General features: G+C 49.6%; 48 protein-coding genes across 48 annotated transcripts in view; 17 read left to right on the forward strand and 31 right to left on the reverse strand.

Moving 5' to 3' along the window:
- Positions 1–6786: 6786 nt before the first annotated feature.
- On the reverse strand, positions 6787–9405 carry J7T55_005247 (uncharacterized protein; the record flags this gene model as incomplete). The annotated part of the gene is made up of 3 exons (XM_053133552.1): positions 6787–7856; positions 7910–8807; positions 8890–9405. 3 exons carry the CDS (start codon positions 9403–9405, stop codon positions 6787–6789), a joined length of 2484 nt encoding a protein of 827 aa, XP_052988433.1.
- A 951-nt stretch (positions 9406–10356) lies between these two features.
- On the reverse strand, positions 10357–10789 carry J7T55_005248 (meiotically up-regulated protein; the record flags this gene model as incomplete). The annotated part of the gene is made up of 2 exons (XM_053133553.1): positions 10357–10560; positions 10649–10789. The coding sequence occupies 2 exons, from the start codon at positions 10787–10789 to the stop codon at positions 10357–10359; spliced, it is 345 nt and encodes a 114-aa protein (XP_052988434.1).
- Positions 10790–11739: 950 nt separating this feature from the next.
- Positions 11740–14972, reverse strand: J7T55_005249 (uncharacterized protein; the record flags this gene model as incomplete). The annotated part of the gene is made up of 6 exons (XM_053133554.1): positions 11740–12006; positions 12119–12385; positions 12449–13844; positions 13915–13966; positions 14367–14506; positions 14956–14972. The coding sequence occupies 6 exons, from the start codon at positions 14970–14972 to the stop codon at positions 11740–11742; spliced, it is 2139 nt and encodes a 712-aa protein (XP_052988435.1).
- A 280-nt stretch (positions 14973–15252) lies between these two features.
- J7T55_005250 (uncharacterized protein) lies at positions 15253–16907 on the reverse strand (the record flags this gene model as incomplete). The annotated part of the gene is made up of 2 exons (XM_053133555.1): positions 15253–16682; positions 16763–16907. 2 exons carry the CDS (start codon positions 16905–16907, stop codon positions 15253–15255), a joined length of 1575 nt encoding a protein of 524 aa, XP_052988436.1.
- A 1155-nt stretch (positions 16908–18062) lies between these two features.
- On the reverse strand, positions 18063–20219 carry J7T55_005251 (L-xylulose reductase; the record flags this gene model as incomplete). The annotated part of the gene is made up of 5 exons (XM_053133556.1): positions 18063–18323; positions 18415–18813; positions 18886–19133; positions 19239–19285; positions 19552–20219. 5 exons carry the CDS (start codon positions 20217–20219, stop codon positions 18063–18065), a joined length of 1623 nt encoding a protein of 540 aa, XP_052988437.1.
- A 555-nt stretch (positions 20220–20774) lies between these two features.
- Positions 20775–22084, forward strand: J7T55_005252 (uncharacterized protein; the record flags this gene model as incomplete). Its single annotated transcript, XM_053133559.1, has 4 exons — positions 20775–20786; positions 20846–21129; positions 21213–21777; positions 21848–22084. The coding sequence occupies 4 exons, from the start codon at positions 20775–20777 to the stop codon at positions 22082–22084; spliced, it is 1098 nt and encodes a 365-aa protein (XP_052988438.1).
- A 583-nt stretch (positions 22085–22667) lies between these two features.
- Positions 22668–23637, reverse strand: J7T55_005253 (uncharacterized protein; the record flags this gene model as incomplete). The annotated part of the gene is made up of 3 exons (XM_053133560.1): positions 22668–22708; positions 22772–22903; positions 22971–23637. 3 exons carry the CDS (start codon positions 23635–23637, stop codon positions 22668–22670), a joined length of 840 nt encoding a protein of 279 aa, XP_052988439.1.
- A 945-nt stretch (positions 23638–24582) lies between these two features.
- J7T55_005254 (uncharacterized protein) lies at positions 24583–28226 on the forward strand (the record flags this gene model as incomplete). Its single annotated transcript, XM_053133561.1, has 5 exons — positions 24583–24770; positions 24838–26110; positions 26188–26663; positions 26745–27215; positions 27374–28226. The coding sequence occupies 5 exons, from the start codon at positions 24583–24585 to the stop codon at positions 28224–28226; spliced, it is 3261 nt and encodes a 1086-aa protein (XP_052988440.1).
- A 128-nt stretch (positions 28227–28354) lies between these two features.
- Positions 28355–30103, reverse strand: J7T55_005255 (Presilphiperfolan-8-beta-ol synthase; the record flags this gene model as incomplete). The annotated part of the gene is made up of 9 exons (XM_053133562.1): positions 28355–28651; positions 28715–28748; positions 28812–28901; positions 28960–29040; positions 29281–29362; positions 29413–29431; positions 29500–29623; positions 29683–29866; positions 30040–30103. The coding sequence occupies 9 exons, from the start codon at positions 30101–30103 to the stop codon at positions 28355–28357; spliced, it is 975 nt and encodes a 324-aa protein (XP_052988441.1).
- Positions 30104–30339: 236 nt separating this feature from the next.
- J7T55_005256 (cytochrome P450) lies at positions 30340–32947 on the forward strand (the record flags this gene model as incomplete). The annotated part of the gene is made up of 7 exons (XM_053133563.1): positions 30340–30374; positions 30504–30707; positions 30816–30844; positions 31147–31886; positions 31966–32267; positions 32518–32688; positions 32749–32947. 7 exons carry the CDS (start codon positions 30340–30342, stop codon positions 32945–32947), a joined length of 1680 nt encoding a protein of 559 aa, XP_052988442.1.
- Positions 32948–33756: 809 nt separating this feature from the next.
- J7T55_005257 (laccase) lies at positions 33757–35787 on the reverse strand (the record flags this gene model as incomplete). The annotated part of the gene is made up of 6 exons (XM_053133564.1): positions 33757–33945; positions 34051–34577; positions 34638–35007; positions 35069–35241; positions 35293–35415; positions 35475–35787. 6 exons carry the CDS (start codon positions 35785–35787, stop codon positions 33757–33759), a joined length of 1695 nt encoding a protein of 564 aa, XP_052988443.1.
- A 1751-nt stretch (positions 35788–37538) lies between these two features.
- On the forward strand, positions 37539–38239 carry J7T55_005258 (Glycoside hydrolase family 12; the record flags this gene model as incomplete). The annotated part of the gene is made up of 3 exons (XM_053133565.1): positions 37539–37704; positions 37769–37835; positions 37915–38239. The coding sequence occupies 3 exons, from the start codon at positions 37539–37541 to the stop codon at positions 38237–38239; spliced, it is 558 nt and encodes a 185-aa protein (XP_052988444.1).
- A 422-nt stretch (positions 38240–38661) lies between these two features.
- On the reverse strand, positions 38662–40008 carry J7T55_005259 (uncharacterized protein; the record flags this gene model as incomplete). The annotated part of the gene is made up of 1 exon (XM_053133566.1): positions 38662–40008. The coding sequence occupies one exon, from the start codon at positions 40006–40008 to the stop codon at positions 38662–38664; it is 1347 nt and encodes a 448-aa protein (XP_052988445.1).
- A 1153-nt stretch (positions 40009–41161) lies between these two features.
- On the reverse strand, positions 41162–42442 carry J7T55_005260 (uncharacterized protein; the record flags this gene model as incomplete). Its single annotated transcript, XM_053133567.1, has 1 exon — positions 41162–42442. The coding sequence occupies one exon, from the start codon at positions 42440–42442 to the stop codon at positions 41162–41164; it is 1281 nt and encodes a 426-aa protein (XP_052988446.1).
- Positions 42443–47658: 5216 nt separating this feature from the next.
- J7T55_005261 (uncharacterized protein) lies at positions 47659–49008 on the reverse strand (the record flags this gene model as incomplete). Its single annotated transcript, XM_053133568.1, has 3 exons — positions 47659–47963; positions 48134–48190; positions 48252–49008. The coding sequence occupies 3 exons, from the start codon at positions 49006–49008 to the stop codon at positions 47659–47661; spliced, it is 1119 nt and encodes a 372-aa protein (XP_052988447.1).
- A 655-nt stretch (positions 49009–49663) lies between these two features.
- Positions 49664–50563, reverse strand: J7T55_005262 (uncharacterized protein; the record flags this gene model as incomplete). The annotated part of the gene is made up of 1 exon (XM_053133570.1): positions 49664–50563. One exon carries the CDS (start codon positions 50561–50563, stop codon positions 49664–49666), a length of 900 nt encoding a protein of 299 aa, XP_052988448.1.
- Positions 50564–51951: 1388 nt separating this feature from the next.
- On the reverse strand, positions 51952–53438 carry J7T55_005263 (uncharacterized protein; the record flags this gene model as incomplete). The annotated part of the gene is made up of 5 exons (XM_053133571.1): positions 51952–52238; positions 52331–52467; positions 52538–52862; positions 52929–53101; positions 53173–53438. The coding sequence occupies 5 exons, from the start codon at positions 53436–53438 to the stop codon at positions 51952–51954; spliced, it is 1188 nt and encodes a 395-aa protein (XP_052988449.1).
- A 1705-nt stretch (positions 53439–55143) lies between these two features.
- On the reverse strand, positions 55144–58139 carry J7T55_005264 (uncharacterized protein; the record flags this gene model as incomplete). The annotated part of the gene is made up of 7 exons (XM_053133572.1): positions 55144–55340; positions 55427–56082; positions 56143–56493; positions 56544–56913; positions 57006–57163; positions 57218–57944; positions 58001–58139. The coding sequence occupies 7 exons, from the start codon at positions 58137–58139 to the stop codon at positions 55144–55146; spliced, it is 2598 nt and encodes an 865-aa protein (XP_052988450.1).
- Positions 58140–59609: 1470 nt separating this feature from the next.
- Positions 59610–60637, forward strand: J7T55_005265 (RTA1 like protein; the record flags this gene model as incomplete). Its single annotated transcript, XM_053133573.1, has 3 exons — positions 59610–59769; positions 59894–60142; positions 60195–60637. 3 exons carry the CDS (start codon positions 59610–59612, stop codon positions 60635–60637), a joined length of 852 nt encoding a protein of 283 aa, XP_052988451.1.
- A 639-nt stretch (positions 60638–61276) lies between these two features.
- J7T55_005266 (uncharacterized protein) lies at positions 61277–62021 on the reverse strand (the record flags this gene model as incomplete). The annotated part of the gene is made up of 3 exons (XM_053133574.1): positions 61277–61503; positions 61728–61941; positions 61995–62021. The coding sequence occupies 3 exons, from the start codon at positions 62019–62021 to the stop codon at positions 61277–61279; spliced, it is 468 nt and encodes a 155-aa protein (XP_052988452.1).
- A 1185-nt stretch (positions 62022–63206) lies between these two features.
- On the forward strand, positions 63207–64067 carry J7T55_005267 (Protein RTM1 like protein; the record flags this gene model as incomplete). Its single annotated transcript, XM_053133575.1, has 2 exons — positions 63207–63375; positions 63430–64067. 2 exons carry the CDS (start codon positions 63207–63209, stop codon positions 64065–64067), a joined length of 807 nt encoding a protein of 268 aa, XP_052988453.1.
- An 860-nt stretch (positions 64068–64927) lies between these two features.
- J7T55_005268 (uncharacterized protein) lies at positions 64928–68251 on the reverse strand (the record flags this gene model as incomplete). Its single annotated transcript, XM_053133576.1, has 5 exons — positions 64928–65142; positions 65199–67011; positions 67068–67176; positions 67231–67366; positions 67426–68251. 5 exons carry the CDS (start codon positions 68249–68251, stop codon positions 64928–64930), a joined length of 3099 nt encoding a protein of 1032 aa, XP_052988454.1.
- A 916-nt stretch (positions 68252–69167) lies between these two features.
- Positions 69168–71067, reverse strand: J7T55_005269 (uncharacterized protein; the record flags this gene model as incomplete). Its single annotated transcript, XM_053133577.1, has 5 exons — positions 69168–69448; positions 69515–70032; positions 70280–70562; positions 70619–70887; positions 70943–71067. 5 exons carry the CDS (start codon positions 71065–71067, stop codon positions 69168–69170), a joined length of 1476 nt encoding a protein of 491 aa, XP_052988455.1.
- An 847-nt stretch (positions 71068–71914) lies between these two features.
- Positions 71915–72645, forward strand: J7T55_005270 (uncharacterized protein; the record flags this gene model as incomplete). The annotated part of the gene is made up of 2 exons (XM_053133578.1): positions 71915–72362; positions 72440–72645. 2 exons carry the CDS (start codon positions 71915–71917, stop codon positions 72643–72645), a joined length of 654 nt encoding a protein of 217 aa, XP_052988456.1.
- A 1077-nt stretch (positions 72646–73722) lies between these two features.
- On the reverse strand, positions 73723–74697 carry J7T55_005271 (uncharacterized protein; the record flags this gene model as incomplete). Its single annotated transcript, XM_053133579.1, has 1 exon — positions 73723–74697. The coding sequence occupies one exon, from the start codon at positions 74695–74697 to the stop codon at positions 73723–73725; it is 975 nt and encodes a 324-aa protein (XP_052988457.1).
- Positions 74698–74742: 45 nt separating this feature from the next.
- J7T55_005272 (uncharacterized protein) lies at positions 74743–75425 on the forward strand (the record flags this gene model as incomplete). Its single annotated transcript, XM_053133581.1, has 3 exons — positions 74743–74824; positions 74996–75044; positions 75122–75425. The coding sequence occupies 3 exons, from the start codon at positions 74743–74745 to the stop codon at positions 75423–75425; spliced, it is 435 nt and encodes a 144-aa protein (XP_052988458.1).
- Positions 75426–76376: 951 nt separating this feature from the next.
- Positions 76377–76979, reverse strand: J7T55_005273 (3-octaprenyl-4-hydroxybenzoate carboxy-lyase UbiX; the record flags this gene model as incomplete). The annotated part of the gene is made up of 1 exon (XM_053133582.1): positions 76377–76979. The coding sequence occupies one exon, from the start codon at positions 76977–76979 to the stop codon at positions 76377–76379; it is 603 nt and encodes a 200-aa protein (XP_052988459.1).
- A 529-nt stretch (positions 76980–77508) lies between these two features.
- J7T55_005274 (uncharacterized protein) lies at positions 77509–79143 on the forward strand (the record flags this gene model as incomplete). Its single annotated transcript, XM_053133583.1, has 3 exons — positions 77509–78374; positions 78431–78545; positions 78604–79143. The coding sequence occupies 3 exons, from the start codon at positions 77509–77511 to the stop codon at positions 79141–79143; spliced, it is 1521 nt and encodes a 506-aa protein (XP_052988460.1).
- Positions 79144–79233: 90 nt separating this feature from the next.
- J7T55_005275 (fungal specific transcription factor) lies at positions 79234–81777 on the reverse strand (the record flags this gene model as incomplete). The annotated part of the gene is made up of 7 exons (XM_053133584.1): positions 79234–79369; positions 79418–80248; positions 80305–80536; positions 80595–80716; positions 80870–81278; positions 81334–81530; positions 81725–81777. 7 exons carry the CDS (start codon positions 81775–81777, stop codon positions 79234–79236), a joined length of 1980 nt encoding a protein of 659 aa, XP_052988461.1.
- A 328-nt stretch (positions 81778–82105) lies between these two features.
- Positions 82106–86782, reverse strand: J7T55_005276 (uncharacterized protein; the record flags this gene model as incomplete). Its single annotated transcript, XM_053133585.1, has 5 exons — positions 82106–82510; positions 82577–83351; positions 83509–84060; positions 84562–84691; positions 84826–86782. 5 exons carry the CDS (start codon positions 86780–86782, stop codon positions 82106–82108), a joined length of 3819 nt encoding a protein of 1272 aa, XP_052988462.1.
- A 1932-nt stretch (positions 86783–88714) lies between these two features.
- On the reverse strand, positions 88715–89470 carry J7T55_005277 (uncharacterized protein; the record flags this gene model as incomplete). The annotated part of the gene is made up of 2 exons (XM_053133586.1): positions 88715–89134; positions 89204–89470. 2 exons carry the CDS (start codon positions 89468–89470, stop codon positions 88715–88717), a joined length of 687 nt encoding a protein of 228 aa, XP_052988463.1.
- Positions 89471–90447: 977 nt separating this feature from the next.
- Positions 90448–90995, forward strand: J7T55_005278 (uncharacterized protein; the record flags this gene model as incomplete). The annotated part of the gene is made up of 2 exons (XM_053133587.1): positions 90448–90624; positions 90678–90995. The coding sequence occupies 2 exons, from the start codon at positions 90448–90450 to the stop codon at positions 90993–90995; spliced, it is 495 nt and encodes a 164-aa protein (XP_052988464.1).
- A 662-nt stretch (positions 90996–91657) lies between these two features.
- On the forward strand, positions 91658–92620 carry J7T55_005279 (uncharacterized protein; the record flags this gene model as incomplete). The annotated part of the gene is made up of 1 exon (XM_053133588.1): positions 91658–92620. One exon carries the CDS (start codon positions 91658–91660, stop codon positions 92618–92620), a length of 963 nt encoding a protein of 320 aa, XP_052988465.1.
- An 808-nt stretch (positions 92621–93428) lies between these two features.
- Positions 93429–94247, reverse strand: J7T55_005280 (uncharacterized protein; the record flags this gene model as incomplete). Its single annotated transcript, XM_053133589.1, has 1 exon — positions 93429–94247. The coding sequence occupies one exon, from the start codon at positions 94245–94247 to the stop codon at positions 93429–93431; it is 819 nt and encodes a 272-aa protein (XP_052988466.1).
- Positions 94248–94714: 467 nt separating this feature from the next.
- J7T55_005281 (uncharacterized protein) lies at positions 94715–96335 on the forward strand (the record flags this gene model as incomplete). The annotated part of the gene is made up of 2 exons (XM_053133590.1): positions 94715–95114; positions 95296–96335. 2 exons carry the CDS (start codon positions 94715–94717, stop codon positions 96333–96335), a joined length of 1440 nt encoding a protein of 479 aa, XP_052988467.1.
- Positions 96336–96609: 274 nt separating this feature from the next.
- J7T55_005282 (uncharacterized protein) lies at positions 96610–97765 on the reverse strand (the record flags this gene model as incomplete). The annotated part of the gene is made up of 2 exons (XM_053133592.1): positions 96610–97497; positions 97562–97765. The coding sequence occupies 2 exons, from the start codon at positions 97763–97765 to the stop codon at positions 96610–96612; spliced, it is 1092 nt and encodes a 363-aa protein (XP_052988468.1).
- Positions 97766–100829: 3064 nt separating this feature from the next.
- Positions 100830–101156, reverse strand: J7T55_005283 (uncharacterized protein; the record flags this gene model as incomplete). Its single annotated transcript, XM_053133593.1, has 2 exons — positions 100830–100887; positions 100987–101156. 2 exons carry the CDS (start codon positions 101154–101156, stop codon positions 100830–100832), a joined length of 228 nt encoding a protein of 75 aa, XP_052988469.1.
- Positions 101157–101546: 390 nt separating this feature from the next.
- J7T55_005284 (uncharacterized protein) lies at positions 101547–102932 on the reverse strand (the record flags this gene model as incomplete). The annotated part of the gene is made up of 1 exon (XM_053133594.1): positions 101547–102932. The coding sequence occupies one exon, from the start codon at positions 102930–102932 to the stop codon at positions 101547–101549; it is 1386 nt and encodes a 461-aa protein (XP_052988470.1).
- A 3130-nt stretch (positions 102933–106062) lies between these two features.
- J7T55_005285 (cytochrome P450) lies at positions 106063–108026 on the reverse strand (the record flags this gene model as incomplete). Its single annotated transcript, XM_053133595.1, has 4 exons — positions 106063–106425; positions 106488–106758; positions 106862–107472; positions 107970–108026. The coding sequence occupies 4 exons, from the start codon at positions 108024–108026 to the stop codon at positions 106063–106065; spliced, it is 1302 nt and encodes a 433-aa protein (XP_052988471.1).
- A 359-nt stretch (positions 108027–108385) lies between these two features.
- On the forward strand, positions 108386–110005 carry J7T55_005286 (uncharacterized protein; the record flags this gene model as incomplete). Its single annotated transcript, XM_053133596.1, has 1 exon — positions 108386–110005. The coding sequence occupies one exon, from the start codon at positions 108386–108388 to the stop codon at positions 110003–110005; it is 1620 nt and encodes a 539-aa protein (XP_052988472.1).
- A 482-nt stretch (positions 110006–110487) lies between these two features.
- On the reverse strand, positions 110488–112292 carry J7T55_005287 (uncharacterized protein; the record flags this gene model as incomplete). Its single annotated transcript, XM_053133597.1, has 3 exons — positions 110488–110721; positions 110818–111627; positions 111762–112292. The coding sequence occupies 3 exons, from the start codon at positions 112290–112292 to the stop codon at positions 110488–110490; spliced, it is 1575 nt and encodes a 524-aa protein (XP_052988473.1).
- Positions 112293–115698: 3406 nt separating this feature from the next.
- On the forward strand, positions 115699–116779 carry J7T55_005288 (uncharacterized protein; the record flags this gene model as incomplete). Its single annotated transcript, XM_053133598.1, has 2 exons — positions 115699–116005; positions 116097–116779. 2 exons carry the CDS (start codon positions 115699–115701, stop codon positions 116777–116779), a joined length of 990 nt encoding a protein of 329 aa, XP_052988474.1.
- Positions 116780–122962: 6183 nt separating this feature from the next.
- Positions 122963–124655, forward strand: J7T55_005289 (uncharacterized protein; the record flags this gene model as incomplete). The annotated part of the gene is made up of 2 exons (XM_053133599.1): positions 122963–123881; positions 123949–124655. The coding sequence occupies 2 exons, from the start codon at positions 122963–122965 to the stop codon at positions 124653–124655; spliced, it is 1626 nt and encodes a 541-aa protein (XP_052988475.1).
- Positions 124656–126073: 1418 nt separating this feature from the next.
- On the reverse strand, positions 126074–126562 carry J7T55_005290 (uncharacterized protein; the record flags this gene model as incomplete). The annotated part of the gene is made up of 1 exon (XM_053133600.1): positions 126074–126562. The coding sequence occupies one exon, from the start codon at positions 126560–126562 to the stop codon at positions 126074–126076; it is 489 nt and encodes a 162-aa protein (XP_052988476.1).
- Positions 126563–127257: 695 nt separating this feature from the next.
- J7T55_005291 (uncharacterized protein) lies at positions 127258–128872 on the reverse strand (the record flags this gene model as incomplete). The annotated part of the gene is made up of 3 exons (XM_053133601.1): positions 127258–128432; positions 128491–128690; positions 128745–128872. The coding sequence occupies 3 exons, from the start codon at positions 128870–128872 to the stop codon at positions 127258–127260; spliced, it is 1503 nt and encodes a 500-aa protein (XP_052988477.1).
- Positions 128873–129797: 925 nt separating this feature from the next.
- J7T55_005292 (uncharacterized protein) lies at positions 129798–130691 on the forward strand (the record flags this gene model as incomplete). The annotated part of the gene is made up of 1 exon (XM_053133603.1): positions 129798–130691. One exon carries the CDS (start codon positions 129798–129800, stop codon positions 130689–130691), a length of 894 nt encoding a protein of 297 aa, XP_052988478.1.
- A 498-nt stretch (positions 130692–131189) lies between these two features.
- Positions 131190–132960, reverse strand: J7T55_005293 (uncharacterized protein; the record flags this gene model as incomplete). The annotated part of the gene is made up of 9 exons (XM_053133604.1): positions 131190–131277; positions 131432–131503; positions 131562–131638; positions 131690–132072; positions 132124–132288; positions 132341–132575; positions 132627–132729; positions 132786–132819; positions 132867–132960. The coding sequence occupies 9 exons, from the start codon at positions 132958–132960 to the stop codon at positions 131190–131192; spliced, it is 1251 nt and encodes a 416-aa protein (XP_052988479.1).
- Positions 132961–133408: 448 nt separating this feature from the next.
- J7T55_005294 (uncharacterized protein) overlaps positions 133409–133894 on the forward strand; it is a gene marked incomplete at both ends in the record, with an annotated part of 1255 nt that continues 769 nt past the window's right edge. Inside the window, 4 exons of the mRNA XM_053133605.1 lie at positions 133409–133422; positions 133480–133685; positions 133745–133822; positions 133884–133894. The exon at positions 133884–133894 is cut by the window's right edge and continues 456 nt beyond it. Coding sequence (XP_052988480.1) covers positions 133409–133422; positions 133480–133685; positions 133745–133822; positions 133884–133894 — 309 coding nt within the window. The remainder of the gene's footprint in view (positions 133423–133479; positions 133686–133744; positions 133823–133883) is intronic.

Raw genomic sequence — 133894 nt, forward strand, 5'->3', positions numbered from 1 at the left:
AAAAAGACGAGTTTGAATAATATAAGTAAAAAACCTAGAATATTTTTAGTAATTTTAAAAACTATAAGCTTGCCTTTAAGTTATTTTTTTAGGATTTAGATAAGGAATAGTAAGTAGAAAAGAAACTTATAAAACTATATTAAAAGGAACCTGCTATAACTTATACTGCAAAATTCCATTAAATCTATACTAAAGTTAATTATACTAATATTATAAAAATCTTTATATTTTATAACAGGTTAAAAAATAAAGTAAAAAATAAATTATTTAAACTAAACTAACTAAATAATTTTATTTAATATATGGAATTAGCTATTTAAATTAATAACTAAATCTATAAGCGTAAACTTAAAAAAAAGGGGCAAAACTTAATATATTCCTTTTACTAGTAAAATAAGCTAAACTCTAAAAAACAGTACTAGTTATAAATAATAGCTAGCAGGTAGTATTTAAGCTTAATAGAACTTAATATTATTTAAAAAAAACTTAAAAAGAATATTAAATACTATAACTATAGTAAAAAAGAATACTTTATATAAAATTGTTAAAATAAGAAAAAGGATAATTAAAAACTAGTATTAAAGTAATAATAGGCTAACCTAGCTATTAAAAAACTTGCAGAAAACTATATATTTATAAGCTGAATAGCATATTATAATAATAACTGCAATATACACTTTTTAAGTAAAAAAGCGTTAAAATAGTTCTTAAAAGCGCTTAAAGGCTAAAAAACTCTTATAATAGCAAAATAGAAGCTACTTATAATTATAATTAGCACTAACTAAATAGTACTTTTAAATTTAAAGGACTAAAATCCCTATAAATAGGTAGGTAAAGCACTTTTTATAGTATTTAATATTAATATTACTTAAATTGTAATTTTAGAATAGGATAGGAGTATAGTAATATTAGCAGTTTATAAAGAACTTCCTATACTACTATTAGCATATTTTTCTAATAATAACCTTTAAATATACTATTAGCACCTAAACTATAAGGAAATTTTATAAGCTTTATATATTTTTAATAGGTATAGGATATATTATATAAATAAGATTAAAAAGGATTTTTTTCCTAAATAGCTAGGTATAATAGAGATAGCAAGGCTTTATAAGTAGAAGGAATTGCAATATTAAAGTATTTAATAATACTCCCTAAGCTAAAAATATACAATTTTTAAATTTTAAATAAACTACCCTTTATACTGCCTATAAAACTCTAAACTATAAAGGCATTATTTATAAACTAATTATTAAATATACTTTAAACTAAAACTTTAGAATTAGTATTAATACTGCTAACCTAATATAGTTTTACTATTTAATAAAAAAAATATAATGCTAAAAAACCTTACTATTATAGTATAAGTGCTAAAAGCAGTAAAAAGGCTTATATAAAAAGCTATTTAATAGATTAAGAAGATTCTAGTAAAAAATTAGATAATAAAAAATAACTAAGGCTAAATTTAAATAAGCTTTAACCAGCCTTAACTAATATAAAAAGGTCTCTTTATATAATAAACACTAAAAAATATAAGTATATAAAAATCACATTGCAGATTAGATAATAACCCCTTATAGCACTTTTAAACAGTAAAGTATAAGAAAACTTTATATTATTAGCAGTAGTAAACTAATATAAAATATTATAGTAATAAAAAATAGAACCTTATATACTTAGTATTATTAATAAATAAAAGGTACTTTATGGAAATAGGATTATTAATATAAAAACTAATTATCTACTAATTATTTTTAATAATTATAAGGAAATTATTCAGTTTAATATTATAAATATAGCAAAATATAAAATTATACTAGGGATTCTATAGCTTAAAAAGAGTAACTTTTAAATTAATTAAACTATTAGCTAAATTTATTAAAACTAACTAATAAATAGGAAAGTTAAAAATAAAGGAATAAATTTAGTTTTTAAAAATAGCTATAACGCTAATACTTATATAAATTTATATAGTAAACCTTTTTAGAAATAAAAGAAGGATTTAGTTATTAAAATAGGAATAGCTAACCCTTTAAATAAGTTAAATAAATAGTAATAGTACCTTAGTTTGCTATAAATTAAAGGAAAAATAAAGCAGCTAGCTCAGGCAGTATAATAGCAGATATAGAAAATTTAAATAATATTTAAATAAATATGCTACCTATTAGAAATCCTAGGGATTATAGTTATATCCCTAGAAGGAACTTTATAATAAATACAGAAATAATAACGTTTAGTGCACTATAAGATAGTACAACTGCTACTTAAAAAGTTCATTTATTTTATATAATAATAGAAAAAAACAAACAATTTAAAATAAATCCTAAAAAAGTATTAAAAATATTTAAAGCTATTTTAAGTAATACTTAATACTAGACTATTTAAATATAATTAGTAGAACTATAAAATACTTTTAAAGGAAAAAAGTTATTTTAAGTTTTATAAGATCTATAACCTTAATAAAGAATAGCTTAAAGCACTGTAAAAATACTTTAATAATAACCTGAAAAAGGGATATATCTAATTATTTATATTATTTATAGGCTACCTTATCCTTTTTATATTTAAGAAAAACGGAAAGCTATACTTTTATATAGATTATTAATAGCTTAATAAAATTATAATTAAAAATTAGTACTTTTTTCCGCTTATTAAAGAATTACATAATAAACTTTAAGGAGTATAATAGTTTATAGTACTAGATTTTAAGGGTGCTTATAACCTTATTAGAATAAAATATAGAGAAGAATGAAAGACTGCTTTTAGAATAAGGTATAGTTATTTTAAATACTTAGTTATACTTTTTGGCTTTATTAATGTGCTTGCCTTTTTTTAAGTAATAATTAATAATATTTTATAGAAATACTTTAACTACTTTGTAGTAGTTTATTTAGATGATATTTTGATCTTTTTAAAAACGCTTGAGCAATATAAGCAGTATATATACTAAGTTCTCTAAACTCTTTAAGATGCTAAACTTCTGGTGGAATTAGAAAAGAGTTACTTTTATATGTAAGAAGTTAACTTCCTTAGATATATAATCTAATTAGGAGAAATTAGAATGCAAGCTTTTAAAATCGCAGCAATTAAAAATTAGCTAACCTTAACTAATGTTAAGAAAGTTAGAGGCTTTTAAGGTTATATTAACTTCTACTAATAATATATTAAAAATTATAGAGAGTTGTTTATACTATTAACTAACTTTATTAAGAAGGATTAACCTTTTAAATAGGGAAAAGAGGAATAGGATGTATTTAATAAAATCAAGGAATGAGTTTTCTTAAAACCTATGCTTATAGAAGCAGACCCTGAGAAGGTTTACGAAATAAGCACTAATGCTTTAAACTTTGCTATTAGAGGAGAATTAAAATAATGCAATAAATAAGGATGATTTTACTTTATTATATTTTTCTTATAAAAACTTAATAAACTTAAACTAAATTACCTAATATATAATAAAGAACTAATAGCAATTATTAAAGTATTTAAAAAATAAAAATACTATTTAATTAAAGTAAAATACTAAGTATAAGTATTTATAAACTATAAAAACCTAGTATACTTTATAACTATTAAAGAACTTAATAAGCGGTAAATTTAATAGTTAAAATACCTTTTATAGTTTAATGCTAAAATTATATATTAAAAGGGATTTAAAAATAGAAAAGTAAATGCTTTTAGTAAATAGTTAAACTATTAGTAAAAGGTTTTATTTAAAACCTATACAGTACTTTATAAAAACTTAAACAAAAGCTTAAATATAGGGTACTTAAAAAGGCGGTCCGCTATAAACTAATTAAAAAACAACTTATTAAAGTAATAAATTACAATAGCTTATTAAGTGCGGTTTACTATAAACTAATTTAATTAGGTAAAATAAAGCTATAAAGATATCCTAGGTAATAAAAAGAAATAGCTATAAAATATAAATAAAACTTTATTTTATAAAGGAAAATATTACCTTTTAGTAGCTTTTTGGAAGGAAGTTATTAAAGAACTTTATAAAGCACTAGTATATAGCTATTAGGGCATTTAAGCTATATACCTAAGGCTAAAACAATACTAAGACTTTCCTAATGTAAGATAAAAAGTAGCTTAAGTTATTAATAAATGCAACTTTTGCAATAAAAGCAAGCCTGCAAAATATAAGCTATATAGGCTATTATAACTACTACTAATACTAAATAAACTATAAAAATTAATTAGCTTAGACTTTATTATTAAGCTTCCTTTATTTAAGGAACTAATAATAGGAGTTAGCTATAATAGTATCTTGGTTATAGTAAACAGATTTATAAAATATATATACTTTATACCCTATAAGGAAGCTAGTATAGCAAAAGAACTTACCTATATATTCCTTAAGATAATTATTAATTAATATAAGCTACTAAATAAAATTATATTTAATTAAAATAAACTATTTATATTAAACTTTTAGTTTTTTTTAATAAGATAACTAAAAGCTAAGTATAAATTTTTAATAATAGTATATTTATAAATAGATAGGTAAATAGAATAACTTAACTAAATATTAGAATAATATATACACTATTATATTAACTATTAGTAGAATAATTAAGTACTATTACTATTGTTAATATAATTTGTATATAATAGTATGAATATATATACTATTAATATTTTGCTATTTTATATTAACTATGGATTTAATTTGAATATTTATTAATACTTAATTTCTAGTATAGAAGTACTATAGGCTATTAACTATATAGAATAAATTAAAAATATCTATAGAAAAATTATAGCAAATTTAGAATTTGTTTAAAAATGTATAGTAAAATAGGTAAACTAATAAAGGTTGAAAAAACTAATTTTTAGGAGGGGAAATATAGTTTACTTACTTTATAAAAAACAAATTAAAACTAAATAACCTAGTAATAAACTTAATTTTAAAAAGATTAAACTATTTAAAATTAAAAAAAAAATATTAAAAATAAATTATAAACTTGCGCTACTAAAAGGAATAAAAATCCACTTAGTTTTCTATATTTCTATATTAAAACTTATACTAACTAATATAATACCAGCTACTAGTATTAAGCTTAATAACTATAAACTAAAATATAAGGTAAAATATATTTTAAACTATTAGATATATAGGAAAATAATAAAATACCTAGTTAAATAGGAGAATTATAGTAATAAAAATAATTTATAGAAACCTATTTAAAACCTGGTAAACTACTAAAAAGTACTTTAGGCATACCACTAAACAACTAGCTAAAAAAATCTACATTAGCAAACTTTATTATAGAACTTTAATTTATAATGCTAAAACCCCTATTCTATTAAATATTAAGAACAGCTTTAAACTCTTTAGCTATAACTTAGTTAATAGCTTTAGTATAATCAGCCTCCTTAAACATATTTAAAATAGCTAAACCTTTATTTATTAAACTAGCCCTATAATAAACTAAAAACTCCCTTTAATAATACAAATAATCTAAATAGGCTATTACCTTACTTATTTAATAATAAGCTTTATATAAGGCTTTTTAAGCCTTAAGCTCCTAAAAACGCAACTTCTTTTCTTCCACAATAACCCAAAATACTAAAGGAACAGTTAAAAAAAAAAAAAAAAAAAAAAAGAAAATAAAAAAATAAGGAAAACCAAAACTTACAAGCACTTATTAGCACCCTAAAGCTATTATACTTTTTACCTTACTTAATATAGGTAGAATAATAGGAAACACTCTTTATTATCTAATAAAACTACCCCTTTACAGAATAAAACAAATAAAGCATAACTTTAAAGCCTAACAACTTAATAAACGCAAATAATCAATTACATTAATCTAATTTCTTAAAACGCAGTTTCTCTATATACAATAGCATAATTATTAGCAGAATAAATATAACAAATATACAAAAGGAAATAAAAGAGAAAAAAACTTATTTAGGTTTTTTAAAGATAAAGAAATAATAAAGAAAGGGAATAATATTATAAATATAATAGGAATAAAACTAAGGGAGCACTATTAGTTCTCTAAAAGCACAGATAAACCCTATAGGCTAGTAAGGCAGGCCTAAAAGGATTTACTATATAATAAAAGCAGGTTATATAATAAAGTAAAAGGATAATTAAAATAACTAAAGCAACGCTTTACTCTAGATAATCTAAATAATCTAACGCTTCTATTGCTTTAAGTAAGTAATGCTTTAAGTAAGCCGCTAAAAGCAACGCTCCTATTGCTCTAGCTAAAGAAATAAACTATATAAATTATACTTATTACTAATAAATAGTATTAACTTAAAATAGCTTTTTAATAGTTAATCTAAGTATTTACTTAGAATAGCTATAAAGCTTTCAATCCACTATTATCATATATTGCTCAGAATATTACTACCTTAAACGTTCCTTAAATATAAACCTGCTTACTAGGTTTATTAGCTAGAAACTAGCTATAATTGTTACATTATAATTTATTTTTTAAAAAGCTTAAAATTATTTAAAAGTTAAAAAAAACTAAAAAATATTTATTTTTTAAGTATATTATAGTTAAAATAAGCTAATATAAGTTAATAAGCAGAAGGTGTAAAAGAATATTACTTTAACTACTATTATACTTTATATTTAATTAAATATAAGTTTAAATCTTAGCTTTATAAATTTTATTTTTAAGTAGTTTATTTAATATATATAAAATGAAGTTTAAATAAAATGTATAATATAAAGGTAATATAATATAAAGGTAATATAATATAAAGGTAATATAATATAAAGCTAAATAACTTATTGCCCAGCCTTGTTTATAGAAGTTTTTAACTAATGCCGTTGATGCTTCTCCAAGTCTTTTCAGACAGAAGAGGATGGGAGAGTCTCTGGTAGGGCTCCTGGGAATGAGAGGCCTTATTACCGACAATCCAGGTTCTGTTGTGTTCAGAGACACCATGACGATTTGCACCTGCAGCCGTACCCTGATCACCTCGTCTAGACCACGACACGTGTTGAACTGTGTGCCTTGGATCCGGGACCTGGACTGTAGGCTGCTCCTGGACCATCTCAGGTCGTACACTAGGTTGATATGGAACATATCTATTGTTAAGCTGAGGCTGTGGTTGCGCCTGGCTTAGAGGTATCGTTGAGTTGTTGGACCTGTTCTCGATCTGAGGCGTATTCGGTGCATGGTATTGGATTGGCTGATTCTGAGTCTTCAAAGGGTTTCGATCATTCTCGGCTCGCGGTGGAATTGTTATTGTGTGACTGGCAGCACTACCGAGTGAAGATGCGCGGCTGAACTCTGAAATCGTGGGAATGATCTTGCGAGTATTGTCCTCCCGTGGTGTAATCTGTTGCGCAGTCCCAGGCGGTACACAGTTGGACAGGCCGGGGTTCTGTTTGAGACCATTCTGGGCAATAGTTGCCAAATAATCAGCACGAAGTTCTGGTACATGAGAAGAAGGTTCAGCCGAAAATTGATGATCCAAATATGGGCGCTCCATTGTGGCCTCAAAAACCGTGTTAACTTGTGTCGGCTGCTCTGGGTTCTTGGCGCCCATACTGGTTAATGTGGTGGTCTCGACATCGGCGTTGGGCGCTAAGGTTGTTCTGTTTAGCTCACTGTGCGAAGGGACAGCTGCCTCGTCGGGATGTATTTCGCGCGATTCAGATACTGGCGTGCTGCTGATTGAAATGATGTCGATAGATTCCCTCCGTGAGTTTTCGTTGCTGTTTCCATCAGCCTCGACCGATGTCTCACCATCGTTTGCGACTGGTACGGGTCTAGCTTTCACTCCTTTGCCGCGCGGTTGAACAATAGTGGCTTCACGTGAATTGCTCCCGTCCACCTTAGACGTTTCGTGTGTCTCGTTATCTCGCCGGCTGATAGCATCTGAGAAGCTTAATTAGTAAATAAATGTAAATCGCAAGAAATTGAACACGAACCAGCCAAACCATCATGGACGTCCATTTCACTAGGTTCATCCTGCGTTGACGGGATTTGAGGTCGTGCTTTCAGGTACGCCCGAACAGATCGAATGTGAGGAACGTCAGACGCAACCGGCGACTCAATGTCCAAAACCTCCAAGTCGTGTGCCGGCAGCCAGCCGACTGCACTTTTAAACGGAAATTTCAAGCCGTCGTCGAAGAACATGACAGGGAACCAACGCTGTGCTACTTTTTCTCCCCCATATTCGAAGCCCTCTTTCCACTCAAGCGTCTTTGTCGTCGTGTTATAACGGTAGCACGGAGGCAGCTTTTCCAGCAGCCCCAACCCCTCCAGAGTGTCTGGCACGCCGACGTCCTCGAGGTTCGCGTTTGGTAGTAAAAGCACTGGCCAGCTCTTCTTGGCCTTACCCCAGTAACCGAGATAAATCTGACCCGGTGTTGGACTAACAATGCCTGCTGCGCCTCGGCGACTATGCTTGCTGTCTTTGGCTGCTGTGTCATCTGGCGGACGAGGCTCTTTGTCCTGTTTGCGGAATGCCCGGCGAGCGACGGCATTATTCTTCTCCGCCCGTCTTTCGTTGCAGTCTAAAACATGAATCCCGAAATTCTCAACAACTTTCGCAGCATCTCTAGGCTGGTTGCCATGCACGTCGCTGCTCAGATGAGACCCGGCAGTTACCAAGGGTTTGTTCTTGAAATCGCGAGGGCAGTCCTGACAACGGATTATATACCATTGCCCAGCGCCCTTGGGGTGTTCGACGATGATATGTTTTGTCTCAGCGTGACCTTTCTTGTAAACTTCGTCGAACCACATGACTGATATCCTCTTACTGGTCGGAACGGCCCGTTTACGCCGTCTAGGCGATTCGGGTTCCGTATCGATTCTACGTTTATGCTAGATGATGTCAACAATATATTCCATGTTTTGCGGCAATGCGCATTCCCACAGCCGATGAAGAACTAGCGTCAGCACGTACAGGTCTCTCAGAATCTGCGGGTGGCGATGTGACGGTATGTTCCATAGGAGGCACAACTTCAGACTCGGCCTCGGTAGCAGGTGGTGTAGGTTGGTTAACTGGTGCGGAGGTGTGTTTCACCGCGTCTGATGAATTGTTTGTCAAATCTCGGAGAGCATTCTGAAACAAATCCGGGCCGACGGCTTGGACGAGGAGGCGGCAAAGATTTTCGAGTACTAGGCGACGCTGTTGTTCAAAGTCTTTGGTTTTCGCGTCCAGGGTTGCTTGATAATCTTGGCGGAGCTGATGTAACTCGGCGCTGTGTCTCAGAATTTCCTCTCGAAATTTTTCTGCTTCTGCGCGGCTTTGTGCAGTATGATGGCCTCGTAGAGCTTGGTCGATGCTGACGTCAATTGTTGATTGTTTCTCTTCGAACGCAGCCTGGGGGTTCTTCATCTGACGCAGTGCATGGTAGGTCTGATCGAGCGAAGCTTTGACCGCCCACACGACGCGCACGGCATAGTCGTCGTCAGCCATTATTAGCAGACTGGATAAAAAAGCCGACGTCTCCACTATGGGGGAGATACAAGAGGGTAACTAGAGGTTAATCACAACGGTGTAGCGGAAAGCTATCGTAAGAAGCGACGGGATCTCTGAGAGCGACATGGACGAGGGAAATCACATTGGGCGAAAAGAAGATGGGCAGGAAAAGAAAGCCTGGCTGCGCGAAAGTGGGGAAGGGGCCTGGCTGCATTTCGGTTGTTGGCTGTTGGCTGTTGGTTGTTGGCTGTTGGTTGGTAGTTGTTGGCTGTTGGCTGTTAGCTCCTGAAATGATGGTAGCGGTCCACCTACTGTGACGGTAGACAGGGATTCTCTATAGCTATCATACTTATATCTATAATAGGATTTAGATACTGAGATAGGCGTGTGTTATCAGGCGGAAGAGGTAGCAGACGGTACCTTAAAAGGTGTACCGTGAGCTAACTGAGCTCAAAGGTTCAGCGCTGCCCATTTGACAGGAAGTTCCGAATCTCAACATCCTCACGTAGCATAGTTATTGCTCAGAGCTCCAACGGCAGCAGAGACCACCGGTAGGAAAGCCTTGGTTGCACCAGAGTTGATAATACACTTATACAGTAGTTCTATTCCATAGGCTCTTTATCGACTTCTATACTAAGCATTTGTGTAAGAACTTTAATTTTCCTTAGGCTTATTTTCTACTTATATAAACTTACTTTCCTTAGCAATATTACTATTTAAAGCCATTAAACTTTTATTGCCTATAATCAGCAGGCCTGCAACAGCTATTGCTGCCACGTATGGCACTGCTGTTGCTTAACAAGTTAGTGTAAATACAACTTTCTTGGAAAATGCAACAATTATTCAGGAATCCCGGCGCTGGTAACAGACTTGCCGGTCACGCTGAGGTTCTCAAAATCTGCTTAATATTATTGTATAGCTCTGATGAGAAAATACTTGAAGCGGGCGCTACACAACATTGACGCTGTCAGCGAGCCCGTGGTCTGCAAAGACGTAGTCACAGATCTGGGCCTCGTAGATCCTGTCCACGGGCAGCAGCAGCTCAGCGCGGCACCGCTGGCGCGGCGACACGCCCTCGCCGAAGATGAGGTCCAGGTCGCGCACAGGGAACGCGTCGAGGTCCAGGAATGAGGCAGCGCCTTGACCGCTGCACTATGGTTAGGGCTGTTTCCTAACAAAAGTTCAGAATTCCAGAACGCCTTCTGGAATACAGTGCAGTCTTATATAGCTGTGTCGTTACAAAGAAGGCGATGCGGGCGAAGTCCAGCTGCGCCCAGGTGTTGAGCTTAGAGAAGAGGTCGCGCCACCGCGCGAACGGGAACATCTGCCCACCGGACTCGTCCTTGGGCGGGTCCCAGGTCACGAGCTCAAGCTCGCGCATTGTTGTCTATGTGACTCTGTATCTTTAGGTAAGCCTTGGTCTTGTTTTGTTTAGCTGCTGTTACTATTTGGATTTTGCGACTCTTAGGTTTAAGGGCTTTTGAAACGCGGCTTGTGAAAATAGCAGTCTTGATTGCCTTGTTAACCAGTGGCATTTTAGACAGTAAAGTTTGAAAATAACATGCTTTCCGTGGTTGCTTACAAGATTGTTGCTGATTCCTCAGCTGAACCCCACAACGTGCTCTCCTTGTATGGCACTGTTAGGATCCAGGAGTTCGTGAACAGCAGTGGAGCTGGATGTATCCTATTCATGTGCATCTTATCAACTTTCGAATCGTTACTCCCATGAGCTCAAGCCACGGCGTGCTGCCCTGCGCGGTAGCCGGTTTGAAAGATGTAACATTGCTTAACGCTTGCGCTACAGTCTGCGTCGAGTCGCATTATACCCTTTAGAGCAGCCGATATATGTTTTATTGCTATAACTGCTATTGAAATCTTCTGTTGATCCTGTAAAGAGAAGGATGAATATTGTTTCTGCTAATGCAGCAGTTTCTTTCGGCAAGGCAGGTGCAAATGAACTTGATTTCATGGCGTGGATGTGGTGTTGCAGTTTGACACGGTTTGTAAAGAGAAGAAAAAGGTTTTACGTTTCCTGGGGCCTCCTTGGCCTTACTTGTGCTACCTCCCCATCCTCCTGCCCAGGTGCGGGGAAGGGATTACTGACTAAGCAAATTTGTTTAAAGCTTTTCAAGTTTCGCAGCACAAACTTGTTTAACATATAATAACAGCAAGATGAGGCGTGGTACAAGGCTTGAACAGGATGCTGAATGCGTAAAGACTGTTTAAATCTGCAGTGGCCAGTATAGGCTATAATATTTTGAGACTACTACGTTTACTAATATTAAAGACTACAAATAAACAAGGTTTCTTTTTCATCCCCTTTGCTTCTCTTCACAGAGCAACAGGTTGCGAGAGAGTGAAGGATACAGGAGACCCAGACAGCTGCACCCAAATTGTTAATGGATCCGATCCAATCTGCTCGGTTGTGAATCCCTGGGTGTCCGTCACAGAGCCTGGAACGGTCACGGGGATAGACGTGCCGCAGGTGTTTCCGCTGGCTGTGACTGTGACGCCGGTAATGCTGCCGGAGGTGATATCGTAAGTGAGCCCGTAGGAGCAGGCATCACGGGTCATGCGGTTGGCGAAGTTGGCAGAGAACTGTGGCGAAAAGAGGTTTTGTTAGTGTATTTGTCTCATGGTAGATATCGGGATAGGTAATTTTGCATGGAACGAGGTTGTGCAGAAAAAAGGTCACGCAGGAGGTACATACGTCTACTTGCTGCATGGAGATGATGGGCCATTCCAAGAGACGAACGTATTCTTGGACAACAGTTTCCACCCAGGCCTGGAAAATGCCGATAGTAGACGCAACGCCGTTGATTGTTGTCGTTCCAAGGTCCCCAGTCGTACGAAGGTTGGCCTGATGGAACATGAACGCATCATGATAAAGTCCGCCCAGATAGCGGATGGAGTCGGCCTTTTCTGCTGCCAGGAGGTCGTCGAACGTACCACTGCCAGCCGACGTGTTGATCCATTCCTGCGTCGTACAGTTACTGGTGTCACAGTTGAAGTAGATTCTCGTTGGCCACCGACCATTTACTTGGATGCCGGCATATCCATCAGCGGCCTCCTGAGTAATGTAGGGCCACATATCGTTTTCCTGATTGCGGAGCACGGGTCTGCTGTTGTCTCCAACACACTGAACAAGACCCGCGTCGTGCCATGCTCGCAAGGCGTCTCCATTGTGCAAGCCAGTAATAGCCGGAGGGATAAGACCATTCGCGGTGAAGTTGCCCGAACCAATCCCAGTTGCAGTGAGCCAGGCTTGGTTGAATTCAATTTCTTTGAGGACGTCTGCGTACGTAGCATTGTCTTCGTCTTCGTGCGTAAAAGTATGGCTGATGGTGTTGAAATAGTGGACATTCGTGTCAAACCACGTCTTCAAAGGGTCGAGGTTCAAACAGTCTACAGAGTAGTTGTACGTTGTTGGAGTGGCCGGCCAGATGTCTGTGCCTGATCCCAACGGCTTCTTGAACTCCAAGGCGGTGTCGGGCTGGTCACCGTACTCAATAGAGTCGGGCGAACACACTTGATACCCTTGATCGGTAGCCTCGGCCTGTTCGATGTTGCCATTACCGTTGAATCCGATTTCCACGGTCCAGTTGCTACCTGCAGGCATAAGCGCCCGAACTGAAGGTAGCCAGTTGACAATTCCAGTCAAGTCGTCTGGGGTGACACGGTAGGTCGTACCACTAGGCAGATACAAGTCGGTCTCAAGGAACATGTCATCAATTTGAGTGTTCAGGTTGACACGACGGTAGCCTGCGTATAAGCCCCTCGTAAGCCAGGTAATGTACGCATGTTGAAGGATTGACGAGGTCGCCGACCAATTTGGTGAGAAATCAATGAAGAAGACCATTTGCTGTCGGCCAGATTCGAAGTTGTTGATGACGGCAGCAACGCTGTTGGAGGTAAAGCTGCCGTCGCTTGCGGACCCGAATTCCGCAATGGCAGTTGTGGTCGTCGTATTCGAAATCGTGGATGGGTAATGGTATAAGCCTGATGTGTCCAGCGCAGCATTCTCCTTTAGGCCAGCTTGCGCAAATGCACTTGTGTTGGTAAGGGAGATAGGTTGCAAGACGCTGGTGTTACAGCAGCCGCCCGAGGCGACCACTCCCGCATCAAGAGTGGGAAATATGCCATATTGTACCATACGAACTCCGTACGCGATCTGGTACTCGTACAAAGCATTCCATTGATCATTGGTGAGAGCACTCGAATAGTTGCTGGCACTGTACTCATAAGCGACGCCGGAAGCAACGATGATACCACCAAAGTTGCCACCGGCAGAGGAGCTCAGCGTTGGAAGGGCAGCCCCGGTCTGTGGGACAATGAGGTTTTGGTGTGGAATGCCGTAGCCATTTAATCCCTGCGCGGCAACAGTTGCTGATGTGCTATCTGTTGCGATGACAAGAATGGTGGAGGCAACATTGCCACTGAAAGTTGTGAAGGAGGCATTGGTGGTACTGGTTTGCTGTGCAATAGCTCCACTTAGAATAGACAGACAAGGAAGCAAAAACGATGGACGAATTTTGGAAAACATCATAGTAGAGAGGGTCTACCAGCGGATGACGATAACGAATGAAGTTTGGTCGGAGAAGAACAAATGGCAAAAAGAGAATGGAACAGAGTTGAACGATAACAGTGTTGATCTGCCAGATGTGATGGAAATACTTGCCAAGATATATAATTAATCGTAATATAGGAGACATCGGTAGGATGGGCAACCACACACGCGCTGCCATTCAGAAAGGCTCTGCAGCAAGACACGAGAATTGAACATGCCATTAAACAAGGGGGCCCTGGCATCGAAGCTCGTGAAAGGCTTTAGCGAGAAGCTTGTTAAGGCTTGTTTGAACGGCTATGCGGCGAGCTGTAGGGTTTTCTTGGGTGTGCCGTAACTCCGCGCGCATGGTTCCCCCTGGGAAAGCACCCATGTAGGGGGTTCAGCAGCTCACAATTTCGGAGATCATTGCGGACGAAATATTGATTATCTGCATATGGGATCTGGAAATCGGCACCTTGTTGCGCGATTGTGGTGTCAGGGCTTTTCTGCCGAATAAGCGATTCGAAGGAAAAGGAGGGGGAAGCAGCAGCGCTACGACCCACGTTAGCGGCCCGCGATAACAGCCACTGGGCGGAACGGGACGGAAGCGTCAAGGCACATCACTTGGCTAATCCGGGAAGAGCAAAGTCTTTTCTGTTTTTAATTATTTTCTGTATTAAGCGACCACTGCAACGCCCTAGACCCTTGCCAGAATTCATCCTTAATGGACGCGTCATCGGCAAAACGGCACATGGCTCGATGTTTAACGCTTGTTGTTTGACGATCTCTGCATGTAAAAGGGACAAGGTTAATACGGAAGAAGTGGTTAATGGTTCACAACAGGAGGGGTTGCATCTCAATACGAGATCTGCAGGCCTTGCCTACCCCCGCACGATGACAAGCATCTGCCACAGAATGCATCAAACCTCTCCATGATGAAGGGATTCTCGCAACATGGATGACGCCTTGAGCGTATTTGAATTTTCTCCAATCATACGTACCTTATGTGTCGAAACATGAGTTCAATAAGGTTTTGAGCCGGACGAGGCTTGCCAGCTCAGCGTGGCCCAGGGTTACATCTCGCGAAATTAACAGGGGTGGCGGTATGCAGACTTGATGCATAGTAGTCTATGTCGTATCACGCTTCCCTACCACCGAAGGCACAGGCCCCCTTTTTTTCAACGCAGTCTATTCCTTCCTGCTATGTTTCTGAAAGAAGTGGAACAGCTTCAAGAGTATTAAAATAGTTTGCTTGCGCGAATCAGTGCCATCATGCAGCCATTACGCCCTTTCCATTCTCATGAGATTTCGGTAATATCAGATGCCTTTTCCAAATGCGCCGAGGAGAATTCCTTCTTGCCCGGTACCTCGTCAATCAGGTTCGCCTGCTTCCCATCAAAGATCACAGCAATCTCCTCCAGGCTGTGGCCCCTGGTTTCCGGGAACAAGAACCACACCACGACCAGGAAGACAACCAGCAGAGCACAGAAGACGATATAATATTTCCAGCCAATGTTGTCCATGCCCAGGGGGTTGCAGAAGGCAGCAACGATGAGCGACGCATAAATGGAGAAGAGCTCCAGCGCGATGCCTTTGGAGCGAAGCGAGTAGGGGAGGATTTCGGTCGGATAGCCGAGGAGCAGCGGAGTCCACGCGATGTCATAGTGGAAATAGTAGATGAATAGACACACCACCACGACAATACCCGCGGGCTTGGAGCCGGTGTTTGCGTTCACGGCCGAGCAAGCCGTCCAGACGATGTACGACACGAGCATGCCGACGCTGCTCCAGAGGAACAGCGTCCGGCGGCCCAGCCGGTCGACGAGCACCGCCGCCATGAGCGCTGCGCCAAAGTTGAAGATCTGGAGTAGGCCGTTGATGAGCGTCTGGTCGAACGTGTCGGTGATACCCACGGAGTTGAGGACGAGAGTCAGATAGTATGACACGATGCCGATGCCGTTCCACTGCGCAAAGACGCCAACGCAGACGGCGATGAGAGTGCGCTTGCGGTTGCCCGGGGTCTCCACGAGAGATTTCCAAGACGTGGCGCGCGCCGCATCCTTCTCCATCTGCAGCGTCTGCACGATCTCGGACATTTCGAGCTCGACGAGAGGGGTATATGGATGCTCCTCAGCGCCCTCGGCGGCGGTGTCACGCCCGGAGTGGTACTGGGAGAGGATATAGGAGGCCTCGTCAGCCCTGTCGTTGGCGATCAGCCACCGTGGCGACTCGGGAACAGCCCACCAGAAGGCGAGCTGGACGAGGGGCAGGCCGGCTTGGACGATCGAGGGAATCCGCCACGACCACGTACTGTCGAAGTCTTGCGTGCCAAAGGTAGTCCAGCTTGCGAGAATGGCCCCTAGGTAGTACATGGTCCAGAAGGCGCATGTGTATTTCCCTCGGTGGGTCGGATACGCCAGCTCTGCGATGAGCATCGGACTCGGCTGCACCACAAACATGCCTCCGAATCCGACAATCACACGTGAGACGACAAACATGGCATAGTTGATGGATGCTGCCTGTATAATTGTGGCGATGATGATGAGGATGATGCCAGTGAGCAGGACCGGCCTACGGCCAAACTTGTCGGACAGGCTTCCGATCAAGGGAATCGAGAGGACGGAGCCGATTGACTGCGCGGCATTGACCACACCGAGCCTGGTCCCCGTGGGGTTTCCGAAGTAGCTGTTCCATTGCTTCAGAGACTGAAGCCCGTTCATGAGGGAGCCTGTCCAAGGATCGTGTGAGTTGGGCCTCAAGGCTCATTTGGTGGAATGGATTGCCGGCCACAATGTCATGTTTACTCACCATCATACCCAGAGACGGAGGATGACAAGAGGGGTACAAGAAGCACTAGGTTCAGTCTGAGCAAGTGGGACTGTTGGAACCACCATTTATTTGTTTGGGGGAGCACCTGGGCGAGGGCCTCTCCGACAATTTGGGCTTCCTTCATGGTCTCTTCGAATCGAGCTTGGAAGGAAAGATGTCAAAATAGTGATAGCAGATCACCAGTAGGCTGCATCCTGGTGGTTGAAGTCTGGGTATTATCACTGGGTTTGTGCACTGCAGGCGATCGTCTTATTTATGTATTTACGGAGTGCATCCAGCGCCTGTCATCTGAGGTGACGCATTGTTGGAGTTCGTTGACCCACTAAGACCACCCCATCTTCTCCAGATTATGCCCGAATTCCTCCCCATGGGGTGGTAGACACTAGCCAAAGACAAGGCGTGGATGTTTCAGGGGGAAAGCTCCGGTTGTGCATCATTGGTACGTGCCTGGCAATCCACGTGTTGCAAGACCCGGACTACTGTCGTCCGTGTGGACGGAGTCCCTGATATAGCAAGGCCGGGCCCCCTGTCGCTCCAGTGTCTCCTCGAATGCTTGCGTGTATCCTTGGTCACATCACTACTTGAAGGGCCGATCTTTAGCACAAGACACCACGGATCAGCGAGGCAACTGATTTGATGTCTTCTCTCATACTTGGTAAAGACCGAGACCGGATCCTCGAGTACGTTTCTACAATACCGGCCTCGGAGCAGCTGAGTCCAAGAGATGGAGAAACAGGTCCGGCGAGAACAAGGTTAAATAATGGAGTGGGGTAAGGTTCCAAGACACTCGATGTCAAAATCGCGCACGGCAACTCATAGGCCGACGTCATTGGGGTGATCAAGTCCGAGCTGGACAAAGAGAGATACTTCTCTATTTTTATCAGAAGAGTTGTGTAGCTTCTAGATAAGCAACAAGCGAGACATAGTGAGGCGCGGCAGATAATTTATACTGGATTGAGTACGAGGACGACGGGCTCAATAGCATATTTCACTTTCACCAGGCTGAATCGTTATCCTCGTGGAAATAGAGATAGAGCAAAGAAGACTCAGGAAGAAATGGAAATATGGAAAATAAGTATGCAAAACCATCTCGGCTTTGCAACAAACAATTTCCCCAGCCGAAGAGGTTTATGTCGAACATGATCGAATGAGATATCTAGTCGCAAACACTTTATACGAATTTATCATGACAGTTTTCAAAGCTAGCAGCACTTTGTTATTGGGGGGCTTAAGAGCCGAAATCAAACAAATCTAAAGAGTTTTACACAACTCAAATTGTCTATCGGGCGGTATAGCCTCCATCGACCACAAAGTCCGCACCAGTCGTGTACGAGCTCGCATCACTCGCAAGATATAGGTACACACCCTTCAGCTCCCGAGGATCTGCATCTCTCCTCATGGGGGTCAAGCTGAACCACTCCTCTTTCATCTCAAACGGGCAGTCCCCTGAGATTTCCGTGTCAATATAGCCCGGCGACACCGAATTAATACGACCTCCCCATTTGGCCCATTCCACGGACAAACTCTTACACAAGTGGATCTGGTGAGTATTGTGTTAGCTAGGCTCACTACACAGCTATCGAAACCCCTAAATATGTGTGATATATGCGAGACACAGTTTGTGTACTTACCACACCGGCTTTGCAAGCATTATAACAACTTTGCTCCTGAGGGACATTGGCAGCGTGGCCACTCATGGATGCCGTAGCAATACCAACACCGTGACCCTGTTTGCGGAAGACCAGACCTGCGGCACGGAAGCAATAATACGCGCCATCAAAATCGATAGACCGGACGCGGTCCCAGTCTTCCACTTTGTCATCCAGTCCGCCGGCCTTGGATGGGACACCAGCGTTTGCGATCATGACGTCGAGACGGCCAAAGTCCTGGACAACTTGGTCCACCACCTTTTCGACATCATCATACTGGCGCACATCGACCTTGTATGTCTGCACCTTGACGCCGAACTCTTGGGCAATGGTAGCACCCAGCTTCTCTGCCTTGGATGATGAATGGTACCACAGAGCAAGCTTAGGAGAAGACGTGTCAGCGTAATGCGGAGGGTTAAATTACTGTCGACGGTATCCGATGGGGGGACTCACATTGGCACCTGCTTCTGCCAGGCCCCGAGCTATTTCGTACCCAATGCCGCCTGCGCCACCAGTGACAATGACGGTACGGCCATCAAGTCGAAACTGTTTGAACACGCTGTCTTGAACCGGTGGGTTGGGAGCCCTGGTCGAAGTCCTCCCATTCGTGCCGTTCGAAGCCATGTCGTCGATTTCAGTGGAGTATTGAGACCTAGAATTGCCAATGCTAATCTTTTCTATGACCCTTTGAATTTCTGACGCTGCGATTATCGTGGTTCGAAGGCACAAGTACATATACATGACTCCCTTACTAGCAATTATGCCTCTGGCGTTTCATTGGCGGTAAGTCTCGCCGGGGTGGGTACGGACGGTGTCGTCCGATGATCTTGGCTCAAATGACACGCTCCTCGATCTATGACTTGTTCATGAGGATCCAGAATGCAAAGTTGAGTGAGTGACATCGAACGGACGACATGATGTGCATGCAAGCTGATAAAACCCGGAAGGGTAGGTACTGGATAATGGGCTCATTGATCTGAATCTTGAGAACACACAGCATAATAGATTTCCCCAAGGATAATGATAATCCAGGAGTTTCTAACACTAGGAAATGTATTCCGTACTCTATAGTATTATACACCCACGTGCTGCTCTACACTCTCAATAAGTAGATCATACCGCCCTTCGCTATGTTTCATTACATAGTCTCCATTAGGGAGGTCGTTGTAATCAGTCCTCGCGAGAGCCAATTCCAAAGTTGGCTCGATTCCCGCTGCCAGATGCCGTGCTGCAATTCTAGCACGTGCCAAAGCAGGATCGACCTTGACGAGCCACCGGTCATCCACTATATCCATTATAGCCGCCCACGACCCTTCATCGGATAAAAGGTAGTTGCCCTCTAAGATGCAGACCTGCGCGTCCGCCGGCACCAACAGCCCACCTTCGACGGGATCTTTGACGGCGTGGTCAAACGTAGGGACGACGACATCACGCGAAGAGAAACCGGCGCTGTTTGGACCGCTCATCCTCAATTCCCGCACGAGTGCGACCGCCGCATCGGCGTCGAATGTCCATGGGGCGCCTCTTCGGGCTAGTGCCTCCTCCGCGTTGGGGAGAGCCCGCAGGGCGGCAAGGGTCATGTGGAACCCGTCGACGGAGACCACCGCTGTCTTTGGGGCGGCCGGTGTTGATGAGCTTGACGAGGCAAGCCGTTGGGCTACTTTCCGGGCGATGGTTGTTTTCCCTGATCCTGGCGGCCCAGCCAATGCGATCAGAATCCGGTCATGGGGCTTCTCGGACCATTTGTGGATAATTCGATCCACAAGGAGTTGGTATATTGGCTCCATTGGTGAAGACGGAGAGGGGCGGCTGGCACCAGGCCAGGTGAGATGTAACTGCTTATCGAATGGTTAGACAGAAGTGCTTTCAAGGTCGGTTCTGTGACGTGTATCCAAATGAACACGCTGAAGGGTATCGTCAATATCGGCTTGGGATTTGACAATATGTAGCACAGCTAATGACTTGCGATCATTAGATTCGGAACCAATCCGACGGAGCACAGTTGTCCGTTTTAGCGCACCGAGCCCGGCCCCACATCCCGGGGTTTCCGGACCCGATGTCCGTTGTGGAGGAAGTACGCCGAGTCTCGGCCGGCGCGGTCATTCCACGTCCGGGCTTGGATCCGCCTTTCGGAGCGGATTGACGAGCCAGGATCTCGATCTCGAGCCAGTGTGGAATATCCACATACGGTAGTATATGTAAGTACACATCATCATAATGCTTGTTCGTTGTGAATAATGCTAACGACGTCACCCTTCATTGTCGAGTCAAAACACAGCCCCGCACCAGTGACCAGATACTATAGATCAAACAGGCCGGCAGTGCTGTAAAAATTATACATCATGGCTGAATTGGTGAGTTTGAGCCGCAGTTGGATTTGATTTCGAGAAAGCAATTTAACACGACGTTCCAGAACCCGGCATTTGTTCTTCAGTCCATCCAGAACGTCTCGTTCGAGAACCGTGAGGTCCCAAAGCTCCGCGACGAGTATGATGTACGCGTTCACATCGAGCAGACTGGCATCTGTGGCTCAGATGTCCACTACTGGCAGCGGGGCCGCATTGGCGATTTCATCCTCGAGAGTCCCATTGTTCTGGGTCACGAGAGTTCTGGTACTGTTGTCGAGGTCGGCAAGAACGTGAAGAATCTCAAAGTCGGAGACCGGGTTGCTATCGAGCCCGGTGTCCCCTGCAGACAGTATGTACCATCAAACTGACAAGTCAGCATAACTAGGAGAGAGGTGTGATGATTGTGTGGGAAACTAACCTACACATACGCAGTTGTGACTACTGCCGTGCCGGTGCATACAATCTTTGCGCAGATACCGTCTTCGCGGCCACACCACCGTGGGATGGGACACTACAGAAGTACTACATCGTCGCCGGAGACTACTGCTACCCGATCCCTGCGCACATGACGGCCGAGGACGGCGCGCTTGTCGAGCCTGTAGCCGTCGCGGTACAAATCTGCAAGGTCGCAGGTCTTCGCGGTGGACAGAGTGTCCTCGTCTTCGGCTGCGGGCCCATCGGCGCCCTGTGCCAGGCCGTGGCCAAGGCGTACGGCGCCAGCAAGGTCGTCGGCGTCGACCTGTCAAAATCCCGCGCCGATTTTGCGAGATCCTTTGGTGCCGACGACGTCTTTGTTCCGTCACCAGAGGAGGCCGCCGGCAATGTGGATCCCGTTGACGCATCCCGTGCCATGGGCGAAAAGATCGTGAAGACCTTTGGCCTGGGCGATGGCGCAGACGTGGTGCTTGAATGCACCGGGGCCGAGCCGTGCATCCAGGCTGGCGTCTTTGCAGCCAAGAAGGGCGGCACCTTTGTACAGGCCGGTATGGGCAAAGAGGTGTGTGAAGAGCCTCCTTGACCAAGACTTCTCGGGCTGGTGGGAATATACGTTAACATTGCGTGTACAGAATGTCGTGTTTCCCATCACAACGGCGTGTATCAGAGCCTTACATATTTTGGGCTCAATCCGTTACACCACCGGCTGTTATCCTGAGGCCGTAAATCTCGTTGCCTCTGGCAAGGTGAACCCACGAAAACTCATAACGCACAGGTTCAAATTCGAACAGGCGTTGGAGGCTTTCGAAATTGTGAGACAAGCCAAGGAGGACACGCTTAAGGTTATCATTGAGGGTGTTCAAAAGTAGCGGAGCTTCCTATCATGAAATACATGTTTGACATTATGCGTGAAGCTTATACTTTCCGTTTTATCTGTTGTCTTGCAACCACTGTAGCTCATGTGACGAACATGAGAAAGATAGTTGACGTCTCAACTCTGCCTTCGACAGGCTTGCACTACCTTGGAAGATGAAAACATCGACTTTGCCGGTCCAACATGAGTCATCCATGCCCAAATATCGTCGGCAGGCAGTTTTTGAGTGAGATTTAGATGTTTATCTGGATAGTAGTGGATTATTTCAAGTGGCTAAAGTGATCTTTGCTTTAGATGCCAACATGTGAAAATTGTCCAATCTAACCCCCCTCAGGTCGAATGGGAGAATCCGGAACGCATCAGATTTCATTATACAGGTATAAATATACCTGACAGGGAGGGATGCTCCAGGATTTATGATATCAATCATCTTTCATTACTCAGATACACTTCTTAGCAGGCTGAGTGAATTGCGATGAAATATTGTTTATAACTGAACATGGAAAACTCTGAAAGATGTTTCTTTTTCTGTTTCTGTTTCTGTTTCTTCCATTGCGCTTCTTCGACCCTCTACCTGCTTAAGGTAAGGTGTACCCACCATCAATGATCATATCAGCTCCTGGATTATGTTTTCAGTTACGGATCTCAGTTCAAATTCTTATGGCAATCTTCAGTGGCTTACCAGTCATGTAAGTACTAGCGTCACTAGCCAGGAAAACATATGCCCCTTTAAGCTCTGCCGCCTTGCACAGTCTGCGACCGGGAATCATAGAGAACCACTGATTCCTCCAGGCCTCGGGATGGACTTTCAGCACTAGAAACACCTCTATTAGCTCCAATAACAAGATGCCGACCTGGAGGGGTATACCGGGCCAACGTACTGTCCGTATCAATGAAACCCGGTGAGATGCAGTTCACCCTCGTGAAATCCACCCATTCCACAGCAAGGGACTTGGACAGGTGCACGAGAGCCGCCTTGCTTGCGTTGTACGCAGCCTGCTTCTGTGGTATATTGACCAGCGTCGCAGACACTGAGGCAGTGAAGATGATAGAGGCTCGGTGGTCGGCGGTCTTGCCGCCGGCCTCCCACTGCCTCTGGAACACACGGGCGGCCGCCTGGGCGGTATAGAAGGCACCGTTCACGTTGACGTCGAACATTTCGCGGAACTTGTCCTCGGGGTAGTCCACCGCGGCGATGTGATCCGCGATGCCCGCGTTCGCCACCACAACGTCCAGCCTCCCCTCGCCCATTTCCTTGGCCACAGTCTCGATGGTGGCCTCAATCTCACTCCTGTTCCGAACATTGCACTTGTACGCCTTGACGAGGCGGCTGCCATTTGAAGAAGAGATGCTCGCCGCTACTGCATCTGCCTCTGCTGGGGCGGTGCTCGTGTAGGTGATGGCTACTTTCGCCCCGGCTTCGCAGAGGCCCTTGGCTACTTCCAGGCCAATTCCCCGGCATCCTCCCGTCACCAAAGCTGTCTTGCCCGAGAGGTCGAAGTGCGACAGCACAGGAGCATCTGGATTTGGATGGGGTGCCAGAACCATGATGAGAGTTTGTGTTTAGTGAGAGAGGTGCGCCGATGTGTAAATGTGTGTGCGCACGTTTGGTCTATACTTGAATCAGGCAATACGACTGTGTCTTGATCTGATGAAGACTGTCGCCTGATGATTGCAGTTTGGTCAATACGGTGTACACATAGCTAACCTAAAAGGTATATGGTTACACCATCCGCACGCTTGCTGGCCGATGTAATAGGAGCGCCCGCGCGGAGTGGGTTTGCTGGCACCGGACGCTGCCGGCGGGCTTCTCCCTGAGCAAAGCCGGGTGTCGTCGCTTCTCAGAGCTGCTGTACCGTTACTCAACTCTGGATCGGTACACGGCTACTACTATGACATAGTACGCACAGATGCACGCCCGTCATGTCCCGTGCTTCCTCTTTCCTGGGCGCCACGGAGCCCCGCTCCGCTGCAAAAGAGTGGAGCTAGTTTTATGGGCGCGTGACTGTGGTGCTACTCTACTGTAGGAGGACTGTAGAAGAAACTCCATTTTGATCCACCTACACGACTACGACGAGCGTCTCCGACCACGCTAAGCTGATCCCCACTTCCCCTCGATGATCAACGTCTTTCCCCGGATATGTGGATCCACGGCCACAGTTGTTATTGGAGCTACGCGTAAGTGGTGACTTAATTAGAAGTCTCGAGGACAGACGAGGCTTTAATTCTCCATGCTCGGACACAGAGTGGTGCGTTCAGTCCTGCGACTGCCATATATGTAGGAACAGTTTCCGACGCTCTCCGTTATGCACCGGACTGAAGCCCCCGCCGCCTTGCTTTCGACAGCCCAGGCCCTCCATCACAATACGCTCACTGTCACCCTACCTTGCCATCTGCCCAAACGGGGGGCAAGGCTCATTGGGGTGCTCAAGACCCCTGCCATGATGCACGGTATGGTAAATATAGACTCCTAGAAACGTGCAAGGTTACGACATGGCGACGGCCACGGCATCCGGGAACGGTGATGCCAATCTCTCCGTTGCCACAGCGGAACAAAGCTGTCAAGAGTGCCGGAGGCGCAAAGCGAAATGCGACCGCTCGGTTCCCACGTGCGGACTGTGCCATCAGTACCGGAGACAGTGCATTTACGAGAAGCATTCCCGGACGCCACTAACGAGGAAGTGCGTTGAACCCTCGTCATGATGCAAGAACCTCTCAATAGGAACCCACTAATACATCTAATCTCAGGCACCTTACGGAAGTTGAAGACCGTCTCGAGCGAGCCGAAGCCCTCATTAAACGACTCAAACGAGACAATGGAGACCCTCATGCGATCCATGTGGCCCAGGCTGAGACTCGGCAACCTTTTCTTGCAGTCAACAGTAGTTCCAGCTTTGATCTTCGTGGGACAGATCCTGGGGCCCTGACTACAAACACAAATGGCGCTAGTATTACGGCCTCGTCACCGACGATGACGGGTCTCCTGGCCGGGTCTCCACCCCATCCATCTACCATGACCAGTCCCAGCGTGCACCACCACTCTCGTGTTGAGGACACAGCCATTTCGCGACCTGGTCGAAGTGATGGACCACGGCCAGACCGTGACATTGCCCTGAGTGAGGTCGTAGATCCCCGTCGAAATGTCAACGCAAGGCCGGCTAGCAACCTGAGTCTCGCAGAAACGCCGCCACAAGATGATTTTGAATGGGACGAGCAGGACAATCCGGAACGCCTCGACGAGTATCTCGGTGGCATGTCAGCCGGCGTACAGAATACTGATCCCGTTCCAGATGGCATGGCGTCCCTGCCGGTCGGCGAGAAGGAGGCGGGTTATCTAGGGGTCGCGTCAGGGGCCGCACTACTTCGCATCATAGAGCCCAGAAAGATACGCAGGAACTCACGCTCGCGAACGCATCGAAATTCGTCGTCCTCGTGTACAACCCTGGGGATTTGCTCCGCGCCGGATCCAAATCGACACATCAGCGATGCGATGATTGATGCCTACTTCAGTCGATACCATCTAAGCTACCCCATCATACACGAGGCCACGTTTCGCGCGCAGTATGCAGAGGTCATCCCGCAGCCCCATGGCAAGTGCTGGCAGATCCTGGCCTACACCATCGCCGCCATCGGCGTGTATACATCTTCCGACACGGCGAGTAACAGCCTGGACTTGGACCTCTTTGCCCACGCACGCTCGATGCTTTCGTTTGATCATCTCGAGCTCGGAAATCTTACGCTCGTCCAGGCGCTTACCCTCATCTCTAACTACCAGCAGAAGAGGGACAAGCCCAATTCGGGCTACAATTATCTTGGTCTGGCCGTACGTATGGCGACAGGCTTGGGCTTGCACAAGGAATTCGCAGGCTGGAAGATCTCGCCGTTGCAGATGGAGATCCGGCGACGAGTCTGGTGGTCGTTATGCGTCTTCGATGTAGGCGCAACCATCACCTTCAGTCGTCCCACAGTGTGGCCTTACGAAGGCGTCGAAGTAGCGTTTCCGCTGAACGTCACTGATCGAGTAGGTACCCCCATGTTAAATTCAGGCCGTAGATACTGCACTTCGCCACTTCGAGTGCCATATTGACCGTGTTCTAGGACCTGACTGCCAACTCAAAATCGTATCCCAAGGAACGAGAGACTATAACACCATATACATCGGTCGGGCTTCAAGCCAAGTTCCATGTCGCGACGAACCGAATCTACTCGAGGGTAATATCGAAGCCTTTCGCGACAGCCGAGGAGCTCAGGAATCTGGAGAATGACCTCCTGGCGCCTTGGCTGGCCAAACTTCCGGAGTGGTTCCGCGAGGACTCCGTAGTTGAGCCTCGCTACGCCCTCGCTCACGCCGTGATGCAGTGGCGCTATCGAAATTTTCGCATCATCATGTACCGACCGTTCGTGATACGGATGGCACTGGCCACCAGCCGAAATGGGCGGATGATCGACAATGCGCCGGCTGCAGAAGTCCACGCATACAATCAGTGCCTAGCAGACGCCGATATCACTATTAAGTCAATTAGCAAATACTGGGCGACAAATGAACACAATAGGCTGGCGGCCTGGTACGCCTTGTATGCTGCCTCGTTTCCTATTTTGTACCCACTCGATCTATGTTCAAACCAAATCTGCTAATCAGGGGATATTTGGTGCAGATACTTCCTCTTTCAGGCGGCCCTGATACCCTGCATCTGCCTTCGAAACATGCCCTTGTCTCCGGACGCACCAAGTTGGTGTGACCAAGTCACGCTGACATTAAGGACGATCCGGACCTTGGCACCCGTCAATGCGAGCTGCAGCAGTTGTCACGATGTCATTGTCGATCTGTGTAGACGATATCTCAACTTGAGTGCTGCCAATGCCGGTGCAGATCCGCCAGTGAATTCCGAAACGGGGGGAGACTCGCGTTACAATCAAGGCGGACTCGGAGACAGGCATGAGGTCAATAGTCGACAAGCATTTTCAACGCGAACATCAGACCCCTTGGGAGACGGGAACCAGCAACATCAGTTATTGGGGCCTATCGATGAGAGTCCGCAGACCCAGATCAATCAGGTTTTCCCTATGATGTGGCCGAACGTGAATGCTTTGGAGGCAGCTGGTGAAGTTCTGGGAAATGACGCCTGGTTATCCTTTCTTGATGCACCCTAATGTGTATTAAAAAGGACCGGAAATATTAATAATACGCAAACGTGTAGCACAGTGATGGTGTCTTGGGTGGCTGCCTGCTCACACTGTACAATGGCGGGAACGTTGGATCTAACATCTGACGGTATTTTGTTAGGCAGCAGTCCAACAATTACACTACTGTCAACACTTGCAGAAGCCCGCAATCTACCAGACGCCAAAGCTACGAAGTATCGACACTATTCATCAACATGGCTACAGAGAACTCAACGGCTGTCGAATCACAGATCCTGAACGGCCCAACCCCGCCTTCAGCCTCCGCAAGGTTGATCGACTTCAAACAGACGAATTTGGGACTATACGAAGACTTCTTCGCGATGGTGATCGACGACCTCGTCACACCTCACGAATGTGCAGCCCTCCTCTCTGTTGTCAAGCCCGCCGCCGACAAGCCCTGGCCGCCTGCGACGATCACGGCATACAACGGGACCCAATTTCTGGATTTAATGTCGCGGAACTGCGGCCGTATCATTTACGAGTCCCGAACACTGGCAGACGCGCTGCTGGGCCGCATTTTGCCTCACATCCCACCCGCGGTGGTGACTCTGAACAATGCGCCTGACATCACTGGTCAGACAGCTGTGGTGAACAAGGAGACCTGGAAGATCGCGCGGCTGGACAGCGCACTGCGGTTCCTCAAGTACGAACCAGGACAGTACTTCAGTCCGCACTGTGATGGACATTACATCGGCAAGGACAGGGCGGAGAAGAGCTTCTTGACGGTACATTTGTATCTCAATGGTGGGGGCCCGGATGATGAGGAGATCGAAGGAGGGGCTACGAGCTTTGGTATTGATTTCGAAAATCCTAAGGAAGACAAGCTAAACATAGACCCGAAAAGAGGGAGCGTATTGATATTCCAACAAAGAGACATGTATCATGAGGGAGTAGAAGTACGGAAGGGAACCAAGTACACCCTTAGGACAGATGTTATATACGAGAAATTGTAAGCTGCATAGCCGAGAACTAGTTCAAAAATCGAATTGTATATAGTCGCTGTAAGTTGATTGTCCTTCGAAGACCGTCGATTTAATACCAGTGGATTGCATTCAATGAAAATACTTAAACTATATTTACTCTAATTCAGCTTTAAGGTCACGCCGCCCGCAATGTTGTGCTGTGAAACTCCGTATCGGCCCGTTTGGAGGCTCCAATTGAGGTTCCCCGTGCAGTTGAGTCGGCAGGCATTGATGTACGTTTCGAGCCTGGGCATGAGCTCCCGGTCATCTGAAAACTTCCGCGCCAAGGCTTCAGCCGCGCAGTCAAAATCTTTGACGGCGTTCTCGATGGTCTCGACAACAAGCGACACAGCCAGGTCCAGGTTCCCGTGCTTATGATAGAGCAGCGGCACAAGACTATCGACGGTTTGTTGCGCCTGCAGCGGCTATCGTCAGCACGTAAAAGTATGAAACGTATTAGTAAACAGGGGCCAACATACAACTTCTTTTTTCAGGGAAAGCAGATCATTGGTTCTGATAGCAAGCGTTAGAGTTGATCGGGAATATTTAAGGTGACAAGCATAATAGACAACTTACGCCCAGATGATAATATTGGTCTGGTCCCAGAGAACCTTCATATCCGGGTCATTGAGGACATTGACTGGTATGCTCGTACCATAAGCATATCTGCATGCATCAGCCAGCCTGTGATGGTGTGGCCACGATCCACCAAGTATCGACTTACTCGTTGAAGAAGGTGGTCACATTGACTGCACTTGTGCCCATCCGAGTTCTCGTGTACTCCTTCGTTGATGGGAGTTCCGAGCTGAGTCGAATTCGTTGTTCAGCTTCTGAAGTATCCATGAAAAACTGGAATTCACTTAAAAGTATTTCCCGATGGTCTGCTTGCGTCAGTCGATTTCAGTCGTAAATAGAGATGGAACGTCAAGTCTTACTCCGGTCATATGCTTCACATGCAGCATCACCGATGACCTTAAAGAAAGCAATGATCTCGTTCGGTGGCACTGGACTTTTTACTTCATCTTCTGAAAGTTTCAGACAATACCTAATGTATTTTATTGTTTCGTGCCGAAAGGTCTGAGAAGCCTCGAAGTCGCCGGCCAGGTCTCCCACCTCGGCGTCGATCTCTAACTCGCATTTTAGCGAAGTGAGACTCCATTGGACAACAGAAACTCACCATCATCCCATATAAAGAGCTATGAAACACCCGGTCTTAGTCAAATAGATCAGATCATCGGGTGGGCTTGTTAGTAGTATCACATACCCAAAGTGCCAAGCAGGACAAGATATCGCCAGCCTCCAAGGTGGCACCGGGCCACCACGCCGACGAGAAAAGTCCCGAGTCGATCTTGGCTAGTAGCTTTCGCTTTTGGGAGGATTCAGAGAGACTGAGAACAGATGAGTCACGACTATTCTGTCATGTGAGACGACAGAGCATGAAGCCCACCTCAAGATTCTTCGTGGAACTGTAGCCCGGATACCCTCAATCTCAGGGTTTATGTTGATCGGCCAGTGCGATAACATCAATCTCAGGTCTGGAACGTGAAGTTCTTGACCCTTCAATTGTTCAAGAAGCTCCAGCCTAGCCTCGGACAACGCCATTGGAAGCAGCCGCCCAAAAGGCCGTGGATCTGGGAATATGCGGTGAAATCCGATGGATGTTGAAGAGAGTGGCGAAAGGCTATAGATCTCAGGGTTCAAAAGAGGAATTCAGAAAGAACCGAAAATTCCTTATCTTGTTGTGATCCTCTTGTCTTAAGTGCGTCGCGGGTACAGCCCTGGAAATGACTAGGGCTGAGCTTACTATTAAATCCATCCTCCTTCAGAATCAGCGAGCCTGAAGTCCGAGGCCCCATATCAAAGATCATCCTTGGTATCATTTGTGTCGGTCGGAAAGCCTGATATCGCGTGATCCAGGAGCCGAGCCCGGCTCATTCGTTGCAGATCAAGTGGGCAAGTTGGCTTGATGTTATCATGGCTAGGAGGATCCTCTCGTGTACATTTCATGCGAAATGGGTCAGGCTCCTCTTTGTATCGCTTAAACAGGTCACTGATTCAGTTGTCTGTGCCGTACAAAACTGGTAAGAGCAGGCACTCATCCATGATGAATTCGACAAGTCAGATTCACTTCCGAGTTTTGTAAGTCTCTTTCCGTCGAGATAACGTAATTCCAAAATGACTATCGTGGCTTTAGTGTTCCCTGGTCGACCAGAGGAACCAATCCGATATAGTTGACAGCGGCTAACCCGCTAACGTCTTACTCAATAGACGCCGTAGGAATCTCGCTTCAGCCACTCAGTCACATCGTCAGTTCGGACTCCGCTCTAGCGGGATACCTGGTCCCACTTCTGATAAGATCCGAACACCATACCTGACTCGGATCCCGAAGGACGGACAGCTTGTAATATCGTCAAATGCTTCGCTGCGGATGCATATTGTCCTCACCTTTTCCATACTATTTGGCCGTGAATTGTACAGGATTTGGATAATCCTAGAGAAATTCCCAATAGTATTCAGCATGTTCTTTTAGTAGATTTCTTGGTCAGAAAGACTTTGCCACAAACTAACCAATTACAACAGGGAAACATATCTAAGTATGATCTGCATTTGTAAGACCGAAGAGTTGATAGCCTACAAAGAGAAAAGCAACAGTCGCGAATGGAACTAGGCCAAAAAGGCAATGTGGCTTACATTGTTCGTCTGACAACCCCGAACGAATGCTTTGGATGTTCAAAGTCGCCTGCCTCAGCTGCGCATGACGTGGCTAGAGACACCTTCTCTCTGATGTAATGAGAGTTGACTTTGAACCTTTCTTTCCCACTCATTTGGATTAGACGATCCAGGTCTCAAGATATGATGTGCCTATCTCTTAATGAGGGCTTCTTAGGAGGATCATGGGATTTCCTTCCAGCCGTGCTCCTCGCAAGTGCCATCTTGTACACTTTTGCTCTTGGCCTTTACCGCCTCACACTTCATCCCCTGGCAGGATTCCCTGGACCAAAGCTCTCCGCCTTCACCGGGTGGTACGAGGCCTACATTGACATCTTCGGGGGGCCTCGAAACACTTTCGCCTACGAGATCCAGCGTATGCACGGCAAGTACGGGCCCATCGTCCGCATCAACCCGCATGAGCTCCATGTCAGCGATCATGACTTTTTTGACACCCTGTACGCTGGCGGAGGCTCTAAGCGTGATAAGTACCCTCCCAGTGCCAGTGTCCAAGGGACGCCCGATGGCATCTTTGGCACGGTCGGCCATGATGCGCATCGCAGGCGCCGTGGCGCCATCTCAAGCTTCTTCTCCAAGAAGTCTGTAGCAAACAATGAGTCTCTCATACACAGCAAGATGGAGCTCCTTTGTGATGTTTTCGAGGCGGCCATGCGCAAAGGCGAGGCTATCAACATTCGTGTACCTCTGCTGGCTTATACGACCGACTTCTACTGTGCTCATGCTCTGGGCGATAAAGGGGATATGAACCTCTTGAAGGACATGAGAAAGGCCCAAGTCTGGAGGGACAGCATAGTCGGGCTGCTGCATCTTACGCCGTTCGTGCGACAGTTTTCTTGGATCGTGCCGCTCGTCATTGAATTGCCCATGTGGCTTATTAAGTTGGTCTCGACAGATATGGCCCTTGTGATCCAAGTCCTCCGGGTACGTTACTTTTGCATAGATCATACTCATCGTCTCTTTCCCCTGGATTCTTACAACCAGCCAGGATATGAGAAAACAGGCAACAGATGCCATCCGAGATTTTGAGCAGTCACCCGATATCAAGGGAGACCAGGTCAATCTCATGCAGGCTATCCTCCTTTCAGACCTTCCACCGAGAGAGAAGACTCGCAATCGGATGGCGCAGGAGGCCTTTACCGTCTTGACGGCTTCTGGGGACACGATCGCCAGAACGCTCACCACGGCGGTCTACCATCTGGTCGCCAATCCTCACCTCCTCGGCAGGCTTAGGGAGGAGCTGACGACCGTAATGCCAGGCCCCAAATATGAGGTGAGGCTTCAACAGCTTGAAAACCTTACCTGGTTCGTAAGTTTTGCGCATATCTACGGTATCTAGTCTAGTCAGAGATTGATCACTAATGCTAGGGCCCTTGTCCTAGACCGCGGTCATCAAAGAGTCCCTGCGAATTTCAGCTCTGATTACTTCTAGAGCGGTCTTGCAAGCGCCTGGAGAGTGTCTCACGTATCGAGATTGGGTGGTCCCCGTAAATGTAACTTCTCCCCCCCCCCCCCCTCTCCTTCTTCCTTTCGGGTGATTAGTCACTAACTTCAGCAAGACCCCTGTGGGTATGACTCTTTCGGATCTCATGATGGATCCCAATATCTTCCCTGACCCAGAGACGTTTGATCCCGAAAGATGGCTCGAATCGAGTCCACTTTACGCTCGGAATGCCAGACACTTCGTTCCCTTTCATCGGGGCCACAGAAGCTGCATTGGAATCAAGTGAGTACTTCCCTTCAAAAGGGCCGAGAAGGAGTCCAGTTCTAAATTATGATGCGGCAGTCTTGCATGGGCAGAGATGTACATCGCTCTCGCGACGCTCCTCCGCCGATTCGACTTTGAGCTGTACGAAGTTGTACGGGAAAGGGACATTGACCACCACCGTGATTGTTTCCTGGGAGAGCCACGAGACGACACCAAAGGTGTCAGGGTCATGGTCTTAGGCATATTGCAGTGGGTGCGATCGGGCCGTGTGGGCTGAAGACACGTGGCATAGGGCATCAGTACATCCACTGACGGTGGGCCGGTTTTCTATTCGTAATCGGTTACAGTCTCTACCTAGTTTGGACTTCTTGTGGTATTGTTCTTTTCCTGTATTAGAGGAACTCGCTCAGAGACGGTCAATGGGCAGGTCACTGGGCAGGTTGGTTGTTACATTGACTGCATGCACGTCCATGCCGGTCACGCTCCTGGCTGATGTCAGGCCCGATATAGTTGACGATTTTTGATTCGCCCGCTATTTACGTAGTAGAATCATTGCTACAAGGGTTAGCTCTTGATCTTGATGACCAGACGACCCACAGTTGTGAGCTTGGCAGAGCTTCGTGATATCGCCAGCGAAGACCGTGCACACGAACCTGGCCGCTGGTTGGATCCGAAATATGTAAGTCGCTGTCATGCCAGCATCGCTACCGGTATGATCTATAACACCCTGTGGATAACAATGTAAGGCAACGAAAAGCTGCTTTTTAAGAGGCAATCGAGCGTAGAGAGGCGGTCGACGATGAGAGCAGCCACACCGTAGCATGCTTGCTTTGTGGGCCCTGCAAGACGAAAAACACATATCAGAGTGCTCAAGACAGATTTAACAATGCGAATAATATTATCCACGAGCCAAGCTTACAATGTGTCGCTAACGACGGGCTATTAGAGTTTATCCTCTCTCGGAATCTTCAAGTACATCTGCAAAAGAGCCTCTGGGACCGCAAAAACATAGCTCGGATCATCGCACAATTATACAGATCAGTCAGCACCTATCCATTGCCGCCTGAATCCAAGAATTCCCGACATTCAGATCCCGCTGTCGTGTTGCACAACTTCCTGGGCTGCCGCGTACGAATTCCATGCCGCGCAGGTACTGTTGATCGCATCATAGTCCAACACATCGGGTGAGATCCGCATCTCAGACTCACGTTCGAGGAGCTGAACTCCGAAGCCTTCAGATGTGTGCCAAGAGATATGACAGTGCATTAGCCATGCCTGCAAAGACGGTTGTTAGTGTCATGGCATATTATACATTGTTGTGACGGAGGGGGAGGGCACGAGGCGTGTCCACCAGGCAAAGAAGCGCAGGACGTCACTTACACCCGGGTTGTCGGTCTTGAAAGCGATCACGACCCATCCACTGGCAGGCAGCATAACGACGTCTCTGCGTGGGGCGTTGGTCAAGGTCAGGTTGCTCGTCGTGTTCGAGAACTTGCCGTATCCGGAACCAAGTACCCAGAAGTCATGTCCGTGCAAGTGCATGGGGTGTGCTTGGGCAAACGCCGAGGAGATAACAAAATACACCCATTGATCAGCATCGGGGAGCTCGATGATACGTTGCTGTTCATCCCATGTATCGTTGCCGTCAAGGACTTGGAGAACAGTAGGGTATTCCCATTCCGAATAAAAGGAGTAACCACCCATAGTCCAGAGCAGGGCGTTGTCGGCAACTTGAAGGCCGGCGTCTGAAGAGGTTTCAATATCGGCAGCATCAGTTACATCGATGGAGAGATATGGAACCAGATTGGTCGAATCCTCATCATCGCACGAATCGGTATAAGAATAAGCGGAGGTAGCCGGATCTTCAGTCGAGTTGCCGTAACGGACGATGCCCTTGACGTTATCCCCTTTACCAAAAGTCAGCAGAGCTCCTTGGGACATGCTTGAGTATTGAAAGCATTACTGACCGTCACTGAACTCGGAGCATGTCTCCTGTGGAATGGCACGGAGCCAAAAGTTCCCTTCGGTCAAGTCTTTCGCCTCCACAATCACGTCGTATCGCTGACCCATACCAATAGACACATCTGTTGTATTATACGGTACAATGGGAACAAAATCCGTGGAGATAACCTCCAGCGTGTGGTTGTCGATCATAAAACGGAAGTGCTGGTCTGCCGCAGCGTTGACAAGCCGCAGTCGATACCGTTTCCCAGCCTCGAAGCTCGTTTCGAATCGGGATCCTGACTCATTATACGTGTTGGTACCGTTGATGAGGCCGTTGACAGCAGTCGGTGGCCCTCCAGTGGCAGCCTCGAGAACTAGATTGTCTGCCGTGTCCTTGTGTGACCTGTCAATACCAAATGTTCAAACAAGCTCTTGGAGGTGACGAAGAGCTTACATGGTACCAATCGTTCAAGAACAAGTTGCCGAGATCCTCGTCGTAGTTAGCCGTTGCTGGGCCGTTGATCACAATGCCACCGAAGACGCCATCCCAGGCTTGAACGTAGAAATGGCTGTGGTACCAGCCACTTCCGTACTGGGTCGCTCGCCACTTGTATGTGAAAGAGTCACCTATCAATGTAAGCAAATCGTCCCATGTCGAGGTTTACTGGGTGAACGAACCTGGGGCGATTGGGCACTGCGTAACGCTGGCAGTACCATCCATGTAGTCCGTCCAATTTTGCCTGATGCCGTGGAAATGGAGAGATGTTCCATTAGTCTGAAGAGCATTTGTAACGTGCACCACTGTGAAGCTGCCTATTAGCCACATGTCGCGGGACAAGGCCGGTATAGGGAATGCCTACCAACCCAGTCACCCCAATCTGCCATGATTGTAGGTCCTGGAAGAGATCCATTAATGGTCTGTACTGGTATTTCGACTCCATCTGGGGAAGCAGTGCCGTTCTCGATGTTGAACCAGTATTCTCGAGTGACGCCCGTATCGGGAACAGACTCATAGTAGTTCGTTGAGATGTCGAAGCCGTCGCTCCAGCACGACCGTGTTGAAGGAGAGTTGACACATGCCACAGCTCGAGAGCTAGATCCGGGCGCTGTAGCGGCTCCGAGGACTCCTGGCAATGCAATGAGAGACGACAATACAAAAATTGAGCCAAACATCCTATCGATGTGGCAGTAAAATGAGAGACAAACAGCAAACGAGAGACAACAAGAAAGAGTGAATGGAATTATGGGAGAGGCAAGACAAGGTAATTCTTATCACTAAAATGATCGTCTACCGGATCTGATTTATTGTTTGAGCAGGAAGGCCACGGTTGATATATCGTCGTCTCGGCCGAACCGTGAAAGTGGCAAGAAGTCAGGTGCCCTGCGTACGCACCAGACTAGAACTGAAGCTTATCCACACATGATACTGGACTCAATTGCTTTCCAGCGGCATCTCCTCCAGCTGCATCGCACTAAGGTATTATCTCGGTCTCCGCCGAATTCTCCGATGCATCAGCTCGACATCGATTAGTTGAGTAAGTGAAATGACTCTAAACCAAGGAACAGTATCCACTGAACAGTGGGATCTCGACCCGTCGATCCCCAATTCTCGAGAAGCGTGGATCACTCGCGATCGTCGCGAGCCGCGCCACCTTAAAACGTAGGCTGTTGGGGCTCCAAAATAGGGTCTCAGTCTCAGTGTATAGCGCCATCTTGAATTGTAAACAACGGGAAGTGGCGGAACCGGAGCTTGTGCCAGTCATGCTTAAATCGTTTTCAACACATTACTTGATCGAGCGGACCACAGAGCCTCAAGCAGGACACCACCCGAGATTACAGAATGCAACTTAGTTAGTGTCGACTTTGTTTCGTTATCCGGGATCCTTGCGAGATGATGCCGAAAGGGGCAAAGGCCTCGATGTTGACTCTGGCGGAAGCTGTGGGGAACGATCAGCTAGCTTCCTGCAAGGAAGACGTACCTGCAGACCAAAGACAAAAGCCACTGATGACGACGACCTACGAGGACATACACAAATGGTGGTCTCTGATGGATGGTCCATGATCTTTCGGCTTCGCTGAAGATGGGGCCGAATTGGAAAGTCGCAATGTATGATGAAACACTTTTGAAAGCGATATGTAAAACCAGCAGCCCATTGCATAGTTTCTCTCCTAATTTGACTTACGGGCACTCCATCTGTGGAATCCCTTATCCTCGAATCGAGGCAGCGATAAAAGCAGTCTCCAAGACACAGCCACAAAACCTAAGCTGCAAGTCGTAATTTACTTCCTTGCGATAGACTCTATCGAACGCGGGCCTGTGGGGATATGTTTAAACACACAGCGGTCAGTCGAATTCTATGGGATCGGGATGTGGGCGAACAGTGGATCAGGGTTCCACCTTGTTCCGCTCACATGCATTGAACAATACGCGGGACAATAAACAAAGCCAGGGCGGTATGGATATACGTGTAAAACCGTACCTCAGTAGAGTTGTGAATGCTTGTAGGGCTGCTGTGGATCTCAAGGTTAAGGGGCTTCCCGGTCCTGCATTGAGAGAAATAATGGGGCAAATTTGTGTAGTGTGGAAACACTTCTTCTGAGTACTCGTGAGATCCACGTTGTGCTGAGCTTCGCTGTCCGTTCTTCGCCGTGAGAGTGGATCTCATGAGCTGTATATTTTTAACATCATAATCGCCGACTTGTCCGAGCTGGTTGTCCGAGCTGATATGGTGATGGTAAATGCAACAAAGCACCTCAACGGATGTCTATTAGAGAGATCTCGGGCAAGTCGTTCTAGAGACCTCAGACTCCCATAGTTAATTCGCCGACCCCAAGCTCCGCTCCGCTCGTTTCGTCCATTCTTTCTTTCTCGATCAGTTAACCAGCACTGCTGTCTCTCATTCTCGCTCTGCGATCCAAGCAAAATGAAGTTTCTCACCGTTCTCTCTTTGCTGTCGTACCAGCTTTCACTCGCTGCGGCCTCGACGATTCCAACTGGTTTATCGAAGCGCGCGGCTCAATATAATGCCACCCTCCTCGCCTATGGAACTAGCACTGACGCGTGGCCAGTGGCATACGGGCTCGATGATGGTAAATATATTGTCGCCGTCGCGTTTGTTGTCAGATTCGAAGCTAAAGCAGGTGTACTTTCTAGCAAAACTCTACGTTACAGCCAACCCCAATGATACTACTGCAAATCTGGTGCCCTTGACCTGGGATATGTGAGTTGAAATCGCGGCTGAGACTGCTTCCTTCCACGAACTCTCGTTCGAAGGGGGTCAAGCTGACTGTTATTTCAAGTGCTGCCATCACTGGCCGGAACTGGATCGCCAACGCCACATTCTCCAACGGAACCGAAGCAGGATCTATGTACATCATGCAGCAGGACTTCGACGCCGTCGGAGTCTCCCCAATCGCCAATATCGCCAACGTCAACGGCTCAGTCTCGGGCTTCGCCATGTTCGCCTCGCAACTGGTATACAATAATAACTCCACACTCGAGTCGCAGTTCTGGGCTCAGTCAACCGACACGGATGATGTCTACGCCCTGATGTGGAATACTGAAGGCGAGCTGCAGAATAATAGCTTTCCCGTGACAATCAAGGCCACGTCGGACAGTTCTTGAAAATGCGGACAAGCTTATAGACAGCGCAAGTTGTGAAATAGGGAGAGCCGGCTTCCAAATTATGCAGTCAGAGGCGTTCCATGTCTAATCTTTATTGTGCAGATACCTTGATTATAGCCAATCAACTTCTCGTTGTCGTACCAAATTCCAGAAGAATTCTTCCAGTCTCGTCACATTGCAAGATTGTCCAATGTGCCGGGCTCCTGAGGAATATAGCGTTCTCATGGCCTGCAGCGATTGTGTTTCATTGCTTGTCCCATTCTACGAAATCTCAATCAAGGGGTGTTCGATGCCGAGTCATTTGGCTGCCGGTTCCGCAAGCTTCAATCATGAGCGCATGTAATTGAGTTTTGCGATTGCATCACATGTCACGGATAATGGTCGAATAAGCTCCTGTCAATTGCATTCCTGCCCAATTTTCTCTATTCCCCTAAAAGATCGAGAAACTCATTCCATCCTCTCCACTGCTGCAGCATCTCGTCTTGCTGTTCCACAAGGGCAGCAGCCGCCTGAACTCTTTCTGCGAGCTTGGCTTCACTCTTTTCGTACTCGTTGACTGCCAACTGAAGTTCATTCTTCTTGGCTTGCAGTTTGTTGACCTCGATGTCCAGAGCATCGAGGTCCATTCCCTCCAAGTTCTCGATAATGGCAATCTTGTTCCGCAGTTCCTGGATTCGCTCCAGACTCATGAACAAGTTCTTCTCGAGAAAGTCTCGTGCATGACACACATTCCTCTTCTCCTCATACCCGCGATTCTGGTAGTTCTCGTCTGACTTGCCTCCTCCTTGGATGACATTAAAGCCATCCTGCCAGACAAATGACCGCGCCATCGTGGTGAGAAGAATCTCGGTCAATGGCAGATCGTTCGGGTTGAAGAACGGCAATGCAGCGACGTGCACGATGTCAGGCTCAAGATCCATATAGTAAAGCAGGCTCACAGTCAATGCCCACGTCTTCGTGGTGTTCTGCAGACTGTTCGCTGCCGGATACAGAGAATTGACATCGGTACATTGCGGCACATGTGCTTTAGTCCCCTCCGCAATGGTCTCAGCCGTACAGCCAACCATGACTGGCGCCTGGATTTGGTAAGTCTCGCCTCTGTTCTGAACATCAAGTGGCATATCGGCCCGACGACGAAACATGCGTGCGAGTTCTCTTAGCCTTTTGATCGCCTCAGTCGTTGGACCAAATCGTGGCTCGACATCTGGGTCAGCTCGCCCAGCTCTACTATCCACATCTTTGATGAAGTCCCTCGCTGCGATGTGCAATGGATCCTGGTCATCCCAGGTCCTGTCGTTACTGTTCCACGTCTCCGCACCCTCCGCGTACTCATCGACCCAATCGGCCAGAGCACGCAGCTCCTTGATGTTAAGGAACTTGCCTTCTCTGCCCTTGATTGACAAGGACACCACGTAAGTTCCAGGGCTGCAGTTCTCATTGTACTGACAATTTGCGCCCAGGTCCTGATCCTGGTACAGGTCATATGCCAAGGTGCCTGCAATGATAGACCTAAGCAGCTTCACGTTCACGTAATGAAGAAGGCTGGCCATTTGCAGCAACGGCACGCCTTCCTCGAAACACTCCAGGGTCTTACCAATGGAGACCTTACCACGCACTCTCTCCAAGTCCTTGACAACATCGCCAAGCATCAGTGTGACCTCAAAGAGGCTCTCATTCTTGTCCAAGGCCTCAACCAGCTCGGCCCTTATGCCCTTCATCAGCGGCATCTCCGCCGTCGGAGTGTAAGTAACGGCGACCGGTGCAGCCATTTCGGTAATGATAGTTGTAAAATGATTCTTAATGTTGAATTTGTTAGTGGTTCAAGACTGCTTTTCGGCTGCTCGATCGTTGTTCTTTTCCAACGTTGCTCGAAGTCGAAGTGGGTGGGAGAGCGTTTATGTAGGTTACAAATGAGCAAAGTGGTTCCCATTGTGAAATTTTCAACGCCATTGTTGCCTTTCAGAAAAACTTGATATCCAAACAGAGTGAAAGCGACATGCATACAAATGACACCTCTCGAGCTTGTGCTCAGCTTCCGAATATCCAATCCATCTCTCTAAGATTCATCGGATGAACCACCCAATTGAACTCCACACAACGCATTGCAGTGTATCAACCTACCTTGGTAGAAAAAATCCTGTCAATTTACCTAGGTTGACATACCAATCGAACCTGGTGTGGTGATATGGGATAAGTGCAGGACCTGATTTGGTGTGTCTTCCTGACCGCAAACACATACAAATTTGGTGTGTTTTGCGGTCAGCGATATACACTAAACAGCAGAGCTGGGTGTGGGGATGGGACTTGGACTTATTTTTTTCGTGTATCTTGCTGACCGCAAAATACACCACAGATTACAGCCCAAAGAGTGGTGAGAGAGTTTTAGGTGCGTGACTGATAGCTAACCCACTGATGAATGGGGGCACCCCGGAACCGGCCTTATTAACCGGCTTGGATTACACCCAATCCATTATTCTGGCACAGTGAAATGGAGCAACTTGCAGCAGCCAGGCTGCTGGACGTGAAAGGGAAAAAGGGAGAATTGATAGTTGTTGGCTCCCTATGTTTTAAAAATAACATCCTGTCAATTATCTTATACCTTTCTCTTATGCAAAGTCTATTCTGTGGTATCGAACATTGTATTCAGACTACGCTTAAGCTGGAGTGCAGGTTAACTTCAGCCCCCCTGAACTCTATTTTTCACCCCAATAGACGGACCGCCGACGCCGCCGCGCTCTCCAAACTGGCCATGTTCCGTGCTTCCCTTGTGCAAAAGACAGGCTGCTACAAGCGAAAACCATATGTCGAGCCAGGCACGTTTGATACGACACCGGAGATTTTATAAGGTTTAATACGGCGACTGCGTCAGGCCTTACCCAGGTCGGCCGCTTGGATATTGAGAACCCACTTCTTCGAAGTCAGTCAATCGAATGATAGCTCTGCTAGTCGCCGTCTCACTTCAGCGGGGTCCCATTCAACCAAGATCCGATCCCGAGACTCGTCCATCTTCCGCTTCACAAACAACTCCATGGTCTGCTGTTCCTCCTGGCTTAGGAGATGCAGCCTCGTCTGCCACAAATCCTTGTCCACGACCTCTGGGTCCCGCGAACCGAAAAAGCGCTCGTCCAGGAACGTCCAGAAGACAGCATCAAATGCCCAGCTCTTCCTCGCCGCGTAATTGAGCCAGAAGCGACCGGTCTCCCAACTCTCTTTCATATGTGCTGAGAGGGGCAGCCCGTCAAGAAAGGCTGTCCCATCTTCCTGATCCTCCACGGCCTTCAACCAAATCTCCAACTGCGGTTCGTAGGCCTTGCTCCATTCGGCCACCCCACCCGGCTTCCACATTTCTGGCGTTTCGAACAGTAGCCACCAGGGTGGATCGAGCACAAACTGCGCTGGTGCTGCGTAAGTAAGCTCCCAGTCGATCATAGCAGCCAGCATATCGTCCTCTGCACGGTCCAGGAGGGCATTGGATGGCCGGAAGTCGTCGCACCAGAGGCGGAAGGGGTTCGAGCCGTTGGGAGCTGGAAATCTCGGGCGCGTAGCTGCTTGAGCAAAGGCAGACCAGTTGTCTTGGGCAAATCCGAATGTCGACAGGTGGCCCCGTTTGGCCAGCCTGAGAAACAGCTGGCGCGATACGTATTTGTTCCGACAGTTGTCTTCGTCCGAGACAAGATCATTGTGTTGAAATATAAGCTGTGTTAGGTGCATAGTGGCCAATTGCACATACCACTCATCGGCTGTGGCAAAAGTGGTATCTTTGGCAGGAAAGACGGCTGCTGGAATGTTGCCAAGCTGCACCATGCTGCTCATATTAAAGGTGAGAGGTCGGCCAGCAACCCGAAAGGAGCCATCAACCTCGAGTAGGGACCCGATGCGAGAGAATGTAGGCTTGGCGAGCTCCAGGAGACACAATGCCATGATGCCCCACAGACTTCTCAGCTTGCTCTCAGGGAGCTTCGGGTTCAAGGTCGGAGTCAGGGCTGGGTCCCGATCAGGAACACAAAGAGGTCGTGTCAAATTGCCCCGGTTTTCAATACGGCAGAGCATGAGGAAAGGCCCAATGCTCGAGCCTTGGCCGTAATGAAGCACCTGAGCAACGGGGATGCGAGTGTTGACCCTCAGATATTTCGCCACTGCAGCCTCATAGAGCACCTTTTCGTCGGGGAACTGGGCTGCTGCCGGCCAGGGCACTCGCACCATGACGAGTCGTCTTCTTCTTCGAAACGAATTCTGTAGTGGATATTCAAGCCTCCTGTGATGATACTTAGAATCTTGGCAGGTTTGCCGCACTTTTCTGTGACAAAGGCTTCGACTCGGCAACAAAAAGATTCCTTCCGCAGTTTCTTCTCGGACTCTTCTTCTGCAGCGTCGCTCTTATCCCATGCGACGTCATCGAAATTTTGCCGGCCCTTGTACATTCTGGACAGGGTTCGCGTTCTGCAGTCTGTAGAAGACTGAGTGTATCAACTCACCCTCGGTTGCTTTGAACGTGGCAAGATACAGTGGTAGGGACACGGTTCGCTTGTTGCTCAGAAGATCAAATTGAGGTAGAGGCGAAGGTCTCGAAGCCTAAAGCCAAGTCGAGGCGTGAATAAGTAGACTATGTGTTGTACTCACGCACGGCGGGGCCGACTTCAACCTGCGTACTCGGAAGAAGAGGGACCGCTGGATGAGCGAATGTAAGCATCGAGATAGAACAACATCACAGAACTCCATCCTCGTTATCAGCAGTCAAGACTGTGCCCAACAAATATTGATCTAATTAGCTGTGCGAAAGGTGTTAATGCTAATCGCACTCCATTCTGTGTGCCAGAGTTAAGGCTGGGGATTGCTTCCAGTAGCTTGACACAGCAATGTTTGGTGCAGCTGATTATTTGGTGTGGACTGCTGGGCGCAATCCACACCAAATTTGTATGTGGATTGCGGTCAGCGATCCACACCCATTGAACTTGGGTACCCCGCACCTAGCTGCTATTTGGTGTGGACTGCTGAGCGCAATCCGCACCAAATTTGTATGTGGATTTCGGGCCAGCGATCCACACCAATTGTAGTCCACACTCTGTACACATCCCATTATGGCGCAGTGTGCATCGCACCTAACAAGCGTAAGAGCAGAAACATAACATGATTGACGCCGACTGCTTGAAGATACAGATGTGCAGAACCACCTTGACTGTAAAGCGTGGTAGTCTCAATTCAATTATGCCTCTTCACCACTGAACCTGCCGTGACATGGCTGTGCCAAAGTCCTCAATTATTCTCGACCACATTCAATTCTGCAATTCGTGGTGCGCATGCTTCCAAGTTTTGGAAGGGCCTGTGTGTTGAAAATGTTAAGACCGGGTGACTGCTGTCATCTCTTACCTGCTGTGCAGCTAGACATGATGGGACCATTTGGCATTGTCTCGCTGGTCTTCGCTACAGATTCGGCCATGGCGTGGCTATTTCGAGCTGCGGAATTATTGATGACGCTCACTTTTTAAACACCGAGCGGACGTGTGTTCTTTAATCATACATGAGTCCACAAGTTACCTCTTGCAGAAGCTAGAACTGGGGTCCGTTGACTTTTCCTGCTTCTTGAGCTCCCATAAGGCTTCCTGGCTCTGCCTACCAACACCCACCAAGCTCACCCAACAATGGGTTTGACTCAGCAAGCTCACCATTGCCTGACTACGGCGGAAAGTTATCCCATCATGCGGCTGTATTGGAGATGGATTACAAGCAGAGAAGCTTTGACATATACGTGCCTTGAACTCACCATGGGCCGCAGCTCGCACGAGAAGCCAGACTGTTGGGTCATATGTTACCAACTGCGCCAACAATCCCCAAAAGGGTGACCACCCTCAGAAGCCGGACAGTGACAGTGAGCTTGAGTGATAGTAGTAGGGGAAACGTTGCGAGTAACCCAGGTCAACCGGGACACTCCGTGATCGTCTCGGCTTCGTTCACGGAGGTCAGCCGGTCGAACCAATCGAACAAGTACCCCGAAAACGAGGCTATATACTCTCCCCGCCCGGAGGATGTCCATCTAGGCGGTGCATGAGACTCTGGCCGGATGCTGGTCGGCTCCACGGACCATACCGCCTTGGCCGTGGCATACATCTCAAGGTCGATCTGAGCGGTTGTGTTTCACACCTGTATTCTGGGCCTGACTGCTTGGCCATGGCGCTTTGGCTGGGAGTGGCGGTGGTGTAAGTATGAATGTATTCTAAAAGTTTCTGCTGGACCAGAGCACAGGATTCACGTGCGGCGACGAGGCTCATTGATACCAAAATCAGACATCAATGACGTTCTCATGACCGCAATGCTTGTCTGCTGAGACTGGACTGTAAAGTTGTGGGATTGATTGGGCAGCAGAGCCGGGTGCTGACAATTTTGAGCTCAAGGCGCGAATGAGGAATGTCAGTGTGTGTGCAGCTTTTCATCTGGTGTGGACTGAGCGCGATCCACACCAAAGACCACAGCTTTGCTGTGCGGGGAAATTAATACGATTTGATTTTGGTGTGGACTGCTGACAGCAATCCAGGTACAAAATTGGTGTGGATTGCGCTCAGTGATCCACACCACAGCCCCAACTTGCTGTGCGGGGTAATGACTGCAGCATCTACTCAGTGTGGATTGCTGACCGCAATCCACACCAAATTTGTATGTGGACCACGGTCAGCAATCCACACCAAAGGGAAACACACCAATAGCTGCACCAATGCTGCACCACTTTCAATTGATTATGCATCAACTATGCGGCCGAGCGAAATTGAATTGTGCTCTAAGCATCTCATCCTCCATATGGATTGGACAATAGTTTAAAGATTTGTAGACAGATTGGAATATTCAACGCTGATGCGAGAGCACGAGTGTTGGATCCAAACCGGAGCGCTGCGCTCAGAGACACGGTATGGATGGCGGTGACGCTCCGTTGGGATCGCTTTGCTCAGAGAACGGTGAGAATCACAACGTGCCTGATCGAACTGCGAAACGCCAAACAATCACCGAACACATGCCCGATCTCAGTCAACACCCGGGCACAGTTGTGCCTGCATTCCCATCTCGGTCCATGTCTGATGCATGCACAACTTGAAGTGACTGGTACATGTTTCTCCAGACTTCGAGGTCTGACGTTACTTTTGGACTTCATGATCACTGCGTCGTACAAGTCAACATATTTGCGCCACTCATTCACTGCACCACTTGAGCACATGGCTTCTGCTCTCAACGCCTACACTGATCGAACGCCTGGAAGACATGTCAAGTTTCATTGGTGAAGTAGCTTTTTATATCGCCAGTGCACAAGACTGCTCGACTCGGGCACGTATCTATATATTTGGTATTATCTTCCCAAGATACAAAGTGGGTGGACAGATGAGAGAGGCTACTGAGCAGTACGACTATGGATCCCATCCGCAAGATTCATTGCTGGCTGAGCTCGACACAAAAACGGTTCCAGCAATCCTCACCAGTTGATGGAAATGCTTCTATTTATCGGGCGATGGGGCACGGCGGCGATGTTCATGTGCAAGGCCTCGCAGAGCTCCAGGTTGAAAGAGTGGGATGAGGAAATGAATGTCTTTCGGACGCAAGATGCCAAGTCGTCTACCGCCACCGTAGTGATGAGATAATGTTAGGCAGAGTCAACAGTTGAGAAGGTCACAGTGTGTGTCGCTGAGCGCAATCCTCACCAAATTGGGTGTGGATTGCGCTCAGCAATATACACCAAGTGACTGGTGTGGGGAAAAGAGCGCAAAATACATACAAATTTGGTGTATTTTGCGGTCAGCAAGATACACCAGACTCACCCTGCCACTGCGCACATCAGAAGTGCGGAGCTTACCCCGCATTACCATTTGGTGTGTTTTGCTGACCGCAAAATAGACTAAATTTGTATGTGTTTTGCAGTCAGCAAGATACACCAAGAGACATGTGCGGGGTAAGTCTGGTGTATCTTGCTGAGCGCAAAACACATACAATTTAGTGTATTTCGCGGTCAGCAAAACACACCAAAGCATTTCACCACCACATTGACACTCACACCTGATGATTTACTTTGACATTACGAGATGCAGCTGTTGCTGGACACGATGCATTTGAAGGAATCTTCTCGCAATGTTCTTCATATCATTCTGGATTCCATCTTGCACAGTATCAGAAGCATTGCGGTGACAGCAGACCTTCGGTCAGAGAGCAAGTGGTCTCAATGCTGTTTTGCGATTCCTCTGGACTGACCTACGTTGCTCCAATCGCCAGACAGTCTGCATTGGCTCTGATCTCCAGTATGAATCAACCAAACATGGCCTTGCAGCGAGTGCGACGTTGACAGCCGAGCTCGAAATTCCCCGGCTTCTCGTCATCCCATGGGATATGTCTTTGTCCTTGTTCACTTACATGTACGTACCACATGGTCCAGCTCAATTGTCTTCAATCCTCTCAGCAGTCCAGAGGTCTCCAATTGCCGTGGCCGTAGACGATGCAACGTATCAAGCCAACCATGCGATGCAGCTCTCGTACGCAATTCTTCCAAGCTGATTTGTTCGCGGCCGCAAAGCTGTGTCAGAATCTGCAGACCTTATAACTCTTTTACATTTGGCCAGCGAGGGCAAATCTATATGCAAAGCATTGAGATTGTTGGCATGCAATATGCACTGGTGAGGAAAGATGCATTTGGATTGGCATCAATGGCTGGTGGGCAGATGGTTACGCGGTACATCTTACTTGGGTGTATCTTGCTGACCGCAAAATACACCAAGTTTGTATGTGTTTTGCGGTCAGCGATATACACCAAAATCGGTACCTGGCTACCCCGCACGAGACGTCTGGTGTGTATCGCTGAGCGCAAGATACACCAAATTTGTATGTATTTCGCGCTCAGCAAAATACACCAAAACTAAGGTGCAGACCTTGCACCGGTCTTGAGGTATGTGTGCTGCTGACCGCAAAATACACCAAATTTGTATGTGTATTGCGCTCAGCGAAATACACCAAAAGTCATGCCCACTCAATCCTCACCACCAAATTGCCAATGCACCACCCGAAGCCCAAGTGCGGCAAGCCCATGGGGATCAATTGAATATAAGATGGCGCATCTTGGAGCATAACTTGAGAGTAATCCAAGTATTCTGTTAGGTGTCGAGAAGCATCGCATGGCTCTGGGAACGACCATTGCACCAGTGCATCTCGGCACGGTCATGAGAATCCCAGGAGGACCGCAACATGGATCGCCAGCGGAGTCAAGCACACGCAAACCGCAGATTGCTTTAGAGGACCTAATTTTTTCTCAGTCGAGAGACATTCTTTCAATGCAATCATTTGTTGAAAACGTCACATAATCTGAGCTTGCCCAAATAGCCTGCTTCTATTGGCCGCTCGACAATATCCCGCCGTCGTGCTAAGTCTTATCCTATATGTGCGCCACCAAATGCATCTTACTCTTCCCATATCTCATAAGTGTATTGCTCCATCCTCCCTGTCCACGGCCACGTCATGTCTGGTTGCCCACGACCATTCAACGTGAGATTCGCACACGCGGAGCCAATCCTCAGGCTCTTCAGATGAGGTAACGCGCTCAGGGTGATATTCGCTGCCAGTTCGGTTGTTTCAGCGTCTTGTTGCGTCACTGCCCGCCCATAGACTCTGCCCTCTGGCCCATCATATGCATTCCCGCACCAATGCCCTCCATCGAAGCCCAAATCTAGGTCGCTGGAAGGGGGGAGTTGTAGATTTTCCAGGTCTGGGAATAGTGAAAGGACCTGGAGATATGTCTGATTGGCATAATTTAGTAAATTGAAAGATATGTGACAATTACAGAGACGTGTCTTGCTACCTTCATCGTTTCCCCTGGTGGGTCTCTAGAGTACGGATCTCTGCCCGCTTTCCAGTCCATTGAAATTGCATCAGGACCATACAGATTACCGTCCATGCGCAGACTCGTGATATTCGGCGTCGCGTCAAGGATATCTGCCGATTAGCGTCATCAAAAGACAATATTGACCACTCGAAACTCAGAGAGTCACCTTACCTTCGAGCAAATGTAATGTCCAACCGTCCCATCCTGCTGCAAGTCGCCACTCTTTAAGATTCTTCAGCCCCGTTGATGCTTTGACCAGGTCGAGGCGATGGCCGCTACCCGTCCTCCAGCTCCAATGGTGAGAATAATCTCCTGCCTCCAGTACCTCCAAATTAGGACACCGCGAGACGAGGTAATCACTCCCGGCTCCTGGCTGCAAGTACTTAACGCTCGGCAACGTCAAGTCCTTCACCACGAAAGCAGGTTCAAAGGCCCGCGTTGCCTCGCTGCTAATGCCCCAATCGAGCCTCTCTAGGTTGCTCATTCGTGCGAGCACATCCGCAAACAACTCCGGAAGGGCAGGCGGTGGAGAGGTGGGCTCCACATACGTAGAGTACTCACTATCGTGGATGTAGACATCGACGTGCAAGTGCTGTACGTCCGCCAGAGCAGCCTCGCAGGCTGCCATTTCTCGTAGCCGATCGCGTGCATTGGACCAGCCCAGTCGCTCCTGGCAGCTGTGGTATTGAAACCTGTTGTTGTCGATAAGGAGGTGGGTGAAGAGATCCTCGGGTAGCGCATGGTCGGGCGCGACGGGGGACGTCCATAGAGGGGAGTCTCGGGAGCAGAGTGATTTGGCGACGTTTGGGTAGCGGGAGAGCCATGCTTTGTTGGTTGCGAGCCAGGGGTGGTTCGTGTCTAGAATGAATCGGGGAATTGGGGATGGCCATGGCTTTCCAAGCGGGAGCAGGCTTTGGAGTAGATGCATCGCGAGATGATAAGGAGTCCAAGCAGATGCGGTGCCTGCAAAGAGGAGACAAAGACTGAGGAAAAGATAGATGCGTCTCATTTCGTCGTTCTGCTAGCTGGCGGCCCCTAAAATTCCGTATTTCATACAGATATCAATAACAAAGTGAAAAAGTTTCGACACGAATTTGGGGCTCGAACATATATAGAGACCATATTGGCCCCTATCATGCTATGTTGTTTTGACTCGGTCATTGAGGACAACTGGACCCTTGAGTGAAATGGCTGCCTAGCACTATAGTATCTCAAGAGGGTTAGACCAGGCCCCACAGGTGTGCTTACCTCTCTGCAAGACTACTGTGCCGCGTTACGGCCCGTGGGCGTTAGGAAGAGTTGCATGTGGATAAGCATTTGGTTATCTGCTGATTTTTACGTTTCCGCACATTCGTCGACTGAGTTTCTTGGAGTGAAACAGGCAGATTGTTCCTATACAGCGTTATTTCGGCGAGCGATAAAGATCATGGACACGCTTGATGTTGCAAACTGCATCACAAAACTATGAAGAAAGTCATATTCAAGTCGGTTGAACCTCGGGCTAACTATTCAAGAGCAGTAATCGAGTTTTGATGTTACTCAGTTCATGTGTTCCTGGCTGTTGATAGTTCTCCATCCACCAACTACTCGAAGAACGCAATGCTCCTACACTCGATACTCTCTCGCACATTAGCATCAGGAAAGCTGTCATCCCAGAAAGCCGTGTGCGGCGTGCGCCAACCGACGCTGCGGTCACTGTCGTGGAACTTGAGCAGCAGCGCCTCGTCGCGAGTCATTCTTGAGAAATACCACCAACGATGGTCAGGGCTATGTCGAAAGATCGCAGCCGCCAGCTGCTTCTCATCGTCCATGTCCGCGAACATCTCGTCTCCCTCAGGTATCTTGTCCACTACCCAAAGAATATTCGATTCTCCCTCATCATCTCCGACGCTCTGCGCGTCACATACGGCCAGTGGGCATACCTGTGGCGGCGGCGAGAACGTCCGCCAGAAGCTGGAGATGATGAAGCGCGTGAAGCCAGGGCCGCCAGGCCGTTCTTTCTCGTAGACACGCTGCGCGGCAGCAAGCTGGCGGCTGGGCTCAGTGTCAACGTGCACCTCACCTGCTGGGGGTTGAATGCCGCCGTAATGGCGATATGGCCCCTCCGACTCTTTTGGCTTGGGTATGTCCCCTGAGGTGCGGATCATCCAGCCCGTTGGCACAACGAAATCGGCACCAAAGGCGCGCTGAACATGGTCGCGTACTTCGTTTTGATATTTAGCCTCGACTTCGGTCTTGTCATGAAAGTCGAGTATACTAGTTGGAGCGTCGAGCAGCTGGAACCCATGGCGATCGAATGAAAAGTGATCCTGGATGTCTCGGCCGTCGCGGATTGTCGTTGCGTAAGGGCCGTAGCGACCTGTGTTCACCTCGACTCCGGCCGAGACAAAGCGCCGATTGATTTTTGGTCCGTCTAACAGGTATTTCAGGTTGGCTCGTGTGTTGCGAACAGTTTCCTCAATTTGATCTTTGTTTGTCGCCATCATTGAAGTTTCGTTATCAACTTGTCAATGACTTGGTTTGTTGCGCGTTCCTTGTGAAGCAGATTTCCCCGCGTGTGCTGCAGTGGATGTAAGCTGCATGGGTGAAGTCGCTTTATCACGGATTTAGAACCTTGCGATGATCAGGGTTGCAGTCGGATCGGATCTCTACAAGTAAGGCCCGATAGGGGCTACACTGAATTCTCGCCGGATAGTTGTTCCCTTTGTACAAATTACCAAGGTTTACATTGAGTGAGAGCACGAGACATATGGAATTCATAACAGTAATAGCAAGAAACTATAGTGTCTTTTTATAAGTAAGCTGTCAAAAGGGGAGCAGTGGGACCAAAATCATTCGCATCATTGTTGAAATTGAACGGAGTGTTCAAGATCGCAGTGTTAGATGAGTGTTGAATAATGGACTTAAATATCTCCTTTGATCCATCGTACATACCTTGCTTGGTAGTACTTTGGACCCATTAATCTCCTTTGTCCCTGTATCTCCCGGGACCAAACCATACTGAAAGTAACAGTCATTGGAGTACTGACACACTACCTTCACCTGCGCGCATTGCGTCAAAACCTTGAGGTTCTCAATCGCTAAATTGACCGTACAGCGGGACCGATCCTTTGCTCAATGCCGATCCTTCGACTAAAGTGATAGTTGTAAGGCTGCTGGTTGGTGTGGTCCTGGATGTAGTAGCGAATGAAGGTAGAGAAGGAACCATGGAAGATGAAGCCGTGAAAACAAGGCTTATGAAGGATCAAAACGAAACAAGGTTACTCAGAGAAGTTGTAAACGCAGAGGGAAAAGAAGAAATCGAGTCATATTCGACCATAGGAATTGTACGCTGAATTTTGACCAGCATATATTCTATCCATTAATTCTCTGCCATATCATAACCGGGGTGGCCGAAGTCCTTATGAACGAGCAAGCAACCATGGTACACACCTAAGATTCGCCACCCAGGACATTGTTTTCTTGGCCCGGTAAAACCCGATCTGTAGGTGAGCGTCCATTCAATTTGTATCGTACGAGATAGCACACTCGTCGGTATCGCAGCCTAGCCGCGGGCGCATTGAGGCCACTTGGTTAGAGCTTAGATGCCTGGGCTCAGATTGAAAATATTGGGGAAAAGTGGCTGGGTTTGGTTGAATTCAACATGATTGATTCTTTTTCTATAAAATGACACAGGTTGCGATAGCTTCTTTCCTCCTTTCAGGTGCTTCGAGAATGCTCAGGTATGTTTGGCATCTGTCACCCGATGCTGTTATGAAACCTCTCCGAATTGAAATGTATATATACTGGATGAAAAGAATTGATCAATGCTTTCGTAGCTCAAGAAGGTGGTAGCCTCCAGGGCTCGTCAGTACAACAAACCTTCCCGTGTTCATGCGAAGGAAGGATTCGCATTTTGCAACAGCATCTCAAAGTATGCTTGGTTCCAGGTACCAGCCTCTGGACTTGGTTTGTAGGCGTCGGCCTTTCCACAAAACGAATCATAGCGAACAGCTGAGCTGTCGCTAGTCCCGTCACTCTCCCCACCAGGCTTGACCCACACGAAAGCATCGGCCAGATCTGAGCCAGTATCAGCGGAGGGGCGGAGACCAAACCCAGCACCATCCACGTTGCACCAGTCACCCCACTCGTCACGAAGGCCTTGGACCCCGTTCCGTCCTGGGAATGTTTAGTAATTGGACAGTAATTGTGCTGATACAGCACCAATTCCACAAAAGTTTTTTTTTTATCACAAAGAAGAAAAGACTCACCAGTATCCACGATAGCATGGTTAGGCATGCCGGCAGTAGCCAGAGCTGCGCCAAACAGTGACACGTACTTCTCTTCGTTCTGAGCGGCATTATATTGCCCGTCAGGATCACTGGCGAACTCGCCGGGCTCGGCATCCCTGGTCGATGTCAGTACTCCTCTTCTCTCTACGAGGCTCCAAGTGCTAGTCCGATAAGTTCTTGACTGACCAGGAGTTCCATCCTGCAACATTTGTGGCAATGCCTCGAAACTGCGATGGCGAGCCGGCAGCCTTGTATGCGCTGGCCAGCTCTTCGGCCCCGGGTTTGAGGTTGTCATTCCAGCCCAGCCAGCCACCATGGCCAGCATCGAGATACATGACAACGTTGGGCAGGTTAAGTGTAGACAGCGCATAGGCAACGCCGTCGCGATATCCAGCGGCACTGTCCTGACAAGTGGTGAGGTCGATGTTCGTGACCAGGTTGGGAAGCGAGTCGGGCTCGATGACAAGGGCGAAGGCGGTGTTGGGGTTCGCCTTGAGGATCGCAGCGATTGCTTGAGTTCATTTTAGATCATTTACGTTCTCTCATTGTAAAAGTGATTGGGCGGAGATTAACGCACGGTCAATGTACTCAGTCTTGTACCGGCTGAGCTCGCCCACTGCCAATTCTCCATTCGAGGCTTTCGCGGCACAGTCTCGGCCTGGAAGGTCGTAGATGACGACACCTAGGATATTCTCACAAGGCACATCGGCGATGGCGGGCTCGAGTCGCTCGATATTAGCGATTGTGTCGCTTTGTTTTTCGCGTCAGTTTCTCGCTGGAACGTCATTGCTAATCGATTCGCTGTATGTATAGAGACTCACACCCAGACAAACGATCCGACATCGGCAACCTTCGAAGCTTGTTCCTTCAAGGGGCTGGTCATGTTCGCCGCCGCCGCCTCGATCTCGGCACGGTAGAAGTTATTGGCGTGCAGAGTGTGGGACTCCCACACATTGGTACTGGCATCGAGGCTTACAGCCGAGGCGCATGCCTCGGCGGCCTGCCTGGGCAGGGCGTTCAAAGTCCGAGACGGAGCTGCATTGACAGAAAGTGCCAGGCCCAAGGCCGAGGAAACCACGTACTTCATTGTGGATGTCGTCTGTTTAAACGGATGACTATGGCGCTGAAAGACTGAAAGCCTCGGGTGCAATGATCAGAGCAAAGAGAGAAAAAAACGAAACGGAGGAAGGCATCAACGACTCTTTTATCACTAAGAGACTATTCGATCGCCGACCCTGCATGCTGGTGATATGTAGGTTACTTGGCACCTCCAGCTTCGTGTTGGACAATCCCAGAATCTTTGAGTTTTGAGCCGGTCCTTTGAACCGCCTGGGCATTCCACCTCATCCGTGATTGCAAGGTTTTGCAGTCGACGAAACATGCATGTGGGCATGGGCTTGGTGAGCTTTCGGAAGCATCCCTCCGGTGCTGCGATGTTCGAAGCCGCTGCGTCCCCGCAAAGCCATGAGCCCTGGACAGGCTTGAGGTTATTCGGCCTGCGGGCCCGGTGACACGTCTTGCTTGCCTGATGTGTCGTCACAATGCGCGGTGGCTCGCGGAGAAACACGACCGATTCCCCGACCCGGGGCTTGGAGATATCTCAGGGGCGGCGCAATATCGAAGTACAAGGGTGGGCCGGATTGCCCAAGTCTTGGTTGGCCCCACGGCTGTCCGCATACATCTACGGAGGACGGCGCGCAAGGCTTGGCGGGCGCTTCAGAGTGGGTCATGGAGCAGATCCACTTCCTATTTGACAGTCACGCAAGCTCCGAGACCCCAAACGGCAATTCGCCTTGTTTCGTGTAGACATTCGACTGAAGTGCCAAGGCATCACCCTATGCATCTAACGTACGAAGCCTGGGCAGATGGAGGTAATGAGTTACGTGCAAAGGTAAAGAAATACCATACGGTAAGCGGGCCTGGTTGAGCCCATTAGCATCCAGAGCGACAAGTAGGTAAGGTATGATACGTCGCAGAGACCCCGGAGTGGCTCCAATCTTTCGCGAGCACAACTTGATGACAGCGACGAGAGACTGTCCTCAACGCGACAGGGTCAATCTCTTTAAGATACAACAACACCTAGTGGTCATGTTAGCCGACCGACCCATTTTGCGTTGCACAACAACAACCGACCCAAGTGGCGGAGCGGTCCGGTGAGCCTGCCCGGCTGCTTCTCATCTCTCTGTCATCCAAGCAAATTGATATTGCTACAATCAGAACGAGATCGACACCAGGCGCAATATTGATGAAGTACTGGTATACCAGGTCTGAGCCAAGTTTCCAGCAACACCGAATGGTCCTTGGATGTTGAATACGAACATTTTGCCTCTCTGAATATTTGGCGAACATTGAAAAATTTGCGTGCGAATTCTGGGCGGCCTACATAGAAAACATCTGCTCAAGCCGGTCACATTCGACTTCAAGCTTTACACCATCCCGCCGGAAGTGTATACAACGTGCGCAGTCGACTTGGATGAAAGGACTATTAGGCTGGAAATAAAACGGAACTTTCCCTAATCATCCATCTGACCAGGCCACGGTGTAATTAATTACGTAGCAGGGCCCCATCAACACGAAAGATATCATGCTCATCGACTCCTTTAGCACAAAACCTCTTGTGAACAGAGAGAAATTTGTTCCTCGGCGTCAAGAGGCTCTTGTCAGCCGTAGCCGTGATTTCCTAAGACGGCCTCACTTGTCAGTGATTAGCCCCCAAACACCCCATGCATCAAGTAAGAGGGGACGCGCACAGACGCTTCTCGTAGGTAATAGACTCGATTTTAGCCTTTAGATTACTTGTATAATGTGAAGTTTGAGAACTGATCTAGCACAATTTTGACACCCGGACTCTCATCACCCATTCCCTGGAGTACAAAGCGTCCTTCTTCGTGTCTAGCCTGCGCGATTGCAAGTCTAGTCTTGTCCCTGAACGTGGAGCGGATACTTTTGTAGATACCAAGACTTGGGTATGCTACAATACCCATGGCCGCTACATTGAGAATTTAGTATACCGTCAACTGGCAGAAGAGAGAGGCAATGGGCCCAGAGACACGAAAAAAGACTGTATGGACTTACCAGATGAAACATTGGAAGAGAAACTCAACACGCCCTTGCCGATCCCCGTGATCCCTCCAACAGCACCCTTCTGCTTCACACCCTTGTATGGTTGAACAATGAGATCTGCGAAACCTTCCCCGATGCCGAGGGTCAGAGTTTTACCTGACTTGACGAACCCTGATTTCCAGTCCTTAACGGTCCCATAATCCCGCACTTCTTCACCATACAACTTTGGCAGAGCTCGAGACCCTTCTGCAAAGGCAAGGGGCATGTCGACGAAGACTCCTTTGGTATAATGCTTGAAGAATCCACCAACACCTAGGGCAGATGCATGGGCCATTGACACAGCCACGTTTTGCCTGCCATGAGACTTGTGTCTGGATGAGGTGTGACCATTGACGGACGCCATGTCGCTCATTGAATCGCCTTGACCGCGGGAACTTGAGAACGAACTTTTTCCATGGGATTCAGCCGATCTGAAGTCTTGAGCTTCATGTGTCCCGCAAGGAGCTTGAAGTTGGGGACTGCTACCGACGCGACGGACTTGAGCAGGTTTCACGAATATATCTGCGGTTGACTGAGCCATGCCAGAAAAAGTGGATATTACAGAAGATGCTGTTCCGGTTATGGGATCCCAGCGCTGATTCTCGATAACAAATCCCTTGGGCTCATATCTAAAGATAGGTGGTAAGTTGATTGTCACTCTTTGATCTTGAATGGAAACTGAAACTTACACCTTCAACTTGTCTCGATCGACCTTGAGACGGCTAATGAGAATCTCGGCGGCTACACCAGACAGTTTTAGGCGCTTGCCCCTTCGTTGATATTCCCATACAGCCGTTTGATCATTCAACAAGTCACAGTACATATCTGAGACTGGTAGGTTGGCATAGAAGGAGGCTACAGCTGCCTTCACACCCTGTTCACGACTCATGCTGGCTGATATAGATTGTGCAGCGGTCTGCGCTTCTGGCCGCAAACAGAATCGGATAGCTTCAGCAAGGCTGGCGCTGGTGAGCGATCTGTATGGAATAGGTTCCGGGCCCGCGCCGGCTGCTGCTATCATATCGCCCCAGAAAGGCTGGCTGGTGACGGAGTCAGTCATGCATTGACAAGTAACTATAGGGGAGCTTACTCGCCAAAGAACGGCACTACAAGAGTTGGTTTCCCATAACGAAGACCACATGCTGTAGTGCCGGCCCCGCCATGGTGGACTACGGCTGTAACGTTCTGGAATAACCATTCATGGGGACAGTCGTCCAAGTACATGACCTGATCATTGGAGCTCTCTTCTTTACCAAGCCCGCTCCATCCTTTGGAAATAAGTGCGCGAACGCCGGCGGTTTTGACAGCTTCAAGAATCAGCTGCGTCATCTCGTCAGGCTTGTCTATGACAATGCTGCCAAAGCCGATGTATACGGGGGATGGCCCCTGGCGTAAGAAACGATTAAGTTCATCGGGAGGGTTGTATCGTGGCGGATCCCTGAAGAAAAAGCCGCAGACGTCTTCGGTTGGCAAGCAGCATTAGTATCTGGAATAAAGCTTGAGACAATGCAGAGGCGGCAGAGGTGCTAGAGGAATATGCAAAGGGTCTCACCTATATGTGCAGGCCAATCAAAAGGTTTGGGAACCAGTGACGGCGACCAGCAATATGTGAATGGTATCTGCAAAGTTTCTGCCAAATTTGGTCCTTCGGTCATCGGAACAGGCTCCAGGTCACGCCTCTTTCTCCAGTCATTGACGATATCCCCCAGTCTGTCGAAGACGTTAAAATTAGGAGTCCAGAAAGGTGTTGAACCGTGAACTTACCCTTGCCAAGTCATCCACTCAACAACAGTAAACGAGACGTAATTGGCGGTGCCTTGGTCTTTGCTCTTCTTTTTCAGATTAGCTAGAGGATGCGAAAACATCCTTGTGCTGGTCCACGGCATGGTGAACATCAAGTGGAGGGGTATGCCTAAAGCTTGAGCACAGTGAATGTGGGCAAAACTCGGTGGGTTGGCGATAATGGCATTAGCAACGAACGGAGCACCCGATTTGGGATCAGCTTTTATACATGACCACCAACATCCTTCCAGCATTTCTGCTACCATCTCTCTTTTTCTTTGGATATCACCGGCCCGAAGACTATCCATTTTCGGGATCAGTCCAGGGTTTTTCACCATGTAGGCCATGAGCTCGGTTGGATCTCCCCCGATGGGATAAAATTCGAGTCCAGAATCGATGACGAACTTTTCGAACGTGTTGTGGGTTGCTAGGCGTACACGGTGACCATCTCTTTGCAGTTCGTTACCCAGTGCAATGAACGGTTGCACATCGCCGCGGCTGCCTACGACCTGAATCACGATATTGAGGCGCGCAGTCGGAATGGTCCTGTGACCAGCTTCCGATTTCCAGCCGGGGCCATCGTACTCTGGTGCCAAGTCCGTGGATTGTCCCTCGAGCAGCTCCTCGTGTGGGGTCTTGAAATCGGGCACGAATCTGGACAGGGTCTTGAAGATTCTCGAGTCTGGGTCGACGTCGACTCGGCCGGTATCTACTTGCTAGTCAGGGATGCTCAACCCAGAGGTTGACTGGGATGTGGCACAATACCTGTCGAGCGGGCAGCGTCTGCCAGAAAACCAGTGCTAATCGCAGCTTCATACGAAGGAGGGGCGTCATAGTCGGAACCGCTGTCAGAGGATGGACCGTCGTGGCTGCCGCCCATAGCGGACGACTTATCTCCACTCATACCGATGGTGTCTTTCTGTAGTCACATCAGATAGCGCATAGGCGGTTTGAATGTGCGAAGGGAGCAAAGACACAAAATTTTGCGAATGAGGGATGTTTATTCTCCAATTCATGTCTTCCGATGTATTCAGGAGTCTATTTTTGATCGCTGTCGACGCACATTCGGCACCCAAGTGTTTTCGGTACCAGTATCTATGACAAGTATCCACTTAAAGCCACCTATCACTGAAGGCACGGATTGAATCCGGGCTCACCTCTTCGTAACGTACCAGTCAGGGCCACCAGACTTTTGCAGTTCTAACTCGATGCGTACGAAATACGTTTCTCTTCATGCGCCTTGACCACCACACAGTGCCGTGTGGCCTAGGTGTGGATCTGCACTCTCATCCCTGACCAGCAGTTGAGCAAGGGCGCACATCTATAGCCCCTATTGGCCACAGGCTCGCATTTTTCGGTCGGGTTCTTGCGAGGTGACTAGCCGGGCAATGGCGTACGGAGTACATGAGGCGGTGGTGCCGCAGCCGAGTGGAGATTTGCCTGCTATTTTTTATTGGCAAGACAGGCTGCGGTCCGGACCTACGCCCGATGCTTGATCACAGACCCGGCAAGCTCGTACGCGTACACGTATACAACGCATTGACCAATTAGATCACATTGTATACGGCGTGACTGCCGCGGCCCCTGATTCGATCACCAGCCCACTTCTCATTGGTCGTGATAAGGCGTCTGTACGCGTGTATTCAGGTACGTACATAGTACGGCACAGGGGTTGCATGATATCGCATGGAACCCAACCATGGGCTCCGCGTGAACAGCAGTCATGAGCATGGCGTGACTGCAGCTGAAAAAGAACAAAAAGAACAACAGCACCATTACAGCCTGCTAAACGAGAGATATACGAGGGATGCGAGAAACGCGGTGATGGGACAAATGCTGCGGCTCCTGGCCACAGGTAACCATGTCCGTACCAGGGAGGCTGTTTCTTCCCCGGAGAGATTGACGTGCCTGGCTTGCCAAGTGCTCTTCTTTCATGTGCTCCCAAGGAGTTGGTCGTGGCAGTGCAGGCCCAATCTTTCGAAGGCTTTTTGTATGCAGAAAGCCGAAGATGTCAACAATGCCAATAGTGTGCGCCGTTTGCACACTGACACTGGGAAAATCACGGCATCTCCACTTCGAAACACCATCATTTTCAAGGGCAATGCTGCGGTCTGGCTCTTCTTCTAATAATTTACTTGTGTTATTAATTCAATGCTAGTAGGACCTGGTGTATTTTTGGCTCGCACTGCCCAGCAGGTGGGAAGACAGCCCACCATCCGAATCCCATAAAGTCCAGCCTTTCCGAGCATCAAAGAGTGTTTGGGAAAAATATCCACGAACATCGTGACTGTTTCCAATTCATTCCTTGCTTGACTGCTTCATTCGCTCTTTGCGCTTTTTTAACTCCCATCTATTGAGTCTGTTCGTGTGCAAAATGGCGGAATCCACAGCTTTCGTTTTCTATCGGTATCAGCCATCCATGGCTGCGGCCGTCATCTTTATAGCCGGCTTCGGGATATCTACCCTCCTTCACCTGAAGATGCTTGTGCAGAAGAGAACTTGGTATTTCATTCCATTCATAATTGGATGTATCTGTAAGTAAACGGGACCAATTCAGATACAGCAGCGACGATCACTGCCCAACGTGGTGTAATTATCACCACGTTCAGTCTTGATTCTCCTCTCGATCTCTCAGGTATTAATGGACTACACTCACAGTTGAGGTCATCGGTTATCTTGGTCGAGCGATGTCCTCGGCTGAGTCCCCAAACTTTACGAAAAACCCATACATCATTCAGTCCATCCTTCTCCTTCTAGGACCCACGCTCATTGCAGCGTCCATATATATGATTCTGGGACGACTCGTCGTCCTCCTTGAAGCCGATTCATATTCTATGATCAGACCCCGATGGCTCACCAAAGTCTTTGTCCTTGGAGATGTGCTTTCGTTCTTTGCGCAGGGTGGAGGTACGTTGGCACGACCCCTACGCAGCGTGCAAAGTATTAACTCAGTTCACAGGAGGCGGCATGCTGACGCAAGCCAAGTCTGCCGACGACGTCAAGCTTGGAGAAAATATCATTATCGGCGGACTCTTTATTCAGATCATCTTCTTTGGCTTTTTCATGATAGTCGCCCTAGTCTTTCATCGTCGCATATCAAAGCGCCCGACCAGAGCAGCCTTGATGATTGTCTCCCCTTGGGAACAACTCATCTATGTCCTATACTTCTCGAGCGGCTTGATCATGATACGATCAGTATACCGTGTGGCGGAGTATATAACGGGCTCTGATGGAATGCTGATGTCCAAGGAGCTGTATCTTTACTGTTTAGACGCTCTTCCGATGCTGCTTGTCTCTGTTTCCTATATTGTTTTTCACCCAGGCCGCGTCATCAACAATAACTCGCAAGATAGACGCCTCTCTGTTTCGAGCCTCGAAATCCTCGGAGAAAACCGTCGCTAGCAGGGTTGCGACTAGAACGGATTTGGATAGAGGATAAAGCAAGATTGGATAGATATCTCAACCATTGACGACGTCGCTCTCCACCTTCCACAGCTTGACCTCCTTCGGGAGCGGCTGTCTCGAAGATGTTGAGGTGGTATCGTCAAACTCCCTGCACATCTGCGCGTTGTAGAGGGCCTCCTCGTCGATACAGATGCCGCATCCGACGTTGACGACCAGGCGCATTTTCCATGTTTTCGAAAGAAACGAGATAAATAGAAATCAGATTGGCTCATGTCGTATGGCGATCAAGACCCAAGATAATGAGTTTGGTGTAACAAAAAATCAGGTTATTGTACTTTTCATAACGCCCGCCGCAAACAGATTACTTAACACATACCTACTACTAAAAATGTGATGATTTGTAAAGTATTTTGGGCGGACCAAGCATAAGACGGCAGCGATTCCAAGTTTTATAGCTACTAGACTATGAATTTGACGATCATATGGGTTCCCACACAACAATGGCATCCTCCCCCGGTAACATGGTATTCACGGCGACGCGAGATACCTATCCTTTTGCGTACGCCTGTGGCCTCAATTTACAAATACGTGTTTTGTAACTACATTGTTGAGACGTATCAATCCACCTGCTGAGAACTAGGCCAATGCAGATATCAGTGGCAGATTGCGAGTATATGCTTTGGGGTCGGTCACGTCTATGATTTGGGATGCGCTGATCAGCGCTGAGTTCAGTGAATCCGGTGACCCTGCAATGAAGCTCACTCGCAAGACAGTGACGATGGGCGTCAGACCTTTGAGTACATTATCGAGAGAAATGGTCCCAAACAAGACGCGATTTCCGTGAGTCACGTATGTGGTTGAGCCTATTCATTCAATGGTCCCACTTGGGTGAGTCCCGAAATACTACGTCTTGTGAAACAAGTGCCTGCGACCTAGTTGCGGAATTGTCCTTGACCATAGCATCTCCATTCACTCACGTAAACCGGCGTGCTCCATTTCCCCCGTTAGTAGTGGCATAGACTCCGACCAGTGCATCTGCCTCTCTGTTAGTAATGAGATACTTAATGAGTCTGTATCTTTGACTAACCTGTGTAGGTTGTTCTTAAAGAGCCAGCGGGGATGTATGCAATAGTCTGTTCCTGGGATTGATGCAGGCTGGGAGCAGCTGAAAATGCGTAGTGAGTGCCATTGATCGACTGGATTTTCATGCGTGTTGACTGTTGACTCCAATCTTCGGGCACAGAAATCAGTGTGTCGTTTATGCTGGCAACCTCGCTCTGGCCATGAAGGCGGAGATATGACTTTAATGACGAGCTGGAGGCATTCGTGTTATTTTCGGACAATAGAATCATACCCAGGGGACGTGGTCATCTTGTCCCATCGCGACTTGTCCGATATTTTCTTGGTATCATCGACAAAGGTAGTGGTCACGTAGAATGTATCATCTCGATACCGGATGGTTGGTGCCCAAACCCCACTGGTTTGACTGATCTCCGTAGCGAACGCTGGCAATTGAGAGGGTCGGTTGAATACACTGCTGATCAACCTTCACGTTTGAAGATCCCGGCTGGCATATATGGGTATGCCAGGAAAAGAAAAGAAGGTAGAGGTAGCACAAAAAAAAGGTTCTATTCCAGGATTCAACGAAGATGCAACTGGGATCTGAGTGAAAGCCCGGTAGAATCGGATTAGTGTAGGTAGAATTAGTCGCGCAGACTCCCAAGGCGCACAGAGCCCAAGTGAGCATAGCAGTCAAGTGAGATTTCATGGCTACGGTGGCTTTGAGGGGAATTGACTCTAAGAATTTGCTACTCCGCAGAATTGTAACATTGGCCTGATATAAGGTGAGATATGCATCCAAGCCACATATACATCGTCTTTTCTCCGATTGCTGCAAGCAAGATCTACCGTAAAGTCATCGTACAATCGGAACGACCCGGGATAAAAGTCGTCAATTGTCTGCAACGCTGGCTGGGAGATTTAAGAGAGCGAGGAACGAGAACGAAGAATGCGAACAACGCGAAGAACGCGAGGATTGCGAATCAAATTGGGGATTCTCATATCAATTAGGCCTATGAAGCGGGTCTAGAGGGCTGACGGTGTCTACCGCCATTTGGCTTGGCGAACATTATGCACAGTATTTTCACACTGTCTCGCATCTATGTCGGCGATTCTCGTCAGGCACCACAGCGCGGAAATGCTGAACCTGACTTCGTTGAATGGGCCAACCGGGAACACCACTTCAACTGAATGCATATATTTAGGTCCGCTAGAGCTTTGGACTTAAAATACATTCGGCTCCTTCGAGTTGGAACCCCTTGCATTCCTGATGTGTGGGTAGTTTGCTTACAGACGGGTGCACTCTCCAGAATTCAGCTCCTGCCCAGATCGTTCGCTATATATATTTCACCCTTACGGCTCGTCAGTCCTGTTGTTCCTTTCCACTATTCGAACACACAAAACTTATTTGCAATCTCTCAGACTTCTCTTACTTCTTAATCTTTCCCAAGACAACCTTAATACGAGATCTTCCATCCAATCCGGCGCTCTCACATTCTCGATAGCCATGCCAACACTAGAGACTTACAATGGGTACCCTCTGTGGGAGTATGTCCCTAGTCTCCCAGCCGCCGTAATATTCATAGTGCTCTTCGGCATTCTCACCTTGGCACATACCTGGAAGATGTTCGCTCACAGAATGTGGTTCTGCATTCCTTTTGTCGTGGGTGGCATATGTAAGTTTGCAAAGTCTTCCCTGAAGGGAAAAGATTACTAATGTCATCTCTCAGTCGAGACTATAGGCTACATTGGTAGGGCATTGGCATACAATGCCACGGGCGAGCTCATCCCATATGTCTTGCAATCTACCCTGCTTCTCCTTGGACCCATCCTCTTTGCGGCATCATTGTACATGACGCTTAGCCGACTGATCCGCGCCCTCGATGCCGCTCATTGCGCCATGATACCTCCTCGATGGCTTACACGCATTTTCGTGTTCGGCGACGTTTTCAGTTTCATCATCCAGGCGAGCGGTGCTGGTCTCAGGGTCCAAGCTGGCATGGGAAAAAGCAGCATAGACCCTGCGATGGGTGGGCATGTCATTGTCGGCGGTTTGATTTTCCAAATCGTTATTTTTGGCCTCTTCATCATCACAGCCCTGATGTTTCACATCAAATTCAGGCGTGACACCGGAGCTCAAAAATCAGACCACGTCCCTTGGCAGTCAACATTGGCCATGCTTTACTTGACGTCCGCTTTCGTCATGATCCGGAATATTTTCCGAGCCATCGAGTATGCTATGGGAAGCGGGGGCTATCTTTTGAGCGTAGAATGGGGAGTTTACGTCTTTGATGCTACCTTGATGACATTTACCATGGCAGCCTTCTTTGTGCGTTACCCTAGTCAGCTGCAAGCTGTCCGCAAGTAAAACTCGGGGGTTCTCTTTTGTATGGGTAGAGAGGTATTGATAGAACTCGATTATTGCAAGGGGGGAGATTGAAAGGCTCGCACATAAACTTCTTAGAATTCACAAGAGATATAATTCTTGCAATACTATGCAATAGGTATATAGTTGACTTGATACAACGGTCAGTAACCCACAGATACAGTACTAGCGGTCAAATTTTGTCCTTGGAAAGTGCTTCTGGAACCACATTTTTCTGTTCGTCAACTTGTATCCACGAATATCAAACACTTCTAGATTTCAGAGTGTCAACCAATTCAATTACATCCACTGAACCTTATAATGTAATGGAATGGAAGACCTTTAGCGATCAATGTGATTAAATTGATTCAAAAAGCCTTCCAGTGTAATTTAAGAGGGTTTAGGGCTTCGCCTTAGGAAAAATAAGATAATGAGAGGGAAAAGGGAAGAGTAAAAGAGAAAAGAAAATAAAGTCTACATATTCCCCCCCCCCCTCCCCCCCTTAATCTACTTAAATCCATTTAGTTACATTTACTGGATAGCTTAATGGAATGTAATTAATTGGTTTATTGACTTAGCGGAATGGATGTAATTGATATTAAATAAATTTTAGTGGAACTAAATTGATTTCAGTGGAGTAAATTGACGCTCTGCTATATTTTGGCAGAAGAGAAGTTATTTGTTTACTATAGAGCTAAAACAAAATTTCTTTGATTGAGAATTATTTACATGATTCGAAATTCTTTGATGTGTATATCCATAGAGGTTTCGAACGAGAATATAAGTTACCGACATTCCGTTGAATATGGGAATGATAAAATCGCACGACGACAGCAGATCTATGTGAGACAACCTCTCTGAGATCAATACACTGATCGTTCACTGTAGGATTCTCCGTTGACCAATAGCGGCTTCGTGTAACCACTTTGTATTGGCGTGCCCATTTCCAAAGAAAGCCCAGCAAGCTTCGCACCACTGGGCTCCAATGACCACAAAGTCAATGCAAAGTAGTTCTTTCCATCATAATTGAGAATGCCTTCCGGTACTGGATACGATACCTGAGGGCCAATATTGTTCACTATCACCAATTAGCTCTTGCCTTGAGAACGCCGGGTTTGGGGCAAGTCGTCTTACCATATTCACCGTATTGCCAACCATTGACAAAGAGCTGGACGCGGTATGCCGCTGCCTGAGTGCCATTCAGTGCTTGGGATGCGTTTTTGAAAACGAAAGACAACGGAACATCGTAGCCTTTGGGCATATTCAACTCGAATGTGGTAGCATAGAACTCAATACCAACGCCCTCAACACCTTTGGTGATGGGGGATTTTGTTTCCATACCCTGCAGAGGCGCACCTGGGAGATGGTAGCCCTGACGCTCTGCAAACATGGCTCCCTCGTTCCGAGGGCCGCGGCTGAGGTCGAAATAATCTTCTCCGCCGACGTTTCCGGTCAACCTCCAGGTAATGTCAGATTGTGCATGGCCCGAGAGTGAGTAGTCAAGAATGCCACGTGGTTCCTTGACACCTTCTACCCCAATATAGGTATTTTGAGTCAGGCCCATATGGTCGATCAAGATAGTCACCACATAGTTGCTATTTGGCCTGAGAGCAGACGCGAAAGGAAAAGTCTGGTTGTGGATTGACTCGGCAGGATTGCCGACCCAGGAGCCCAGATACGTAGAGTTCAACCACACGGAATGACTAAACGCATTGCCACCCGAAACGGAAAGGAACAGGCTGGTCTCATTGCCTGTAGCTTTGAAATGACCACGGTAGATGAGGGATCCACTGTGGAACCCGTAGTCACTTGCGTAGAGGGAAGTCGGAGTAGTGAGGGCGCGCGTGTTGTTGGTCTCGGTTATGTCGAGAAGTGTCCAGGATTGATCATCGAAATCATGCCCAATCTCAGGCAGAGAGTCGACATATTTCCACTCGGCTATGGTGAAGTCGGGTAGGATGATTTCTGGCTCCGAGTATGTAACAGTTCCAGTTAGGCGGCCTTCCACGAAATGCGCATCTTGCACTTGCTCGCCGTTCAAGAACAACGTTGCCCCAGTGGTCAAGGGTGCTGCGATGACTTCTATAACGGTAGTCTGGTTAACGTCTCCCCAGAGCTGTAAAGAATTTGCAGCGACCGTCGCATTGCGTAAGAGGTAACCGGCCTTGACAATAACTGACGCGTCTGTATCATTGATCCGAGCTGCAGAGACGAAGTTGCCGACTGGGTTAGGCCTGGGCAGATCAAGGACCCAATACTGATAGGCTTCATTCCTCCAGAGTAAATGGACTTCCAGGGCCTTACCAAAATGGACGACACGGCGCGATGGTTGGACGTCCCATTGGATGACAGTAGACTCAGATTGCTGCTCTGATCGAACGCCATCGCCTTCAACCCTGGTAGGCAAGCCTAATTCCGAAGGAACAGCGAACTCGTGGGTTTCATCCATACCGCCGTACATGACCAGCACTGTCTTTGAGAGTGACTTCTTCCAAGTAAACAATTCTGCCGAAGAATAGTGCAGTATCACGCCGCCGAGGTCGTAGTCGACCACGTGGATCTTGGAATCGCGGCCTGGAAGAGAAAGCCAGCCACCCAGCTGGGGGATCGTCAAGTTCCGACCGCTGGAATTAATGCGCAGGGAATAATTGGCAGTGGCTTGAGATGTCCAATCGCTATGCCTGACGATGTAGAAGGTTCCGCCAGTTCCTGTTGGAGCGAGCTCAGTCGTCACGAGCTCACTCGTGTCGGTGAATATGCCAAATGTGCCTTCTGATGGCATGGATGTTTGATAGGCAGGAGAAACTCGGAGGAAGTTTGCTTGCAATTTCAACTCGCTGTACTTCTCTCTATTCACTTGGCGGTCCTCTGCAATGGCGGCGCCAACATCGTACGAAGTGTACCCCATGGGATGGCCGAGGTTTCCCCAGTTTGTGCCTCCAAACATCTACCTAGCACTTAGCGAATCATCGACTGGAAACAGCAAAGGCTGGTCAAACTCACCATGTACAAGTTAAGCACAGTAGTGCGAAAGCCGTACACAACTTTATAAATGACTCTCTCGAACTCGTTATTAAGCAAGGATGCACATGCGTCCACGCCAGCTCCCCCCCTACAAATGTGTCAGCGAAATAGAAACAAAGGATCCAGGTATACTGGTACGTACCATGGCTCTGCTGTTCCTCCCTGAAATTCAACAATGGAAAACGGTGAGCTGGGGCTCATCTGCATATGGATCGTGAAGTTGGTAAGTTGCGCTGGGAAAATCGCGTTTTCCCTGCCCCAATTCGAAGGATTCAAACCTGCATGACAAACACAATGTTAGTCCTTGAAGACACTGATCACCGTCTTTTCATCTTACAAGGTTCTCCCCAGCCCAAGGGATATCCATCAAAGCCATAAATGTCTCCAGCGCCAACGCCTGAACCAGGCACGAAGTTGCCAACCGGCACAGCGTCGTTGATCAAGTAAGGAAGGACTATGCCGGCTTCGCGCCACATAGCCTCCACATCAGCCATGTAGTAGTGGTTGAGGCAGGTACTCAAGTCTCCGATCGAATCGAGTCCCGCGCCAGCCAGTGCTGCAGCGCAGATGGTGTATTCATTCTCGGGTTGGAACAGGATGATTGGGCCGCCGTTGGTGATCTGCGCCTTGCTAATTATGGCACCGATGTTGTTGATGTAGTTTCTTGTCGCATCGAGCCAGTCAGTAGCGTTCGTCCTGACCGGTCCCTTGATGCGAGAAGTCCAACCCGGATATCCTCCACCAGAAACCTCTGAATTGATGTATGGCCCAGGCCGGGCAAGGAGGTAAATGCCAGCCTCAGTTGCGGCATCGAAAAACTGTTCGAGTGCAAATACTCCATCTGCTCGAAATACCCCAGGTGTGCCTTCAAGGAGGGCCCAATTAGTATAGAAAGAAACGCCAGAGAAGCCGACAGCTTTGATCTTCTGGAACACGTCGAGCCAGAGGCCGGGAGACGGCAACCGAAACGGGTGGAATTCTCCGGACAAAAATAACACGCGTTCGCCGCGCACCATGACAGAAAACTCATCCCAGGTGACAATGTCTTGAAAAAGTTCGTTTGTACTTTGATTGGCGCCCGGCATGTGATCGAAGGCCAGAGTTAAATTTAAATTGAGCATGCAGAGCAGGATCGCCTGCCAAAGCACTTTGAAGGACGCCATCTTGAGTACCAGGCAATCGACAGGCTGACATAGTGGCAACCCGAATTACATTTCTAATTTTCAGAAGTCTCTGATACGTTCTTATACAGATCTTGTGTCCTTGCACCGGGATGAGTAGTCAGTACCCTATACGAAAGAGAGTGATAGATTGAGGGGTCTAATCCTTGTAAAGCTCAGCCCCGCTGTTCTTGTTGATTAGCCCAGGCTTGAATGTAACGCAGTCCCTCGGGTTCCTCGGATTCTTAGTGTAGTCCTGGAGGTCCCCTTTTACGGGCCCTGCCAACCTCGTGCATTGTCACTCCATTTGGAGGCTTGGAGCACTGCCGGTTGCCTGGGGCTGCTGTGACATCGTAGCGGCATGTGGGTTGTTTGATTCGGGCTTTTATTGACCGGTCCACACTCTTGGTGTCTGTTGGCATGTCCCGTTGTGATGCAGCGACCTTCCTCTTGTGGTGATGCGATCATTTGGGCAATGACGCACCTCCGACCTTGGTCGTAGACTTGACTTTGTAATTCCGAGGTCGCGTCCATTATTGCGGGTTGCCATGCCCACTGAACGTATCTCTCGCAAAACCTGTACCATCCGGGGCAATCGGTACTCGGACTGAAGGAAACCCTCTTCCCATGGCTGCGCGGCGTTCTCCGAACACAGCAGCAATTGCATCGTATCAACGTGTCTCTAAGGCCTTGTGTCTTATAATGGGGGCTTATACGGACAGTCTATATGCGGCCAAGTGCGTAGTGCGACACATGTAAGGCATGTTTAAAGACTATGCATTCACTCATGAAAACTCAGGTCGTCGTGAACTCAGTAGTCACTTTTCATGATTTGATTGAGTTGCTATGTACAGGCACTTTTCCTCGTCGCCTGAATGAAAACAAAGTCTCTCAGCGCATTTGTCGGTATTCCGGTTCCTCAGATTCTCTCCAAATAAGGTGCAGAGAACGCGAGCCATTGGCAATGCGCATTGATATCCGGGTCTTTGCTGATCGTAATACCATTGTTCTGGACGCGCAAGATAGCAGTAGTGTCATTTGTTGACTGGTATCCTGGCCACACAGGTCTAGCTCTTGATGATGAAAGAGCTGAATTTGGGTCCAGAGTAACAGCAAAAGATATGAAGTAATCTCTCATAATAATGGCTAGAGTGCCATTCCCAGGGATGGTGACAGAACCAAAGGAGGTGTCACCCGTTGCTGTTCAATCGCTCGTAATTAGCAAGGGTCCGTTGACAATCTTCTTGACATCTTGCAGAGACTCACGATTAACGGTATCCGAATACAAAAACTGTTGCGTTGAGCCATGGAATTGAATTCCCGAGTCAAAGACCATCTTGTAAGTCGCCAATTCCGCTTTAGATGCTGCCTCGGCGATGTATCTGGTTGGACAATTGACCAGAGCATCACCAAATAGTGATTCTCTCTGAACGAATGCATTGCTCAGGGGCAGGTCGACACCTGAAGCAGCTTCAAGAGCTTGAATAGCGGTCAAGTCTTCGATCATACTGGTGTTGTATAACAATCCGGGATATAGCGTCAGTGATTCAGCGAGGAATGTCTCATTTGGCCACGAGCATTTGAGATCCGAAATCACCTCATCTTCCGTGGCTATAGACGTGTTTGAGAAAGTAAAGCCTTCGTTGCCATCACGATTGATGAGGATAGGTACCTTATGAAAATGACCCCGGCTGAACGCCTCCAATGGGCGTTCGTGAAGAATGTGGCCATCAACAGCTGGGCCCCAGTAGTAAGTTCCATACGCAAAATCCCCGGAGTGGTAGCTACACTCATATGACTCTTGGGTTGCGAGTTTGATGGTTGACAACGGTAATTGCCGTAAACAGTCCAAGGACGTGCAATTAGTGGTTTGTATAAACGTGTCGTATTGTTTGTTGAGTTGAGCTTGATCCAACATAGGGGTCCACCATGGATATTCTGCATCTAGTTAGTGAAGAACATCTCATTTTCCAGAGAGCGAGATCACCTAGTACAGCGGCACGGAATAAAGATCGTGCTGAGCCACCATACATCATCATTTGCAAGCTTGCCGAAGCACCGCCAGCACTTCCTCCGACAATGGTGACCTTTTCAGGATCACCACCGAAGAAGTGAATATTCTGTTGGACCCAGTCTAGCGCAGCCCTTTGATCGAGAAGACCGCCGTTCCAAGAACCGTTTGCGGCAATTTGGTCCCCAGCCAGGAAGCCAAGAGGTCCAAGGCGATACTGGATGGCCACATAGATCAGCGTGCCATTTGCTTGGTGAACTAAGCTGGCTCCAGGGGCGGAGGCTGCGCTGCCACCAACGTATCCTAAAACGATGGTCAGGGGATCGCGAGCGCAGTTTGAAGAACACAATAAAACTGACCTCCTCCATGAATCTGAACCATGACTGGTAGCTTGTCGGACGTTGCTACCGTGGGTGCCACAATGTCCAGCAACAAGCAATCCTCATCTTCTCTTGCACTCGACAAAGCGGCTGGGGTCCATGGCGGATAGCTCTGGGGACATACTGGCCCACGTCTGCGGGCATCGATAATGACTCGCTCGCTGCGAGTTTTGATGGGCACTGGTGGTCTCCATCTCAGATATGAGGTGGGTGCACTGGCGTAGCGGATGCCGTAGAATGAGTTAATTCTGCATCATGATCTGAGTAAGCAAATCCTCGCCGGCGTTCAAATGAAGCGGTTACCTGGCAGTGGAATTTTGTAGTCCATGGTACTCCACCCCGCCGGCCTGTACCACAGCTCCTGATGCCTGCACATAACACGCCAAGGATTCAAGGAACCAGATCTGCCCGAGGGCTGAGAGGCGCATAGCTTCTGCCAAGATACTCGAGTCTCAGGCGTAAAGTGGCCCTTTGCGTTGCAACCACAATGCAGGCGAAAGATCCGTATACATACAAAGTATAGTAGATTGCTACAGATGACGGGAAAGGCTTGGAAGATGGTGGCTCATTTACGTTCAAAATAAAAGTCTGAAGCACGAGCAAATGAGTACAGCTAGCCCTGTATAGCACACCAAGGCTAGCCTCACGCGGCGACGCACACAGCTTTCGACGGAGCGCACAGGCCACTAACGCGGGCACCATCTTCATGCCAACATGCCAACTCGCATGCGTGCCATCGCAATTGTCGCAATGCGATTAAGCCCTTTAGAATTCGAGCATTGAGCCGTGGTCAATGTCAGTGCCTGCCGTGGCCCCTGATCCAGGCGGCCCCGCCCGTTGTGGGCTGCAGCCAAGCGGTTCTGCCATAGTATGGAGCCAGGACCCGACCAGTCTTCGCGTCCTCGGGTCAAACCCGAGATTACCATCGCTGCTGTGATGTAATCTCTTCCTCATACAGCTGCCTACATGATCCGAGAGCTGCAAAGGGCTTGAGTGAATTGCGCTCTTGACAACGGTTACTCCGAAAAAAGCACCACTGCTAGATGCGGCTACTAGTATGCACATCAAGCCAGTTCGTTGATCGTGTAGTGCCCACTCCCCTAATCGATCGCTGACCGAGGTGCAATTCATCTGGTCTGATGCGCTTATAAACATGACTGCTACACCGTGAGTAGCTCAATGTTCACATTCTATTCGCCACTATCAAAGTCGGCGAGTCACCCAGCTCTCATCTCGAATTGCGCGTCACATGGTCGAAGCAACCCGCCAACAACGATGGGGTCCTACTACCAAGCCCAATGGCCCCTCAAGAACCTTGCTTTGATATTTACAGCTGTACCTCTCCGTCAATATATGAGTAATCTTCAGACAGAAATACAGATCAGCGCCGGAAGCTTCGCCAACCCAGGTGCAAATGTCCGTCCAAGGTTTCGCTATTGGCTGCCTGATGCCAGTGTGGATGCCGACACTGTAGCTGCTGATATCGCAGCTGCTGGCTCGATTGGTGCTGGAGGCATCGAGTTGCTCTCACTTTTTGAATATGGAGGGGAGCTCGGGTCCTTGCCTGCTGGCGCAGACTGGGCTACGTACAACTTTGGCGCAGTCCCTTTTCGCAACATCTTTGCAGCAGCACTCACTGCTCACGAGGAAAATGGGCGCGTGATGGAATTCTCACTGAGTCCGAACCAAGGACAAGGCATGCCTGCAACTCCGGATAATCCTGGTTTGCAATGGAATCTAGAAATATCTACCCTTCGAGTAAGATGATTTCATACTGAGTCACGTAGGTTCCTTTTACAGCCGCCGTGCCAGAGAATGGGTCCTTTTCAGGCGTCGTACCAGGCCGGGGAGCTGGTGAGCTCGTATCCTTTGGTAGCAAAAACCTGCAATTCACAAGTATCTTTAACTCGATTTTTGACGTGGGCTCCTATGTCTTCGGCCATTTCGATGCCATCAGCGCAGAGACAGCCATCAATTCCTGTGAAGAGTACATATTGGTTGATTGAATTCGGGAACAAGTGCGGCGAGTTGGCCATTATGGTGAGCCTCAACTCACTACTCTGATGCCTATTTGGATCCTCCCGTGTCGTTTCATGTTCCTCAAGGGTCGCTCACAATGGGACAGCGTGAGAAGACAGTCCGGAGCTTCTTGTAAACATCACATGGTCGCGTTCGTTGCCTACAAGGTTTCAAGAACTGTTCAAGTACAACATCAAGCCTGTCCAGTCTCAGGTTCTAGCGTCCCAGCAGCATTCGAATTGACAGAGTGTGAGTTGGTCGCAGAACATTGGGAAGCACCATCCGATATTTCCGACGCCACCTAGCCTATCGAAAGGTTCAACACGACACATTCACTGCCGTCGCTCAGTTCTTGGGCTGAAATCTTAGCGCTGGTGAATACCTCAGGCATCGGATATTACACCTCGACCTTCACTTGGCGGATCACCGCAACAAGTACTAGCTCGAGTGCACTTGGGGCTTATATCTCATTTGATAAGGTGCTGCACTATTGCGCGTGCAAGTTAATGGTGTAGAGCTACCTACGCTGGACACAACTCACGCCACGGCTGATCTATCATCTTACCTCCGGCCTGGGAAGAACAATGTGACAGCAATCGTGCCGACAACGCGGTGGAATTATCTCAAAACGATAATCGGTGCACTCGAGAGCTCGGGCTCACACCCTCTTCCCTTGGCGTTGGAGGGTTTGTTAGGCTTCCCTCTGCCATCCGCAGATGATGAAGGACTCTTGCCGGGAGTCAGAGCCACGTCATTCAAGCGAGTGACTCGTTGATGTGAGCATGCATAACCCATGCACAGGGACTTAGGCTGGGTGAGGAAGGACAGGGAATAACATGGTATGAGAACGATTTCGCCTACCACGGACGTTTTGGTTCTTTGCTTGTGTATAGTAGTCTGTATTAAATCGCACTGCATAATCGCAATACATATAAACGTAGTTGTCGCTTGTTGTACTGGTACCCGACCGGCCGCCGAACCCAGTTGAAAACATCGGTGAGATTAAGTTGTGACTGTCCAGCTCATTTGAGAGGAACCGGAGGCAAAATTGGACCCCATACGTTTCAAAAAGATGAAAGACTTCTGGAACCAGGGACCCAGCCTGTCTCTTCTATTGCCCACCTGATCCAACATCTATAGCTGTCATTGAGCCGAGAGTATATGCTCTCGATCAGATGTAAGCCCCAGCCTTCCATCCACCACAAAAAGTCCAAACGCCGCATCAGGACGCAGAAGTACGCAAGGATGCAGAGAGCTTCGCTATTGCCTTGTGCAACCAGAGCTATAAACTCGTCAGTGATTTTATAGAGCCAAATAAAGATTCCCCGGACCTTGTCGTCGTCTGACTGGGCCTTTAACTGGGGACCTCCATAAACTATCGCGTAGCTCCGCTTCAAATCATCCATTGCTAGCATCATTGCGTGCAAGTGCTCGGGCTCATCTTGCATGGTATCTCGGATGCTCGTCTCCAGCGCTCTCAGAGCTTCGTTTTCGAATGTATGCGAGATCCAGTAACGATGCGTTGTGAAGCCCGTCTCGAGCATAGCCGCCACAGGGGATCGACATAGGATGGCTTGCTCTGTCTCCATCACGGCACGAACACCACGAAATATCATTAACCATTCGGGCAAGACCCCATGTCTGGCGAGAAGAAAGCTATCCGGCTCTCTCGGCTTCCCAAATGCGACATAGTTTGTAAGGCTGCTGAACAAGAAGAGCTGCATGCAATTCTCGGCAGTGATTGTTGACAATAGTGGCAGCACCGAAGTCAAAGCCGCGTTGTGCTGAAGGAGAGCCTCGGCAATGTAAAAGTCCTTACGTTCCGACCTGAATTTCGCCAAATGCAGAGCGGAAAGCGAGAGCAAGCCTTTCAAAATGTATGGTGTGTCGAATCCTATCTGGGGAACATTTACCCGCCAGAAGTTGCGAATCATTGGGTCGGTCGAAAAGGTAAGGCATGCTGACGTCGTGTAATGATGAAGCAACTCAAGATCGTTGAGTTTGAACCCTCCAGAGAATTCGTGGTCGCAGAGACTCATCTGGGTTGAAGGACCCACTGAGCTCGGGTTGCTTGGTGCCGGTTCATGTATGATCAAATCACACTCAACGCCATGTTTCACGCAGTTCCGGCATGCGGGACGGCCTTCGTCGCACTGCCAGCGCAGCGTTAGTAGCTCATCCGTCAGTCCGCTGGCTATAGTCAGGGAGCCGCACTTTGACCTTTCGCTTCTTACAGGTTCGACAGCCAGTCTTAGACTTGGGAAGCCTTCTTCGGCTTCCTTCTGCTGGTCGGGGGGATTGGGACATGATCCGAGGCGACTCAAAGTTGTCAAGTAGCTGGTTCTGAAGATTCGGGTCCCTTCGCATTCTTCGCATATGGCTTCAGGTAGGTATTGAGCCACGCCGGGGTTTCAATGACTGAATCGGAACGTCCGAGTTGTTGTCAGCGATTCGTCATACCAGCACCGCTGTAGGAAAACGACTCGCTTCGAAAATTTTCTTGCCCCGCAAATACCCGAATGAGCGGGGCGATTACCTGACTCGCCTAGAACGACGTTTGCCCACCAACCCCTCCCGCTTCAAGTCGCAACCACAGGCACTCGCCACAAAACTACATGCTCAGCTTGATATACGCGATTCCACTACCGAATACGATACAGACTTCTATGTAGAAAAGTATCTTCTCACATCTTTGGGTTTCCTGCGTGATATGATCTTTGATATCATCCCAATGAGGCCGCAGGTTGCCTCCAGCTTCTCTACGTGATATGTGTCGGCGCAAACAGGCGTGGCCAAGAAACTCAAGCAACCGGGACGACCTCCCAGTGCGGTGGCATACACGAAACTCTTGTATGTATGTGGCTTAAAGAGACGCTATGACCGGGCAAGTTACCGGCTCGATTGATCCGAGTGAGTGTGCCCGGACCACCGCAGGCTCAGCGGGTCTTGGTATGTGAGACAGAGATTGCGAACACCAGATCAGTGACTGCTCTTCTAAGAATCGTGACACTCTCTTAGCCCTGGCCATCGCTTCAGTGGGATGTCGTTCTAGTTGGTCTCACAATTCAGCTCTTCACAGTAGGTTGCCATGTGGGAGCAAACGGATGCTGATCAGCTAGACCTCGGGTTGTTCGGATTCGGGGGGCTGAGCCAGGTCGCGGTAGAAGCAGCATTTATTTCGTTAGCTAGGATAACCCCAGCCTCAATCGATGAAGAACACGAATGCCAGCGAACAACTGCCGTGCTAGATGATGGCGAGGCTGATGGATTAATTTAATATTAGCATGAGCGATGAGCCTTACTCTGCGCCCTCTATGGAAGCTACCGACATTCTGACACTTCTCAACGTGTTTAACAATGCGAGCGGTTGTTTCATTTATCGAAAAAATGGTGACACCGTCTCGTGAGGATTTGGATACCGACACCATGAAGATGTATTGCATTCAAGATCTTGGGAACGGGCAGGCTTGATTATTTCAACGCCTGGGTTCTGTGATCGTCTCGCAGACTGCAGAAGAAGATGCTCCAGCTTTAATAGATTGGTCACTGACAATGCCATGGGGGCGTTGACGGCCTAGACTAATTACGACTGACTATAAAAACGTCAATATATATAGTATTGCATACAATAAATGTAAGACTTTCGACAAGGGTTTCAAGCACATCAACGGGCTTACCTTGATTATATATAAAATAGCAACTTGTATACAACTCCTGTTCATTTACTACACGTGGTACTCTTCTGCATGCCATCCCATCTCTCAAAATTCCTCGCATCCAAGTCAAACAGATCAAGCAACCTCCCCACCATCTGATCGAGAATATCATTAATAGACGACGGTCTCGTATAAAACCCGACCACCGGCGGCGCAATAATGGCCCCCGCTCTCGTCACCTCCATCATATTCCTCAAGTGAATCTCGCTGAACGGAGTCTCCCGTACGGATAAAACTAGCCTTTTTCTCTCCTTCAAACACACATCCGCTGCCCTCGTCACCAAATCATCACATATGCCCGCATTTATCGCCGCCAGCGTCTTGACGGAGCAAGGCGCGATGATCATGCCATCCACGCGGTAGGACCCGCTCGCAATCGGCGCGGCGAGGTCATGGGAACTGTAGGAGTGGTCTGCAAGGGCCTTGACCGCGGCCGGGGTGTAGTCCGTTTCCCATTTTATCGTTTCGGCGGCCCATTTGCTGATGATTATGTGCGTTTCGACGTTGAGGCGGCGTAGGGTTTGGAGTATGTGAATGCCAATTTGGGCGCCTGTCGCGCCTGTGATGGCGACAATGATTTTCTTGCGTGGTGTCGTCTCCTTCATAGTTGTGGTATTTGGTAGTAATTTGAAAAAGTGCTAGGTTCGATGATAGAGTCTAATAGTTTTAGTCTTAATAATAGGTTATGAATTTGGCACAGTCTGATTTTGCGGAACTTTAGAATTGAGAACGTGTCTTAGAGTTGTCGTACGAGACCTCAAAGGCCATGCCATACTTTCATATTTGTGAAGCTTGAAATAAGTGTCTCTCGGCGATTTCGGGGAATCATGAAAGTACCAGCAAGCCCGAACTGTCCGATTTTCACTTTACCCATAATGAGCTCACTCGACGAGCTTCACTCCGTGGATGACCCGCTCATGGGGCCGGAGATTTCGGAGCGCAGTGTATCTCGGCGACTTCGGAAGGCTCGCTCTTCACTGTTCTTGACGCAAGATATAGATATGTCTCGGCCGTCTCAGAGGTTGAACATTTTGTGAGACAAATAGAATTAATATTCTAGCGCCTTTCATTGTCCACTGTAATCTTATCCATCACAATCGACCTTCGAAAATTCGAAGAATATCATCATCCAAAATGTCATCTACAAATCCCCAAGACCTCCCACACATGAACTTCCGCTCCTTCGTTGAATCACTCAAAAGCGACGGCGACCTCGTCGAAATCAACGAAGAATGCGACCCCAACCTCGAAGTCGGTGCCGTCATCCGCAAAGTCGTCGAAAACGATGAGCGCGCCCCGCTCTTCAACAAGCTCAAAGGCCAAGATGCCGACGGCTTCTGGCGCATTCTCGGCGCGCCTAACTCGCTACGCGCCGATGCCCATCAGCGCTTCGGGCGTTTGGCGAGACATCTAGGGCTACCACCTACGTCGAGCATGAAAGAGATTCTCGACAAGATGGTCGCCGCGAAGAGTGCTGCCCCGATTCCACCCGTCGTCGTCGAGTCCGGTTCGTGTAAGGAGTTCCGCTTGACGCCTGACCAGTTCGATCTCACGAAGCTACCTGCCCCGATGCTCCACATGTCAGACGGAGGAAAGTACATTCAGACGTACGGCATGCATATTGTCCAGTCTCCCGACGGCAAGTGGACCAACTGGTCCATCGCTCGCGCAATGGTGCATGATAAGAACCACCTGGCGGGGCTCATCATTGAGCCACAGCATATCTGGCAGATCCACCAGATGTGGAAGAAGGAAGGCAAAGATATGCCGTGGGCGTTGGTGTTTGGCGTGCCGCCAGCAGCCATCATGGCAGCGAGCATGCCTTTGCCAGGGGGTTTGTCCGAGGCGGAATACATCGGATCCTTGGTCGGGACGCCATTGGAGGTTGTCAAGTGTGACACCAACGGGCTGTATGTTCCTGCCAATTCGGAAATTGTTTTTGAGGGTATTTGCTCGGCTACTGAGACGGCATCCGAAGGGCCGTTTGGCGAGATGCACGGGTACGTATTGGCGAGATATTCCTTCTAGGCTGGGAGTCACTGACATCTGTTCATAGTTACGTGTTCCCTGGCGATGCACACGCGCAGCCAAAGTACAGAGTTGATCTCATCACGCATCGCAAGGATGCCATTCTGCCCGTCTGTAACTGCGGCCGGTTGACTGACGAGACGGTAAGCTGGCCAGTCTGCAACTCACTTACTGCAACAGAGTAGCTGACTATAAGGATAGCACACCATGATCGGCCCCTTGGCTGCTGCCGAGATCGGATTCCTCCTCAAATCGCAGGGTCTCCCCATCAAGGAAGCCTTCTCCCCGTTTGAGTCGCAGGTGACATGGGTCGCTCTTCAAGTCGACACTGAGAAGCTTCGCGCCATGGGGACTAACGCCAAGGATTTCTGCCGGAAAATCGGTGACATCGTCTTCAACGACAAAGTGGGCTACACAATTCACCGCCTCGTCATTGTCGGAGACGACATCGACGTGTACGATTTCAAGGACGTCATCTGGGCTTTCTGCACGCGTTGCCGACCTGGCTTGGACGAGTACCACTTTGAAGACGTCCGTGGCTTCCCTCTGATCCCATACATGTCACACGGTAACGGCGACAAGCGTATGGGCGGCAAGGTCGTCTCAGATTGCCTGATGCCGACGGAATATAACGCCGGACGGGATTGGGAAGCTGCGGATTTCAAAGAGTCGTTCCCTGCTGAAGTCCAGGAGAAGGTGCTCCGAAGGTGGGAGACATTTGGTTTCACTTCAAAACAGTGAAGAGAGCCGGTCAAAATAGTATGTAGACCTAGAAAGATGAGTTGGGAACATACACAGAAGTCGTGAGGTGCCAGGAAAGCTTCATAGAATTCACACCATGTTTGGGAGGAATGAGTCGCCTCCGCCAAAGTAGTCTTGATCCGACATAATGTAGTCAAATGCGCCCAAGGGAGACATATCAAAATCAACCGGAAAGTCCCAGCTGAAGTCACCCGTGTCCCAAAAGCTAAGTAGTCAGCTTTCAGTAAACTTTCAACGGGCCAAAGTGACTTACTTGTCCTGCTCCATCAGCCCTGGATCATCTCCAGAGACAGGTTCTGGTCTAGCGCCGGACGCTGGTGGTTGACCCGTATTGGTATCGACTCTTGACTCTTGTGTATTTTCATCACGATCTGTCAGCGCTCGAAGAGTCTTGAGTGCCTGTAGTGCTTTCTGGAGAGTTCCCGAAAGGTGACCAGCGGAAAGTGGGATAGCAGCCGAGCCTGCATTGCTTTTCTCATCGGAAAGACTGGCGATAAGCTCGTCTTGAAGGAACCGCGTTTCTGGCAAGTACCTCGTTTCTCTCATGAGGCTCAGAAGCAAAATCGATGTTAGTCCGTTGTGAATGAAGGCCCAAGAGCGTCTCGCGTGTCCCGCGATCGACCTCAGGCGCACGTAAGCTCGTACACTTCGTCTAAGGGATTCCTGAAACTGCCCTAGAACATGCAGCCTGTCTTGCTCTTTCAAATTTGACGACCTGCTGCTGGATATATACGGTCGGCAAAGAGTGGAAATGACAAAGTGCCGGTGAAGTTCAAAGGCATAGTGTTCTTGAATATGAGAGATTGATGTGCTTGTTTTCAGGTCGACCAGATGTGGTGCCAAAAAAGACTCGATGGAGTTGATATCGTTGAGTATTGAAAATGGTTGGACTGATGAACTCGATCGTGAAGCCAGATGAGGCAGCGTGAAGTGGCAGAGCCAGTTCATGGCTTCAAGATACGAAAGACCATCGCCGTTTTGGTCAGCAAGGGGTGCCAAATCACCTATGAAGTCGAACTCGTAAGATGCTGGAGGACGACCGAAAGTGAGCGCTAGCAAAGAATCTTGCCAGACGATTGCCAGCCTATTATTTGGTCACCACATGTTTCTGTGACAGGAGACATGAAGAAAAATAAATACCTCAGGTTCTTTGCATCTCTATCAGACATTGAAGACGGGGGCTGACTGTTGGTCTTTCTATGAAGACCGAGGCATTGCGCAAGTCTTATGGTCGTGCCACCAAGAACCCAGGCTGCCTGAGGCTTCATGTCATTTTGGAGCACATTTCCTAACAAGAGCAGGGTTTGAACAGCTTCTTTCGATGGCCGGGCAAGGTAATCTGTTGATCGAAGCAGATCGAATGCTTGTTTAGCTGCAAGAAAATCAGTATCAAGTCTGACGTATCAAGCAATGAATGGCTCAGGGCGTACTGTGTCGTTGTGTGACGATAGTCCGCTGCTGCAAGTCCATATCGGAGAATTGAGCACCAGCAGCTAGGATGGCATGAAGCAGGGATAGCCAACGGTAGTCCTCGAGTGGCTCGGGACAACTCCTGTATTCTGTGTCATTTGTCGTGTAGATCAATCGACATATTTTTTCTTCGATAGCATTCAAATTGTACATAATGACATGGAAAGGTTGCACTCTCCGACGAAAATGTTCAAATAGTCTGACAATCTCTTGGTCACTGGGCAGAGACTGATACGATAATATCGACGCATTGTCATCTTTGCTGACACCAAGGAGAGGTAGAATGCCTGTTTCGAAAGCGGATTGCCGTGCTGGATCATCTCTCGATCGGATTGAACGCCGTCGAACCATGTTAACTACGGACGTGTCGGCCAAGAACAGACCGTCGCTGGTGTCGCGAGTGGTGGATGCATTCCTCGACGAAGACACTGCGTCCGCATTTGCGGTGACGTGCACTGAAGGACTAGGGAGGTGAAGCTCTCCTGCCTGGCCCTTGTTCTGGTCGATTATGGCCGCATCCGCACCTCTGCACTCACGGGACAGGTCTGGGGTCCGACTAGTCACGCGCGTTCTGCCTGCAGACTGTGCCGTCGAGCGCAGTGTGCCCAGCGATTGTCGGGGGGAACTCTCGTAATCGCACAAGTCTGGGTGTCCACGCTTCTCACAAGTCGAACACGGTAGCTGGTTGTCACATTTCACCTTTCGCTCTCGGCACGGCAGACACGACCTGGGGTTTCCGCGTACGCCGTTGCGGCTCCGTTGGCGCGATCTGAGCAACTCTTTGAGGGTTGCGCGGTTCGGAGTGTTCGGGGATTGGCGCAGTGTTGAATCCATGGGCACGGCCTTCGGCGCTCGGCATTGATGGACCGTGGAAGCAACCAGACCAGAAGTGAATGCTTTGAGATCAGATCGGATATTTCAAATTTGTCCGCTCTCTCATATCTCGGAGGAGAGGCAGAGCTCGTCAACGTGCGGGTCGTGACGTGTGATGTATCGCGATGAGGTCCCGTCTCTTCCTGGCTTCGGACTTCGGAAAAAAAAACCGGTCTCTGCTCGGAGCCACCGGACTGTGCACGGACTACATACGTACTTGTTTCTAGGGTATTTGGCGTTCCATATCAACAAAGAGGAGGGAGCTGTCATTGCGAGAGCGGCTGCTTGGTGTTAATCAAATATGCCCACAGGACACCAACCCACATCTCCCATTCAATTCTCACCATCTGCAAGATCAATACAACGATTAATTATTGTAAAAGTTGGTAAGATTTTTTCGTTGTTTACAGGTAGGGGCCATCCAGCCTGGGCTCGCGGGTTCCGTGAATCCTAGGGTTGGGGGAACGGATGTTTCAAAATGCTGACTCTAAATTATTGCAACAGCTTTGGATCGTCATATTTGAATTCATTGTTTTCTTTCCTATGTAGCGGCATAGTTCGCGATAGTTTCTCTTGTCCTTTGACAGCATTGAACTTATTAGACTTGTTTGGTGCCTGTCGCCTGATGCTGTTGCGCGACTTGCTCGAAGATACGTGCTTTCTTTCCCGCGTCGGCCGTGCCAGTGCGGTCATTAAACACTTCGTCCATCTCCTCGAGTGTCTTCCCGTTCGTCTCGGGGACGCAGAACCAAGTCCAGACGCAGCTGAGCAGACAGAAAACAGCGAAGAACACATACGCGCCAAATCCCGTTCCTTGGACGAGCGGTGGCGTGATGAGGCCGATGATGAAGTTCCAGAGCCAGTTATTGCAGGTGGAGATGGCGACACCTTTCGCTCGCAGGGAAGAGGGGAAGACTTCGGATGGCATCGCCCATGGAACAGGTCCCCAGCTGGAGCCGAATGCGATCATATAGGCCAATAGAAATGCGACACTAACCCAGCCCTGGGAGTAGATGGGTAAGTCAATAGAGCTCAAAGACGAAGACGCCAGGTCTCAGGAGCGACTTACCTCGGTGACATGCTTTGTCCAGTCATACGAGAACTTGCCCACGAGGATGGCAATTATGAAGTGTGCAAAGAACATGCAGCCACTTCCAACCAGCAGGAGCTTCCGGCGCCCGAATCGGTCCATGGTCCACAAACTACTGACGACGCCCACCAGCTGCGAAATATTGAGCACTCCAGACATGATGAGCTGCATATCAGTGTTGAGACCCATGGTTGCAAACAACGACGGGCTGTAGTAAATCAACGCATTGATACCGACCATCTGCTGGAAAAACATGAGCCCCGCGCCAACATGAGTCCGCCGAATGCAGCCAGAGCGGAGACAGTCCGTCCACGAGACGATCTCAAGCTTGATGAGGCTGGTCTTGTCGCTACTCCCAGCGAGTGTTGGGTGACGTTCGGCCATGACGGCCTTTTGGAACCTCGCCTCGGCTAGGATGTCCATCCATTCCCGGCGGACGCGATGGTCCGTGTCAGGAAGCGTGCGGAGCTTTGCCAAGGACCGCAACGCCGCGTCTTCGTGTCCCTTCGAGGCAAGCCACCTGGGCGAATATGGGAGCAGGATGGCGCCGAAACCAAGCAGGATGCCGGGAAGTATTTGTAGTAGGAATGGCAGCTGCCATGACCAGTGGTTCGGGATGACGCGTGTGCCGTATGTGATCCAAAACGCGACCACGATGCCGAAGACGATCGAGAGCTCTTCAAACACAAGCAAAGAGCCACGGATTTCTGGCGGAGAAATTTCAGAGATATAAACTGGGACCACCATTGACAGCCTAGGTGATTCGGAAAAGTCAGCCGAGGAACTTCATTCGAAAAGACGAACCGAAAATCGGTAAGAATGCTGAGCTAGGTGCCTCTTCGTGCATGTCATACTGGAAAAGCTACCAAGACAATAACGATGACCATTGCAAGGGGCAAGAGCGAACTCACATTCCAATGCCCAACCCTCCGATGAATCTACCCCCCACTAGCATGCCGTAGTCAACAGCAGATGTCTGGATCGCAGAGCCGATGCAAAAGACCACCACGGCCACCATGATTGACCGCTTCCTCGACAACCAGTCCGCGATCCAGCCCATGTTCAGGGCCCCAATGAGGGCGCCAAGGGTGATCATGGCCGTCATCAAACCCTTCTTGAACCCAGCACCGGCCGCATGATCCGAAACGTCAGGGAACCTGTTGAGGAACTGGTCCATGGTCAAGGTCACCGATATGACGCCCTGGTCGTAGCCAAAGAGGAAACCGCCGATGGCTGAGAAGGCGGCGCAGAGGCTGACATAGCGGGTTGCGAATATCCCCCGGAAGCCCGATGGCCCGTACGGTTCTATGATAACGGCGGCTGTGTCTGTTGTGAAGGCAGACTCTTGGTGTGCTACGTCAACAGGGTCGAGCATGGATTTATCGTTGGAGGATATCTGCTCAGCAGGAGCCACATCTTCTCTTCCTGGGGTAGCCATTGTACACGCAGCCTGGATGTTAAGCCTTGTTTAGAAGAAGTGAGGATATCGTCTTGTGGAAGAGAAACGACATATGACGCCTGGCGAATGCCCTGTATTTATGGACGGGCTGAATGCCGGGTTCCTGGCCACTTTAAATTCAGATTTACACCACGAGCGGGTCAAGACTCTTCCACACCTGTTACTGGGCGGAGGGGAAAATGCGTCAGCGTGCTGGGGTTTAGTGGGCCTCCCCCAAAGTGATCCGGGGAATTCGTGGGGGAGGCGTTTGGGGATTATGGGGTAGCTTGGTTTAAATGCCGAAACAGCTAGATCGCTATTGGCTGAAGCCCATTGTCTGCGACCTGCGTTGTTTATTCCCTGGCCACAATAGGCTATGCATCCCGAAAGTGGGCTCGAGTGTGCTCCGCTATTTCTTGGAGGCTCTGCATCGACGGGCTACATTCGCCGATAATGAACATAGCTCTGTCAGATTTGCATGGTCCAGCCAGCTCAGACATGTTACCTCATCTGGCTCGATACTTACTTGTCTGTCATGCACGCATCCCATCCATTGAAGGGCCCATTTTCCTTGGAGGGGATTCGGTTCCTCGAGGAAGATAAGGGTGTGATGAACGTGTAGATTATATTTATTGCAAATGTCAACTGAAAATGACCTGTCTTGTTTTCAATTCTATTGCGGGTTCAAACTGTCCATCAGTCTCCATTTTTCTCGCCTCTTCGGCCAAATCTGTGTTGCCTAGTAATAAAGATTTACCTATAACCTTCCAAGCCACCTCTTTTTGCTCACCAGTCACTGGGACCAAGACCCACGCCCTACTGAACGCGCAGTCCACTTCTAGCAGATCAGTTGGAATGGCCACAGCGACCGACCCTGGTGCCTTGGCGTTGATAGAATGGAAATTCTTCGTGCCTAAGAATCCCGTCAAGAGCGCCTGCTCACCGTATCGGGAGCACGGGGCCCGCAGGCATCGCCACGAGATCCAGTAGATGGACCGCGGATCCGTGACCCACGTCAAGAGCGCGAGAGCCGCTTCATATGTGAAATCGTGCTTATCGTCCTCCGCTTTGGGGCTGTTGACGCCCAACAACTCTAGAAACTTGTCCGCATTGGAGCTCAAATCTTCGTTGGCCCGAAAGTCCGCGTAAATGCCAGTATTGTAGTTGAAACGCACCACGTCGCGCTCGAGCTGCGACCATAGACGCTGCGCCAGACCGCGTCCACTGGCCATGACGGCTGCCAAGAACTGACGGCGGGGCATCTCCATCTCCTCATCAGCCCGAAACTGCTGCACAGCGCTGGGCAGTGTGGCCTTGAGGGGCGGCGGTGTGCTCTTGATCGCATCTGGGAAGACGGCGTACGTCCTATTGAGCTCCTCTTCGGTGGCCTTCTCAAAAGAATGTTTAAAAAAAACTAGGTCAACCTCCAGTCGAGTCACTGAGATGCTATGGATGCCTTTGACATCTCCAAGACTGAATTTGCCAAAGGACGTGTCTGCACTCGTTATGGGCCGCATCAGCCATGACTGACTCCCGCCGACCATCAACGGCTGCATGCTCGCGAAAGTTAACGGCCTCTTTTCCCCAGCTGCCAACGCCAACAGGTTGGCGAGATAATACACCTCGTCCAGGGTCGGCTCTTCAAGCTTAACGTATGCGAGGCCAAGCCCAAGGAGATTGACGCACACGCTGAGCCGATCCCCCGGCTTTAAGCAGTCTGTCTGGGCAACGCTGTTGAACCGCGCCATGAAACTGGACTTAATCGATCCTGCCTTGCGATCAGGGCTGTCCCAAAGCGGCGACGTGCGGTCATCGAGCCCAGACAAGATTGGGTTGACATATGCACTATCTGGAGACTGGTGGCCAAGCTTCACGATCACCGTCACCAGTATTGCTTGCAGCGTGAGCCACTGGACCGTGACGGTTCTGTCTGTTCCATGTCCCAGGACGAAAACAGTATTGTGCACCTGCTGATGCCTCTTGGTAGACCACGGCTCCCCCACGACGAACTCGTGATAGCACCAAGCCCGTCTCCACCATCGCGCCCGGGCTACCTTGTCAAACAGTGAGATGAGAAGGGTGGTGTCACCGTCAGAAGGCATTTCAGCAACGTCCCAGCGCAAGGTGGCGAAGTTATACCGACTAAATAGAGCGACTTCGTCATCCGTGAGTTCAACGTCTTCCAGGAGCACCACCAGCCTGCGACACGACTTGTAGATAATGTCCATGCACGCAATTGCCCGCTGCTGCTCCTCCCCATCCTGCTGGTTGACACAAATCTGATCCATCCAAATTCCCTCCCGAGGGTGGCCGCGCAATGTCAATATTGCATCCACGAAGCGCTTGCCCACGGGCCACAACCCATTCGGCTCAGGGGCCGAGTGCGGTGTGCCGGGCCAGCTCTTGCTGTGCCAACTGTAGCTGATAGCCAAGTATTGTCTAATGACAAAGGCGCCGTCCAACGGAACCCCAGAAGGGCTCGAGCAGATCAGTCGAAACGGCGTGTCAAGAATGACACCCGATGTCCGGGGTTGGAATCTTTCAGCTACATCCGGTGCCCATGACTGGAGGTTGCGCAGGATGAGATCAGCTTCTTCACGACTAGAGTCGAGCCTGTCGATCGCCTCCAAGAAGAGGTTGGACTTGTTGCGCCGGGTCAAGGACAGCTTGAAAAGGTCGGGCGAAACCTGCTTAACCTTCAAGTTTTGCTCGTCTTCCGAGGGAGAAAATTCAATCAAAGCACTCATTTTTATGGCTCAGCTTCAATAATCTTGGTAACACTAGAAATCACGAAAGCGAGACCTGAGGTCATGCGAGAAAATGACGGGGTTTACCTCAGAACACGCCTCGGGCCTAATCGGGCATCTCAGCTACGCCACAGCGCTTGGCTAATTTCGATAGGTTGACTCTCGACGCTCACCTGGACGGCCCAAAGTTGAATTCAAGTCAGCGACCCACATGTATCCACTCCGCCCCTCAGTGAGGAAGCCCGACTTCCCGTGCCTATTTCGATGAATCTAGGGATTGTCTACTCGGGCCGTTCCTGCAAGAAAGTCTTTCGCCTGACCCTGCCCAATTCCGTCAAATTATATCCCGTATTTTATATCAACCTGCCGACATGGTATCAATAATTGACTGCTGCCTGACACCATCGATAATGGATATGAATGTAATGACATGTCTCCAAATTGAATCCCTCCGTGCCCTCGATGGCTGGAAGAGTCTTGTAGACAACAGCAGAGGATGGTTTATGGGTATGTTGATGGGCGAAGATGGACAGTCACCGACTATGTCTGCAAATGGGCCTTGCAGGGCAGATGATTCGCATTCACCGGTGATGGTGTCCTCAGAGAGGTCATGGAAGATCCGACGTGCTCTCAAAGATGAGTTCTGGGTGCTTAAGGATACTGGCGATCAATACACGCAGGATGTCCATGCAGAGCCTCATCCTGTGCCAAAAATCCGATCTGCTCTGGGTCGTCAAAAGTGGACTCAGTTTAAAGTTCACATATGCCGTGTTTAAGATGGACTGGAGTCCTCTTTACCAACACGAAGCTCAGCGACTCATTATTTCCAGCATCACCTGGGCTGATAAAAGGTACACCGTGACTTGGACTACCAACTACATAAAATAGTGTCGCGTTGTCTATAAAGATCAAGATAGGGTAGGGTGAAGACTTGAGTAGAAGCGACTGGTACAGTTGAAGCTGGGTATGATTATAAAGATAGTGCGGAAATATCCAGATAAACCTTTGCAACCACTGTGTTGTCTTTCTGGCTGGGAAGATCCTCACTTGAACGAAAGATGAGATTAGCAGCGACGAAGATCAGGAGGCATTCGGCGTTGCTCCTGGCAAGCCGGAGGAAAAGGTTGTTTTTTCAGGTCAACGAAAAAAGATAATGAGGACAGGCGCCGCATAAAATTTCGCAAAAAGCGTGTCAAGGCAGGTGGACGAGTGGAAAATACGATATTGCCTGCATGAGCGAGAAGCTTTCAGTGATATACGGTCTCATTTCGTAAAATCTAAGTCATTCTTTAAAGCTTCTGAGAGAAACAATCCAGTCATCCAATCACAAAGACCTCCCAATGTCCACAAGGATGACCTCGCTGACTGAAGACATGTAATGAGACAACAGCATTACAAGCTTTGAAATTGTTGCGCGCTTTTGAAAAGAAGCAGTGCTTCAATGTCATGACGACATCAAAAATCTGGGCTGGTCGGGCACTGCGGGAGACTGAGGGCGATGAGGTATGCAAAACTGCGTGTTGATATTTATTGAATCAAGCTGATAGTGTGACACACCAAATTTGTACGCGTCAACCTATCAGCATGAAAAACAAGGCACGGTTTCAACTCCCTGATGCACAGCCCCCTTTCTGAGCCTGCGGACGAGACAGATGGACGCGCGAGCCTGATACACTAGTCTGTCTTTGTCATCACATTGAACGCTGCGCTGCTTGGGCATGACTGAACGGTAGTTTTAGTGCTTAGTGTGTATTGATTCCTGAACGTGATACACATATATACAAATTTGGTGACTGTTGCACCTAGCGATATACACTAACAATTCAACAGGAAGCCTGTTCCCAAGACCGCCGACCAGATGACACGCCACAAGAGCTCGATGCCCTGAGTCATCCCTCTAGCCACGCTGAATTTTCAGCTTCGAAAGAACAATCAAGTTCTCCTGTATTGACTGTAGTAATCGTGATCTACTCTTGGGAAGTAGCCGCCAGCGTGTTGGTAGGAATTCATCTCTTGCGGCGAGTAAGATGGTTGAGGCCGCTGGATATCGTGATCCAGGAAGTCTTTTGTCCCGTAGTCGTCGATATCTTCGTCAGAGTAGTAAAAAGCTGGATCATAACCATGAGCAGCTTGCGATGGGTAGTCATGGTACTCCGGGTACTCTTCTGTGGGCGATCGCCACCAATCCCTGTTGTGCGACGCGTCTGGTTGTTGTAGTTGAGCATGATGATCATCATATGATCCGCTATAGTAGTCTTCCTCCGGTCCCTGCCGATCATTGGAATAGTTCCTCTGCAATGGGTGATCTCCAAATGTGTCTTCCACATCCTCATAATCTCGTATGCGCACGGCCTGTTCGTGTCAGTTGCACAGCTCAAAGAACAGACGTACAGCACGGACACAACGAGTATCTAAACTTACCGACATGTAAGCATCCGGCATCGATCGATACCCAGTATCGTCGACTGTGCTACTCGGACGTCGCTTTGCTAAGTACGGCAAGTCATCTTTGTCCAACTCTTCATCGTCGTTGCGCCGCCTCTTGCGCGTGAATGGAATCCTCCATGGGCAGCAGAACAGATCGCCCAAGAATCGTGTCACCGGTGGAATGCAGAAAAGCAGCGCTGCAAGAGCCAGGAACCCCAAGAATGCAGCACTTGCAATGGCGGGGATATTGAGGTCGGTCATGAGAGGCTGGATTCACAGTCCAGCTGTGTCAGCCGGGTGCACTTCAACCAGTAGTGAGTAGTCCACGAGGCCATCAGCGCACCCGACTGTCGGGATAGGTTGAGGGAAAAGGTAAGGAGTGCAAGCTAAGCCTTGGGCTGTGTTCAAGCTTTAAGACCGACCGGGAGTAGTACTGATATGCTGGTAAAACCTGAAAAGTTGCAGCCAGCGCCGCGTTTGAGATTTATGAAACTCGTCATTCGAGCTGCAAGGTGAGTTGCACAGGGCACCCCGGGTCGGCCCACCGATCCGCAGCCGGCATAATGGAAGCTTATTTGCAGTCTTCGCGCCCTTAATTTGTCACGTTCAGACGACCCCGGCCACTGGGATGAACTTGCTCTTCCAAAAGCCGGTCTTGATTCAGGAGGTTCATCAAGTCCAGACGCCTGACCCAGTCATTTTCCAGCACGACAAATTGTCACGTTTGTCTATCGAGATAGGACCAATGCAGACGACGCTTTGCACATAAAGTCAGTCAGAGGACTAAGACGCGTCGAAAGGAGAGCTCTTTTATTTAATTTTTTTTAAACCTTTTTAAATCTTTTTTTTTTTTCTAGATTGCATGGCTCGATTGACTTTATGGGGTTTGCGTGTGCGTTGGTAGACTAGTTCCGGCAATTGAATCCAGTCGCCGAGACTGAGGTCAATGACGTTGAGATTTCACCTGAGTGGACGTAAATGTGTGCCACCATGAGACCACCACACTCAGCAACATGCGTCATCTTCGATCAGTGCTTTGTATAAATCAAATGCATTTCGTTATTTCTTCAGTAATACTTAACTGAGAGGTCGCAATCATGCTAACTCGCCCATCCGTCGTTTCCTGCCGTCTTCTCGGTTCACGAATAACCTCACTCAAATCCCCCAGTAGTTCAGCATTTCAGACTCTTTTCAAGAAAGCATCACCCCTGTCAACAAGACATTTTTCTACATCCAAGATGTCTGCCTTTCCGACACCTTCCAGTGACCCTCCCAAGAAGGAGATGGTGTACTTCCCGGACATGACAACGGCGCTGCCCTCAAAGTCCGCGGAATTCCGCCGTGTGCTCTGGACTGGGCTCTACTCCCAGTTGGTGCTCATGACAGTGCCTGTCGGAGGAGATATCGGAGAGGAGGTAACACGCCCGTCCGTTCAATCAAACTGAAACGCCGTGTTGACAATTTCTAGATTCACACCGTGGATCAAATCCTTACATTCACATCAGGAACAGGACTCGCTCAGATCGCCGGGAAGGAGCAAAATATCAAGGCTGGAGACATGGTTATTGTGCCGGCTGGCACGAAGCACCAATTCTTGAACACGGGCGCGACGCCGTTGATCCTCTACACGGTGTACAGTCCTGCTGAGCACAAGCCAACAACTATACATCAGACTAAAGAGCAGGGCGATAAAGAAGAAGAAGATGGCATTGATGTGGCGCCAGAATGGAGCCGGAGAAGCAAGAAACAGAATGAAGATGATGGCTTGGTCAAGGGTGAAGAGTAGATAGGATACATTGACTATGGTGACAGAGTCTTTTAATACAGCACTCAATGCCCAGCTCGGTCTCATTAACGGTATATCGGATGTAGAGGAGCTTCAACGGGAGGCCATCTTACTCGGGCTGCTTGAAAAGGGCCCATCCCATCTCCAAGAACGAGGTATCTGCGTGTCGGACCAAGTCGGCTTGGACACCGTCCAGAACCAGGACTTTGCCAGATCGTAGCTCGGAGGTGAGGTCAGGATAGGAGTTTCCGGGCGAGACGCCATCTTTGGCTCGTCTTAATTCTCGTGGGCTTGCTACAGTGAACGGTAGGCGGGTGACTTCGAGGGAGAGAAGGAAAAAAGTCTTGCGTTGTTTTCGACTGCGGTCTTTGGATCTGAGCTCCTCTGAGTTGTCAGCTGGAACCGCCCCAGTTAGTGGCAGCAAGACAGGCGAGCTTTGAGCACTCCCATCCAACCTGCCCCACCCTGGCAAACTGACCCTTCCCTGATCTTGGATTTATTTTTTGAAAACTCTCTGGGCTCGAGCCCAGACTTTTCCCCCTCAAAACGAACCCGACAACGACACCAACATCGTCCGACCAATTGCACCAGCCTTTTGGACTTCAAGCAGTACCTACGTCCCGATCCCCAAGAACGCTACTACCTTGAAGGGACCTATCAAGATGTCATCAGGTCGAGGAGACATCGGTGTGCAGCAAGGTGGAGGCCGCGGTGGCGGCGGCGCTATCGGGGCCCCTGCTGGCGGTGGATGGTGGAGCAGCGGCTACGGCTACGGCTACGGCGGTCACGACGCTGGCGGTAGCGGTGGTGGACGGCGCCCATGGGGTGTTGGCGATGGTCCAATGGGCCACAGATGGGAGGATCCGCGGCGTGATGGTCGTGTTCAAAAAACAAGGGGCAGAGGAGGCCGAGGAGCTGGCAGAGGAGCTGGAAGAGGCAGGGGTTCTAGCCAAGGCATGGCCAAGAACTATCAGAACTCGTGGTTCTCTGATAAGGAATACCAGGAGCGGGATGTTGGTCGCCGGGTTGAGCCTCGGAGAGCCAATTCTGACTCCAACATCAATGCTATTGGTGAAAATGGAGGTGAAGCTGTCGCAGATGGCAGTGCAGCTGTCGATGGCCGTCAAGAAGATCGCACGATGCACTCGCCAGAATCTCAATACGAGAAGTTTGATGTCGAGTCGGGAGAATTTGTCGGCTTGAATCTTACGGCCGACGATGCATTTGCTCTGATAGCTCGTGCGGATCTCACACAGCGTCCGGGAACCCTGTACGATGTGGAGATCAAGCCCATCTCAAAGAATGGAGGCACCTCTACTCGTGAGGGGTACTTTGTCGATGGCAGCGTGATGCCTCGCGTGGCCCGGACACAGCCGCAGGGAACCCGCCATGACGTGCGGATCAAGGCGCGCGCGGAGGAAGGCGCCGCCTCTAATGAGGTTATCAAGGAGCGTTTTATGGGCGCCCTTGTCACTCCCCACGATCCGTTCGCCTTGGACGAGAACCAAGACAACCTGGTACTGGACCCCCTAGAGGTCGAAGCTGCCGTGGCTTCGGCCGCTGAGAATCTGGGCACGGAGGACGCATTCAGAAAGCGTGACCAGCCTCATGAAAAGGACACCTAGATCTTCTGACTTTGGCGGCCTTCTTCGTGCTGGTCTCCGAGCCAACGAAGAACCTGGCGCTTAATGGGGCTTTCCATGACGGAGATGTGCTCGAGCTGGAATCTGCTTTTGCCATCAGTATGAGTTATACTGACACAGAGTTTCATAGTCGGCGCAGAGCAAGTCCTGGGCAGAGGGTTGGTAGCATTCAAGGCGATATAGAAATGGCTGGAATGGGTGGTTCGCCCCTGCATGGATTTGTGCGGCACCCTCTTGAGCGTCCAACCAAATGAGACTGGATGACTATTCTAAAAGAAGAGTAATGCACTAAGAAGACGCGCCAAGAAGTTGCATCTACACTTGCGTATCTTTCTCTATTCCTGGCCAGGGAGGGATCTTTCAATTGGCCTGGTACTGTGCCTCTTGCTCGTTCTCCCTACTGCTGTCGATATGTGTGTGTGCCTCATCCGCCCAGTCGTCGTTGAAATAAGCTCTTTAGCGCATGCGCCTATCCCCAAATCCGGACACTGCTGTTGTGGCTCCACTTGCAGTCCAAGATGACGGATATGGCAAATTCGCATCATTCAACATTGGTACTAGAATGGAAAGTTGTTGTTAATACGATCAGAGTCATGAAAATTGGAGAGAAGCATCTTTATGCGCCAGGACCTCGGCAGTCATGATCATCGTGCTTAGGACATGAGCAAGTCAGTCTCAACGTCACGGTACTTAATGGATCAGGTTAAAACAATAAGTAATTAATGAAGATCGATCGGAATGTACATTGATAATTCGACCAGTCGTCCGCGTAATCCAATCATCCACCCCATCAGGAACCCTGGCTGGCGGGGCGCCCATTTCTATACTCGACCTCTTCCTGCTCATGAACTACCACACGTGCTCGTCTCCTGCCCTGCCCTACTTGCTGGCTTTGGTGTTGTTCCTGTCCTTGAATCGCCCGAGGTCGTTCAATTCGAACACTACCCAACAATCCAGCACCGGTGATATGGGGCTGCGCACCGCGGGCTCCAGGGAGCGCCCCCCGACCAGCCTGTCGTTGTTGGGGCAGCATGAACCCGGTCCTATCTCCAGTGCCCATTCCCATGACAGGAATGGACGCGACATCCACCGGCCGGTCCCTACGCTGCCTCTCCCTCATCCTCGCAAGGGCCTGGGCTCCGAGGAAATCCTGCATCTCACGAGCAGTCTGCCAAGTCGGATCACCCTGGTCCAAAACCGGAATGGATATGATGTTCACTGGACGATCCCTGTTCAACCACTCCCTGAATCTGGACAGGGACCGGGCTTCAAGGAAGTCCTGCATCTCACGAGCAGTCTGCTCACTCATGAAGATGACACTCGGATTCTCAATGCCAGTTTCCTGCCTGAACTCATCGCGAGCTGCCGAAATGTTGGCATCGTTGGTGTTGTGGGTCACGCCAAAATGACGCTGACGGACATCAGCCACTCGAATCCCACAAAAGTCCTGCGATGACATGGGCGTGTGATGCTGCTGCTGATGGCTATGATGCTGTTGATGCTGCTGGTCGAGGTTCGCAGGCGGCAAATTGACGTTGCCGCCGAAATCACCCCCTTGCTGTCCATATGTCTCATTGGACATGGAAGGATGAGCCTGTCCTCCAAACATTAGTGGCTGCTAGTACACTACTTTGTCCACTAAACCGACCTCATCAGCCCTGTGGCTCGGGCAATTGGCGGCCCTGTGACCCGGTCGACCGCAATTGAAACAGTGCCCACTGAAGATTCCCGACATCTTGGCCCCGTAAGTTGAGGAATTGTGAAAAGAATTGTATCGAGATGGTTTGTGTTGACTGGAAGCTGTTGTTTGTCTCCGCAAACCGGGCTCAAAATTTCTTCTGTTTGCTTTTTGGAAATCCAGTAAATTTGAAAGAGCTCGTACTTCACAAGGAAGCCCCAGAAGATGGGATGAAGGGTTTTTTTTTAGATCAAAAAGATGTGCAGGGTCTCAATCAATGTCTACTGCCACCTTCCAAAGCCAGACCTCGACCTCACGACAATCCTCCATTCTCGACCCCAACCCAAACCACGACAAGACTTCTACAAATCTTCACTCGAGACCAAGGCAAAAATAAAATGGTATCAAAGCGCAAACGCAGCATTGGTGATGCCGAGGAGGAGATGAACCCTAGCAAGCGCGCCGAGCAAGGAGACAGGTCGGCGACTCAGAACAAGGGTTCAAGCAATTCGTCTCCTCTCCGGGCATCGAGCTGGAACCCCAACCCAGCCGCATCGGCAGCTTCTGCGATGAGTAATGACTGGCGTTTGGTGGAGACGCGGCGGAAGATATTTGCCAAGATCGAAAAGGTTGAGGGCTGGGGCACTCTCACCACGCAACAAAAGAATACATGGGAAACCATGGCAAGACTGAAGGTGTACGAGGACATGTACGCCCATGGCTGTGGTAGCGATAACTCTGCGGCCGTGTCTATCAACATCGAGTACTTTGTCGACGCCTGCCTCTGGACAGATCATGGTATGACCCTTCGCTGTCTGGTGCGGTCCCCTTTACTAACCTACGCATGTGACAGTCCAAAATCGTACTTCGGAACAGTTCCCCTGGCAGTGGCCAGAGATCTTCAGGGAGGATGGCGGATACGCAGCCTAGTTCGAGGCAAGAGTCCGTACGGACAATAGCGAGACCATCCCGACTGCAGCTACGTACAAGCAGCCGGCTGCCATCCGTAGAAACGACGAGACCATTCCAGTCCAGAGCAAGCAACAGCTGGATGAGAACGAGCCAAATGTGAGGGACAGGAGCCTGCCTCGCACGGCTCTCCGCATTGCCGAGACTCACGAGCCCGCCAGTGGTGAAGACAGTCGCCATGGTGTTCGAAAGCCGGAACCAGTCATACGAGAGGGGCCCCAAGTCGCCGTTGTCTCTGGATCCAAAGAACGCGGTGCTGGGCATTGGACCGCAGAACAGATGACCGAGCTGTACAAGGAGATTTTTGGTGGCGATGCATCCCAGCTGGAGGGAATGGACAGCTTCGAGCTGCCACTGGAGTCGCAATTCGGCGCCATGGTGACAAGGAGCGCTGCCAAGAAAACAGAATCGCTCTTCCCGAGCTTCATTGAGCTTTGGCCGATAAAGTTGGGTTGGGGTCGCTTCAAACTTGCGCTCCGGTTTTCGTCTCGGGTTGCGCGGGACAAGGCCAATTTCCCCAGGCAGAGGTCCTGTCTGGTCTGGACTTGGCGCATCCTGCTAAAGTGGAAGATGAAGCTGCTTAAGGACGTATCAGAGCCCGCAGTATCCATGTATGATGGTGTGTGCTGGGTTGTTGACCAATGGACGGAGCAAATGGCCAACATACAAATCGAATTGTCTGCGGTTAGTGAAGCTTGGAACTTGGATATACAGGCTGACATGAATGGCCTCGACAACGAAGAGTCGAAGCAGCATATGTACGAAGCTGTCTTCAAGGTGATCGCCTCATCACGCGGCCAGGATGATGAGACCCGTGCCTGTGGTGTGTTGGATTGGGCCGAGGCCGACCCCGAGAAGATAGGCGGCGGATCTCGGAGCCGCACTTATCTTGCCCTTGAGGCAATGTCTACGTACTGTGCAGCCGAGGCTGGGGAGGAGAAGCTGGGAATGATCGCCCAGCAGATGAAATCGAAGAAGCACGTTGCGTTGCTTGTGCTGAAGAAACGGGCCGGTGACGCCGCCAAAGCTGACGACGCTGCCACCAAGTAGGTCTGGCGAGCTGATGGAAGGCGGAGCTTCTGACTCTCCCGAAGACAAAAGAGCTCTGAGACTGAGGAGCATCACGTGTGAAATTGGCAGGAAATGCAGAATGGTTCATGACACACGAAGTATGCGGTACCGTATCATTCTAATTGATGAAAGCCGCTGTGACTAGAGCACATCTATTTATATACAAAAAACAAGATTATTTACTAGAATCCAAATCGCACCCAAGATGTCGAAGACACCCGCTTTCAAACTCCACATCGTCAGAAACGCCCATTTAGCAAGCAGCGCCGCCGCTGGGGATGTTCTGGCACTTGGTGCTCGCCTTTCCACCGGTAACACTGTTGCCGGACCACTTCCAGTTGGAGCAGGAACCCTTGCCGCAAAGCAGGTAGACGTTGGTGCCAGAGGAGGCGACGGTGCCCTTGACATTGGTGACGGTCAGGTCAGTGATGGGGACACCGGTGGTGGGGGTTCCAGTGGGGCTGCCGTTCTCGTAGTCCTGCTCGATGACAATACCGTACTTGGCGATGTTGCTCAGGGTGATGCCGCTGTAGGTGACGCCGGTAACCTTGCCAGTAGCACCGGAGACGGTCTTGATACGAACACCGTTGTCCGAGTTGCTGATCTTGCTGTTCGAAATGACCACAGTGTCAACGGTGTTGTCGCTACGGCCGCCAACAGAGCCGATGGACAGACCGTGGCCACCGCTGCAGGAGCCGCCGGTGAAGGTAATGTTGGTGCCAGAGTTGATGGCCAGGCAATCGTCCTGGTTCTTCACGTTGGCACCGGAGATCAAGATGTTTTGGGAGGAGCCAACATCAAAGGCATCCGTGTTGTGGCCAAGCTCGCCAGAGTCACCAGCGGAGTTGTCGTACGTCACGTCAATGACGTTAAGGTCGGTGGCCGAGTTAATGCTCATGAACTGAACTGGGGAGTTCTTGACGTTCAGGCCCTGGATGGTGGACTGCTTCATGGAGTGGGCGTAGAAGAACTTGGGCTTGGTCTTTCCACCGTTGGAGCCCTTGCCGTCCCACCACTTAGCACCGTTGCCATCAATGACGTGGCCTGAGGCGCCAGTGACGGTGATATCGGTGCCCGACACCGAGATGAGAGGTCCCTCCCACTCCTTGTAGCCGAAGGAAGTAGTACCTTGGAAGATGACCTGGCGCGGAAGGCGGAAAGTCAGCACAAAATTTCACATTGTTCAGACCACAAATGCTACATACCTTAGTGCCAGTCTTCAGCTTGGTCAAGTCAAGCGTGGTACCGGCAGGGACAGCAATGTTGTTGAGGGTGATGGTAGTGCAAGAGGCCTTGCCCTTGATAGCAGAAGCAGCATCGGTGAAAGTGCAGGCATCGGCCCGCTTGACATCAGCAGGAGCAGCGTTGATCAGGGGCAGCAGAGCTGCGAGGGCGACGACGGGAAGCATGTTTGCGGTTTGTGGTGTTGGACACGGTAGGGATAGTAGCACAAGTTCGGTAGGAATCGAAAGATAGTGAATGGAGGTAGTAGCAATCAATGCTAGACTTCAAGGGATGCAAGAATGAGAGACTGGAGAAGAGCTTAGCAAGGCTGATGGAGCTGAAGCCAAGAATCTGACAGCTTGGCAGCGGAACGCTCTCTTTATATTCCCAAGGCAGGAGAAGCCTTGCTGTGAGCCGGCAAGCGTCCTAGGTGGTGCCCACTTTCTCCTATTGCGGCAGTGCCGTCCGGATCACCAACGATTTACCGGCAGTGTGGACTTCCAGGGCGGATATTACAAGGTGGGTACTATCCAAATGGGGACAGGAAGTACGGAGCGGAGGAGAAATATACAACAGGTGGTGTTGATCATATACCTCCGGTTTGTGCTGTGCATCCGTGTCTGAGATAAAGCCGCCTTGGGTTTTGCTACCTGAACACGATTCGTGAATTTGTCTACGGCATCTGTACAATACATGGACTCTAATATCGACCAGGAGACATGATAGAAGCATCATGAAGCCATGAGGAGCTGATTGCACATGGGGGTTATTGCCTGAGCTAGGATGCAGTTGGAGCCGCGAGCGGACGACGGCAAAAATCTGCCTGCGGTATAATGTCGGGACTGACCCACAACTCAAGCTCACGGTTTGATGCTCATTGCCGCCACTTGCCCCTAAGCAGCGTTGCATACAGGGTCAAACCAGGCTAGCGAAACTGATGATCCTCCAAGCCCCCGTAATTTAGAATACGATCTAACTCAAAGCCAAGCGAAAGCTTGAGCCAGAGCCAAGTCTAATTTCTTCCATGTTACACGATTGGTGGAATTCGGTGCATCATTCGATTTCCACCAGCATGACCCATCTAAACAGAGGAGCCTCACATCCGGCTCCAACATGACCACCTATCCAGGCCGGCAATGACATGGAATCCACGTTTCGCTAATGCAAACACATGACAGCGATGCGGTCAGACGATCCACACGACAGGGGCAGCGAATAAACGCGTACAGAAAAGACGAAACAAGATTTGAGGAGCAGCAAGATCAGAGGCTAGGCGAGATCAAAGTCCTGCCGGATTTGCGCCCCACACCCCACATTCAAAAAGAAGCAGAGGAACCAACCTGGCGGAAACAAACATCTGGCCGTACTTAGACCCACCCAACCCCTTCTCACCATTGCCATCTAGTGCGAATAGCTGCCGAGATACGAGAGGATGGTTCGGGTCTGGCCCCTCAACTTGTCAAGCCCTCAGGAGAATTGGGATCCCGGGAGATTAGAGAAGCGGAGAGGCTGACATGACAAGAGGTGGGCAAGGCAAAGATGCACAATTTAGGCCTCTGCCCTGAGACACAATGGCAAGCAATTCTCGCGATCATGAGCGACAAGGCCATCTTGACCTAGTGTTCAACGGCTCACGATATGACAACATCGCTTCATTTCGAGGCCATCGTCTGCTGACGCGGCTACTGTGCTTTTGTCATATCTCGATTGATACACTGTGGAAGCGAGATCGAGAATGCCGAGCTTCTAGCCTTTTCTCCCCACTGTTCCAGATGCTTAGCAATTGCTTGTTTCCGTGATGCATTCTGGCGTTCTAGCCCTATGGGTCATAAATATATGGAGCTGCTCGATCCTGCAATGCCTTGGCAGATTTGATTCCAGCTTTACTGCTCGCGACACGGGACCGGAACTCTTGTAAAAGCCGACAGTTGCAGTTTGAAGGCTTTCGCCCTCCATTCCGAGCATTTTGAATCACACGCGGCGAAGACGAAAATTGCACGAGACCGAAAGTCGAGGAGGGGTGGGTCTCGTAGGTAGGGGAGGACTCGATCGATCCATCACATCAGTCGCGCTCACACCATGATTTGACGGGAATCGACTGGAAATTCTCCATTCCATACGAGACCTACTACTCATTTGCATCGGAGTGGTAAGTACTTTTTCTGCTCAGCCGGCGCAGAACCAGCTGAACTCGGCTGTCCCGAACGGCTACCGAGATAAATTAATCGCGTGATATGGTCAAAATTTCACCGAACAGACATCAACTTCGCTGAGGCTATCATTGTCAAAACCTCAAATACTGTGATCTACCGCAGCCGACAGCAACTCAAAGAGAAAAGAGGTGGATTCCTTATATCATTCACACTTGTCGCATATCTCAATTCTTCTACGCTTTCGCACCTAGAACAGAATGTCAAGCAGGCTGCAAAGATAAGTCAATGAGCTATGGACGAGTTCACCGCCTTTTAATAGTCCGGATCAAGGAATAAAGACCTAAAAGGTGTCTATGCAGCAACACGGAGGTATGCTGGGGCTCGAGGAGAAGCAATAAAAATAGAGTTCTGGTTTCGGCTTGATACACACCGAGCACGTATGCATCTTGGGATTTTAATTCCGCATTCGTGGTCCAGTGTCAGCATTAACATTCCCATGAAGCAGGGCTCAAATCGCTGAAGTCACTACGTATCAATTGAGATTGTACAACTCTCGGCGAACTCTAGGGAGAATCCCAATGCGTCCCGACTATTTAAGTCCTGGGGTTTCTCGACATACTTGCCAGCCGGGAAGCTCTCCGACATGATCTGGCAAGGTCAGTGCTTCTGGCAAGAGGACAGCTGGCTCTTCAAGCGAGGGCAGCCATTCTGGCAGGAGGATGATTGTGACCACGCTAACGTAAGACGATAGGATAAATCGAAACACATCAACTGGCCAATCTCCATAGAAGAAGTATATTGCGCTTTCGCCGTATTAAGGACTGCTCCGCTCAGCGTGCCCTTTGCAAGCTCTGGTCATTCTTCGCTACTTGTAATAAGATGAATTGATTAGCTACTAGTAGGTAGGAGTGTCCTTTTATTTCCGTACTGGCTGCTGGCTATCTTGTTCTACTATTCTAGGTGGTGCAAGGCATTTAGTGGTGCTCGTTGTACGATGGAACCACACGAGATATGATCGAGTGTGGGATAATGAATGAATTTCGGCTTTCGTCGTATCTGTCATGAACATTTGCTCCATGCATTTGCAACTTACAGATCACTTCCTTTCAAAAGGCTCTCCTCTTTGCTGAACTGTCTGCATCAACTTCCTCTCACTGTCTTGCGAGTCAATAGCGCTGTTAGCGCCAATAACTTCCATCCACCAGGATCTTAAGACCGCACACAGACATACGTTGCTGCGCAGGCTCCGTCACTTGTCCATGAGCCAACTGCGCACGTAAGACTCACTAAAAATAGCGTTGAAGTGTGCGTTGGGATCGCGCAGCTGGTGAATGACGCAGAGCCGGCCCATGGTCGTCATGGATTTCCTCGGGGCGGACGGTGTACGAGTGAGAAGGCTGAGTGGCCTGATCTTCAGACGCATATTTCGTACATAATTGAGCGTTTCCTGGAAAATTTGAACGCCTTGGGTAGATTTATCACTTTTAAATGATGATCGACAGAGATATCGATTTAGGTACTTCGCCTAACACAAGACGTCCCAGTTCAATAAAGTCGCAAGAGATTGGGCGGTCAAGCAGGGTACTTATACAAGCAATGTTTTATTGTATAAGCGTTTTATGGAGCCGGAAGATTCAGTAAAAAACGGATAGAACAAGAGTGCACAGACAAGGAGTCCTCAAGTAATCTAATTTAATTCAGGCCCTTAGCCATTATCAAACACGCATCCGGCCAAGTCAAAGTAGGTTATCACATCCTCAGCCTCGGCAGTTCCTCGACAGTGGAAATAATCAAGAGCTGCGCTCTCCAGGCGTTAGATAATTATGATCCGTGCCTTTTTATCCGGGAGTGCGTAGTCCTGCGCATTGAAATTTGAATTGCCGTCGGCTAGAAGGTGCGACTCCCATGAGTATGTCTTGGGCTTTCCCGCGTTCAGGACACAGAAGCCAATTCTCTGGTACTGGTTTGTATATAGCTTCTTTAACACCAAACAGCCCCTTTCCAATCCGGTCCGGGAGACCGCTTCCAGAATTGGCACACAAAATATTTGTCCCCCGATGGAGAGATCGTCGTCCACAGGTGCGCAATCAGGCTTGAAGAAGGAAATGGACAGGTTAGTGTCAATTCTGTCGATTGTCCAGGGCTTTTCCACCTCGGTATATGGATTCCAGTGACGAGGGCCGATTTTCGCAGAGATAAGTGCCGCCTCTATATCGAGGAAGCCATAGCACACTTCACCCGTCGGGTCAGCCGTTGTTGGTTGACAGAAAGCCTCGAATATCTTGCACACTGGAACTGGCACGTCAACAGACGGCCGGGGATGGGTCTCTGTTCGTCCTACCCACCAAAAGCAGCACCTAGATTTGATATCAAGGCTAGCCCAGGACCATGATGGTGCGCGATACTGCGCAGGTCTGCAACCAACCCCGCCGGACCCTGCGAGGCCGTCTTTCTTCGTGTAGTGCCAGCAGAGATCATGCAAAAGGGAGCCTTTCCAGAGGCCGGCCAGATAGGTATCCTGACACCCCTGCCGGTATAGCTGGGCCATCCCGGAGAGGGCTGGAAGCTTATCAGTTGCGTTTGTTAGATCTCGCTGAGTATACGCGTACACGACTTCCTCCCACCACACTAGCGCTTTACTTTCGTTCTCGGGAATGTTGGCAGCTATTTCAGCCAATGTATGACGCCGGTGCCATGGAGACCGTCTTCCGTTCTTGAGATCCATTTTGCCGCACTCGCAGGTGTGTCTTTCTCGACACCTCCATTCGACGTCGAATGGTCCAAAGTGTAGGACGCGAGAGGGAAGCAGGAACTCCTGAAATGTCCAACCCCGTGTCTCGAGTTCCGGTGGCTCCTTCTCGTCATGGTCCACTGAAGTTCTGAAACATATAGTTTTCGTGGAACCTGAAAAGTCAATTCGCTGGCAATCGATAGGCATCGTAGAGAACATGCCGCTGTCCATGTTGGTTGACATGTCGGCCGAGATGGTGAAATGAGAGTTTCGATAAGTCTGCGCCATCATCGCGTTCTCGTTTGCGAAATCTTGCCTCGTTGTGTCAAACTCGTCAGAGGTGATTCCATCGAATTCCTGAAGGATGCACAAGCTGTCGATCCAAATGTAGCGAACGTCCATAAGTCGACAGATGGTGGCGGCATCCTGGAACGTGGTCGGAAGATGGTCCCATGATATTTCGGACATATGATCCTGGATGTTTCTCGTCGTACTTTTGAGCCGTCTGTGCCCGGCACTGCCCCATCGATGGCTCAGGCATACGTATGGATATTCACCTCCCTGTGTTTCGACAAGTCTAATAGAATCCCTTGAAGAGCCTTGCACGTCAAGCAACCTCTTCGGCAGCTGATGCAGCCCCCAAATACTTGGTTTCGGACATTTGTGGTTGTGCAGACACTCATTCAGCCACAGTCGAGCAGTTTCAAGAGTCTTTTCCGAATTGGTGTATACTCCAATTTGCATACCGTAGGAGAACCGGTCGAAACAGTAAAAGCGTCTGCTTCTACGCTCTATGATTATGTCTTTGTCTTCGATGAAAATTTCGATAGCCACATTGCATTTCAGTATATTGAAGGAAAGCACGTCATATTTATTTCCTCTCCCGTGGAGGACCAATTTCTCAAGTATCAACTGCTTTTCAGTTTCATCTCTGGGTCCTTCAAATAGGCCAGGTAGACGCCCATCGACGACAGCCAGAATGATTTTCTTGTAAAGATAGCATAGTTCACACAATCGTGCCACCGAGGACCGAATTTCAGCAAATGTGACGGCGCGAAAGTGTTCTCTGTTCTTTTCATGAGCACATAGGTGTGAGATATCAGTCTCACTTTCGAATGAATTCTCACTTGATACTGAACTCTCACTCGCCCACTCTTGAGCGTCATCGTGCGGAAGAACAATTGGCGCGAGAGACATGTCGCACAGCTTCATGTGAGTCGAGGAGAGTTGGTGATGATTATTGGCAGACAACATCGATAGTACTTCAGGTGGTCAGAACCGAATCTGGTGAAAGAAGACCACATGAGTGTGCAATCTGTGAGATCATTGACCACGACCTCGACGTCAATTGCACGTGGGCAACCCGGCCAGCTTACGAGGTCGACAGCTGCAAAAACGTGACGAGTGTGATAGGAACGAGTTCAGCTTCAATTTTGCCGCCAAGGTTGATTTTGCGGCCTGACGTGGCGCCAATTGGGCTGTTGGCTTATGCAGGCCAAGGACCCTCCTGCCACGTACCACAAGGTTCCACAATTTGCATCTCTGTAACGTTTTTTGAGTGTATACACGCTCCCATACACGTATCTTCTACTGTCAGTTGTCAAAATCACATTACAGTTTGTATATCCTATCGAACTTAGAATAAGACTCGTTAAATCATACTATAATCAATACCTTCCTGATATGCACAGTAAAGCCAGGAACGTCTCTGGTAGCCGGCTGTTGGTACTGGCTTCCACTGGATTTGAATTTGTTGTCCCTTATCAAATGTATACAGTGAGCATCGTGAACTGTCATACTTGCATAGGTAAGTAGTTGTTCTCGTCCTGCTGTTGTCGCAAGTGGAGGCCGAGTCACGCAAAGTGATCCAACACGTGTAGGTGGAATTTTCAGTGCTCTGCTGACAAGCCAAGGAAATCTGCGCATTTTGTATGAAATGAAGGCCCTTCTTCAAATTCCTGTACAACACAACACCGGAACAGAACACACATAGACTTTATAACTCTAACTTATTGCATAGTCGCTGTTACCCCCACCTTGTTTAGCATTTCGACTGCCTTAATCTACGCCAGTTCCCTGGAGGTGCGTGTCTTCCGTATCTTTCCGCCTCTTCTTTATTCCAAGAATGGGGGGGAGGAGAGGTTGGCTGGTTAGCGCTTTGTACCCTTCTCGCATTCTGCACCTTTCTGCCTCTGCACAATTTCCAGAATTAAAACGTTCCTGAAGTTGAAATTGTTGTCAAGCAGTTCCAATACATAGGCTGTCAATCGTATTCGTATTCTCCCGATATTGACATGGATATGTGTCGATGTCTTCCTAGCCCGAACGGGCCTTCCGAATGCCAATTCTGACTTTCCGAGACTCCGGAGACGTGCTTTGTTATCACCGCGAAGCGATCACTCCTTGCAATTCTTCCCCTCAAATCCGGTCCACACCGCTAAGCCCTATTCGTGTCTTCTCCATCTTTTACGCTCCTGATTATTGCAAAACAGGCCATCCAACCGCACTTGGGAAACTGTGAGAGTCAACATGAGCAAGGCCGTATGCTTTGACTCTCGGAGCGATATTCTGCCCCTTTCTGGAAAACCAGTCCCGTCACCGGCGGTTGGCCAGGCCTAGGAAAACATATCATATCGAGCTCGCAACGCATGATTCGTCCGAGATGGCTAACTACACGAGACTTGCGCAAAGGGTAAGCTGCATACTGGGATTACAAAGTTTATTTTTGTTTTGGTCTTAGTGTCACGAGAGGGATATAGAAGAAGGGATGCTCTCAAGTCTTGCTAAGAGAAACGTATAGAAGCAAGTTTGCGTCTGATGGCTATCAGCTTTTAAGAGCAGAGGGCATTGGGGTAGCAGGTGGCCTGTGCACAGCCACCTCCAGCCACAACCCGCCACGAATCAGAGTTCGATCTTGTTATTAAACTCAGCTCAAACCGTTGTTTAATTTATTCCATTATTCATACGCGTGGTATTACAAGTCTCAGCCAAAGTTTGTTGTGAGGGCCGTGGGGCTGAACGCCAGCCATCGATAGCTTATTTTATCAGCCCACTGCCTGTGAATAGCTTCGAGCGCGTGCGCACAGCTGCACTGCCTCTGCCTTTCTTCCCCGTAGGCAGAACCTCAACAGAAGCCAATAAATTTTTATAGCCAACTCGAGCCTTCGTAACGTGACGACGTAGGTACCGGCTCAGCAATATCAATACAGCCACATGGGAAAGACTACAAAACAATGTATAAGCTTGATTTTTATTCCCCACGGTGCATCCATTGACATCGACGGTAGAGCAGAATCGGTTGTGAGCTTTTACTTCTAAGGATGTTGTCAGTAGCGGATTTTATAGACTAGACTATTTGAGACAATCACGAAGCTTGTGTGTTACGATGCACTGACGCAAAGGATACGCGAATGGACTGCAGCCGAGTTTAAGGAATATGACGCGCAAACTTGCGCTGAAGAAGACCTGTATCTCTGCGTTTACCGGAATGTGGCTCGAAAGGCGGGCATTTCTGTCCGAAATGTCCGACTGAAGACGGAGAGAGAATCTATATTTAGATCCATCATTTGACTTGTATGCTTATGTTTCATCCTGTGAACTATCTTTTGATCTCCTTGAGCCGTACGATCAATGGTGGCTTTTTCCAGACCGCAAAAGCCCGCATATGCTTGAAATCTCCCGCAGGGTCCCACTGCCAAGCGCCTGAATCGCCGCCGTCGAACTCTACGTCAAAATTCCACAGCAATCGGCAAATGATGAGCCGTTGTTCGATCATCGAGAGGTTTCGGCCCAGACATCCCCGCGGGCCCAAGCCGAAAGGCTGCGAGGCAGCCCTGTTGTCTTTGCAATAAGGCCCTTGGCCAGTGCCGATTTGCAACCATCGTTCTGGAACGAACTTGTCAGGATCCCTGTAGTTGAGCGGCGAGTGTGTTGAAGCCCATGTCGCTACGGAAATGGAGGTCTGTACATTGTATCAGATCCCAACAGGCCGTAAGGGTAACCCAGAAGGGTTATTTGACTCACATCTCCTGGTACCCAATGACCATCTATATTGCAACCTTCAGGTGGAGTCCATCGCATTAAAGGAAAAGAAACTGGGGTGTGAAAACGCATGGCCTCGTTCATGCAAGCACCAAGGTATGGAAGGTCCTTGACCGTAGCCCAGGAAATCTGGCTTTCGGATTCGAAGCTGGTGCGTATCTCCGTTGTGAGCTTCTCGTATGCCGTCTTGTGTCTCAACATTGAGTTCATCCACACCGAAATCGCAATTCCAGTAGCGTCGCTTCCTGCTCCACTATATTTGGATGTTAGTTTGAAGTTGTCCCGTTGGTTTGTGCAAAACATCCGAGAAATGGAGCTAGACGTAAAATGACATGATCTAAACCTGCGAGACTCACATCATCAACGCCGCATTTGCCAATATTTCATCTTCGGATAGAGACATGTTTTCCTTTGCGTTTTTCAGTACGTAGTAAAGGAAGTCTTTGTGCTCTCTCTCAGTGTCCGCTATGCGGGCCAGAGTCTTCTTCTTGCTATTTGAGATATGCGTGCACCGACTTTCAGAGGTGCTCTTTGGGAGTAGCAGTTCCATCAATCTCTTCTGCAGCCATGTATCGGCGCCGATGAGACGCCTCGTTGCCTGCTGATAAGCAATAGTTTGTCCGATCTTGGAGACAGCCTCGACCCAATCAGACCCACCACCGCCGGTTAGACATCCAAAGGGCTCAGCAAAGGCCAGTTCGCCGATGATGTCAAACGTGGTGAGTCCGAACCAGGTGGGGATGTCAAATGCCTCTTGATTTCTCTCAAAGCGACGCATTACCTCCACGAATCCGTCGATATGCTTCAACATCAGCCTCTCCTGGTCCAGAAGTGCTGTACCGGAGAAGGGGTAGGCCCACGCCTTGCGTACTCTCGCATGGTCGATTGCAGGGGCTGCCGTCATGTCAACGACGCCTTTTGTGGCGGCAAATGACTTGACGACAATAGGAGCCTTCTCTAAATTAAGCTATATGGCAAGCAAGGTTTGTTTCGGTCAGTGAACAGTCTATAGGAGTACTGTGGTCTCTTTGGAATGAAATGCTGTGAGGGAGTGTTACAGTGATGACTACATGCCTTCACACTATGTATGTCTTCCCATGCTGCTCCGTTGGCAAAGGAGACGTCGTTAGGCGCTGAACGGACGACGGGCCCTGCGAGGGGAGATTACTTAGTGAAATATGCATGGATATATCGCATGGTCAATAAACCTGGAATCCCTGTGACTCACCATATTTATCATGCAATAACCTAAAATATGCATGCTGGCGTCCACTTATGAGCGCTAAACAAAGCGGAATTGGCGATATGGCGTTGAACCATGGCCCCGGAAACTTTGATAGCTTGTGAAAATACAAGCGGTAAATGCTGAGGCCAAGGAAGTAGAGGATGCTCTTATCGCCATTCCAAGTCAGACTTTATCGAGACACAACTTTGTCCTTCCTGGATCAGTGAACGTTCACTTACGAACACAAACGCCCATTGCAGCGCCCGGGCCGTGATTATAATGAAAGGAGAGGCCATCTTGATATTGGAATAGGGCCAAATGTCAAGTATTGGGGTTTGAGCCATCTGCTTCCCCTCTTCCGCTCCGAACACGAGCTGTTAAATACACACGGACTTGTACATGTGGATACGATACCTCAACCTGGAACGTCTCGGGAGGCACATTCGGCTAACCACTTCCATTTTTGGGGTCCGGTACTTTCCATTATTCAGGGTCCCATCGAGGTTTCTCATGAACCCATGATTCTTAAGCACTTGGCTATATTCGTCCCAACTTGACCAACTTCCACTCAGGCTCCTCAGATTTTGAGGTCAAGGATTGATACGTCGTCATCAATAGATCTATTACGCTTATCAACTTTGCCTGTCCAACAGCCATGTTAGCTCAAAGAACTGAACTTGTCGCTCCTGATGTCCGTCATGGGCCACATGAATCAGGGCGTGTCATGCCCCAGGCCCTACCAGCTATATCTCCCTATTCTGCTGATACCGAGACGGTGTATCTTTGCCCCTTTGATCTCATGTATGCGCGTTGCTGGACCCACAGGTTCCTCGTCTTCCATATGAACGACAACAATCACGAGCGAGCTATACAGGACCTCAACAACGGGTTGTGTCGACTCGGCGCCTTAGTCCCCTACATCAAGGGCCGTGTCTTCAAGCCTGCAGCCGTCGAGCAAAACCTTGAACCGGAGGGCAATCTTCGTCATCCGCGCAACCGTCTAGTACTGTCCTGGTCACGGACCGCCCCGGCGCTTAAGGTTCGTGAACTGCCGGTTCCTGGTGCTCGGAAATTTCCGAGCCTGGTGGAACTGGCCGACCAAAAGTTTCCGGCACACTACTTCACCAAGGATCTCAGTACTCTGCCCTCAGCATGGACACCTCACACCATCAATGCCGAGGCCGGGGCTCCAGTTCTCGATGTAGGATTCATTCGGACCGAGGGTGGTCTTATCCTTTCCATCACCAATCATCACGGAGTGTTCGATGGCGTCGGTTCTTGTGACTTGATACGATTGTGGGCGGCATGTACGCGAGGCAGTACTCCCGACGTAGTTGCCGATGCCGACGCCCCATTGATGCGCTCATCTAAACTTTCCGAGTACATCGACAACCATTTCCAGCGGCGCACTGACTCTTTACCTCATTGCGCGCCTTCTATCACTGGACCACAGGTAGTGGATTTGGGACGAAGAGGCGACTGCCGCGCCAGCATATTCGCATTTTCAGGGGACAAGATTCAGCTCGCGAAGCAGGCTCTCGATCATTCGAAGCTGGTCAACAATGGCAACAACACGGTCAATAACATCATACATGCCATCCTGTGGTCCTGTATCACGCGAGCCCGACTGCCCAAGTATGGGACTTTGGGGTGGAGGACGAAGCAATCACGACTCGGCCTAGCTGTCAACGGACGCCCCAAAATTTTCGGGCTGGAGGTCGGCATTACATCGCCCTATCTGGGAAATCTGACCTTCGTGGCCGTGGCAGACATCGACGTTTCGCAACTGGACGATGTTGCTCAAGCTATATTCTACCACCAGGAGCCTTCCGTGATGGCCCGCAATTTGAAAGGCCTGGTGCCACTGGTCGACTCGCTTGCCACAGCGGCGGAGAAAATCGACATATCCTACATTAGCCAGGTCTTTTCAGGTATAAACATGGCAGATGATATGGACAGCCTGGCCAGACCCATTGTGCCAGGGACTCCGTTCAGTGCCTATGAAGGCATGAACTTGAATTGTTCGAGTTGGGCAAACATGGACTTCTACAAGTGTGACTTCGGACCCGCCTTCTGCGGCAAGACCCAGAGAACAGGCACCCCAGTTGCCGTACGATTCATTTGTGACGATCCAGTTGATGGTGCAATAATGTTACTACCCAGGAAGAGGACGTCGCTTGGGGGCGAGAGGATCGAGGTCCACGTGTCGCTGAACACTGACGATTTGCAAGCATTGGAGGAGGATCAGGTTCTTCAAAGCTGGTTATGTGAATGATAGGCTGCATTGACTCTAGCCACAATGATTCTTACCAATCGGTATTGACAGCTCGCAATCAATCTACTGAAGGCACTTTATTGTCGTGATTCTCTTACCCATTGCTGCTCAGTCTTACTTATCTAAGAAGAATTACCATTGTACAAGCGCATCTTCAAAAGCTAGTAATTACCTCACTGACAAAAAGTCTTGATGCATTCCAGTCATATTTAAAGTCTTTTGTGCATTCCGTCGCTAGTATCAAAATTATTATTTTTATCAAAAAAACAACGTTTTTATCTTTCGCAAAATATTATTGAAGTGTCACTGGTCTACAAAACATGCCAGTCAAGGCAAGATTCGTATTTCAAAACTACAAGCAAAGAGTCAAGGCGAAATTCTAGAATCAAAATCTTCCCCAAACTGGAAGCAAGGTCACACAAGAATCTTATGTAGTAAATAGAGTAGCAATGGTTGGTGTCTTGCCCATCACTGGACCTCGTTCAGCTTCTTTGGGCTTCAGTCACGTAACCTTCAAAGTCTCGAACGCTAATGCCCTTATAGAACAGCTCATCGAGCTCGCGAAAGCTCCGTCCTCTGGTCTCGATCTGGTAGAGCCACAGGTATATCAAGCACAAGATGTTGAGCCCTCCGAAGATAAAGGCAGCTTTGGCGCCCATATCGCCATGATCCGGGTTGATCATGAGGGGCACAGTAAAAGCCCACACCAAGTTAATCTGCATTCGTTGTTAGTAACTTCAATGACTCAGCGTCGTCTAAGGAACGTGGATATCTCTCATCCAATATTCTTCATTAATGTATGAGACACTTACCAAGTGTTGCAACGAGACTCCTAAAGCGATGGTTTTGCCCCTGAGACGGTAGCTAGCCACCTCACAAAGGAGTATGAATCCTGTAGCACCGATACCGATGTTGAAAAAGAAGCCGTAGAGAATGAAGGTGCAAACAGTGCCCTTGATAGCAATGGGGCTCCCATTCGTCCCGAGACCCCCACAGAGCATTATAACTACCGTCAGAGCGAAGGTACCATATATTGTCAACGTGCGGCGTCCCAGCCTCTCAACCAGATACCACGAACATACATTGGCGACTATCACGCAGGCGTACTGAATAAATTGGAGATGAAAACTATCGTGGACGCTGTATCCGACAAGCTGGTTGTAGTAAGCGAAATAAAAGGCGAAGAAAAACTGTCCTCCCAGGGCTTGGATTGCAAGAGGCATGACAGAGATTATGGTGCGGCGGAGGTCGGACTTGCGAAAGCACTCTCGATATGATGTGCGATCTCCGCAGTCCTGGATTTCTTTGTCCAAGGCGCTTCGAATCCGAGAAACCTCCGTGTCAACTGCCATGGTGTCCGTGTATCCCAATCGGCACAGCGACCGTCGCGCCTCAGATTCCTTCCCGATTCGCATCAACCAGACTGGTGACTCCGGGAGGAACCATACCAGCACAGCTGCAAGGCCGGCGACTCCGAATTGCGCTGTGAAAACTGCTCTGTATGCCCAGTGACTGTTGAGATCTTGGGTTCTGTCTATGATGGCTGTTGCGGTGAACGGTCCCACAGCAATCATGAGAGCATTGAAACAAGGAATGAAGCCTCGTAGAGGTAGAGATATGATCTGTTTATTAGTGGAGTCTACAGTCAGCTCGGGGTCATAACGAGGCAGTATCACCCTAATACTATAACTTTGGCCCCCATTACAGCCTCGGAGAACACCAAAAGTAGGAAGGTCAGGGAAGCACTTGGACCTACTTCACTAGAATAAGTCATTGCCGTTGCCGTTGACACACCGAGTGTAATGCCGTTCAGGACCCTGCCACAAAAGAAAACAACGTTGGTTTCGGCTGCGACCTCCAAGGAGTAGGCTGTAAATGAGATAATAAGTGAGCCGATAAACATCATCTTGCGACCAAATTTATCCGCCAGTGTGCCTTGGCTCAATGTAGCAATGACGCTACTAATCCGTGGGCCGGCGTCGAAGGCAGCCTGCCAACGGGCATCCAGTACGTAGCCGTCTGAAAACGGGTACCCAAAGTCCTTTCGAAATTGTGGAATACTTGTAGATGACCCCGTGGCTACGCTCTCGAACGCTACCACCAGCGAACAGTAACAAGCGTATATGCACCATCCAAAAACCTTTGGTCTCTCTCGTATGGCTGCGAAGAAGGCAGATATGTCGTGCGGTCGTTTCCGCGGAGGTGCATGTTCAGTGACATCCTGAATCGAGCCACCTTTCTTTTCCAATTCAGATTGGTCCGTCTCTTTATCAGCAAGAGATGCCATTTTCGCTGGTGTCTGCAAACGTCTTTTCGGGTAATAGTATTTCTGACACTATGCATGGCCAGTGTATCATGAAATCAGTCTGCAAGTACAAGCACTAAGTCAGGCCTTTATTTGTTGATCTGTTATTGAGAAAAAGCTGTCCCTAGTTAGGCAAATCAGGCCCCCACTTTATTGAGCTTCTTCGCTTAGGCTTTGATAACTTTATTTTCAAACCTTACCACCGGAGCCCCCCAAACGGAATTTTAACTAGCGCCCTTGGGCGCTACTAAGGGACGGAATAGTAGAGAAAGGTACTCCCGAAAGAAGGAGGCGCTTATTCCCGTAGTGAGAGGCACGACGGGCAAGATTTGAGCGAGATGCGGTTCTGCTAGTAGTGATTTTGAATAGTGATGCTTGAAGCGGGGGCGATAAGGGGGTCAAATATTCCTGACTAGAGACAGTTATTTCCCTTTAGGAAAGTGCTGCTTGCACATCAGGATATCACTATGAACCGCGAAGGCAGGGCTACAATCAGAGGGGGGACAGCATGCCCCAACAACGATTGTTTGAGTGCATTCGCGGGCAGCCGGAGACAAATGAATATCCATGTCTCATTCACCCACCAAGAAAGGAGTGCCAGTATACACGGCTCTCCAGTGCCTCAAGAGCTTGCTGGAAAAGCTGCAAGACCGTTATAAATTGCCAGACCTGCAGCGCTCGACTCGAGTGCATCACGCTGAGTATCTCCATGTGCAGGGCGAGCCATCGAGAGCTGAGGAATTGGTGGGCGCCGCGGGACCGATCCGCCTCTCGTCACCGTCAGGGGTTTGTTGTGAATTTTGAGAGTCTGGAGAAAGAGACAGGGCCATGTCTCTATCCTTGGGCCCCAGTCAAATTCTCGGCTCTATCAGTCGAGATATACAGGAGAGGAACCGTGCCCTCTGCAGCTGGTTTTAAATCCATCCGCGGCGTCATCCTCGCACCATTCTTCTGACCATCGAGCGGCACGTCCAGGTTTGAAAATCGGCTGATGGCAACTGGACAACGAGAGCAAGGTGCAGGTGGTACAGAGCCTGCTCACCAGCTGGATGACAAAGTTGGGTTGGTTGACTACAAGAACACAACGCGATGCCCAATTGAACGAATGGCCACTTCGCCATGCACAGATTGGTAGTATGCGAGCATGCCTTACAACAGCTATGTGCAAGACTAGGAGGTAATGATCTTGCTATCCCGAGCCTTCGTAGTTATATGCGTGAGAGCCAGAAGACGCGATAGCGGCCGAGAGCGAATACAGAGCACGGGGTCCGATCGACAGCACCTCGTCCCAGGTAGCAACAGAAGTGTTCAACGCATGGTGGAAACTTATTCTGCAAATATGAGAGGCAGCTTGATCTGATTAAGTATTAAATTGGGCACTTGCGCGACTGCGTGAACCGTCAAAGCCAAGCAAACAATTTTTGCGGAACCCAACAACATCTTCAAGTCGTATCCAGAGTCGTTAATAATCGCAAAAATTTAAACGAGACCGAAAAAAAGGCCAGGGCACGCTCGCTCGGCAGTCAAGACCTGGGCTCCCAAGCCCTCGGCTCTCGTGTTGACCGGAGGCATACCTAAGTTCGGCGATAGGGGGACGACTGTTGTAGTCTAGCTAGTTGAGCCTCCACCGCGGATTGTCGCCAATATATTGGATTGACTGCCCCTGCCAGGTGGCACAGGTAGCAGATGTGCCCAAAAGAGTCGCCCTTGCCGCTGACGCTCGTACTGCGGTAAAACCACACCTTTAGCCGCATCAGCCTCTCTCTTCAGGTGAGCGAGGTTAACCTAGGCGACTCATCCGAGGAGATTAGTCAAGAAAGGCTAGTTCAATCATTATGCTTCAGTTGGCATGTCATGCTATTGTCAAAGCCGGCGAACAGGTGAAACGAGTCGATGAAAATCCTGCCGAGCCGCTGTCTTCGTTTTCGGATTCGAGCCTCGTCGGACCCGACCCAAAGGGGAGGGGGCACTGGCCAAAAAGAACCTGGACGTGGATCACTGCATCAGACGAAAAACGTCGTTTTAGAAACACTTACTCGTGAGTGGCCGAAGTCAGTCTTGATCGACGTTTCGAATCGCCAAGAGATAGGGAAAAAAGATGGAGAATGGACGATCTCGCCGACGCCGTGGGATCAGGTCAGTCTCCTGAATAATATTAGACGGAAGAATTGGACCCGGTTGTGAAGCAGTTCTTGGTGCTTCCACCCCGCCCAAGTTCCAACATTTTCGTCGAGATTCCGAATCGTTGTTGCAGATCCCTCCAGATCCGGCGGCCTGGGATTATGTCAAGGGGGTTCCCCATCCACACCTGCGTCTGTTCCTGCATGAAGGTACATAGACCGTAGACCGAGCAAGGGTGGCATTTTGGCGCCGCCCAGGCACTCCAGGCGCCTTGGATGTACGTAGCGTGGCGCCATCGCTGCATTTCTGCAAGCCGCATTCCCTCTCGGTCAGTCTAGATGGTGAGAGGGCAATGCAGTCTGGCGGAGCAGAGCCGCCTAGAGGCACAACACGTGGGGTGACGCATACGAAACGCTGAAACAGCCGTGTTTACTTGTCCCAAGCAGCGCAGGATCAGTCATCAGGGGGCGCCAGCGCAGCCAGACGCCAGATGGCGCTTGGTACGGCAGCAATCCCTGGCCGCCAAGACCCCCTGCGACCGACCTTCATCAAAAAGACCCCCACTTGCGAGGAACACGCGAGCTACGCCCCCAACTTCCACCAGTTGCCAGCTCGCCGTCAGCCCGGCAGAAGTCTTGGTGTTTCGAGCAGACAAGCTCGTTTCCGCTTGTGCTCTTGTGCATCTCCCGCAACTTTCCTCCTCTGGGGTCCCCCCTTTTGGGGCCTCTTGGGCCGTTTGTGGCTAGGGTGCCGACGGCCCACCAGTTGAGCCGCCTCGGTTGACTCCGGATGGGCGCCTACTCTGACGTCCTGCGCTGCGACCTCTCAGGAGGCTATCGACGCTATGCCGCGTCGAGGAGACATCCCCGTGGTGTTGTGGGCTTCGATGACTCCAGAATATTGAATCCAAGCGAGCTCCCCCTAGGCCAATATGCCCCATCCCACCATCAATGCCAACGCAAGCCGAAGCCGATGGCGTGTCTGGCCCGAGATGGGCGACACATAGACTACACGCATATATATGTGAGAGCTGCTCCAGCCTAATCATCCGTCATGATCTGATCTTCATCCCTTCAGCATTCATCTCATTGCAGGCCACACTCTTTGGTTTCGTACCACCCTCATTCTTTTCCAACCCATCTGACTATCTTTGTCATCTTCACTGTGTGAAGCTGGGACATCCATTCTCTTGAAAAAGCCTAACATCGTCAACTTTCACTTCAACGAACCAATCAAAACCCCTCCCACCAAACCCCATTCCATCAAAATGCCTTCCTTCACCTCCAAGCTCGCCCTTGCCGGCGCTGTCCTCGCCTCCAAGGCCGCTGCCCACGGTATCGTCCAGGGTTTCGCCACCGATGGCGGCGCATACCAGGAGGGCTACATCCTCAACGACTACTACACCAAGCAGAACACGGGCGAGACCCCTGCCAAGGCTGGCTGGTACGAGGAGGCCACTGACAACGGCTTCATCTCCCCCGATGCCTACGCCACCTCCGACATCATCTGCCACAAGAACGCTGAGAACGCCGCCAAGACCGGCACCGTCTCCGCTGGCGGCAAGGTCGACTTCTGTAAGTCCAACATCCACATGAACAAACATGATGGAAATCCCCTCTCGACTTGCCCCCGTGAAACCCAATACTAATCTCGGGAACATTACAGACTGGACCGCTTGGCCCGAGTCCCACATCGGCCCTGTCCTGACCTATGTCGCCAACTGCGGTACCGCCGACGATGCTTGCTCCACCGTCGACAAGACCACCCTCAAGTGGGTCAAGATTGACGAGGCTGGCATCGACCTCGACACCCAGACCTGGGCTGCCACGGACCTGATCGCCAACAACAACACCTGGTCCGTCACCGTGCCCTCGTCCCTGGCACCGGGCCCTTACGTCTTCCGCCACGAGATCATCGCCATGCACGGCGCCGGCTCCGAGAACGGTGCGCAGAACTACCCCTTCTGCATCAACATCGCCATCACCGGCAGCGGCTCTGAGAGCCCCGAGGGCACCCTGGGTACTGAGCTGTACACCTCCACCGACCCCGGCATCCTGTTCAACCCCTACACCACCCTGACCGAGTACACCATCCCCGGCCCTGCCCTGTTCGGCTCCGGCTCCTCCACCGGTGGCTCTACCGGCAGCTCCGGCTCCTCCAACTCGACCACCCCCGCCACCCCCACTGCTAGCGGCAGCGGCTCTTCCGCCTCTGCGACCGGTGGCGCTACCCTCCCTACCTCCACCGGCTCCCCCGTCACCGGAGGCTACGCCGACGGTGGTGACGATGAGAGCTCTTGCACCAAGAAGGCCCGCCGTCACGCTCGTGACGTCAAGCGTCGCAACTAAGCAACCACCTCGGGCTTCTTTTGGATGTGTAAGATACGACTTATTGAAGGATATGGAGTGGTTGGAAGAACCTACTTCGTTGAAATGTACATAGACTTTTATTCTCTTGATAAACTTTAGTGTGTGGCCCACCTTCGGGCTGCGCCAGCCCCATTGTCAATATCCTCTCGGGGCATCTCGGAATTGCAATGCAGATACAATGAACCCAAAACAACTTCTTGAGTGCGTGACTGTGGCTGAGAGTTTGTTGCGATGAATTGTGAGTATCGACGCCAGGGAGTCGTCTTGCGACCTAGCATGATCGAACCAGTGCCCATGAACTTTCGGGATCGGGAATGTACCCATTCTTAGAAGAGCACGTGAACAAGGAATCGTGACTGGACAAGGCAGCAGGCGAGACAGTCCAATTTTAACCCCATGGGGCAGCAACTTGGCTGTCACCACGTGTCCGTGAACGGTGGCGATACATGAAAGAATCTATGACAGAGAGAAGTAGGGGAATGGAGTTGGGTGCGGGCTTAGATGGTGCGGGATTGATTGATACCTAGGCGATTCTGACTTTTTGCCTCCTTGAGAGGTGAAGAACACAAAGATTGCACCCATGACGTTCTCAGCATGACCGTATGGACGAGTGATGATACCCACGACTGATGGGTCTTTGAGAATTCGCAAAGCATTTTACCCAGGACACGAAGAAAACGATCGGTGGCAAAACAAACAAATCAAGTTGGGGCATGCTTCCGCACATGCAAATCACATGTTGCCCTGGTGTCTTGACACCTGAGCACAAACAACGGCGGCCGTAAACTCAACGATCGTTGGTTCCAGTGTTGAGAAGGGTGCGATCACTGATTACCCCTTTCGGTCATGAAGCATGTCGGTGCGTGAGACGTGCATGTGCAAACGAAGGATAAGGCTTTATATGAAAGACACCTCGAGCAGCTGTTGCACCGGAGCTGCTATGTCACATCAGCGACCCATCAATTTGAGCCAGGCTGTCTGATACCACTCCGAGCTACAACCGCTTGAGTCGCCAAAAAGACGAGTGAAGTCTGGGGAAGTCCGGGATCGAGGTCAGGAAGTAGAGAATGTTGACGATCCCGCGATAGGCTCAGATGAGGATGTGCGATTTGGTAATAGGGGGCGCGGAGACGTGAGCGTGCACAAAGCCCGCATATCTCGCGCGGGTGTTTGATCTCGGCGTCAATCAGCATGTGCACAATTAAAGCCCAGTCGACCGATCGTTGGTATGAAGGGCGTACCACAGGAACATCTCGCAGTCTCCAGTCGATCCGTGTAACCGGTGTCGGCATTTTGGCACGTGACTGCTGCGTACAGGCAGACAGACAGACAGACAGACAGGCCATCGAAGCTTGACGGTCACCAGTTCGCAGTGGCTCAGATGGGATCACGGGGACAGGTCTCAAAACCGCTGCGGGAGCATGCCAAGCCGGACACGCTGGAACGGGTTGCCCCGGGATCTCGGCAGCTGACGCGACTGGGCGGAGCCTGCAGAGGTCGCCTGGGCAGGTGTGATTCAGCCTTGCAAAGATTTTTTTTTGTCTTATGTCCCGCGTGCGCCTGGGTAGCAGCGTCTACTGAGCGGTAGTAGAGTCATCGTCGCCAAGCGTGGCGTTTGATGAACGGCTGACTTGATGACTGATTGATCTGCCTTGTGAACTTTCTGCCAAAATGCAACACTGGGTTGTTATATAAGAGAGTGTGTCGGCGCTCCCGATCCCAGGCTGACTGTACTGGGATTCAATTGATCCCATAATCAAGCCGTGGAAAATCAAGTCGACACGCATATACACACAATTATCAAGAACAACAAACTCAACAAGAAGAACGGGAACCAACCGTAACAATCAACAAATGACGAACCCAGCCAAGATAGTCTGGTGGGAAACATATCAGTTATGGGATGAGGTACTCCACCAGGTTGGCAAAGCGTACTACAAAGCTAGGCCGCCCAAGAAGGTGTCGCGAAGGACCACAGGGTCCAGACCAGCCCTACCGAGATCGCAGGGGCCCACGAGCAAGACGGCCAACGGAAGACTCACGCTGCAAGCCCGACACGAGCCTCACAACAACATGCAACTCGTTCGACATCGCTCGTATTCGTTGGATGAGTGAGACCCGGACAAATGACCAGCTGTTGAGTGTGGCGTTTGTGAAATGCGAGCCCGTGATGCCTGCGACGCCTTTGTACCGCTTCTGCGACGAGAGCTCGATTCACAGGCAAGGCCAAGAGCAACGATGGCGTGGCCGTGGACGTACCACCATATCGCTCGTCGCCGCCAAGAAATGAAATGGTCTGAAGCCAGGCACGCGACGAGGGGGTTTTGTTGTTGAAGACGAGGAGCTGCCTCATCACAGTGACGTGGCCAGCCCACCTCAGCCACAAACCGGGAAAGCCAAAGGCTAGAAAGGGGGTGGTTGACGACGCTGCCGAGCCGGACCCGCACAGGGGCTGAGGGGCTTCCGTGCAGGTGGATACCCCGACACACGCAGGCCGACGCGCCAGTGCACTAGCCCTGGAAAGCTGGGCAGAGCAGACTGCAGATCGACTGACAGGTTGAGGCCATCGAGGTTTGGGCAGGTCGAGCTGCTGGCCCGGGTGCGATGGAGTCTGTAAACATGTATACATAGCAGATTATCAAAGCAGTAGATATTAGCACTTTCGATACTGTACCCAGTCAATCGGCGTCAGGCTGAGACTCGGCACCGTTTGGACAGGTTTGCAGCCCCTCTAGGCCCCTGGGTCAGTCTCAACTCTCAAAGCGCCGTGGTAGTGTGCGACAGAGAAGGCTCAGGACGAGTTCCAACAGTTTGGCATCAATGGTCCATTCGCGGGTGATCGGCAGGGGATTGCAGCGGGATCAGGACAACCGTTGGACCAAGACGAGCGCCCTAACCAGCAGCTGCCGCTAAGAATGGGCAGAACCACACTGTAGGAGCGCCCCGCGAAATTGGACAAAGGCGCTTGAGCAGCAGGGGCTGCAGGGCCTGGAGAGAGAGTCGGGGCCAATTGAGGGTGCCTGTCCAGCTTGGCCAGCTTGGCCAGCCCTGATTGCGGGCCAGAAGACCGCCCAGAAGACCGCCCAGCAGATGCCATGAGATGCCACGAGATGCCAATGGTCTTGGCCGTCTTGGAGGGATTGCTTGATTGAACTCGAGCCGCATCATGCCTCGAGGACGACAAGGTAAGCAACAAACATTGAGCCGTGATGGCGTGCGCGGTTGGATGTGGGCTTGCTGGAAAGCCTGCTTGATTTTGGATTGATGATGATGGGCACTGAACACGATGTTGATCGATAATTGACTCGTGAGAGACAGTGAGGACCGACTGACTACGTCGCCGAGGCCGAGACGGAGTGCAGGTTGAGAGCTGAGAGATGCGAGCGTTGAGCTGAGAGGCCGGGCCTGCCAGGCCAGACGGAGGGACGGAGATTGAGATTGGCCCCCTCGTGCACCATGGCTCATGCAGGTTGCAACCTACCTGTGACTGAGGGCAGATTGAACGAACCCACAAAGTGAGAAATCTACACGGTGTTGGACGGTGATCCGTTGAGCTAGCCAGCTGCGACGAGACTGACGGGCCACTGTCGACGGGAGTCGGTCTTGCACACCACCAGTCGAAATGCAAAAGTAACCGACCGTTACCCCAAATCCCCTAACAATCTAACGAAACCCTTCACATTGGAATCCAAGTCTTTCATCAACCACACCGTGTGTGCTTGAATTTAATTATACTGATGTGTTCAGAAGAAGCTTCTGATTTCGACTATGTCAAAATACTAGTTAGAATCCAATGTGGTGGTGGGTAAATAGCTGTGAGAACTACGATGTACTGTTCGCGGTACTGAGCTACGGTCGGCTTTTTTTGCATTTCGACTGACCACCTGGGGCTCCTGGCAAGTTGAATGATCGGTGGCCAGATCCCAGATCAAAAGATGAAGACATAGATACACTGTGTGGGCGATTGTTGACGGGCCGATAGGGGGGGTGGGATTGGGACGGGAGGGCGAACCAGGAGGAGCGAGCGATGGTTGATTGAATAGATTGATTGATTGATTGATTGCACGGATGGATGGATTGTCGCTGCTACAGTACAGTAGGCTCTCGGAGGATACGAGATACCCGACTACTGGCCCAGCCGCTGCCTGTCATGCATGTACCTAAGCATCTCCCGTATCTGCTGTACAGCCACTGTGTCTACCGTATAAACACAGAATTTACTGTTTAGTACCGGGGAGCTGGGTCAACACCTGGTGTCTCTCTCTGACTGTCCCGTCTCTTTTCGTGTCCCTCTCTCTGTCGTGCCGTGCTCAGCCTCCAACTGACTTGGTTGATTGTCTCGTTCCATTCATTCAATCGGTTGGTCTTCAACATCGGCTTCTACAACCTTGCACCTTTTGCATCGCCACAGCCCATGCCCCCACTTATGATCTCTTCTTGCTGGGATGGTCCCATTTTCCTGAGGTGGTGTTTCCGGTCGGTTTTGGCCAGTCGAAGGCAACCTCGAGGCACCCTCCAGGGATGCAGCCAGCAAATATCCCGAATGATTCCCCCCACTAACCTGGTCGACCTGGAATTAGCATCAACCAAAGTTGACGCCCCCTGAGAATCAGAAGAATCCAGACCCAGTCAGGCAAAGTCAGTCCAGTTAGTCAAGTCAGGCCAGTCAGCCAGTCTCCCAGTCCAGTCAATCGATGCATCAATCCAGCCAACGAAAGATCAATCAGCCAACCAGAGTGGCCCATCATCATCCCAATTCAACCATTCAGCCAATTGAGCCGGTCTGCAGCCAGTCAGTCAGGGCGGGTAGGCGTGGACGAGGCGATACGTACCTCGTGCTTTCCCTCCCTCTCCGCGTCCCCCGACCCATCGACCCTTCCCTCCCCTCCCCCCGGTCCCCGTTCCTGTCCCTCTGTCAGTCCCTGTTCCCTGCATCCTGGGGCGAACCTTCCCACCCTAGCAGCCCTGGCCGCCCAAATTGAAATTATCACGAGCAGGCGTTGACGTACACTGCTCTTTCTGGGCACAACACTGTGTTCGTTCCCTTCTGCCCTCTGCTGGCTCGTACTGTGGTGGATGTGTGGATGTCGATTGTGGATTGTGGATTTTGTGTGGTACGGGTCCCCATACGGAGACTGGCTGGTACACCTCCTGCACATCTCGTATCACCAGTGACAAGCGACTTGCCTTCCTTGCTCTCCTTGTTCTCCTCCTAGGAAGCAGCAACCCCCTTTCCCATCCGTTGTACACCTTGACTGGTCTTGCCTGTGTCTGTGCCTGTGCTTGTACCTGTGCCCACTTTTGTCCATCCACGATTCGCTGTGCTCCATCCTTAATTCCTCGATTCCTGATTTCTTCTCTCCTTCTTTCCTTCTCCCTCCCTCCTCCCTCTCTCCAATTCATTCATCCTTTTTCCCACTCCTCATCCGCCACCTGTGTGCAATTGATCCAGGCCCTCTTCTCTTGCCTCTTCAATTGCCCTTCTGGCACTTCTTGTCGCCTTTTTTGCCCATCTTGTTTGACTTGATCATTCACCACGCTCATTGACTCTCGCTGAAGGTACGTTCATTTTCTCTGCCTGTGAGGTGCGCCTGCCCGCCATCTGCTGTCTGTGTGTGCTTGCGCGTTTCCCGTGCCTTCCCTGCACTTGTTTCTCCATCCCATCCCCATCCCACCTTCCGACCTCATGCAACCAACCAAAAATCGTCAATGCCAAACAACGACGTCCGGTCAACGTCATCCCATCCCAGAAAGCGACAAACGGTGAAAACATCGGACGACGTCCTTTGCAGGCCTCCTCCCTTCAACCCAGCCGCCTATTTTTGGGCTGTTTACTATGGGCCAACGTCACGAGAGAAAAAGAACGACGACTTGAATTCTCTCATGACCCGCCTGGACAACTCATCATCGCTTCGCTTTTTCACTTCCACTTCACTTCACTTGACACTTTTTCACTGGGACGACAGCATAGGCAACTCATATCAATCGGTCACCCAGATGTTTGCTAACACGCTCTGCCTCCTCCAGATCGTCTTATTTTTAATTTAACAAACCACACTCTCTTGAAAACCAACCACGGACAATCTGTGAAAACAGCCACACCATCAACTCCACCACACACTTTACACATCGAGATCCACGGAAACACGACACACATTCACCATGTACTCAGCCAAGCAAGTCGCTCTGGCTGCCCTCGTGGCCGGTGCCCAGGCCGCCGTCGAGCCCATCGTCGCAAAGGGCCAGCACTTCTTCTACAAGAACGGCACCCAGTTCTACATCAAGGGTGTTGCGTACCAGCAGGACACTGGCTCTTCAGAGGCCGCCAAGCGCTCCACCTCGAGCTCTGACTACATCGACCCCCTGTCCGACGAGACCCTCTGCAAGCGAGATGTCCCCGTCTTGGCTGCTGCCGGCACCAACGTGATCCGCACCTACGCCATCGACCCCACCGCCGACCACGACGCCTGCATGACGCTGCTCGCCGACGCCGGCATCTACGTCATCTCCGACCTGTCCTCGCCCGACGAGGCCATCATCCGTAGCGACCCCGAGTGGAGCACCGCTCTGTACAGCCGCTACACCTCGGTCGTTGACGCCCTGGCCAAGTACGACAACACCATCGGCTTCTTCGCCGGTAACGAGGTCTCCAACAACAAGAGCAACACCGATGCCTCGGCTTTCGTCAAGGCTGCCGTTCGTGACACCAAGGCCTACATCAACTCGACCCAGGACCGCTGGCTCGGTGTTGGTTACGCCGCCAACGACGATGCCACCATCCGCAACAACATGGCCGAGTACTTCAACTGCGGTGAGAGCTCCGAGTCCATCGACTTCTGGGGCTACAACATCTACGAGTGGTGCGGTGACAGCACCTTTGAGAAGTCCGGCTACTCCGAGGTCGTCTCCTTCTTCTCCAACTACTCCATCCCCGTCTTCTTCGCCGAGTACGGTTGCAACACCGTCGATGGCGGTGCTGGCCGTACCTTCCAGGAGACCACTGAGCTTTACTCTGATGACATGACTGAGGTCATTGCCGGCGGTATCGTCTACATGTACTTCGAGGAGGCCAATGACTATGGTAAGTCTGCTGCCCATGTGTAAAGTATTGTGGTGATTGCTTGATGGCTAACGATGTTCTCGCACAGGTCTGGTCAGCGTTGTCGACAGCTCTAGCGTCAAGGAATTCAAGGCCTACTCTTCCCTGAGCTCCCGCATCGCCGCTGCCACCCCCAGCTCCGTCTCCATGGATGCCTACAGCCCCACCAACTCGGCCGCTGCTTGCCCTGCTATCGGTGCTTCTTGGGCTGCCGCCTCTGCTCTGCCCCCGACTCCCGACTCTGATCTCTGCGAGTGCATGTTCAACTCCATCTCCTGCGCCCCTGCCTCCAGCCTGGACACGGACGACTACGGTGAGGTCTTCAGCTACATTTGTGGTGCGGACCCTGACTCGTGCGCTGGTGTGAACGGCAACGCCACCACCGGTGTCTTCGGCGCCTACTCCATGTGCAACTCCACCCAGAAGCTCGGATACGTCCTCGACACCTACTACAAGGCCCAGAAGTCTGCTTCTGACGCCTGCGATTTCGATGGTAAGGCTGTTACCCAGTCCGGCGCCTCTGCCACCGGAGACTGCAAGTCCAAGCTCGCCAGCGCCAGCTCCGCCAACGCCGTTGCTGCCACCGCCACCGCCGGTACCGGCTCCTCCAGCTCCTCCAAGTCCTCCAGCAGCTCCTCCAGCAGCTCCCTGGCCACCCCTCTGCACATGAAGAGCTTCTTCAGCATCGGTGACATGGCTGTTGGTCTGTGGGCTGTCATGGCCATGGGTGCCGGTGCTGCCGTCTTTGCTCTGTAAGCAGAACCTCAGACAGTGCAGGGGAGTGCCGACATGTGCGGCAGAGGAGGCCCGGAGAGGTGTTATGATTCTGCATGGCGGCGTTGCGATGATATCCGACATCGCCCAGAGCAGTAGCATTTTCTGCATGTGGCGGTGTCAAAATTAGATGCATTTTTCTTGTGTAGGAAATAGACCTCGGTCTCTTGTATGGAATTGATCAATCTTGCTATTCAGTAAAGCCAGGGCACGGTGCCGGGATTGGATAAACTATGTCTCGTCGTGATTTTACCTGTGTACGGCGTTCTTCGACTCCTATTTCCTCAAGACGGCGAACTTATTGGATGTCTCGGATGTATGTATGCGACTTCAGGGTAATGCCGGATAAGGCTGAGGCTGAGCTTCTTGAGGGCCAGCCAGTCTGCACAGGGACCAGGGTCTGATTTAACCAAACTTTAATGACCTCAACATTCTTCTTCAATTTGATGACTACATTATATTTGTATCAATTGCCAACCCATCCTCGGCAGTACGATCCCATAGTTCCCAGCTTTCAACTTGTAATGAGAGTGTGTATCTCTCCTTGAGGGAAAAATCCGTCGGTAAACATGCCTCCGGTCCTCCATGGCCTCCGACAAGGCCTCGAAGTACTGGCGGAGTCGGTAGTGGAGAAGGCTGGCCGGCGGCAGGGGGTGCCTCAACACCACTCTCTTCTTGTTGCGTAACCTGCGTTTTGAGCTTCTTGTAGCTCGTCTAGTCCCTCTCTGCCGGCGAGAAGACCCAGTGTTGCGTCGATGCCGTTGCTCTGTATCAGCCTCGGCGTTGGCTTTGGTGGCGCTTTCTGTGGTGCGTGCTTGGGGAGGATGGTCGACGCGGCTGCACTCATCTTTGTCGACTATTGATTCGGACCATGCAGCCTGCCCATATGGATTGCCAGGGACGTCACAGATGCGCTGGTTGGCCGGGCATTGCGGGTGTTGTGGTTGTGCATCATCGTATTGAGCCGAGATTGTGCCGGTGAGGCACAGGACGAGGGCGATGATTTTATAGGGGAAATGCATGTTAATGTTGAACCAGGCTTATGGATATTATCTTATGAGTGGATCTGAGGGGCTTAAAAGAGTTTCAATGAGCAAATACAGAGCAAACCCCCGTGGAACCAAGGCTGATGTTTCTACTTCATAGACTGTTTTCGCTTTGCGATCAATAAATTATTGAATGACATTTTATTTCCGCTTTCAATGTTGTGACCTAATTTCGACCGAATTTCCTAGCCTGCCACTAGCAATTTCGACAACTCCTATCAAAGTTCTTAAAACTGTTCTTCATGCATCACTTGATCTCTGTATCAGCCGCCAACCCATCCTTATCTGTACAAGCCGGTAATTCCCAGTTCAAAAACTGTAACGAGTGTGCGTATTCCTTTTGCGGGGCCATCTTCACTGACGGCGAGCTTTTTCTCCCATCGACTCCTCGCCGTGCTGGCGGCGGCCGTGGCGGCTGCGGTGGAGCCAATAATAGGCAATGCTAAAAGCCAGCAAGCGACCTCGGAAGGACCTCTCGTTGGCTGGTCGCCGATGCCCTTGCTGCTCTGTCCTCCCCCTACCCGCGGCGTTGGGTTCGGTGGTGACACTTTCTTCTTGTGGTGTGATGCATGTTGCTTGCAGAGAAGGATCGTCGTCCACACAGCAGCAGCAGTCATCTTCGTTGTTGTTGTTATTGTTGATGACTATAGTTTCGTCGGATCCGGCGATGATGTGCTGCCCGTATGCGTTGCTAGGGATGCTCTCATAGGTGTCTCCTTGCGGGGCGGCGGTGACGGGGCAATGCGGGAGTTGTTGTGGTTGTGCATCGTGTGAAGGGGCCTGGACTGCTCTGCCGGTGAGGAGGCGCAGTGCGAGGGTGATGATCGCGTAGGGGAAATGCATCTTGATGTCAATCGAATCGAGCTGATGTTTTGTTCTCCGATTGTGAGTTTGTCTGAGATTTGTAAAATGTAGTTCAGTGTGCGAAACAACAAGTAAATCAATGTGGAAGCAAGGTTGACGTCTCTGTGTTTTATAGACTGGTCTTGCTTTACGGCCAATAAATGTCATTGCGGTCAATAAATATTGTTCATTGACCGAAGTTCTCTAAATCTGGCACTAGCAGCCTTAATGCCTCCGTCAAGGTTCTAGCTTAAGACTTTAGCTCTGCTATACTATCAGTTATTCTAAATAGTGTGCGGGCTATGTCAACACCTGATAAATACTATGGCATCGTGAACAACTCCCTTATTGTTTTATTGTATCCGGCCTGGGCTAGCGCTCAGACTCAGTAGCTAGATACAGATAGCTTAAGATGTCCCTATATACAAGGCACTATCAATGAACGATCCAATTTTACTAGCCATATTTCACCCAAATGTATCTGATCTTTACTCATCAATATCCCGCAGGTTTTTCAGGTTCGTCCGTGGACTCGCCAACTGGCCATGGGAGTTGGGACCGTAATGACACTGACTCAGCCGTGACAAGAGTTTACCACTTGAGGGGGTCAGGCATTTGAAAGTTGGTCATTCAAGTTTCATTGTAGCCCCTAGCTTTGAGAAAGGCTGACAATGTCTAGGCTACCAACGAAGAGGTTATAAGCGATTGCCCATGTTGATGTGGACGGCCTTCGTCTGGGTGTAAGCCTCCAAGCCAGCCTCCCCCAACTCCCTGCCAATGCCACTTTGCTTGACGCCTCCAAAAGGAATTCTGGGGTCGCAATCTTGGCTGCTGTTCACCCAAACCATACCTGCTTCAATGTCACCCGCCACCCTGTGGGCCTTTTCTAGGTCTCTGGTAAAGACTGCGGCTCCAAGTCCGTAAGTTGTGTTGTTTGCCCGAGCAACTGCTTCCTCTTCAGTTTCAAAGCTTGAGATGACAACAACCGGACCAAAGATTTCCTCCCTGAACACTGTCATAGAATCGGTGACATTGGTCAGCACAGTAGGCCGCACAAAATAGCCCTTATCCCCAGGCAGATCTTTCTGCCCGCCGGTCATAACAGTTGCGCCCTCAGAGACAGCGGAGTCGATGAAAGATTTGACCCTTTCTTGTTGTTGCTTTGTGACTTGTGGGCCTTGGTATGTTGTCTCGTCAAAAGGGTTGCCCAGTATGCTGGTGCTGGCTACCCTTTGTTGAAAGGCCTCTACAAATGATGCATAGACAGACTTCTGGACAAGAATGCGGGAGGTTGCGGTACAGATTTCACCCTTATTAGACATGATACCAAAGTGGGACCACTTGACAGCCTGGTCGAGATCCGCATCGTCAAACACCAGCAATGGCGACTTTCCCCCGGTCTCGAGCGTGATGTTCTTCAAGGTCTTGGCGGCCAAAGTCATGATCTGGCGAGCTGTAGATGTCGACCCGGTGAATGCGATCTTGTCGACTTGCGGGTGCTCTACAAGCGCGACGCCGGCTTCTCTCCCGTAGCCGTTGATGAAGTTAACAACACCAGGGGGGAAACCAGCTTCTCTGACCAACTGTCCCAGTACCAGGACACTGAGGGGGGTCTGCTCCGCCGCTTTCAGAACAACGGTATTGCCGCAGGCCAGAGCAGGACCGAGCTTCCAGCAAGCCATGGAAAGCGGATAGTTCCAGGGGATAATCTGTCCTACCACTCCAATCGGTTGTCGGATGGTGTAGGCGAATTTCTCAGACGTGGTTGAGATAGTCTGTCCAAAGACCTTATCTGCCCAGCCGGCATAGTAGCGGATTGTGCTAATGGCCTCGGGCAGATCGCCCTCAAGGGCATCCTTGTACGGCTTTCCTAGTTGGCATGTCAGGCTCAAGCGGTCTCACGTGCATACGCAACCTCTCAACCATACCGTTGTCCCATGTGTCAATAGTGGCAAGCAGCTCCTTCTTCTTCTCCATCAAGTCAGCGAGGCGGTTCATGAGAATTCCACGCTCGGTACCCGGAAGTGTCTTCCATGGGCCACTCTTCAGCGCGGCATGAGCTGCCTTGACTGCTCTATCAACATCTTCCGCTGAAGCTGTTTGTACAGTCGCAATCTCAGACTCTGTGCTGTAGGCTTGCAATCAGCGGTGGTTGCGACGTGCTGCACGAGAACACACTCACAATGGATCGATGGATGTAATCTGTTTCTCTGCTGATCCTTTGACGAATTCATTGTTGATAAAGAGGCCCAAGGGTTGCGAGTAAGTGCGCCCGTTTGGCGCCTGCAACGATGCGAGGAAGTCCGACATGATCGAAGATTTATTAATGTTGCTTGTAACTTGGGTCAGGAGACTGGATCGGGAGACTTGGTGATCTGATTGTAAATGCCAATATACAACACTCGGAACCCAGAAACTGGCACTCACATGTGCAATCGCTGAGGACTTTGTGCACAGGCCGATGGCTTATCTCAATGATATCTCGCGACGAAGTGAGTCTACTAGTCTAGTATGTCTGCGGTCTCGGCGGTCTCGTTCTCGGCTCCACAGCGTTGTGCTGCTGCGGGACGACCCTGCGGATCAAGCTCGGGTTGGCCTTCCCGTTTCACCCAAACTGCAGGGATCCGTCATCCGAGCTCGCCACATTTGGACGATATCCGTTCTGGAGAGGGGGGCTGCCCGTATTGAAGACAATGATAGTATCCCATCAATTCTCGTATCAAAGACCCTATAATATCGTATGAAGAAACCACTGAGCACAACGTGGGCAACTTTTGCTGGTAGAACGAATAGTGCAGCACAAATTCAAATGATATTATTGGGCACAAGGTTTCTAATTATTAGATCAATCAAGACATCGATCTACAACCTGCATATCACATGCCTTCGAAACATTGAAATGCGCTCCGTTGGGTAGCGATTCTGCAAGAGTCCCCCCGCGTTTCTAGGTGATGTGACTCGCCTCGTCTTCACTTTCCAGTCTCAGTTGACAAAATCGTCCTGTGCGTGGTGACCAAGCTGCCATTGGCAGCAGCGGCGCAGCGTATCTCGCATTGCTGTGACTCGCACTAGCTTGCCTTGCTCGATATGAGGTACTAGGTTGGACGATTTGTTTGCCGATCAGATGTCGGTTACTTATTGTTCAAAGACGCTGTCAACGAAACTTGACAACAGCATTACGCGCTACTCATCGCTAAAATCACTTTTGAAATTATCAGACCATATAATCACCACAATGTCTCTCAAAGGTATCATGGTGGCGCTTTACACGCCATTCACGGCAGACCAGTCCGCAATTGACATTGCGGCTTTGGACCAGCACATCCAGCGTCTCATCAAGGCCGGCGTTCACGGCTTGGTCCCTGGCGGAAGCACTGGCGAGTTCACTGCATTGACCCTTGAGGAGCGGAAGCAGCTCGTCGAGGTGTGCGTCAAGTCTGCAGCCGGCAAGATCCCAGTAATCGCTGGTATCGGGACACTTTCGACCAAGGATGGCGTTGAACTCGCAAAGCACGCTGCTGAGGTTGGTGCCGCGGCACTGATGGTTGTACCGCCATTCTACGACGCGCCTTCCGTTGAAGAGTTACACGGGCTCCTGGCAGAGCTGCACTCAGTGTCCAAACTCCCAATCATGTATTACAATATCCCTTCAGCATCTGGCCTCAAACTCAGCCCAACACAGCTGGCGGATCTGTCAAAGGTCGGAGTCCAATACTTGAAAGATACGTCGGGAGACGCACCGGCCCTTACAGAGCTCCTTTTCTCATTACAGGACAAGATTACTGCATTCAACGGCTGGGACACGTTGACTTTCTACGGCCTTGCCGCTGGTGCCAAGGGCTCCGTCTGGGGTGCGACCAACATCATCCCAGAGCTGTCTGTCGAGCTGTGGGAAGCCCTAGCCGTCAAGAAAGATCTTGAGAAGGCCAGGGAGCTGTGGTCCAAGATATATCCTGTCTGCAAGTTTCTCGAGTCCTATAATTATTCGGCGGCTATCAAGACTGGCATGGAATTGCTCGGTACGTCAACAGGAGGATGCCGCAAACCGTTTGTTGTCCTCGGACAAGCAGAGCGCGCTGAGTTTGCCTTGTTGCTACAAACCGCTGGCCTGAAGGTAGTCGGGCAGTGAAGATGGCTGCCACCACACAAATGAGAAGGGTCATTATGACAGGAAGATAGGTCTATAATGAACAGTTGGTTGTCTGCATGTATTACTGGTGGAATTTGCTCTTATGGATTATTGAGCATGAGATTGACATCCTGGGTTGGAAACAACTTTGAAAGAGCCTGATGAACAGTCACGATACGTACTTGAACCAATTGATTAAAGTCACGAAATTTACCAACAATATTTCACAAGTGATTTGTGCAGAAACTTCTGTTCCGTGCTGCTCATAGAATGTGCTTATTTCAGTCCAGTAACAAGGAACCTACTTTGTACAAAATTACCTAAATTCCATCTCTCGCAGTCCACCTAATTCTCAGTAGGATCACAGGGGAAGGATTTGAGTAGATTGTCCGCTAGAAGAGCTAATGAAGCCTAAAATTACACCAACGTTGCCAGTTAACACTGGCTTGAGGCTTGACCCTAGACTTCAACGTGATGACCAATCATGAAAAGGTCTATCTACGTGAAGCGCTGAATTTTGAAGGCGTGCGAGTCCTGCCTATTCAGACCGGCAACATTGACCCTCTTGTCCACAAAAGAAGTTTCGCTGCATGCATGTAGAAATTTACGTGTCAATTCCTTTGAATACTCAAACACGCCTGCTTCAAACAAATATCACGGCTTTATGCAGTCTAGCAGTTTCCCAGAGCCACAACATGGTACAAATGCTAATGTCTAGGCAACAAAATCTCCTCTCTTACAACTTCGCAAGGATTCCATCCTGTCTCAAATATGCCAAGCGGTCTGGTGTGATGTCCTTGACTGATGCGCATCTACCATTCAAGTCAGCGTTCGATTCGTGGTCCAACGGAAGTGAAAGTATAAACAAACCCGGCCAGCCTCATGGTTACGGCAAATTCTTCCTTGAGCATCTTTATGGCGAGTTCGACGCCCTTTTGGCCATTATACTGCAGACGTCAGTAATCACTGGTAGGATGACTTCATACAACATTTCGTACCGCGAGACCCCAGATAGGTATTCTGCCGACAAACACATGATCGGCACCGAGCGCGATCGCCTTGAAAATGTCGGAACCCTTGCGCACCCCACCATCCACCGCGATCTGGATCTTTCCCTTGGCGAGAGGTGCGCAGACGCGAAGCGTGTCCAGCGTGGCAGCAATGCCGTCAAGCTGTCTTCCTCCGTGATTAGAAATGACAACACCATCCAAGTTGTGGTCAATGGCCATCTGGACATCCTCGGGTGTGTTTACTGGTCGGTCGTCAGCGAAAGAACGCTGTGCGATTTCTCGGTGAATGAGCTGACCTCCTTTGAGCCAAATCTGCATCTTTGTGTTTTCCTTGAGCCATGGAATTGCACTGTCCCAATCAAGACTCGCGTCTTCGTCTGCGGTCAGCTAAGACTATAGGACTCGGATCGTTGAGGCCATACCAAATGCCGTCGCCGCATTGCCACCACTGAACTCTTTTCTGCCATCTGACAAAAGATTTGGTAACTGCATGTCCTCCGGGAGGGTGAAGCTATTGCGCATCTCGTTGAGACGACGCCCTAGCACCGGAACGTCCACAGAGACGAAAATGGCTTTGTAGCCGGCGGCTTTGCAATATTAGTATGCGCGTAGCACATTGGGCGGTAGTCATTTACTCACCTTCTGCTCGCTTCAGCAGTTGCAGAGTGGTACGGCGGTCTTTCAGCACGCAAACCTGCATGAATAATGGATTGCCGAGCCCCTGTTGTGCGACCTCTTCGAGTGAGACGGTAGAGTATGACGACAAACCCATACAGATGCCCTCTGCTGCAGCTGCTTTTGAGGTTGCCACTTCGCCTTCAGGATGTGCTAGCTGGTGCATCGCAGAGGGGCTAAATCCCAGAGGAAAAGGGACCTTTGAAGCGTCAGCCGATCCAGCAAGGCGTCGGTAATACTGGTTGCTCACCTTGACACCAAAGATTTCTGCTGAAGTATCGACATGATCCACGTTCACCAAGATACGGGGACGGATCTTGTATCTTCGGTATGCCTCCTCGTTCTCTCGCAGTCTTGGCGAGTCGTGAGTGAAAACGAAAACGATCGGCTTCTTCGCAGGACAACTTACGTCTCCATATCCATGGCTCCTTCATTGTAAAAGTCTAGTCATGTCAGTCAGGGATTTCAGTGCTGGCAAATGTGCACCGACCTCGATACATGGGAGGCAGTCTTGCACTGCCCTCACGTTTTAGGTCGCTAATGCTGAAGACCTTAGGATCAAGATTCACACTGCGGTTTGCCATCTTGCAATCTTGGCCGGATCAATTGTCTGTCCTGCTGTGGTGAACCTTGCAAATCAGTGTCTATGAGGGGACTACTAATTTATTTCTACCATGTAAGTGCCTCGTGATAAGGTATCATCACCCCCGCCTGAGACGTGGGAACTGATACAACAGTTTATCGTGGTTGGCGAGTGGGAGGAGGTGGGAGGGGGGTCTAGGATTGGAGAGGCACTCGTGCTGGCTTACTCGTTTCGTACAAGATATCCCCACTCCACATGCACTCGACTCCTCATCTTCAGCGTCGGCTCCATTGAGGAAGCGCCAGCAGCTCACAGTGAGGTTCAAAAGACACGACTTCTAAGCGTGGGTAGTTCTCCTTGAGGGCGTCACATGTACCACGGACACTTGCACCATTGACTACGATACGCTATTTCTTTTGCATACCCCTCAAAAGGCTCAACAGTCCACAATGAAGGTTTTCCTGTAGGTACCCACCAACACGCCTGGAGATGGAGCTGGATTACTTACCTGTTTGATCAGAACTGGCGCAACTGGCTACATCGGAGGCGATGTACTGGCTTCTATTGCAAGACAGTTCCCGACCGCATCGATCACAGCTCTCGTTCGTGACACTGCTAGAGCAAAACCCATCGCCGACAAGTATCCCCATGTCCAGCTTCAGCAAGGGGATCTAGACTCGGCCGATCTCATCGAGGCAACTGTCAAGGAGACCGACGTGGTCATTAGTATGCGTTCACGTCTACTTGGTCCACTGATTTCGGAAGAGTTCTGACAGAAGTTTCAGACACTGCCAACGGCAAGCACATCGGTGTGGTCCACAGTATTGCCAATGGTATACGCAAGTCCCAGAGAACAAGCCATGGTAAGTTGCACGCCGGTCATGTGTCACACCCAAACAGCCGCTGAAATTACGTGCAAACCAGTCTGCTGGATT

The sequence above is a fragment of the Diaporthe amygdali genome (assembly GCF_026229845.1).
Source record: "Diaporthe amygdali strain CAA958 chromosome Unknown NODE_38_length_435494_cov_65_447576, whole genome shotgun sequence".
Classification (NCBI taxonomy): domain Eukaryota; kingdom Fungi; phylum Ascomycota; class Sordariomycetes; order Diaporthales; family Diaporthaceae; genus Diaporthe; species Diaporthe amygdali.